This window comes from Cavia porcellus, unplaced genomic scaffold (genome assembly GCF_034190915.1).
Source record: "Cavia porcellus strain 051 isolate PalLab524CR breed Dunkin Hartley unplaced genomic scaffold, mCavPor4.1 scaffold_40, whole genome shotgun sequence".
NCBI lineage: Eukaryota > Metazoa > Chordata > Mammalia > Rodentia > Caviidae > Cavia > Cavia porcellus.
The window spans coordinates 9,199,148-9,330,560 of record NW_026947523.1 but is presented as its reverse complement, the minus strand read 5'-3'; the positions used below and the strand labels follow the sequence as shown (position 1 = coordinate 9,330,560).

General features: G+C 48.2%; 6 protein-coding genes and 1 pseudogene across 14 annotated transcripts; 5 read left to right on the top strand and 2 right to left on the bottom strand.

The window, feature by feature from the left end:
- The first annotated feature begins 43,528 nt into the window (after positions 1–43,528).
- Positions 43,529–55,630, top strand: Cby1 (chibby 1, beta catenin antagonist). 6 transcript variants are annotated; one of them, XR_001201443.2, is made up of 7 exons: positions 43,529–43,683; positions 46,735–46,821; positions 50,718–50,828; positions 53,529–53,634; positions 53,722–53,840; positions 54,979–55,110; positions 55,326–55,630. XR_001201443.2 is itself a non-coding variant. In XM_013153171.2 (7 exons), the coding sequence occupies exons 3-6, from the start codon at positions 50,751–50,753 to the stop codon at positions 55,057–55,059; spliced, it is 384 nt and encodes a 127-aa protein (XP_013008625.1). In that variant the 5' UTR covers positions 43,529–43,683; positions 46,735–46,821; positions 50,718–50,750; the 3' UTR covers positions 55,060–55,073; positions 55,468–55,630. The 6 variants fall into 6 exon arrangements, 4 of the variants coding, with proteins under 4 accessions (XP_013008625.1, XP_013008624.1, XP_003470545.1 ...); XM_013153171.2 differs by having other exon boundaries at positions 54,979–55,073; positions 55,468–55,630; XM_013153170.2 differs by having other exon boundaries at positions 54,979–55,073.
- A 5,010-nt stretch (positions 55,631–60,640) lies between these two features.
- Tomm22 (translocase of outer mitochondrial membrane 22) lies at positions 60,641–62,587 on the top strand. Its single transcript, XM_003470498.5, has 4 exons — positions 60,641–60,810; positions 61,027–61,145; positions 61,584–61,701; positions 61,891–62,587. Exons 1-4 carry the CDS (start codon positions 60,694–60,696, stop codon positions 61,963–61,965), a joined length of 429 nt encoding a protein of 142 aa, XP_003470546.1. The 5' UTR covers positions 60,641–60,693; the 3' UTR covers positions 61,966–62,587.
- Positions 62,588–63,731: 1,144 nt separating this feature from the next.
- Josd1 (Josephin domain containing 1) lies at positions 63,732–77,893 on the bottom strand. Of its 2 annotated transcripts, none has more exons than XM_003470499.5 (5): positions 77,737–77,893; positions 76,623–77,421; positions 66,798–66,926; positions 66,440–66,634; positions 63,732–65,580 (listed from the first exon to the last, which is right to left on the bottom strand). In XM_003470499.5, exons 2-5 carry the CDS (start codon positions 76,805–76,807, stop codon positions 65,481–65,483), a joined length of 609 nt encoding a protein of 202 aa, XP_003470547.1. In that variant the 5' UTR covers positions 76,808–77,421; positions 77,737–77,893; the 3' UTR covers positions 63,732–65,480. The 2 variants fall into 2 exon arrangements, with proteins under 2 accessions (XP_003470547.1, XP_013008596.1); XM_013153142.3 differs by having other exon boundaries at positions 76,623–76,956; positions 77,737–77,872.
- A 124-nt stretch (positions 77,894–78,017) lies between these two features.
- On the top strand, positions 78,018–81,149 carry LOC111757016 (vesicle-associated membrane protein-associated protein A-like; annotated as a pseudogene).
- A 1,600-nt stretch (positions 81,150–82,749) lies between these two features.
- Positions 82,750–108,316, top strand: Gtpbp1 (GTP binding protein 1). Of its 2 annotated transcripts, XM_003470500.5 has the most exons (12): positions 82,750–82,972; positions 85,607–85,718; positions 91,799–91,979; positions 92,449–92,797; positions 100,476–100,599; positions 101,424–101,538; positions 102,889–103,033; positions 103,137–103,319; positions 103,918–104,053; positions 104,606–104,784; positions 105,936–106,127; positions 106,894–108,316. In XM_003470500.5, the coding sequence occupies exons 1-12, from the start codon at positions 82,781–82,783 to the stop codon at positions 106,984–106,986; spliced, it is 2,001 nt and encodes a 666-aa protein (XP_003470548.1). In that variant the 5' UTR covers positions 82,750–82,780; the 3' UTR covers positions 106,987–108,316. The 2 variants fall into 2 exon arrangements, with proteins under 2 accessions (XP_003470548.1, XP_013008612.1); XM_013153158.2 differs by lacking the exon at positions 85,607–85,718 and having other exon boundaries at positions 82,832–82,972.
- Positions 108,317–110,081: 1,765 nt separating this feature from the next.
- Sun2 (Sad1 and UNC84 domain containing 2) lies at positions 110,082–123,899 on the bottom strand. Of its 2 annotated transcripts, none has more exons than XM_023565339.2 (17): positions 123,755–123,899; positions 122,868–123,058; positions 122,588–122,728; positions 121,851–121,946; positions 121,471–121,564; positions 120,321–120,391; positions 118,518–118,645; positions 116,221–116,475; positions 115,706–115,783; positions 115,286–115,329; positions 114,628–114,793; positions 114,105–114,326; positions 113,832–113,916; positions 113,399–113,514; positions 113,121–113,288; positions 112,717–112,809; positions 110,082–111,468 (listed from the first exon to the last, which is right to left on the bottom strand). In XM_023565339.2, exons 1-17 carry the CDS (start codon positions 123,877–123,879, stop codon positions 111,349–111,351), a joined length of 2,193 nt encoding a protein of 730 aa, XP_023421107.1. In that variant the 5' UTR covers positions 123,880–123,899; the 3' UTR covers positions 110,082–111,348. The 2 variants fall into 2 exon arrangements, with proteins under 2 accessions (XP_023421107.1, XP_003470418.1); XM_003470370.4 differs by having other exon boundaries at positions 122,588–122,725.
- Positions 123,787–130,727, top strand: LOC134474838 (uncharacterized). Its single transcript, XM_063243691.1, has 2 exons — positions 123,787–123,905; positions 126,428–130,727. The coding sequence occupies exons 1-2, from the start codon at positions 123,878–123,880 to the stop codon at positions 127,120–127,122; spliced, it is 723 nt and encodes a 240-aa protein (XP_063099761.1). The 5' UTR covers positions 123,787–123,877; the 3' UTR covers positions 127,123–130,727.
- The last annotated feature ends 686 nt before the right edge of the window (positions 130,728–131,413 follow it).

Below are 131,413 nucleotides of genomic sequence, written 5' to 3'. Positions count from 1 at the left end.
GTTATGGTCCTGATTTCTAAATTATACTGTGAAATAGCTCTACTTACTCTTCCACTATGAACATGAAATAAAATATTTAGTTCTTTTTTGCAAAAAAGGGTGATAGAAAAAAAATGTAAAGGGTATCAGTGTTTGCCAAAAAAACTATAAAAAACAAGATAAACTAAGATATTCACGTATGCTGTCAGACTTTATACAGTCCTAATTAAGCATTTTAATTTCTGTTAGCAACTTACAAAGAAAACAATACTGTTTTGTTTAGTTTTTATATAGTCTCAGGATTTTAAAACTTTGAAATCAAGGACATGACGTCTGTAGTCCACCTCTGAAAGATGAGCAGAAACACAGAATGTAGCACCATCCTTTGAGAAGATAATTAGACTTTTGTACATTTCAGAAAGCAGCAATTTTCAAATTATTAATACAGTGAGGTCAGTCAATATTTGATTTTGCTGATTAATTTTTTCTCTTTGTATTTACTGATAAGAAACAAATGACTTATGTAATCATCATACCTGTTATAACTCCCTGAGTACAGGCTTGTCTCTGCTTGCTTGTTACACAGCTGCCGATTTTATTTTTCCTACCAACCTCTACATGCTTGTGTATACCTCGTATAGACACAGCTGGCAACCTTGTGTAGATGAAGTTAGTAACCCTGCGGTCAGTCAAAGTTTGTGTGTCCTTCCTCCCTTTCACATTTATTAATCACTGTGATCTAACCTCTTAAATATTTCTTCAATCTTTGCATTTATTTCTAGTTCTACGCCTTTCATGTGCTGTAACCGTTTCGTGCCTGGTTTACTCTAATATTAACTTAATCCTCTTCCCTCCAGTCTTGCTATGCTTGTCTTGCCTCCAGACTCACCCATCAGTCTCTCTAAATAATCTCGAGTCTAGGCATGTAGCCCAGTGGTACAGTGCTTCTGCCGTACACAGGGCCACGGGTTCAACAAAGTAAACCTCCAAAAAGGAAAAAACAAAACAAAGTTCAATAATAAAAGGATGGCACAGCTCAGGCTGGTGACCAGGGCATTTTGTTGTTTGGCCTCTACTGGCCTTTTCTGTGTGTGTCATTTCCAGTGTGCCACTCAGTCTCTTCCCTGTCCTCTGCCTTTGACCTCCAGGACAGGTCAAATTACACACAGTTCCTGGGTACTGTTTCCTGGCTCTATCAGGTTTTTCCTCTGTGTGGTTTCTGTATCCATTCTCTATAAGGTCTTTGCGGTGCTCCATATATAGCATTTCTTTTGCTACATACTAGTATTTCTAATGATACCAGAAATCATTTTTTAAAAAATATTTTTGTACTTTTTCCTAGCAGACTGGAAACCTTAACATCAATGACTTAATCATCTTTAGAACTAGGCTTGGTATGTGCAAGGCAGTTTTTTGTGTTTGTTTGTTGTACTGGAGATTGGACTCATGACCTCATACTTGCTAGGGAGGCACTTATACCACTGAGCTAAATCCCCATCCCTTATTTTTTTTGTCTGTTTGAGACAGCATTTGGCTGTGCAGTTCAGGCTGTACTTGAGCTCACTTCGTAGTCCAGGCTAGCCTCGAACTCACAATGATCCCCCTACGTCAGCCTCCCGAGTGTTGGGATTACAGACATGTGCCACTACGTCTAGCCACGCAGGGTAGTATTTTAATCTTAGTAATGTAGTGAAATTTTTCCCTTTGCAGAGATGTATAGTATGAATGTATGCCGGCTGGGATGACTATCAGGCCATTAAAGGCCTAAGCATTATGTGACATAGTGTTTTCAGTATAGCGCAGGGCAGAGAGTAATGACACTTTTTTTATGTTAATAATTGATTTGTGTGCATGTAGGGTCTAGGATTAGTATCCTGGTCAGTTGATTAATTAATCTGATGTTGAATCTTATCTGTTCACATTGGCAATACAAATGAAATTTTAGACTTTCAATTAAGTTTTAGTGGGTGGTCATGATATAAATGGGGATTATTACTGTCTGTACAGTTGACCAATAAATATTGTTGTGTTATTTAATGCATTTAGAGGTTTCTTTTGAGGGACAGAGGATCACATACTGAGAGTTTGGACAGACTCACAAAAACAGAAAAAATACCTGAAGGTCACCAAGATGCATTTAAAACTGGTTTTGCAGAGGGTTTTCTGAAAACTCAAACATTAACACAAAAAACAAATGGTAAGCTGATTTGAGAACAACTGAAAGGATGTCGTAGTCCTACATTTAAACTTTTATAAATGACTTTTCTAAAATCACCTATCCTGTTTCCCAGCATTCAGGAGGCTAAAGCAGGAGAATCACCAGGAGTTTGAGACCAGTCTGGGCTACATGGTCCGAGTTCAGGGGCAGCTCCTACATAGTGGGATCCTGTCTCAAAAAACAAAAGTATCATCCATCTTTTTGCATGGGTGTGTGTATTCCCTTACAAGTTAAGCTGCATTGAGTGGGAATACTGGACAGAAGCCTATGTGGCTCCATAAAGTTTTGAGGAAGAGGATGCTGAGAGGAAACCACGCAGTTGTACACAAGACTGCCAGCTTCCAAAACCGCGCGTGATAAAGTATGATGGTCAGTAACCTGATGTTTGCATTTCATTTAGCTGCAGTATCTCATTGGTGGCATATGACTTAAGTCTTTCTCTTTTTCTTCCAGATCCCTTAAGGCAAACATGTCTAATTCTCCTTGTTCTGCTGCTGTTTGGCATTTATGGACTCTTTAAAAATCCATTTTTATGGGGGCTGGGTGTTTAACTCAATGGCATAAGCGCCTGCCTTGCAAGCAGGCAGTCGTGAGTTCGATCCCTGGTACCGATAAAAACGAAAAAGACCAAAAAAAAAAATCCATTTTTATCTGGTAAGTATGCTTTTATTTATCTGCCATAACTTTTTTATTTCTTTAAATATTCTTTTGCTTTTCACTGTTTGTAGATTTATGATGTAGACTTTTTGTGTTGCTACACTGCAACACCCAAGGCTGAGTACTTTACAAAGAGAAGAGGTTGATTTTAGCTTGTGGTTCTTGGAGGTTCATCACTGTGCTCCCTGCGATCCTCCCCTTAGTTCCTCTCCCCAGTCTCCAATTTCTGTCCCCTCCACTGGAGCCATCTCTCCTGTCAGACGGTTCTTTGTCCCCTACCCCTGTGTTGCCATTTTCCCCGCTAGCCCACCATACTCGGTTTCGTGCATTCCAGCATTCCAGCAAGCCACATAGTTCTCAGCAGCCATCTTGCTGTGCAGCTCCTGTGGAGGACAGCCGCCATCTTGGGGCCCTCCTCCACATGACAGCACGCCGCCATCTTGTGAAGGGTCGCAGGGTCAAAGGTCGCCCTCTTGCGGTCCCTCATCATGGGACCAGCAGCAGCCATCTACAGGCTGGTCCAGAGGGATTAGTTCATGTCGATGTCCGCTCCCGGCCAGCAGGAAGGACACACGACAAAGTCTGGCAGTGGACAACCTTTTCTTTTATTTTTCTTCTCCGTACAGCCTGCCCTGGGATCGCTCCCAGCCGAAGCCTCCTTTGGTCCGCTCCCCGCGGCTCCTTCTGGGCTTTTTTACTTTTGGGCTTCTTCTTCCCCCCCAGGGGTGGCACCAGTATATATACGGATACAGTGTCCAATCATGTTAAAGTGAGCAAGGCAAGCTGATTGGCTAACATCATCAGTTGCCAGGCAGACTATATTGTTGAGCGGGTTGCTTACGCAGTAAGCAGGAAACTAACGTGCTCGATGGGAGGGGTAATCTACCTCAGGCTTTACTCTTTACTACAGGCCTCACGTCCGCCAAGTGAGGCGACCGGGCTCGGGGCTGCGGCTCCCAACATCTCCCCCTTTTTTATTTTTTATGAATGTGCGCATCGTAGCCCTTCCTGGACTGGGTGCAGAGGCTTATGCCCTATGTGTAGGCCCACCGTAGGTCCTTGGCTTAGACCCTGGTCGGCCGTCCCATGGTCCGTCAAGGCCCTGAGGCCCTCGTCCTTTTTCTAGGGCCAGGCACAAACTGGACGGAACCTGGATGCACACAAGCTTGCACTCATTTCCTCTCCGTAAAGAAATCCCCTCGGAGAGAAATTTAGACCTGGGCAGCATCTAACAGTCCAGCGGCTTACGTGCAGGATGGGGTAGGGCCTGGCTTAGGTTGAGTCGCACCGGGGGAGTACGCTCTTACCCGTCATTGACTCTCCTACCCAGCTATGTCATAATTTTTTAGAGGAGGAGTGTGGGAAGCTCACCGCCCCTAGACTCGGTCGTAGGCTAGGCGAGCGAGCCATGCATATGCCTGAGGATCTTTTTGTCCATTTTGGGCTACCGCTATTTCTATTCATCTTGTTGGTTGGTCTGTGATGGATCTCCAGTAGGGCAGGTCTGATCTTTAGTCGAGGGCTTTGTTGCCCGTGTCAGTCTCTCCGGTACCCACAGTGGTTCTCGTCCCGGTTCCTGTGGGAAAACACAAACCGCGCCTCGGCTCCAGCTGATTACCGGATCCGGGCCCATCCATTGTCCTGTCAGGACATCTTTCCACTTCACCCACCCTTTATGGTTGGGGGAAGGGTTGCAGTGCTCCACGGCTGGGGAGCAATTATCATTATTTAAATTTAAAAAATTGTATGTGAATAGTGCCATGGATAATCGTGCCTTTGGGGCCAGGCCTTGGCCTACTCCCCCTTTTTGTTTTTGTAAAATTTTTTTGAGGCTTCTATGAGCCCTCTCAATGATTTCTTGACCTTGGGGATTGTATGGGATACCATGTTTTAATTGAACCTCCATCATTTTGCAGAACTCATTGAAGGCTTTGCCTATATAGGCTGGTCCATTATCAGTTTTTAATATTTTTGGTTTGCCCCATGCGGCCCAAGCCGCCACGCAATGATTGATCACATTAGACACTTTTTCACCTGTTTCTGCTGTTGCGAATATGACGTGAGAACAGGTGTCTGTGGAAACATGAACATATTTAAGAGTCCCAAACTCCTGTATATGTGTGATGTCCATCTGCCAAACATCACCAGGGATCAAACCTCGAGGGTTTACTCCCATCGGTATGGCAGGTTTGTATGTGGCACAGGAGTCACATAGTCGCACGATATCTCGTGCATCTGCTCTGGAAACATGGAAATGGTTTGCTAGTGTCCTGGCATTGACATGAAACTTATCATGGAAGGCACGGGCTCGCTCGATTGGTGTTAGTAAGGTAAAAATCCATAACGGGCGAGTGGCAGTGTCAGCAGCCGCATTCCCCTGTGCCATAGGCCCCGGCAGGGATGTATGTGCTCTTATGTGGGTGGTGAAGACCTTATGGTGTCTGTTCTGAAGCAATGTCTGGATAGACAGGAACAGCCCAGCCACTGTGGAAGTGGATCTAATTAAACCGGCAGTCTCAAGCACTTGCATAGCATTGACCACATACCTAGAATCGGAGACAATATTAATGGCTTCTGAGAACCGTTCAAGAATCATTTTAACGATCTGCAGTTCCACCACCTGAGGCTGATCAGGTTCAAATTGTATGGTAACTGGGGGCTTGCCTAGGATCACATAGGCGCCTATCCCCGTCTTGGAGCCATCTGTGTATATTGTAGTTGCTGGGACTAATGGCTCAGAGGCAGTAACCTTTGGGAAAATTATAGGGTGCTGAGTGACAAATGACAAGATAGGGTCTTTAGGGTATTGATTGTTTATATCCCCATGGAAAACACATCTCAGAATGGCCCATGTATCTATGCAGGCAGCCAGGGTCTTGATCTGGCTGGCGGTATAGGGTACTCGGATGGCTTGTGGTCCTGAGCCAAAATGTTGGACAGCTCTATCATGCGCTTCAAGGGCCAATGAAGCGACTGCCTCCGGGTAATGCTCTATGACTTTTGCAGGTGAGACCTTAGGGTGTATCCACAGTAATGGTCCTTTCTGCCAAATCACCGCTGTGGGCTGTAGACTAGTCTGTAGCACTCGAACACCCATATCAGGCACTAATATAAGTCTGGAGGCGACACTGAGGTCCACACCTGCTGACCCAGGGGTGGCCCTTGTTGAAGGCTGCCATCCTGAGCTGTCCTGTCTCTGGGGCGGGGGCCCGCCTGTGAAGGGGGCCCCCTCTGGCCGTTTTTTGGCCCTCTAGCATCTCGTCCACAAATACGGTTGCCCTGAGCATCAAAGACCGACCTACACTCCTCAGCTTTGTGTGATCCCCTCTTGCATCGCCCACAAACATATGGTTCTTCATTCCTAGGGCGAGGCCTAGCATCTGCATTGTTTGGGCAATGACGTTTAATGTGTCCTGGCTCCCCGCAGGCAAAACACCCTTTAGCCTTACATTCCCCTTCTAACCCGCGAGGTCCCCTCTGCTGTACAGCCGCGGCCAGGAGAGCAGCCACTCCCGAGTTGGAGAGCGGCCCCCCTATCTCTCTACATATCCTAATCCAGGCGTTGAGGTCCTTGTTCTTATGAGGAGCTATCGCTGCCTTGCACTCCTTTGTACATTGCTCAAAAATCAGCTGCCTTACCAGCGGTCGAGCCACTCCCGGATCAGAAAATATCTTATCGGCAGCATCTTGCATTCGGGCCACAAAGTCAACAAATGGCTCTGTGGTACCCTGAATTACTGGGAAAGAACCCTGCGACTCCTTATCGAGCGACTTAGGCTCCTGACAGCTGGTCTCTTTGGCCTCCTTGCCATTCAACTTTCCCTCGTCCTCGGAGTCAGACGACTCCGAGGCTAGAGCCCCGTCCTTCTCCTTAGCATCTTTGTTCCCCTTGACGGGCCCCTCTCGGGAGCTCCCCGACTGGGCCTGCTCAAATACCCTGCGTACTTTTGTAAGCTCTTGAGAGCTTTCTCCACAACCACCCTCGCTCTTAGTGTTGCTACCTAGCATGTTTCCCATCTTTTAATATGTTACTCACCGCGTGAGGCCCAAAGAATCCGCCACTTACGCGTGAGCCTGAGGGGAGTCTAAAAGCCCTGTAGGTGCGCGCCACCCAGAGCCCAGGCTTATCCCCAACTCACCTGTCTCGCAGCTCTGTACTGGAGCGTTGTCCGCTGTCACGTCTCGGGGGTGATCAGTCCCCGTGCAGGCCTCCAAATGTCGATGTCCGCTCCCGGCCGGCAGGAAGGACACATGACAAAGTCTGGCAGTGGACAACCTTTTCTTTTATTTTCCTTCTCCGTACAGCCTGCCCTGGGATCGCTCCCAGCCGAAGCCTCCTTTGGTCCGCTCCCCGCGGCTCCTTCTGGGCTTTTACTTTTGGGCTTCTTCTTCCCCCCCAGGGGTGGCACCAGTATATATACGGATACAGTGTCCAATCATGTTAAAGTGAGCAAGGCAAGCTGATTGGCTAACATCATCAGTTGCCAGGCAGACTATATTGTTGAGCGGGTTGCTTACGCAGTAAGCAGGAAACTAACGTGCTCGATGGGAGGGGTAATCTACCTCAGGCTTTACTCTTTACTACAGGCCTCACGTCCGCCAAGTGAGGCGACCGGGCTCGGGGCTGCGGCTCCCAACAAGTTCATATTCATGTTCCTTTTTCCCTCTCTGAGCTATCTCAGATTAGTCATAAATTAGCTTCCTTTTCTGGTATTCTTATTTCAAGAGATTTCTATTAATTAATTTACAAAAAGGTTCACACTAGTCCATTTATTACAGTTCAAATTGGCCAAATATATGAGTGCACTCTATACTGTACAGATCATCTGTCCATGTTTGTCCATTTGCCTGCTCCAGAAACAGCTGTTCCTTTTTAATTGAGCTCAACAATCTTTTTTCCTCCTCTTTTACATTTTCAGATCATTTAATCAAGGTTTACTTGGGTTATAGATTTAAAAAGCATGCTTCCACCTAGGTTGCCAGATGGCATAAATGATGATAAAATTGGTTAAACAAAATCCCTTGGGGTGAGGAGACACTGGACAGGACTTCAATGATGAATAAGAAAGTGGCCACCTGGTAAATTTAATCAGCTCTTGTTCATTAATCGGAAGTCCCAATAATCTCCATAGCCTTATGGGAGATACTCCAACTAAAGTTCCTATGGTGGGGACAATTTATTGTTGCTGATCTGATGGTATATTCATGCTTTCAAATATAAAACTGGGATTGTTTATGATGACCAGTATTTTCTTTCAGATCCAGACATCTGCCTTTTTTTGTGCTCCAGCCAGGAGATTCAGGTCAGACCAACACGAGATCACCAGTCAAATGATAATTTTTAAACAAAAACTTATGTAATGTATATTTAGATTCTTTTTACTGAGATCCACTAGATCTTTTCCAGAAGTAGGTTATATGACACATACTGGGGCCATAATTAACTATACCCAACAAGCATTAAATGACACCGCAGCTCAACTCTCTAAAATTAATAAAATGGGCCACTCTCCAAAAATCAGATGGCATTAGATATTCTAACAGCACAGGAGGTACTTATAAAACTGTAAAACCTAAATGTGTGCATGACAAGTGAATGACATCTCAGTTTCTAAAATTCCCTGGACCTTATTCTTATCCTCCGTATGGGAAGCCATTACTAAAACTATACTCATAAATACCCTTTTGATTCTATTATTTGACTCCTGCATACTTGATTCTTTGCCTTTGTCTCCTTTAGACTTAAAGCTGTGCACCTACCCAAGGTGAAAATGCCTGCTGTCTACTGAGGGCCACTACTTAAAAGCTCTGCAGAGTACCGCTGACTACCATTTGACAACTTCAACTCCCTTCAGCCTGAAAAAGCCAGATCAGTCTCTGCCCATTAACCCTCATGGCAGTTTGGGTTACTTCTTCAGAGAAAAATGCTACGGGCAGCTAGGTCAGTTAAAAATGTTATGGGCAGCCAGACAGGGCTAGGGCCTCAAAATAGCCAGCACAGAAAACCAGATGTCTTGTGACCATGGAGGAGACAGATCCCTTCCACTGTGGGCCAAATCCTAAGACAAAAGGCTAAACTTGGCCCTCACACCCCATAGGGAGACCTTCTTAATAATGTGTTTTTAACGGCTTTTCGTGTTTTCAAAAACAGAGATAGAAATCAAAAGAAAAAATTACAATCTGATCTTTTAGCAGTGACACTTGGAGCTCTGACACAGGTAAACCAAGATGAGATGGAGCTGCCTGAGCCCCTCCTAGGCCATGCTTCAAGTGCAACAAAGGAGGACATTGAGCAAGAAAGTTCCCCAACCTGGCATTCCTCTGGGGCCTTGCCTCTACTGCAATCTCAAGGGCCATTGGAAGAGCTGCTGTCCTAACCACCAGGGAGTAGGTAAGCCATCCTCTTACTCCTTGCCCTCATAGGAGATCTCATGACCACCAGATTCATCGCTGACTTGTCTACTCAGACTTGCTGCTGAAGACTTATGGGGCTGGGGGTTCACAGTCCTCCATTAAGATGTCCTTCTCAGAGCCCAAGTCCCACTGGAAGTCTCAGGTAAGACATTAGCTGTACTTGTGGACATAGAGGCCATATATAGTGTTTCTTCGTGAGTTTTCAGGCCCTTGTAATCAGTCTCTGTAGTGGGTGTAGATGACTAACCTATGCAGCCATTGCAGACAGGGCCTATTCCAAGCAGGTTCCAGACTCTCATCATTACCCATAGCTTCCTAGCAATTCCAACATGTCCCACATCCCTTTTAGGTAGAAATCTTCTTCAAAAGCTTAACTTCTTTACCTTCTTCCTCCCCACAGCTCCAGTGCTCCAGACACTCTCACAGTGTGCCAAAAGCCATTCCCTCCCCTCCCTTCTTTTCCAGTCAATCCCATAGTTTGAGATACCTCAATCCCACCTGCGCTGCCCATGCCATGCCTATTTTAACTTGTCTCAGGGACCCTTCAACTTTTCCTTGAATTCCCCAAAATCCCATGGCTCCCAAACATCAAGCACCTTTTAGACAATGGTTTTCTTAAACCTACCCATTCACCACATAATACTCCCATTCTCCTGGTACACAAGCCTGATGGGTCTTATTGTCTAGTGCAGGACCTTAGGGTAATCAATAACGCTGTTACCCCCAATCCACCCAATGGTGCCAAATCCTTATACCATGCTCTCTCATATCCTTCCCTCCACCACTCAATTCACAGTCAGAAATCTTAAAGATGCCTTTTTTACCACCCTCCCACACCCTAATTGCCAGGATTCCTTTATGTTTATGTAGATTCACCCAGACACTGAGGTCTCAACAACTTACACCTGTCATCGCTATAGTATAACCTCTCTCCAGGGACACATAGCACTCCTCCCCTTCCTTTCCTATTCATCAATTTCATGGACACACCCCTGGTCAGGACTGGCAGGTAGATTTTTATACACATGCTCTGCCACAAAACTCTCAAATATCTTCTCACCTTTGTACTTTTTCAGGATACATAAAAGCCTTTCCCACAACCAGGGAGACTGCTGATATACTTACTAAAGTCCTGTTACATGAAATCATCGCAAGGACTACAACCAAGGCGGAACGGCCCATACCTGGTCTTCTTGGCAAACAGCGGTCAAAGTTGCTAGACTGCCATCCTGGTTTCACATCACTCAGGCTAAGCGGTGCCCTCCCAGCCCTAGATCCAACCATCCTTTTACCCACTCATCTCCACCTCACCAAGGCCTCACAGCCACAACTCTCAGGCTAAGTCATGTTTTGTTATCCAATTTGGTTCCTGATCCCTTACATTCTATTAATTTTTTTTTACAGCAGGACTCTTGACAGTCTTTCCTAAAGACTCCCACATCATGCATAAAATTGTCTTCATGTTCTCTCTACCCTTAGCTATTTAAACATAAGATCCCTGTGGGTCTAGGCTCTTATTTCCCTTATAGTGACACAGCCATGGCCTCCCCGCCTACTCTGTAATTTGCCAAATATGATTCAATCATCAGACCTTGTATTTCTCATGCTTCTTATTCTTTCTAGCTCAAATCCTGGACCAAAGACGAGACCTACCTACCTACACTTTTAATTTTTATCCTTTCAGATGGGGAAAATAATCACCTCTTATAACTTCACTCCTTCCAACCCCACACTTATTTTTTCAGATTCTATCTCACTGTGGCCCTGATGGAATGCCATATTTAAGTCAAAGACACCTTTCCTTCTATCTCTCCTGGATCCTTAAATATGATAGTGGCCTGCCTCCTCATAGCACCTTATCTCTTTGTTTTTCTAATCTAGGATGTGAGCATTCACCAATGATTATTAATTCCTTGTCCTGGTTGAAACATCTGGTACCAGCTTCTACATGGGCATCAACCTTCATCCTATCAACCTTCCTGAACCCCAATACAGTGCCCTCTTTCAGCAGGAAGTGGTAAGAGAGAGACTTAGCCCTTTTCCTAACAATAAAAAGTCGGGAATGAATGAGTTTTGCCCTAGAATAAATTACTGTACGGTTATGGCAGTGGTCTAACATGGCGGAAGGCCACAGCAGGAACACTCACCACTTCCTGCTGCTTCCTCAGCCTTAATTGCAACTCCCCTCCCTTCTGGTCTATGCAGGAAGAAAATTCCAATCGGGCCTCCAGTGTCATCAATGCCCACCCTAAGCACTGCCCCTGCTCAAAGGCCTCCCAGAACGTTGGGAATACAGACATGTGCCAGCAAGCATTTCTTTCTTTTGCCTTACTTTTTGCCTTTAAATTTCACTGTATCTTAATGGCATTAATTCAGCCTCATGAAGTTATTAGAAATCACTCATTACTCATTTGTAACTGCTTTGCTTGAGAACTTGGACCTGAGGAGCAGTTTAAAAAGCCTTATAATGTCTGATCAGAGTAACTCTTAAGTATGGTATCTTACCAAGCTCTTCCTCTCAGACACTTAAAAATGTCATTACTGAAGAATACTTGAAAAGTGAAATAATTTAAGTTTTCATTTTATTAAATGAATGGACCAGTTTTTATGCTGTGTTTAAGGCAGTATATTTTACAACATAGATCTGTAACCAGTTATATCAGAATAATTAAAGGTGCTCATTAAAAATGCAACTTTTTGGGCTCTTTCTCAACTCTGCAAACCATTAATGTGTAACATGGTTTTAAAGACTTGCATTTTAACAGTTTTCACATGATTTTTTAAAATTCATACTGAAATCTGATAATCATTGATTTAAGGTTTCTATTAAGTATTACAAAAAGAGGACAATAATTCTTGGTTTTACATGAAAGTATAAAAGTATATGTCTTTAATATGAATCACTTGCATGTGAACATGATCTAGAAATTCAGAAGACCTAGTTTCTGTTCTGTACTTTGATTCAGTGTATTTGAACTGAGATTTCTCAGATGTTCAATATTTATACACTTTCTTGCATCAAAAAACTAAGATGCTTGGGACTCTTTTTACAGAAAAAGGGTACAAGTTATACAGAATTTCAGAAAGAATAAACAGTAGGAAATCACTAGTTAATAGATTACATATTGTTATCTTAGAAATATTTGTTCAAGTTACAAAATTAAAGCATATAAAGTGGACCTTCAAACAGTGAGAGTGCAAACAGTTCTGTTCAATGATCCAACAAAACTCAGTAATATGGGGGCTGGAGGTTTAGCTCAGCGGCATAAGCGCCTGCCTTGCAAGCAGGCAGTCGTGAGTTCGATCCCCGGTACCGATAAAAACGAAAAAGACAAAAAAAAAAAAAAAACCAAAACAAACAAACAAACAAAAAACCTCAGTAATATGGTTATCTATTTTATACACTAAATTTATATGCAGTTATATCCTTCAGAGCACTTTCTTTTCCTTTCCTTTGTACAATGACAATTATACGTTTTGGGTTTTATTACTCCCACAGTTCATATTACTTTTTTTTGAAAAGAGTAAAACCAAATGTGACATAGCAGAACAGAGTCAGTCAAATCAAAAGGATGGACATAATACATAATGTAAAAACAAAATGCAAGGTGATCAACAATGGTTACCATAATGCCTCTTGCTATCTTAAAAAGAATTGCCTAATATCATCAGTTATAATAAAATTGAACAAAACAGTAAAGAATAAAACCAAAACATTGGCGACATTACAGGACTTTAAAAGAAGATAATAGTCAAACAGAATGGACATCATAATGAATCTTATTGTCTTTACAGTTGTTGCCTACACTTTTGAACTTGGTATTATCAAGCAAAGCAGAACAGGGAAAAATCAGTCAAAACAAGATGATGAGGGCAATACAGGGTTTCAAATCAACTTAATAGGAAGTCAAAGTGGGTTACTATAATGTATCCTGCTATACTTTATTTATTTTTCCCTTAATTAAAAAGATAAAAATAAAAAAAGTAAATAATTTAAAAAAGGAGATTGAGATAAAAGAGGGCATAACAACAAAACAGTGCAGGTCAAAGCAAAACCATTTAAGCAAAATAACGTTTCACCACAAGATATCCTGACATAAAAGTAGTTACCATAGTATCTCTTTCCTTGAAACCTTTGAGAACAACTTCATATACTGTAGCACCAAACTATCAAGACAATGTAAAACCATTCAAGAGAATGACAGTATTATGGGGTATTTAGAACCAACTATCAGAAAATGAACAGTGGTTTCTGTATAATCTCCTTGTCTATAAAAGTTTTTGCTTATATTATCACATATAATAAAATCCAATAAGATACAACCTGTTAAGACTGATGGAGACAGAAGAATAAAAGCTTGATGGGACTTCAAAACAAGATGATACTAAATCAGCACTAGCTATTATGTCTTGTTTTCTCCAAAATAGCTGTTCCTACCATCCAATCTTCTCTGCCTCATTTCTGTTGAGATGGTTTTCTGTTGTTTGTTGTCAGTTTGTCTTCTTCATTTCGCTTTCTGCTCCATTCATTGTGGCCTCTCTGCCGCTGTTTCTGGAATCTTGGTATTTTCCTTTTTTAGAATATCCTGCAGTGGGGCTGGGGATTTAGCTCAGCGGCATAAGCGCCTGTGTTGCAAGCAGGCAGTCATGAGTTCGATCCCTGGTACCAATAAAAATGAAAAAGACAAAAAAAAAAAAAAAAGAATATCCTGCAGTATTCTCTGTAGAGTTGAATTGGTGGTTGCAAATTCCCCTAGTTCCTCTTTATCCTGGAAGCACGTTGTTCTTCCATCAATTTCTAGGGACAGTTCTGCAGGATATATCAATCTTGGCAGCAGGTTATTATCTTTCAAAGCTTATTTCCCCCCATGCTCTTCGTGATTTGATAGTTTGTGGCGAGAAATCTGCTGTAATTCTGATGGGTGTTCCCTTGAAAGTGATCTGTTTCTTTTCTTGGACAGCTTTTAATATTCTGTTCTTATATTGGATTTCTGGAATTTTGATTATTATATGCCTGAGTATAGCTCTGTTTGGGTTGTAGATGGCTGGAGTCCTGTATGCCTCATATATCTGAGTATCTTTACTATTTGCTAAATTAGGGAAATTCTCTTGGATTATTTCTGTGAATAGCTTTTGTAGTTCATTTGTTTGTGTCCCCACTTCTTCTCTTATGTTCTTAATTCTTAAGTTATAGATCCTCTTATCTTCTTCTAGCTTTTGTATTGTTGCTGTTTGGTTTTTTGTTATTTTTAAGAAGTTTTTCATTTCATGCTCCCATATTACAAATCTGCCCTCCAGTTCAGATAATCTATCCTTGATTTCTTTCAAGCTGTTATGCCAGCTTTCGATAGAGTTTTTAGTTTCCTGGTAATCTCTTTGAACCTGCTTCACATAATCTATGTTTTCTATATTTTCTCCATCAAACAGTTCTCCCCTTTTTTTCTGTTCTTCCATTCCACCATCTGTTTTTTCTTGGGCAGTGCTTAGCATTTCTCTAACTATTCTACTTATATCTTGCTTTATTTCATTAAATACTTCTCTTTTGAACTCATCTACGAGGCTCCGGAGATATCACTTTATGTCTATTGGTGCCATGTCTGATATTGCATGTTTTCTTTCCTCATTCTCCTTTGCATTTCCCTTTCCTGGATCAGTGTTCTCAGGATTGGGGACTGAGGACCCTTTCTTGTTGCTTCGTCTTCCTATACTTTTTGTTCCTTCCATATAAGTGAATATAGGGGCCCAGTTTTTTTCTCTTTGTCTGTTACAGTTTGTTTGAATTGCACCTGCTAGGTGTTCCCGCCCACTGCAGTATACTAGGGAGACAGAGACCTGGGCAGCCTCTGCTGGGCCTGCCCCTCCAGGTCAATCAACCTACTGAAGGCTTCACTGCTAGGGTGCACCGCCAGGCGCTGGGACCTGGTTTGGGCTAGCCTGCTGAGTCTTAGTCAGCAGCATCACCTAGGCCAGGCACTCCCCACCAATCCCCCTTGAGAGGGGAATATGCGACTAAAGTCACTGCAGCGTCTTGTTCCGGCAAGTCTGCCTGGTCTCAGTATGTCCTTTGCTGAAGCCTCTTACTCTATGGAAGGGTCCCCATTCTGCTCACTCACTGCAGGTCGATGCAGAGCTCCCTGCCAGTCCTACTCTCAGCTCTGTTCGCCGATTCCCACTCTCAGAGTTTTTGCGCATCTCTCTCCCTGCTGTGCAGATTTGGATGTAGCAGCAGCAGCAGGAAATTCAAATCACGGCAGTGGCACAGGTTCCAGCTTCGGCGCTGAGATTTTATCTGTTCTGGTTATAGCATCAGGATTGCATTTCCAGTTGGTTTCTCTCAGCTTAGTTCATTTCTGGGCCGGCAGGGTATATCTCCCCTTGCTGAGGACTCCTCACACCACAACATTCCTGGATTGTAAGTGGGGTATCTCAGAGAGCCTCTGTAGCTGCTGCTATCTATCCACCATGTTCTCCTGGAAGTCTCTATGCTTGGGACTTTTATTAATCTGCTGGTTATTAACATCTGTTTTCTTCCATTTAGTCTGCTTCCAGACTAGTACAAGGGTTGATTCTGCAGATCTTATTCAGATGAAAAATGTCACTTTTGAGCATATCAAAGGAGTAAGTTAAGATTTCTTTATAAATTATATAATTGATACTCTATGTAAGGCCAGCATTGAATCTAAAGGCTGTTCTGGAGTAGGTAAATTAAATTTTAAAAATTAGGAACTTTAGAATCTTTATGAGGAACAGGGTAAAGAGGATAAGGAGTCCTGGGAGAGGGGCTAAATTTTTAAATAAGGGTTTTTGTTTCCCCTTTTTTGGTCTTTTCAAGACAAGGTTTCACTATGCATTTTAGACTGGCCTTGAACTCACTTTGTAGCTCAAACTGGCCTTGAACTTGCAGTGATCTTCCTGCCTCAGCCTCCCAAGTGCTGGAGTTATGTTACAGGCATGTGCACCACAGCCAGCCTTAAATAAGGTTTTGTTTTGTTTTGTTTTGTTTTGTTTTGTTTAGAGCAGAATATATTTATTGAGAGAAAGAACGCTTCTGTCTGGGGGAGAGAGAAGGAGTCCTGAGTGGGCTGCCCTTAAATAAGGTTTTTCAGGTTTGATTATGGAACTAAATAGGTAAAAAATAGTAGGAGATATGGAGTTATATAGGAGTACTTTAGATAGTGTCTTAGGAAGCCTTTATATAAACACAGCCTTATACTCTGTGCAAACTGGTTCCATTGAAGAAGTCTGAACAGAAAGATGCTATGGTTTAACAGTCTGGTTGCTGTGTTCATCCTCTCTAGAGTCTTTAAAGCAGCACAAAGGTAGATGACAGCTTGGTGCAATCATCCAGGCAAGAAACGATGTTTTCTTAGACAAACATGAAGGTGGAGTTGGTGAGACATAGTTAGATCTTAGGTAGATACAATAGGATTTCCTGGTTAGAAGTTGAAAGTATAAAAGAAAAATGAGTCAAGAAGACCATGCATTGTTTGGCAGGCAGCCCAGGACGGAAGACGCAGCCCTGGTCTGGGACCTGCCATCACTGAGCAGCGCTGTGCAGGGCTACCGTCCTGTCGGCGCCTGTACCCCAGCAGGCTTCTGGTCGTGCCTGCTCCTTGAGTGGTCGGGTGAGTGTGGCGGGGCGGGGTTGCAGGAGGGGTACGGATGGACGATGGTCAGCTGGTGTGTGTCTGATGTGTGTGGCCAGCCTTCTCTGCTGTCACCCCTCTGGGTGGGCATGGGGGCGGAGGCGGTAGGTCTGTGGTGTTAGTCTTATGGTGTTGCTGAGGGCTTCTCTGTCACCCCTCTGGGTGGGGATGGGGACAGCAGGAAGCCAAGGTGTCCCTGTATAATGTGAGTAAGTGTGTGTGCACGCCAGCAAGCATGTGCATGTATTTGAAGACCTATCAAAACTGACAATTTATACATAGCAGATCTGCACTAAAATACTGAAGGAAACTGAAGGAAGAAAATGTCACATGAAGGGCCAAAGATGTGAAAAGGCAGAGGAAAAGTGATAAATGTGTCAAACTACTGTCTGAAATAATGATAGCAATGATGACAAGTGCATGAAATTAAAGCAGGATACATACATGGAATGTCAGTTGTTCGAGTGGACAAAGCGTATCAAAGTAAAATGAACTTCATGCATTGCTTGGCAGGCAGGTAAAAGAAGACAGACATCTCTATAAGGCCTAAAAACATTAAGAGGATAATAAAATGTTAATAAAAATAACAATTTATGAAAATAAATTTCTTCAAAGAGAAATTATAAAAATAGTGAAAACAGAAAATCTCAATGGAAACAGGAATTTGCATTTTAAAATAATTCCAAGAATAAAAGTTGTAATTATCAACATGTGGTGATTACAAGGTCGATAAGGGAAGGAAAAAATGGGAATACCATATGTGCTATGGCAAGAAATATCGCAGTGGGGGCTGGGGATTTAGCTCAGCGGCATAAGCCCTTGCCTTGTAAGCACGCAGTCGTGAGTTCGATCCCTGGTACCGATAAAAAGGAAAAAGACAAAAAAAAAAAAAAAAAAAGAAAAGAAATATCGCAGTGAAAAACAAGGCTGCTTCCTGGTCCTTCAGAGTGTAAGAGGCCTAGAAAGACTTCTGGGGTCAGAGATCAGGGGACGCCTGCCCCACATCTCTACCACGGGAACCACAGCAGACCCTGAATGCTCGCGGCAGCCTTACATGAGAACAAAGCTGGAAGTATTACATATGCTTTTGCATAGCTACGGTAATGACAACAGTAAGCACTGGCACAAAAACACACATGGAGACAAACAACAGAAAAGAGAGGCCAGGAATAAAGAAAGCAGTGTCTCTAACAAATGTCACTGGGAAAACTGGATGTCCACATGCAGAGAAATGAGTCTAAACACTTATCTCACATCATAAGCAAAAATCAAGTTGAAGCTTAATATGAGAAGTAAAAGTGTAAAAATACTAGAAGGAAAAAAGAAAAGTTGCTTGGAGTTAGCCAGGGTAAGGATTCTTTGGATACAACAAAAGCACAAAGAACAAAAGCAAAAGCAAAAACAAAACTGGGATTGCATCCAACTAAACAGCTTCCATGCAGCAAGGAAACAAAAGAATAAAAAGAAAATCTACATAATGGGAAGAAATAGTTGCAAGCCATTTACCTGAGAAGACATTGCTCAAAGAAGACACACAGCGGCCACCAGGTCTGTAAGAAGTGCTCGGCCTCATTTCATTTCATCAGAGAAATGAAAATCAGAAGCACAATGAGATATCACCACACATCTGTTTGAATATTGTCTTAGTTACTTTTTACTTGTCGCTGAGACAAAATACCTGAAACCCAAAGTTGGGAAAGGAAAGGTTTATTTCTTACAGTTTTTGGAGGTTTCAGTCCATACTCAGAATGAAACTGCCATCCTTGACAAGATGGATGGACCTAGAGAACATTACCATAAGTGAAGTAAGCCAGACACAGACAAATACTGCTTATCTCAGTTACACAGGGAATCTAAAACAGTCAGACTTGGAGATGAAAATGGCAGAGTCAAGACCAGCAACAAAATGTAGCCTGTCCAGGACCTGGAAGCTAACACATGCAGAACCACTGGGAGAAGAATAAAGTAGATAAAGATAGATAGAAGAATAAAGAATAAAGTAGATAAATAAAGACCTTCAGGAGTCACGAGGGAGCTGACAGGAAAGCTGGAGACCACATACAGAGAAGCTGGGGAACCTGAGCACCACACAGAAAAAAGAACTGTAAGCCAAAAGCTAGCCCCAGCCCTGGGGAAGTCAATCTGTCGCCACTAACACAGGTGAGCCCAGAGAGAGTCAATGAAGAAACAGTGAAGACGACAAAGCCAAACAATGTATGTAGCTGAATGTATACATGAGGTGGGGCGAGGAACCGAGCAGAGGGGAGGAGAAAGAAAGCAGCAACAGGGCTGGGGACTTAGCTCAGCGGCGTAAGTGCCTGCCTTGCAAGTGTGTGGTCGTGAGTTTGATCCCTGCTACCTATAAAAAAGAAAAAGACGAAGAAAAAAAAAAAGATACAAAAAAAGAGAGAAACGAACATACATAATGTAACATACAGAATCCAAAAAGAAATTCATCAAAGGATGAAAAGTAATATTCTGTGCACTGGGAATTCCAATCCAAGTAGGAGTCGCTTGACAAAGTAGACTTTAGTCCAAACTGATCAGAATAGGCAAAGGAGACAATTCAACAGAGAGTGATCACTGTACACTGTCATACTCAATGCCATATAACAAACACTACTGCACGTAGACAAATCCTTGGTGATTCTTAGCAAAAAAGAAAGACAAGACCCACATCGATGCAATTAGAAAGGAAAAAGATGAACTCATAAGAAATAGCACCAAAATGCGTATTATTAGTAACTGCTTTGAAAACCTGCACTCCAATAAATTGGACAGTTCAGAAGAAATGGATAGATTTATAGATACATGATATAAAAGCTGAACTAAGAAAATATAAAACCCTGACTAATCCAATCACAGGCAACAAAATAGAAGCAGTAATAAAAATCTACAAAATGAGAAAAGTCCAGAATCCGAAATTCACCACTGAAATCTACAAGTACTTCAGGAAAAATCTAATGCAATACTGTTTAAACTCTTTAATAAAATTGAAAGAGAAGACATACTGCCAAACTCATTCCTAGAAGCTACAATTACCTTGATTCCAAAATCAAATGACTCAACTAAAAAAAGAAAAATAAACACCAGTCTCTGAAATGAACACAGACGCAAAATTCCTCAATCCTAGGTGTCCCTCCCCTCGCAGGAGCCTGAGAGGCACTGCTCCAGCTCCTGTTCCCACGTCTCCCAAAAGTCTTTTTTAATCTTTCTGGGTGAAGACGTCGCAGTATCCTGAATGAGATGAGTGAAGAGGCTTCCGCAGAGAATGAGCCTGGTCCCGTGAGTCAGGGAGGCGGTGTAATCAGTATTAGGGACCAGCACACGGTTGGTGTTCAGCTGGTCCAACAAATAAGGCAAAGAATTTTCTATTAGACATTGTTACTCTTAAATTCAGTCACTGTCATTAAATAGTCCCTAGACTTTTAAAAAGAAATTTATTTGATTACGTTATAATCTACCTTCCTTTCTTTCTTTCTTTCTTTTTTTTTTTTTTTTTTTGATACCAGGAATTGAACTCAGGACCTCACGCTATCCAGGCAGGCACTGTGCCGCTGAGCTATAACCCCAACCCTTCCTTCAACTTCTAAATGCCATTCCACCTAGGCTGAGACAGCGACTGTGATTCAGTGCTGAATAAGAATTAACTGCAAAGCCTGCCTGCAAGGAGTTCATGTTCATGCACTCTATGGAAGTCCTCACAGAAAACGAGCACTTTGCATTTCTAACTTTTGCCATAAAGCAGGCTGACAGGGGCCTTGTGTGTGCTGGTGGGCCAGGACTTCAGGGAGAGCCTTCTGTGGACAGCCAGACCTGAGGTGTTCAAGACTTCACTCCCAATTAATGAGCTCTGTAAGAATGACACTCAAGTGTCCCAACTACCTGATTGAAAATATTTAAACACTATGTAGTATTATAGGGTACACCTAGAGCCTCCCCACCTTCATATGCGCAGATGGAAGGTGACTGGATCACCCGGGTGCTGGACTCCTCGGTGTATTCTTCCACTAATGAGTTCAGCCACTGGCTGCTAGGAGCTGGGGCCTGGTGAAGGCGGGTCCCTGGGGGCCATGAGGCGGGAGGGTTTATCTTCCACTCTAGCTCCTCCCTTCTCTGCTTCCTGGCCATTGAAACCTGAGCAGCTTTCCTCCACCATTTCTGCCTCAAACACAGGTGGGACAGGTGAGGCCTCAGGAGGCCCAGCGAGGGAGGTGGCTACGGCTCTGTGATACGGACCGTGCGGCCCTGGCCAAGGGGAGGAACTGACTTTGGGCCTTTATTTGGTCCTGGACTTGACCAGGACCCAGAGTGAGGGCAGCGAGAAATGAACACCCTCCCCTGCCCTCACCTGGCCCATAGCATCAGGTGCTCCAACCACACTGCCATTTGGGGCCTCGCCACTGGCCAATCCAGCGGCACCAACTAGCCTAGACTGTGGTGCACACTCCCAGGATGCCCCGCCTCTGGAGCAAACCCAGCGCCCACTGAGGAACCTGGCACTCCATTCTCCATGCCCTCACTCTGGGTCCCGGAGGAGTGCAGTCCTGTGAGCCTAGTCCTGGTCCTGGACCAGGGCTGGCAATGTCCCCACCACAAAGCCATGGAGCCCCACCCCAGTCGCTGCAGGTCAGCAAGGCCCAGGCACTTCCCACCCTTGTCGGGCCTTCGTGAGGACTCACTAGCCCCAGGTGTCCCATCTGTGGTCGCCTGCCTTCACCTGGCCTTGCCTGGCACATGGCATCAGCTGTTCCAGTTCAAGCCCCAGACTCACTGCCCTCCAATTCCAGCAGGAGCCTCCTCACTGGGGCAGGGCTGGCTAGGCACTTCACCCCTGCCTTCTTGTAGGACAGCAATTCTTAACTTGGTGGGAGCTTTCAAAATTTGTCAGCCGCCTGCACCGGTTTATCCAGATTCAGAGTGTCAGGACTTAGCTCTCACTCTGACAAAATCCTGTTCCATTCCAACTACATAATCAAAGATGTTATAGGATTCATGTTCATAGCGTTAGCCCTCCTATCTTTGGTCCTATTCTCGCCCGACCTCCTTGGTGACCCAGACAACTATACACCAGCGAAATCTCTAAACACACCCCACATATTAACCCAGAATGATATTTTCTCTTCACATACACAATTCTCTGCTCCGTTCCTAATAAACTCTGAGGAGTTTTAGCACTTGTATTCTCAATTTGAGTCCTAGCCTTATTTCCAATTTTACATCAATCAACGTAGTATATCATTTTTCCCCCTCAGCTAATGTTTCCTATGAATACTAGTAGCAAGCTTATTTATCCTTATATGAATTGGAGGCCAACGTTTCCACTATGTCTTATCTATAGGGGCTGTATTCGCAATTATACGCAGATTTTCTCATTGATTTCCACTATTTTCAGATTATACCCTAAATTCAACATGAGCATTATATTCATTGGAGTCAATCTAACTTTCTCAACACTTCCTAGGGCTTTCTGGTATACCTCGTCTATACTCTGACTATCCAGATGCATATATGCTGTGAAATACCATCTCATCAGTAGGCTCCTTTATCATCTTTAACAGCTATTATAGCAATAATTTTCATAATCTGAGAGGCATTGCTTCAAAATGAGAGGTTATACAACATGGAACTTACTCCAATTAATTTAGAATGACTTCACAGCTGCCAGCCACCATACCATACATTTGAAGAACCTACATTCATCAAATCCTAAAAAACAAGAAAGGAAGGAATTGAATCCACTAAAACTGGCTTCAAGCTAGCCCTATAACCTCTAAGTCTTTCTTAACTAGAAAGATATTAGTAAAAATATTGGGGCTGGGGATTTAGCTCAGCGGCATAAGTGCCTGCCTTACAAGCAGGCAGTCGTGAGTTCGATCCCTGGTACCGATAGAAAGGAAAAAGACAAAAAAAAATATTATATAACTTTGTGAAAGTTAAATTATGGTTAGAGCCCTATGTATCTTTATGGCCTACCCTTATGAGCTAGGCTTCCAACACGCTGCCTCACCTACTGTAGCAGAATGCTTACATTCTCATGACCATACACTAATAATTGTATTCCTGATCAGCACTTTAGTATTATACCTCATTTCTCCTACACTTACCACTTACCCACACAAGCACTATAGATGCTCAAGAAATCAGAACAATCTGAACCATCCTACCAGGTATTATTATCCTTATTGTTCTTCCATCCCTTCGAATTTTATATATAATAGATGAGATTAACAACTCATTATTAACATAATTAATATTAACATTAATTATTAACATTATAAACTACAGGACATTAATGATACCGAAGCTATGAATATACAGATTATAAAGAACTTAACTTTGACTCCTACATAGTTCCCACAATTGAACTAAAACCCAGAGAATTTTGAATGCTTGAAGTAGGCAATCAAATTGTTCTCCCAATAGAAATACCAATCCATATACTAATTTCACCAGCAGATGTTCTCCATTCATGAGCAGTTCCACCCCTAGGACTTAAAACAGATGCTATTCCAGGTCGTCTACACCAAGCAACCCTTGTATCATTACACCCAAGATTACATTATGGCCAATGCTCAGAAATGTGTGGTTCAAACCATAGTTTTATACCCATTGTTCTTGAAATACTTCCACTAAAAAATTCAAAAACTGGTCTTCTTCAATATTATAAGCATTATGAAGCTGTATTAGCGTTAATCTTTTAAGTTAAAGATTTGAGAAATATTATCCTTAGCACATTTCCTTCCACAGGGCACACCAATCCCACTTAACACTTGCAATTATTGAAACAATTAGCTTATTTATCCAGCCTATTGCTCTGGCAGTTTTTTGTTTTTGGTACCAGGGATTGAACTCATGACCTTGCTCTTGCCAGGCAGGCACTGACACCAAAATCCCCAACCCAGCTCTGGCAGCTTGATTAACGGCTAATATTACCGCCAGGAGCCCACTCATACACCTAATCGGATGAGCTACACTAGTATTAACTTCCATTGGCCCTTCAATAGCTTTAATTACATTCATTATTCTATAATCTTATTAACAATTCTTGAATTTGATGTAGCCTATGCGTTCACTTTACTAATAAGTCTGTACTTACTTGGTAATACATACTGACCACCAACACAAGCCTATCATATAGTCAGTCCAAGCCCTTGACCTACAGGAGCACTATTCACTCTTTTACTTACATCAGGTGTAGTAATATTTCGCTTCCATCCTAAAACCCTGTGCAGTGGCTGCACAGGAATAGCACCTCGGTGGCCTGCTGCCCCCACCCCGAGGGGGCATGGCAGAGAAGGCAGCCACCACACTCTGTAACCGCAGCTTGGTGGCCTGCCACCCACCTCCACCCAGAGGGTCATGGAGGAGAGGCGGCTGCTGTCCCCACCCCTCCGCCAATCTTGCCCTTGCCACACACACCCGGCCACCAAGGGGTGATGATGAGAAGCCTATCTGGGGGCGCAGGCACTGTCAGAATGGTAGTCCCACGGCCCTTACCCAGTGCCTACTGTGCCCTACTGTGATAATGTGAAGTACTTTACAGTTTTGAAGAAGGAATTCAAGAGGTTTGCAGGGCATGATCCAAGAACATACTCAATGAAGTAACAAGATGGCAAGTTTAGAGTGGTTCTGAAGGGGACACTAATAAATTGATCACAGTTTATAGCAATATTCTTGAAAGAAGGAGAAGAATTGAAATATGTTGTATACAAGTACCAACTCCCTACAGTGAGTGTCCCCATTCACCATGGCAAACATGTGCTAATAAAAGTCAAAAATATATACTTTTGCAATATTCCTATAATATTTCGACTAATTTCACAAGGCTGTAATTCTTTCCTAACCAAATAGAATTAAAATTTGGATCAGATCTCTTTTTTCCTTTGAGACAGGGTCTTGCCTTGTAGTGCAGGCTGGCCTTCAACTCGCTTATGTAGCCCAGACTGGCCTTGAACAGAAGGTGATCCTCCTGCCTCAGCCTCCCAAGTGTTGGGATTACAAGTGTCACCATGCTCAGCCAGATTTCACATTTATCCAAAGTAAATATGTACATCTACATCCAAGAAAATCAACTGATTGGTAAATTATTAATACAACCTGTCATATGCAAGGAATTGTTCAATTTAGTGACAGTCTCTGTTCATGCCCCCCAAAAGAACTTATTCTTTCTTTCTGGGAATTACTTGACAAATAGAAAGTTCAGTTTGGGGCCTTTTATAAGGAAGGCCAATTGTAAGCACTAATACAACCACTGCAAAATCTTGACAATCACCACTATCTTTCATTCCTTATAATATCACCCTGAAGCCCATTCCTGGACTTATCAGAGGTCAACAGCTTGCAAAGCTTTCCCTTTGATATCTCCTTAAAAGAGAACACGGCAACAGACATAATCTTTACTTCTTGATGTTCCCTATCTATCTTTGTGTAGTCCTCCCACCTTGAATATGAGTAGGACTTCAAGCTTGTTTCTAATCAACAGGGTAAAGACGGGCTTGCTCTATTGTCAGTGTTTGACAGTACATGACTCTTACTTGGTTAGCAGACAAAAAAAAATCCCTTTTCCCTAGCTGGATTTAAGGAGTTAGCAGGCCCTATGGGAAAATCCATATGGCAGACCTGAGAATGCTGGGGGTGGTCACCAGCTGAAAGCCTGAAGCAGCAGGACCTTCCATCTGACAAATGCTAGAGACTGCATTCTGCCGATGAACTGGGTTGACTTTGATGAAGACTCTTCCAACCAAGCTTCCACATGGGAAGGGAGCTCATCCCGCTTACAAAAAGCAGCCTCTTAAGGAGACCGTGGGCAAAGGACCCAGCTTCACTCCAGCAATCTACTATTCACACCAACTCTGACATAATACATGTGTTATTTACAGTTACGAAGCTTATGGTAATATCCTATGCAACAACTGAAAAAAAACTCATACAGTGTTTTCCCTTGGGATGTTCTAAAAAGCTCTTCAGCTACTTCTATGTCCCTTTGAATTCCCAATTTACAGCTGAAGCTTTTGTGCAGATCACAGTCCAGGGACTCTAGCTGTAGAGCTTCTGCCAAGTATGTTGGTTTCGGCAGAAAATTCTACCACATATCAAACATCTAACAAGACTAGACACATTTCTTCAATTCCTCTCAAGAAATGAAATTATGGGTCCATCTCAAGCCCAGAAAATAATTTTCTACCTGTACAAAATAAAGTTGAGGCTTGTCCATTTCAATAAGTTGTATTAGGAAATAACTTCAGCTAAACAAATTAAATAAGATAAATATATAAAATGGGAAACAAATCAAGGAGCAATTTAAGCAGCTTAAAATTCTGAGTTGTAGGGCTGGGGATTTAGCTCAGCCTTATAAAGTGCTTGCCTGGCAAGCACAAAATCGTGAATTTGATCCCCAGTACCAAAGAAAGATTTAAAAATATTCTGAGTTGTATCTATTTGCTTTTTCACCATGTAAAGATCCCACTACTTAAAATGCCATCAGAAAACCCTTAACAGCATTCATATTGCTCACATTTTTGAGCTGCTCATTTTCAGGAAGTCAAAAGGGAAGAGCTATCAAGGAATTTTTCAGTTTTACTTATTTTATTTAATTTTGAGAAGTTCAACACTATAACAGTATTTTATCACCTGAATGTCCTTGGCTCCTCCTTAATGAAATACAAAATAATCTTATTTTCATTTCACTGAAATTGTTCTACATCCTTGGTAAAGATCTTTAAATTCCAACCATCTTTTAGTGTTTTGTAAACCATTTTAATAAATAATTCTACAAATATTTGATTAGATTCCCTAAAACACTTTCAAACTCAGTACTAAATCTGTGCTTACTAATAAAACACCTTACTACCTATGTCTTAATATATATGCAACTCTTTAGATAGCATTAGAATAATCAAAATCAAATAACGAATTCTGCTATTTTAAGGAGATGGCTTAAGAACCAATCAATAAGGATCAATTTCCTACAGGATATCACACAGTGCTAAAAAGAATGTTTCTAACTGTGTGAGACAAAGTCTTTAGAGTTTACAAACTCTAAAAGACTTGGAACTACTTGGGAGTTGGTAAAGCAAAAACAGAAGACCAGCTGGGATAATCTAAGTGAATAAAACTCTTGGAATTCATACTTTGTTTATATTTAAAGAGAGACCCTAGAACTAAATCAAACTGTGTGCTAGCAAATTGAACAATTTTAAAACACCAAATTAAGGGGCTGGGGATTTAGCTCAGCGGCACAAGTGCCTGCCTTGCAAGCAGGCAGTCATGAGTTCGATCCCCAGTACCAGTAAAAAAACCGAAAAAGACAAAAAAAAAAACCCCACCGAATTAATAATTTCATCTGAGTGTCTTTCTACATTAGTCCAGAATATGTTAACCAGGGAGGGTGAATAAATTATTTTTCTCCAAGACACTTCTCTCTGCCTGGATCCCCAATCTCCTAAACAAGCGCACGGTGAAGGCCCAAATGAATGAGACAAGTAGTATGATCTTTAGAGCTCCAGGAGGACCAAAATCCTCTGCAGAGTGCCTAACTCTGGTGGCTATCACAGACAGTCTCTGGGCGGCCTTTATGCATTCAAAGCAAGGAAGGGGTTGAAGGAGAAAATGCAGGAAACCTGAGCAGGATCTTGGGAGCAGTTCAAGGACCTCTCCAAGCAACAGACAAACACTAATTAAGGAGAACTAGCCTAGGAAAAGGCCTCCAGGTGTCCTCAGCGGTGGCCTACCTTGCTCCCTAAGCATCTCCTTGCCCTCAGTTCAACCATGCCCAGGCCATGCCACAGCCTCAACGGCTCCAACAATGATCAGAACTTATCATTAAATAGTCTGAGAGATTTAAACAGCACACACAGAGTCCTGCTTCCCAAACTAGTAACATACAGAACACTCTTAGAAGGGATAAATACCATGATCAAACAAGAGAGAAGTTAATTGGTGATCCCTCTTGAATAATAAAATGAAGCCCACCTGGACAAGCTTCAGATCTTTTCCACCTGTACCAATACTCAGCTTTCTAACAGAGTCCTCCACCAGGAAATCTAACATTGTACCTGCCTAGTTACAGGTGCTACGCTGCATGGTTGACTCTGTATTATTTTTCCACTGTTATTCTCACACTCACAGTCCCCTCATCCACCAGTATTTCCCACCCTTGCAGAAAAGTGTAGGGATTCAGCAGGAAGCAACATTTTAGTAATGAAGTCAGCATTCAAATTGGACAGCCCAAGCAAAGCTCCGAGGGCAGCTGAAGGAAGAATTCTAGGTAACTGTGTAGTAGAAATTAGTTTCACATATCCCATCAGGGTCTCTAAAGACAAAGTTGCTGGAGAATGCTGCCTCTCTTGATCAGAAGAAAAACCAGGCTAGGAAGCAGAAAATGGATGAGGACCTATAATTTGAATCTGCTCTTATAGATCAAAAAAGGAAACAAAGTATCTATGGATCAAAGAATACACTGAAAAGCCATTCACTGGGGGCTGGGGATTTAGCTCAGCGGCGTAAGCGCCTGCCTTGAAGCAGGCAGTCGTGAGTTCGATCCCTGGTACTGATAAAAAGACAAAAAAAAAAAAAAAAAAAAAGCCATTCACTGATTAGATTTCTTTACAAAGAGTAAGGATATCTTCATTTGAGCTAGAATACTTAGCAGGGACGGTGACATGAGAAAAAGGGGAAACTGAAACACTGAAAAGCAGAAAGGGAAAGAAACCCGAGAACCCCATGGAACACAGGAGCCATACATTAAGAAGCTAGGAGAGAATGTCATAGCACTCTAGGAATTAAATGTAAGATTTTTCAAACGGTCCAAATCAATGCCCCAAAGACAAAAGACTACGATACTCAAAGCTTAAAAGCCCCTGCCCCTGCCACGAGGGGTGACCGAGGAGCCTTCAGCCGCACCGCACCCCCAACTCCAAGAGCCGCCGCCCCTGCCATGAAGGGTGACAGCGGAGGAGGCCGGCCCCACGCAGGAACAGAGACTCGACGGACTGTCGCCCCGCTCCGTCTCCCAACCCCGCCCCCGCTGCGTTCACCCGGCCACGCACGGAGCGAGGACGACCAGAAGCCTGTCGGGGGCGCGGGCGCCGTCAGCACGTTAGTCCGGCGGCCCTTACACAGCGCTGCTCCGCGCTCGCGGGCCTCAGACCAGGACTGTGTCGTCGGTCCTCGCAGCGGACTGGGAAAAAACGGACCGCAGCACTCACGGCACGCCGGTTGCCTAGGGGCGTGGCTTGCTCGGGGGCGTGGCTATGCTCTCAGACCCGGGCCATTTGCAGAGGTTCCCGAGGCAATCTGGCAGGTGGGCGGGGCCTGCCTGTGAGATTAGCAGTGAGGGGGCGTGGCCAGGACAGGGTCTCCCTACCTAGCTCAGCAGAGCTTCAGCTCACCAAGTAGGCCAGGCTGGGGTCAAACTCACCGTGATCCTCTTTCCTCAGCCTCCCGAGTGTTAGGATTACAAGCACGGGTCTCCACGAGCAGCAAAAGCAGCAATGTAGACAGGAAGAAAAATTAAGTCTAAGTGCTTTTTAAAAGCAATAGGTAGATAATGCTACAAGAGAACTGTTTTATTCTCAATTACATAAAAATGTTTATAATGTAAAGCAGGACACAGTGGCGCACTGCCTGATGCTGAGGCAAGAGGACTGCGGCGAGTTCGAGGCCAGCCTGGGCTACAAAGTGAGCTCAAGGCCAGCCTGAACCACACAGTGAAATCCTGCCTCAGAAAAGACAGGAAAAAAAAAAAAAAAAAACTTTAAAATGTCTTAAACATTTTAATGTTTTCATGGTTAAACGTTTTAAAGATGCAAACAAAATTTGTCCTAAATGAAAAAAATCTTAGAAAAACTATGGAACTCGTTATTGTGAAATATTTCTAACTAGTGGAACACTGTTATTTAAGAATCAGAGCTTGTGATCAACTCTTAAATTTCATAATATAAACATAAAACATCCTGAAATAGATTATGAAATATTCTTTATTAACAGAAAAATTTCACAAAGGTCTCTGATTTCAAAAAGGTTCATGAATTAAGAGAAACTATCACTTTTTTAAAAGTAGCTTCACTGTAACTAATCAGCAATTTCTTCTATAATCTTCTGGAAAGCTCTGTTGGCAAAAAAAAGAAACTATGAGAATCTTACATGTCCAAGAGTTGGCCCTCAAGGCATGACTGTAGCCTTGTTGATAGATTCCGCATCTTTTGGGTAATATGCAATGATAGTATGACCACATTCATGGTAGGCTGTAATGGTTTTTGTGTTTGTTATCAATTTCTATACTTCTTCTTTCAGGGCCTATAACAAAAATATAACTCACATACTGCATAGAAAGTGTACTTGATAGCCACTGTCTTGGGATTAATATAAAATAACAGCAAAAAGCTAAAACAACAAATCATTCTTAATTCTGAAAGTAACAACACAGTGATGCCTTGGTTGTCAAGTGGCTCCAAGGACAAACTTTGCACAACTCAAACAGCAAAGTTTGGAAAAATCTGCTTGGTGTTCATAACTTTGCTCAACAGTCAAACTGGAAATCTGACTTGAAAAACTTCAGTGAATATTGCAATTTGTAAAAAATATATTTTCAGTTTGACAGCCAAACAATTCCCATGACACTATATAGCAGTCATTACCGTACTGTCTTGTCATTACAGACTTTTTTTAGAGTGTGGCACACATTTTGCTTCTTAGAAGACCTCTTTTTTTTCTAATTGAAAAGGGAAATGATGAGTCCTAGCACTTGGGAGGCTGAGGCATGAGAATGACCATGAGTTCAAGGCCAGCCAGTGCTTCATAAGTGAGTTCAAAGCCAGCCTGCACTACATAGTGAGACCCTGTCTTAAATTAGAAAACTAGTAACAGGTCTATATTAACTCATATATTAGGTTATCTAAACCCAGAATCCTACAATGCCTCTTTCTGCTATCAGGCACACCCAGTACCTCCTGCCTTCCTCCTATGGCCCATAGGTACTGGTATCACTGAAATCCACCCCCAGTGTCACCAGGACATCCACTTTCCAGGCTCTTTAATGACCACAGATACATGTGATGCACGTAAAACTCTGACACAGAAGTTATCAGATAGGGTTGCTATGAAGTTATTAACCATCAAGAGAGTCCCTGGATCTCCGATTCCCTTTACCCCTCACCCCCTCTCTCTCTTAAAGAAGAAAAGGAAGAAAAATGAACATCATGATCCATAGTGTTGTATTGATCTCAACTAAGAGTCCCACACCGTGCTCAGATGACAGAGTTATCTATGTGCCAGATGCTGGATGCCAACTGCCAGCACGGAATGGGTGATGAGAAACCAGTGTGGCACTGAGGCAGGAGAAGGGGGCGCCCAGTGGAGGCCTGGTATACAAAGGGAAGAGAAAACTCTGGTCCAAAGAGGGTGGACAGGGTGGCCCAGAGATGGGCTCCATGGGGTGTAGGTATCGGCAGATCTGGCCAACTGCCTGGGCAGAAGAATAAAAAGGCCAAGCAAGGAGTCCTTCCTCCAGCTCACGGTGGGACTTGGCAGAGGCTCCCAACAGCTCTGGTACTGACTGGTGATCAAGAACCTAAGAGCCAGGTACGGTGGTGCGTGCCTGTAACCCAGCCGCTGGGAGGTTGGGGTGAGAGGACAATAAATTTGAGGTCGGTTGGCAGCACAGCAAGACCTCATCTCAAAACCACAAACAAAATCACCCAAGGACCTCTGTCCATGCTGGGCATCTCCTGCCAGGTCCTGCTTCTGGGAGGGTAGCATCATTCTTTTTCCTGGTTTAAAAAAAAATCCTCTGATGCAAAAAACACAGATGTGACTGACATATATGTTACTGATTTACAATATCCAAACACAGAGGAGTCTGTAATATGGGCTGGAAACTTTCCTCACCTAGCGTCCCATTGTACTTTCCAGAGCTGACCCTGACTCCCCATGCATGAAGGCACAGAGCAGAGTCCAGCTGTGAACCAGATGTTCCTCTGGGCCCTAAGCTAAGGGCTGCATGAGCTCTGACTCATCTGACACAGCAGCAGCCCTCACAGGTAGACACTTAACTGTCCCACCTTTCACAGGACATCAGGGCTGAATCACCTGCTCAGCGTCATGATGTGAAAAGACTCTACAGCAGGAATTTAAACTCCCCAGCCTCACCCCAGAGCCTGCCCTCTTTCCACAGATAAACACACAGACAAGTGCTTTTTAACCTATGTGGAGCCACCCTAATAGTGTTCACGGGCCCTTGGCTTTCACCCACAACTGCATTCCAAGCTGTACTCCATGGCAGGGTGGGGAGACTGAGGCTGTCGGTCTCTCTTGCAGCCCTGAAGAACAGCTGCACCTGAATGAAAAGCTATTTGATTACAGCACATGTCTCAAAATTAAAAATCTTATATCTAGGTCTGTGTGGAGCAGAAACTCTTGCAAATGAACCCTAAGGTACATGCAGCAAAATATTCACATGTTCACCATGTTCTAAATGTCACTGAAGCATGTATCATGTAGGAATACTTAATGTGTGCCACATGCAAGCTGTAGAATTTTAGGCAGGCATGGGAAGAATAGGGCAGATCAGTAGTACCAATTCTGAAAATATCTCCGAGGTAGTTAGGCTAAAAATGAATGAGTGAATAAGAAAAAAATGTATGTTACAAAATAATATTTACAGCATGACTCTGGCTGTATTAAGAGAAAGAGAGAGGGAGAAGGAGAAAGAGAAGGAGGAGGCAGAGTAAGGCTGAAGCAGGAGGATTGTTGTGAATTCAAGATCAACCTGGGTTACAAAAATGAGCTCAAGGCCAGCCTGCACTGCTAAAGTGACCTTGTCTCAAACACACACGGACACACATACACATTCGTACACACACAAAATTTCCAATATTGGCCCCAAATAGTGAATCAAACTTAACCTTTCGACTTCTAGTTTACAGTAAAATGTATAAAAAAAAAAATTCAGAAGCCAGAACTCTGTCCTAACAAATAGCTGAACAAACTAAAATCACTCCTTAGATCTTTTGGAGAACTAAAGTCATATAGCGAACTACTGCCCCCAAATGGCAGAGACAGGCAGATACAGAAAATCACAACTCACTGGAACTGACACCTCCACAGGAACCAGCAGGAAAAACTAAACTATCATTGATGAATTGTTGGAGGCTCAGGGGTCAAAAAATTGAACCAAAATGGATTACAGCCCTAAATGTAAGATGGGGGCCTGGCGTGGTGATGCACACCTGTGATCGCAGGGCTCAGAAGGTTGAGGCAGGAGGATTACCACGAGTTTGCGGCCATCTAAGGGTTCATAGTGAATATAAGGGCAGTCTGAACTACACAATGAGACCCTGTCCCAAAACAAAACAAAAAAGTAAAATGCTTAATTATAAAAGCCCTAGAAAACAGCACAGGGGAAAACCTAGATGACCTTGGCATTGGTGATGACTTTTTAGATATGACACGGAAACACAGTCCATGAGAGGACTTGAAAAGCTGCATTTCATGAACATAAAACATTTCCACTATGCCAAGTCACTGTCAAGGCAGTTGATGCAACAACCAACAAAATGAGAGAAAAAATTGCAGAAGGTATCACCAGTAAAGATGTTATCCAAAATACAGAAAGAATTCTTACAACTCAGCAGTAAGAAAATGAATCCAATTTAAAAAAGGAGAACCAGGCATGGTGACCCATGCCTATGATCCCAGCAGTTGGGAGGCTGAGGCAGGAGGATCACCATAAATTTGAGGGCAGCCTGGTCTACCTGAGTTCAAGGCCAGCCTGCACTACAAAGTGAGACCTGTTTAAAAAAAAAAAAATCCAAAACCTTAACTGACACCTTACCAAACAAGCATGTAAATAGATGCTCTGAACCACACGGCCTCAGAACAATGTGAATTAAATTAATGAGATTGCACTCTATACGCAGCCAAAATCCATAAAACCAACACCAAATGCCAGTGAGGTCAGGGAACAAAAGGAGCTCTCATTCACTGCTGGTCAGAAGGAAAGTGGAAGGCGGGGGATTTAGTGGACATAGGTCAGTGGCCAGCACCTACCTGGCAAGTGTGAGGTCATAAGTTTGATCCCCAGTATCAATAATAATAATAATAATAACTCTGTTCACACACACACACACACACAAAAACACCTTTGAAACCTCACTCATGCATGTGAACCTACAAATGGACGGACACTGGACCCGCCAAGTGCTGTGGCACCCTGATGGTCAGGGGCCCCTCCTTCCCGGAAGCTGATCTCAGTCCTAGCCTTGTGACTCGCCAGGCTGTTGGCCATGGGGTCGGGATTCGGGTCCATCTCGGCAATCTTCCGGTTCACCTGGGGAATGGACCCGATGAGGCACGCTGGGAGGGGCCTGCTAAAGAAGCTCTCAGGGCAGGGTTACATGCTAAGTCCCTCTCTGCATTATTTTGCCTGTAAACATCCACACATTTTTTTTTTTTAAATGGAGCTGAAGACTGAACCCAAAGCCTTGAGCCTACTAAGCAAGCACCTATCACTGAGCTGAGAGCTGAGTGGGGCTTGGACCCCGCCCCCTCACGCTTACCTTTGTGAGCTTTTGTTTTTGTTTTGGAGACAGGGTTTTGCTCTAGAGTACATTCAGGCCTCTAATTCACAATCTTCAAGCCTCAGCCCCCAGAAGCTGGCATTACAGGAATACCCAGCACGCCTGACTACACCTCCCCTTGTGAACTGCTTTCAGCTGGGCATGGTGGCACATGCCTGTAATTCCAGCATTCAGAGGACTGAGGCAGGAGGGTTGATCGCCTTGAGTCCAAAACCAGCTGGGGTACACAGTGAGTTCAAGACCAGCCTGCAAGAGCCTGTCAAAAACAAAAGTGAGTAAGATGCTTTAAAAAGTATAAATGCAACTGACCACATTGCAGACACTTTGGAAAACATAAAAAGAAAAAAGAACCATTCATGCTAACAATTTAATTAGGACCTGGTGAAATTGCCTTCCAATGTCCTTTTTTTAATTTAAAAAATTTTACTACTGTATGAAAGGATTTTGCCCTAAATGGGATGCTGCAGCTGGGAGGTGGAACCCAGGGGCTCTATATTGAGGTCACCTTCCCTGCCCCTCAGCAATTTACCTGTAGTGCAAAATGAATTCCAATGGGCTACTTGTACATCAGTAATGCCCCTTAGGCACCACCCCAAACCTAAGCTGTATGTATGACCCCCACAGCACGTGCCTGGTAGAGAGAAAAGCCAGACCTCAGTAGTCAGGGGATTCTCTCTCCATATTCTTAAAATAAAGGCCACTTTATTTCATATTTCTATCTTTTTAACCACAGTTGGTTCCCTAACGGGGAACAGCAGGCAAGTGACTCCTGGGGTTGTCCCAGTTTGAGTCCGCTGCTGATTGTGGACTGGACCGTCTCAACACGAGGGAGCTGCTCATCTTGTCACTGCTGGTTTGCAAACAACACTGGTCTAGTTAATTTACCGCAAGGTGAGCCAATTTCTGTCCGAAGATTATCAGTGCTGGGCCAGGCCCCACGCCGGATCTTTCCGTCCCTGGACTGCGGTAGCAGTTCTCACGTTCCTTGGGCAGCCCCAGGCATAGCCTACTATAATGCACTGGGAATCCACTCGTGCCTTTTGGTGACAATTAAAAAGCATGGATTTTGGAACCAATTACCGTCGGTCTAAAAGGCCAGGTGACAGCCTGGTCTGCTTTACATCACGGTCCGTTGGCTCACTTTACTGTGATTCGATCTTGGGAAAAACCACACCTCTGGGGTGCCTGGTTCAAAAGGCTAGCAAAAACCAAAAAGGCTGATCTTTTATTTATGCTTATCACAATGGCGTCAAGTTGACAAAAACTCTCCATATTTAGGCCTTTGTTTTAAGAATGTGTCCTTGTCTCCCTCTGCTCCTCCAGGATCCCTCTCCTGCCCACACTTAGGAGGCGGCTCCTTTCTTCATAGCTTTTCCCCTGTATCTCAGGGTCGCCCTTCCCTCCTGGCTTCACCCATTTCTCAGCCCCTCCCCCCTGTACTGCAGCCCCCCTCTCCCTGAGTGCAGGAGGCCAGGATGGGGGAGGTGCGGACAGTGTTAGGCTGCACGCAGACGCAGACCGGGCAGCACGGTGCGCACCAACCCGGCTGCTGTGTTGCTCTCAGGCCTGTGCACCGGCTCTGCAGTCCCCCTGCAGGAACCACGCCTCTTGCGCAGGCCCATTCCCCGAGTCCCATCCCCCTAGCGCAGCTTGGCTTAGGCTAGACCCAAGCACAGCTTTGGGCAGCAGCGCACCACGGGGTGCCTCTGGAGGAAAAGGGACCAATGGCTGCCCAGCGAGGCGGGGCCACCTGGCCAATCCTTCTTAACTCTCTGAGCTAACCAGGTTCCTTTTCTGGTATTCTTATTTCAAGAGATCTCAATTAATCTACAAAAAGGTTCCCATCAGTCTTATTTATTATACTTCAAATTGGCCAAATATATTTGAGTGCAGTCTGATTTTATAAGATATATCTGTTGCTTGTTCAGTCCGTTTATAATGTACAGATCATCTGTCCATGTTTGTCCATGTGCCTGCTCTGTAAACAGCTGCTCCTTCTATTTGAGCTCAACAATCTTTTTTTTTTTTTTCCTTTTGCTAGCTGGTCAAAATGGTGCTAAAACTGGTTAAATAAACTTTCTTGGGGTGAGGAGACACTGGACAAGACTTTAATTGATAAACTGGAGAAGTGGCCACCTGGTAATTTTACCAGCTCTTGTTTATCAATTGAAGCCGCCAGTCTCCATAGCCTTACGGGAGACACCTCAACTAAAGTTCAGATAACAAGACAGTTCATTGTTGCTGATCTGATGGTGTATTCATGCCTTCAAATATAAAATTGAAATTGTTTCTGCTGCCTTTTTCTTGTGTTCCAGCCAAGAGATTCAAGTCAGACCAACATGAGGTCCCCAGTCAATGATTTTTAAACAAAAGTTTATGTAATATATAATGAAAAGTGTTTTCTTTCAGATCCAGACATGCTTAGAGATGCTTCACAGATTTCTTCAGCACTCAAATGTTAAAACACTCATGGTTAATAGCCATTTAACGTTCTATGTTAAGCTTACTGCCTATACTGTACTGTACTGTTATCAATCTTCTGGATGTTCAACAACTGAAATTAAGAGATAATTATAAATTCCTTTTGGATTCTTTTTGCTGGAATCCACCAGATCTTTTCCAGAAAAAAGGTTATACGATGCATGCAGAACAACAAGACCAGCACTGGGGCCAGGTTTGAGCCTTTCCCAGCCTGTCCTCTGTGGAGCCATAATTAACTGTACTCAACTGGCATTAAAGGACACCATAGCTGATCTCTCTCCTAAATAAAAAGGTAAAATTAATAAACAAGCCATCCTCCAAAAATCAGATGGCATTAGACATTCTAACAGCATAAAGAGAAACTTATATATGACAAATAAATGACATGTCGGTTCCTAAAATTCCCTGGACCTTGTCCTCCTTATAGGAAGCCATTACTAAAGTTATAATCATAAATACCCTGTTGATTGTATTATTTGACTCCTGCATACTTAATTGATTCTACAGATACCTTCCACCATGGGCCATATCTCAAGACAAAAGGCTAAACTTGGCCCTCAAACCCTACAGGGAGACCTTTTTAATATGGCTTTTCATGTTTTCAACAACAGAGATAAAAAATAACAATCTGATCTTTTAGCAGTGACACTTGGAGCTCTGAGACAGGTAAACTGAGACAAAGTGGAGCTGCCTGAGCCCCTCCTGGACCATACTTCGAATGCAGCAGGAACACATTGGGCAAGAGAATGCCCCAATCCTGGCATTCCTTTGGGGCCTTGCCCCAGGGCCACTGGAGCAACTGTCCTAGCCGCAAGAGAGCGGGTAAGCCATCCTCCAATTCCTTGCCCTCACAGGAAATGCCATCACCGCCAGATTCATCACTGACAGATCTGCTTGGACTTGCTGCTGAAGACTGACGGTGCTCAGGGCCCACAGGCCCATTAAGATGTCCTTCTCAGAGCCCCAAGTCCCACTAGAGGTCTCAGGTAAGACATTCTTTGTACCTGTGCACATAGAGGCCATGTATAGGGTTCTTCCTGAGTTTTCAGGCTGCTATATTAAGTCCTCAGTCTCTATAGGGAGTATTGACAGCCAACCCATGCAGCCTTTACAGACAGGGCCTATTTCATGCAGGTTCCAGATTGCTTCTTCTCTGGTCCATCCCATAGTTTGAGATAACTCCAATCCCAAAATAGGCCCTTGCCATGCCTATTTTAATTCGTCTCAGGGATCCTTCAATTTTTCCTTGTGTTCCCCAATATCCTATAGCTTCCAAACATTTACAGGGACTTAAACCTATAATTAAGTACCTTTTAGACAATGGTTTTCTTAAACCTACCCATTTACCTGATAATACTACCATTCTCCTGGTACTCAAGTGGGATGGATCTTACCCTCTAATACAAGACCTTGAGATACTCAGTAGTGCTGTTACAATCCCAATCCACCCAGTGGTGCCAGACCCTTACACCATGCTCTCTCATATCCCTCCCTCCACCACTCACTTTACATTCCTAGATCTTAAAATGCCTTTTTCTTCCTTTGTGTTTATGCAGACCGACCCAGACACTCAGGTCTCAACAGCTCACACCTGTTATCTCTAGTAAAACCTCTCCTCAGAGATACATAGCACCCCTTTCCTTACTTGTTCATCAATTTCTCAAACACAACCCTGGTCAAGACTGACAGATACATCTTACACACATGCTTTGCCACAAAACTCTCAAATATCTTCTCACCTTTGTACTTTTTCAGGATACATAAAAGCCTTTCCCACAACCAGGGAGACTGCTGATATACTTACTAAAGTCCTGTTACATGAAATCATCGCAAGGACTACAACCAAGGCGGAACGGCCCATACCTGGTCTTCTTGGCAAACAGCGGTCAAAGTTGCTAGACTGCCATCCTGGTTTCACATCACTCAGGCTAAGCGGTGCCCTCCCAGCCCTAGATCCAACCATCCTTTTGCCCACTCATCTCCACCTCACCAAGGCCTCACAGCCACGACTCTCAGGCTAAGTCATGTTTTGTTATCCAATTTGGTTCCTGATCCCTTACATTCTATTAATTATCCTTTTTACAGCAGGATTTTCAACAGTCTTTCCTAAAGACTCCCACATCATGCGTAAGATTGTCTTCATGTTGTTCTACGTGACAACTGTCTTAGTTCTCTCTGCTCTCAGCTGTTTGGTCAAAGGAGACATCCCTGAAGGCCTAGGCTCTTACCTTCCCGATAGTGGACAGCCACGGCCTTCCTCACCCCCACCCCCTGTTCTTTCCAGCTCAGTTCCTGGACCAGAGACAAGCGTTACCTACCTACCCTCTTAACTTTTACCCTTCCAGATGGGGGAATAATCACCTCTCATAACTTCACTCCTCCTAACCCCACACTTACTTTTCAGAATTCTACCTCACCATGGCAATGATTCTACCTCACCATGGTCCTGATAAAATGACATATGTAAATCAAAGGCACTTTATCCTTCTACCTCACCTGGGTCCTTAAATATGATAGTGGTCCACCTCCTCATAACATCTTGTCTCTTTGTTTTTCCAGTCTAACATGCAAGCACTCACCAATGATAAAGTTGTCCTGGTTAAAACACCTGGCACCAGGGGCTGGGGATTTAGCTCAACTGCATAAGTGCCTGCCTTGCAAGCAGGCAGTCATGAGTTCGATCCCCGGTACCGATAAAAATGAAAAAGACAAAAAACAAAAAAACAAAACAAAAAAAAAACACCTGGCACCAGCTTCTGCCTGGGCATCAACCATCATCCCATCGACCCTGCTAAACCCCAATACAGCACCTCCTTTTCAGCAGGAAGTAGTAAAAGAAAGAAAAACTTTGCCCTTTTTCCTAATAATGAAAAGATGAGAATGAAAGGATTTTGCCCTAAATGGGACACTGCAGTGGTGGGAGTCTGGGAGGTGGAACCCAGGGGCTCTATCTTGAGGTCACCTTCCCCACCCCTAGGCAATTTACCTGTGGTGTGAAATGAATTCCAGTGGGCTACCTGTGCATCAGTAATGCCCCTTAGGCACCACCCCAAACCTAAGCTACATGCATGCCCACCACAACACGTGCCTGGCAGAGAGAAAAGCCAGACCTCAGTGGTGGTGGTGGGGGGTTCTCTCTCCACATTCTTAAAATAAAGGCCACTTTATTTCATATTTCTATCTTTTTAGCCGCACTGAAAATTCTATCACTGTAAAAGACACATTGTCATGAATCCCCCTCAACACACAGAACACCCTTGTCCCATCATTCTTGCTGCCTTCTTTTGTGAATTTTTATTAGTACACATCTGGAGTACACAGCGGTCACATCCATCGTGGGGACTTGGTACGTGCACATAATTCACCTTCACTCTCTCTCTCCCCTCTTCCTCGCCTCCTTCCCCCTCTCTCCAACAGAATTCTAACCTCACCAGATGCCTGCTTTACTGCCCTGACTTCCACATAGTTGCGAGCATTTTCCAAGTGACCGAGTAATCCTAATAATTATTATTTTCAACAGGATGATACAAATCCATTGAAAGGATGGACCTCAGGACACTCACCTCCCCCTTGGCTGCTGAGCATTAAACTGTCCACAGCTTCTCACAACTCCTAGTAATGCTTGGATGCACAGGGTCACGCAGAGAGCCGTCTCTGTATTTTGGAACATTTCCGTTTTTTTCTCTTAAAAAAATGTTTTATAAGTACATGTTTGCAGGAGGTGCAGCTTACAGTCCTCTTGGGGAGTGGTGCATGTACGCCATACAGCTTGTTGCTTTTCTTTTCTTTTTTGGTACTGGGGATCAAACTTACGACCTTGCACTTGCCAGGCAGGCGCTGTGCCACCCAGCTATATCCCTGGCCTTTGTTTCTTTACTTTTATTCTTTTCCTCTTCCCTCCCTCCTCCTCCAAATCCCCCGTCCTGATCATCATTCTTGGTGATGTTATTCATCTTAGCTCCGGTTATGGCGTGGAATGTTCAGGATCGTTAGGTTTTGCATGTGGCATACCTTTGTTCTTCTTATTTCCCTTCCCCCCTCCTCACCCCCTGCTCCTTCCCTTGGGCCCCTTCTCTATGGCCAGGGATCCATCCCTTTGTCCCCTCCTCACATCCTTTGTTATTCTCTTTGTTTATACTTTGCCTCACTCAAATGAGAGACACCATATGGTACTGAAGCTTGGGTCTGGTTTATTTTCACACTAGAATTTCTTTAAGAGTGATTTTCAGGTGAGGGATGGCTGGGCTAGAGGGTATCATGGGCCTGTTTATCACAGGTAAAATTAAACACACTCATTTTGATATAGGGGAATGAAACTCCCAACCTACTATGTTGGTGAGCTCGTGTTCTCTAAAATCAAAGAATGAATTTTAGGAAGAATGGAGACAGAGTAGAATATATTTATTGAGAGAAAGAAAGCTTCTGTCTGAAGACAGACAGAAGGAGTCCAGAGCGGTTTGCTAAGGACTGTCTTTTTCAGGGGCTTTTACAGAGTAAAACCATGGGTTCGAGGTGGGGGGAGACTGGGAACTCACAAGGCAGATGGGCATAAGGTAGGACATAACTATAGTTAGCCAATGAGATCAATAGTTCAGGTGAAATTGATTACATTAGGAACAAATGGGGAAGCAAGTCACCTAGAAAAGTGGGCATTCTTACAGAGCTGTGACTCTTTCCTAGGGAGATGGGAACTATTTAGGGTATCCCAGGATATGGGTGCATTTGTTTGGTCTTTTGTCTTGAGGCCTGGCCCACAGAAGGAGGTGTCAGTCTCCCCTGAGTTGCCAGGCACCTGTACTGACTCCATTGAGGACCAAGGCCTGTCTCACTGCCTATAATATTCCTAAGTAACACAGCTGCCTGCAACAATTTCATTGTCTCTCTACCCCGTGCCCTCTGGACTTCTGCATTTCTGTCTGAGCCTCAGCTGATTTAGGATACAGCCTTCGTAAAGGCCCCATAATCCTCTCTCTCCTCAATCTTCTCAGAGAGCAGGCTTCACTCTCCCGTCTATTACCCTCAAGTGGCCTCACCCATCAGAGGACACTTGAAAAACAGGACGCCGAGAAGGGCCGTGACAGAGAAGAGAAAAGGAAATTCATCCATGAGGCTGAGATAAGCCTGGGATTAAGAAGCAAGAGGAGGGACTAGAGATTTAGCTCAGTGACATAAGCGCCTGCCTGGCAAGTGCCAGGTTACAAGTTTGATTCCTAGTTCCAAAAAAAAAAAAAAAAAAAAACAGTTCATGTTACCTAGTAAGATATAATTGTTCAAACATTTTTGGCCAGGGATTCAGAGGTTGGCCTTGTGACTGATAATGTGATGGGAACTGTCCCCAGTTATTTATAACCTGAAAGGGCTGTTTGCTGAGGGAGCTGGGGGAGCCTGCAGAGATGGGGTTCCTTGATGCTGGAATGTGATTCAGAAGCTAGACAAGCATCACTGAGGACCACCAGATACATGTGACAACCCACCCCTTGAACTGGTTAGTGTGACTGACAAATTTTATTTTGCTTGGTTTAAATTTAAAAACTGAAGCAGTATAAAATTTAAAATAGTGATTGAACTTGAAAAAAGAATACTGCATGATGTGAAACATTCTAATTGATTTTACTTGTTTTGTTTCCACTTTTTAAAATGTAGCTACTAGAAAAGTACGATCTCGTGGTTTGCTTTATGTTTCTGTGGAACAGTGCTGGCCTAGACAGTGTGGACTTTGGATCCAGGACACAGAACTGTCCCGCTCTGTAATGCAGTCTGGTGTAGCTGGAGGAGAACTGAGCTTGGAGACAGAGACCAGGGATATTGTTCCTCATTGCGAGAATTATCTAGGTTACCCAAATATCTCTTGAATGACTTGAATTTCTTCATTTACCAAATGGTGCCAACAACAGATCTGAGGTGGATTCACTGAGTTCTCTGCCCCTGGCTCACTGGGCGACTTCGAAGTGATTCTGGGGCCTCAGTTTCCCTAGCTTGTGGAAGCTGAGAAGGGTCAGGGCATGGGGAGGGGACAGAGCTGCCCCGAACCTCCCCCGCCTTTGTGCGTGTCGAAATGGGATCACCGTCCATCTGTCAGCTTGCAAGCATCGGCAGAATCCTAAGAACTGGTGGCGGATGGCGTCACAGGCCCTTCAGGGTACCACATGAAGTTCTGGATAGCAACCGGCATCCGCTGCACCCCATCCACCAGGAAGGAGTGGCCTTTGCTTTGTGGGCGGGGCAGGGTAGGAGAGGAGTTGCGGAGGGGCCCATTTTACTTCTGTGTTCTCTAGGCCACGCCGTGCGCTCTCACTAGTTTCACTTTTCCGACGACAACGGAACCTTCGCTTGCTGCAGCTGTGTCCGTAGACGCCGTTACCGAGGTGACGGCCGCTAGTGGCTTGGGGACCAAACCAACGCGTGTTTGCTGGGGGACAGTGTAGCTTCTCGTCCCATTCTATAAGACGGAGATACGAAGAACTCCATAAAATATTTCATTTGTATAATATAGTTAGTATCTTGGACGGAGCCCGCAAGCCTCTCCGGCGCTTCCCGGGGGCGCTCGCGCTGGCCCCGCGCCGCCCCCCCCATCCCTAATAGTAGAGTCCAGGGCGGGCCCGCGCATGCGCGCGGCCAGTAAGTATATGATCCGGGTTGCTAGGGATCCGGACCGGTCCTTGCTGGCGTCTAGGGGTTGACTTTGGTCCGAGCTTCTAGGACGCGACGGGTAAGTCTCTGAACGCGGCAAGCAACGAGCCCTGGGGTCATCTGAGGGCAGCGGGACGACCCGGGTGCCCCTGGAGAAGATCGGCGAGGGTCGCCCCAGGTAGTGTCCACCTCAACAAAATTGTGCCTTCCGGTGTGAGCTGGAATGGGAGTTGGCCCATAAATAGGCTTGAAGGTGATTAAGTAAGATCATACGTGTCAACTTGTGTTCACAACCGTTAGTTGAGTCCGTGAGCCCTGTGGCCCGACCTGTGAGAAATGAACTTGGTTGGCTCTTAACCCTTCAAGGGGATGCTTTTCCCTTTGAGAATCTGAGGAAAGTCAGAGATTCCTTCCTTACCTTCTCAGAGCTGATCAATGTATTTTATGGCCTTTTGCAAGCTAAAATTTTGCACGGCGCTTAACGATTAGTATCTTTATCTATAGATGGGGCCTGATTTTACCTCTCGGGGTTGTTGCGAAGGCCACATGCCACGCCGCATGAGCACCAAAGCGCTCCACCAACTTGTGAGTTGGATGCTGTTATTCGTCCTGATTACAAATAAAGAAGCCACCCCGGAGGGAATAAATGCAGGGCTCCCCTGAGAGTGACTCCTGAGAGTGATGGTTGAGTCAGGTGCTCTGCCTTCCTTTACCCTTTCCTAAAGAGTTTTGCTAGAAAAAGGCCACCTTGGGGCTGGGGATTTAGCTCAGCGGCATACGCGCCTGCCTTGCAAGTAGACAGTCGTGAGTTCGATCCCTGGTACCGATGAAAAGGAAAAAGACAAAAAAAAAAAAAGAAAAAGAAAAAGAAAGAAAGAAAAAGGACCTTGAGCGGAAGGGTCAGCGAGTATTGTGGCCCACAATACTGCTCCAGGTTCCCAGGGTCTCAGGCTCTCAGGCTCTCAGCCCAAGTTGTTTCTGAATTAGTAAATCTGACTTAAAAGGCATTGCGTCCAGGCCGTTCCTTCCCCTCACCCACAGCACTTCTGTGTCACTGAGTCCCAGGGGCACCTGATAAGAGCATGTTGGGGGTAGGGGGAAGATGCCATTTGCACAAAGGTTGTATGGTGTGCTGCCATAAACCAAATGGCATAGTGGCCTGGCACACACATTGGAGATTGTGTGTGTGTGTGTGTGTGTGTGTTTGTATTGGTCTATTGCTTCTAGGGCCACAGTGAACAAAAACTCATGCAATTAAATGAAGCACAGGAGAAAATGATGCATTTGATAAGATGTAGGTGACACATCTGAGGGGGCTGTGATGCTGTCCTAAACTTTTTTATAAGTAGAAGGAGTACACTAATAATAAAAGTAGAGCGTAGTAAAACACAGGTCAGTAGCATGGCCTTTAATTACTGAGTATTACGTGCTGTGTGCAGTTGTACCCACTGTACCGTATCTGACAGACCATGCCATAGGTTTGTTTATGCCAACCTCAGCATAAACGTGCAGGCAGTGTGTTTTCTCCAACCTCGGGCCACAGTGTCAGTAAATGATAGGAATTTTTCAGCCCCATTGTAATCTTACAGGGCCACTGTTGTCTATGTGATTTTTTTTGTTGATCAAAACTTTGTTACATGATGCATGCCTCAGTGGTCAGCAGTTTTTGGTCCATGACAATTAGTGAGCCGTGCGTGAGAGGCCCCAGTTAAAACCACAAGAAATTGAGCAACTCAGTGGAGGTTTAGCAATCATCTGTGGCCAGAGCTAGGCCTGAACCCTGGTCTGTGGCATCCAGGTAATGGCCTTAGGCGTAGTGCTCTTGGTGCAGTTGGGAAGATTGGCGAGAACCGCTTGACTGGCATTTCCTTCCTCAGATGTCTCCAGATGCTGGGAGGGACAGGGCTGCCTTCTAACTATTTGTTTTTTGTTTTGTTGATAACTGATACATGAGTATATTAGCATGTGAGAATCGATTAAATCTAGAAGCATATTTCTTTAATCTGATTTCATAATTTTTCTCCTTTTTGATACAGCATCTCCATATGTAGTTCAGACTGGCCTTGAACTTGCTATCTAGCCCAAACTGGCCTCAAACTCACAGTGATCCTCCTGCCTCAGCTTCCCAGGGGCTGGAAATATAAGTGTGCGCCATAACACCCAGCTCGTGTTGTATCAGATGAAATTGCTGAATTGGACCATCTTTTAACCTATAAAATGGCACTTTCACCCAAGGTAGTCAGCTCCTCCCCTTTTGAGGTTTAGCCACATCCTATATTGTGTGTGTCATCTCATAAGGGCCTGTGTCATATGCTTTTTCTGCAACTTGCTTCTTCGTGCTCAGACGTGCTTTGGAGGTTTTTCTGCTCGGCCCACATACAGCCGTCTCACTGTAGGAGTTGCTGTTTGCTATTCCTGAGTAAGAATGTGCCGCAGTATGTTTGACTCTATCAGCTCTTGGCAGACATTTTGGAACATTTCTTATTTTTCCATTGTTACAAGTAATAGAGGACATATGCGCATGTACAAGTTTTTTCAGAGGATCAAATCCTAGAAATAGCTTTGCTATCCAAAAAGTGTGTACATTGCTGTACATGGTGGCTCATGCACTCAGGAAGCTGAGGAAGGAAAATCGTCATGAGTTCCAGCCTGAGCTACATATCAAGACCCTGTCTCAAACAAACAAAGAAAAAGTATGCACATTAAAAACAGTTAATTTGTACCTAATTGTCCTTTAAAGAATTATAACAACTTATATTTCTGCTGATAGTAAATTATCTTTTTGTTTACACTCTCACCAATAGTGGATTTTTTTTGCCAATATAGTAGATGAAAATGCTTCTTTTAAGATGTGCCTCCTGCCAGGTATGGTGACACATGCTTGTAATCCCTGTACTCTGGAGGCTGAAGCAGGAGGACTGCCGCAATGTCAAAGCCAGATCAGGTCATATAGTCAGTTCAAGCCAGCTTGAACTACTTAGTGAGAGCCTGCCTGAAAAAAACATAAAAAAAATCAAAAAAGTGTACCTCCCAAGTTACTAATATGAGGAAAATTGTTTATATACCTTTAGCCAGCTCTCTGCTTTGGGAGCATTGGCTAATTTCTCTGGTTTTCTCATTTCTAATACAGATAAGAAAATACTGCTTCTCGGGATAATTGTGAAGAATGAAAGAAATATCTGGTGTGCCCAGCCCTGAGGTTGACCCATAATTATAGGTAGGGAGTGATATTAGTTGTTGTTATCGTGCGCTTTTTGTAACAACTTTCGGCTTTATCCCTGTTCTGCGCTCTACAGACATGGATCAGTCTTTTCCCCTCTGCCACCCGCTTTTCTCCAGGAGACATAATACCAGGTCTTCCAGTGTGTTTTAGATGATGACAAAGCTTCAGACCTCCTCAGCATCTTGGTCCCCACCCCTGTCCCCTTCACCACCAAATCGAAACTAACTGCTAAACATTGTGCTCAGGGACAAATGCCAGCCCCTAGGTCAGTGATGGCGAACATTTGAGAGCTTTCAGTGATACAAATGGTCCACCGCAGCTCCCATGCCACAGCTTGGCCACCACTGCCCTGTGTTGTTGGCTTACAGTTATAGACACGTGCCTGCCAGTGAAACTGTCATGAGCTCATCTTCTAATGGCTTGATTTTTGTTGGCTTATTTGTTTTATTTTATATCTTTTTTTTTGAGATAGGATCTCACTATACAATTCAGGCTGGCCTTGGGCTCACTTTGTAGCCCAGGCTGGTCTCAAATTTGCAACAATCCTCCTGCCTCAGCCTCTGGTGTTCGGGAATTACAGGCCTGCTCCACCACACCCAGCTTATTTATTTATAATTTTGTTGCTTTTTGTTTTTGTTTGAGACAGGATCTCAATATATAGTCTAGGTTGCCCTTGAACTCACTGCCCTTGCCCTGCTTCTCCCTCCTGAGTGCTGGGATTATAGATGTATCCCACCACTCCTGGATATTTTTTATAACTTTTTTTTGTAGTACTGGGGATATCGCTCAGGGGCTCATACATATTGGCATGTGTTTTATTACCAAGCTCCATCTGTAGCCTTTTTAATCATATACTACATACACATATACTTTTGTACTCTGTACTATAAAACTTCCAAAGAAGCTATAATTAACATTAGTGAAACTGATTTCTACCTCAGTGAAAACATCTTCATGTTCTCATTGGATACAAGTTTTGTTAATCAGATGGCTTCATACTATGAATTATCTTTTAATACAGTTTAAGAAAAACTTTGTTTTATTTTATTTTATTGTATCTTATTTTTTTGAGACAGACCCCACTATAGTTCAGGCTGGCCTTCAACTGGACATGTAGCCCAGGCTGGCCTCAAATTTATAACAGTCTAAAAAGCTTTGTTTTAATCTTGAACAGTGGGCAAGGTAGCACACGCCTATGATCCTGGCACTCGGGAGGCTGAGGCAGGAGGATTGCCATGCGTTTGAGACTAGTCTGGGTTACTTTGTGAGTCCAACATTAGCCTGAACTGCATGGCGAGACCCTGTGTAAAAAACAAAACAACTCTAAAAATGACCCCTCCTTCTTTGGGCCAGTTTCTTCTAGGATATGGTGAGCTTGTGATTGCTTTCATCAGGTAATATGACAAAGGAAGACTTTGCACCCAGGAGTAGGGAGAAAGGGAGGAGCTCTGCCGTTTACTTTTTGCTTGCTGTGCCTTCATTGTTACCATCTGTCCATGGTTTCTTTGAAGGAATCTTTTTGGCTACTTGTGTGTTAATAAGTTAAAATTGAATCCCAATTCCAGATGAATGATAGTCCTAAATGTAAACCGCAAAACCATAAAATTTTAGGAAATACCTTAAAAAATAGAGATGGTTGTGCCGAAGGACACCTGTGAGCCCAACATACTGGGACGCCGAGGAAGAAGTTGGAGCCAAGCCTGAGCAATGCAACACCTTAGCAAGACCTGTCTCAAAACAAAAACACAACACTTGACTTTGGAATATGCAGAGTTTTTAAACAGGTCCTAAAACGCTAAGCATTCAAAAGGAATAAATTGGTTTTCATTAAAAATTAAGAACCTATTTAATTAAAAGAACCCAATAAAGAAGCAAAATGGGATCTTATGTTGTTGGGAGGCTAAGGCAGGAGGCAAGTTTGAGGCCAGCCCGGGCAACTTAGTGAGACTGTCTCAAAAAAGTAAAAAGGGCTGGGGATGTAGCTTAGTAGGTTTGTGCCCCAGTATCCCTTCCCAAAGAAACAAGAGCAAAAAGACAAGTCACAAGGTGGGATATGTTTGGCACTATATACATACAGAGTCTGCCAAAATACATATACATCAGGAAAAGAAAAAATTGTAAATATTTTAACACTAAATTTAAGGGGCCAGAGATATAGCTCAGTGGCACAGCACCTGCATGGCAAGCACAAAGTCCTGAGTTCAATTCCTGCCACAGGAAAAAAATACTAAATTTATTGAGGCATCATAAAAATAATACAAGTAACCTTTGGCCTCTACAATTACAAGCAGTGCTCACAGTGGTGACCAGTAGCTTCCAGACACTTATTAGTATAGTGAGCTGCAGTGTGTACACATTTTTTTTCCTGGTGAACTCTGTATATAGCAAAGGATTAGTACTACCATATATAAAGAGCCTTTACTAGTAAGAAAATGACAAATTCTGTAGAAAAATAGCCAAAAAAAAAAAGACTTTAACAGGCACTGTCACGAAAGAGAGTTCCCACCCTCAATGGAACATCCCTCAATGGCCCAACGCCTGCCTGGCAAGCACAAGGTCCTGAGTGTGAGTCTTGATACCAAAAGAAAAAAAAAAGATTCACTAAAGAGAGTGCCCTAGGTCCAATGAGTATATGAAAAGGTGTACCATTTAGTTAGACATCAAGAAAGAGCAAATTAACACAGTACCTCCCCGTACCTACCAGAGTGGATAAAATGAAAAAGGCAAAAGATGCCAAAGGATTTCTTATACATTGCAGGTAGGAGTGTAAATTCTTACAGTCACTTTGGAAACTTATTTAGCAGTATCTATTAAAGCTAAAGCTATGACTGCTCTACAAATCAACAATTCCACCCCTAAGGACATACAGTATACATAGCAACATAGAAGTACATATCCGAGTGTGTTCTTAGTAGCACCGTTTTTGATAGTCACAAACTAAATACAGTCCTTATCCCATCCATTACCTGTAGAGTACACAGCCAACTTTTGGTAGGATCATGTGGTAGAATATTACATAGCAGTGCAAATGGATGTAGTGGTACAGTCCTGTTCTCCAAGCACTTGGGAGGCTGAGGCAGGAGGAGCACCACAAGTTCCAGGTCAGCCTAAACTACATGGTGAGACCCTCAAAAAAATTGGATAGATTTAAATATATATATATATTTGGCAATGCAAATGAACAAACTACTACACAGAACAAAATGATTAAATCTCAAACATGATCCTAGGTGTAAGATGCCATGTGGAAAAAAAAAAGGCCTGTACGTATCCATGGATGTAAAGTCAATAGGCAAGGCTCGTGGGTTCTGCAATGTTCTCTGCCCTGATCTGGAAGGAAGGAGTGTGTGTGTGCACGTGCACACGCACATGTGTGTATAGCAAAAACTCATGAAGCCTTGCATAGGATTCGTGGACCTTTCCACATCTGTGTTATAAATATGCTTCTAGAGCCAGACGTGGTGGCTCACACCCGTAATCCCAGCACTTGAGAGGCTGAGGCAGGGGGATCGTTGTGAGTTCGAGACCAGCCTGGGCTACTAAGTGAGCTTAAAGCCAGCCTGAACTACACAGTAAGACCCTGTCTCAAAAGGATTAAAAAAAAAACAAAAAACTAAATATGCTTCTAAATGCCTTTTCTGCCTAGAACCCTGGGTGATATTGATGAGTCTGCTTCCCTGGGCCTTTGCACCTGTAGCAGGCTGAAAGCCATTGTACAGTGGGGACGTTAGAAATGCAAGGAGAACTTCATGCCTTTAAAGAAGAGTGTAGCTGGGCATGCTGCCCTGTGATCCCAGCACTCAGAAGGCTGAGGCAGGAAGGTTTATGGCCAGCCTGGGCTACAAAGTTTTCGTAAGGTCACTTGACTGTTTGACGTTTCCTAACGCTAGGCTAGGAGCTCGGCCTTGCCCCCAGCAGGCGAGATGCCTCTCTTTGGGAATATCTTCAGTCCGAAGAAGACGCCTCCTCGGAAGTCGGCCTCCCTGTCCAACCTGCAGACTGTGAGTGGGGCGGAGCAGCCTGGCGCGGTGGGATTGGGCACCAAGGGCAGCGTGCATTGCCCAAGGGGACGTCCTCTTAGCTCACTAACTGCTGTTGCTGAAGGACTGTCTCTAACCCCTATTTCAGAACTGTTGTCAGAGTTGATTCAAGAACCAAAAGAGGCTGGGCGTGGTGCTCACGCCTGTAGTCCCCACACTCAGGAAGCTGAGGTAGGAGGATCTTTGTGAGTTCGAGACCAGCCTGGGCTACAAAGTGAGCTCAAGGCTAGCCTGAACTACATAGTGAGACCCTATCTCAAAAAAAGACAAAAAAAAAAAAAAAAAAAAGAAAGAAAGAAAAGAACCAAAAGAGATAGTCAATTTCATTACACTGTTTGGTCTCAAACAATATTATTGAATTTGACTTTCACTTTATTCCCAAGACATGGCCGGGGACTAATTTTAGTCATACTTGAGAATCAAATTCATTCTCAAAAGGATAGTGACTGGCCACCATTAATGGCATTCAGAAGGGTAATGTGGTTTCCAAGGATGTCTGGAAGCCATCACAATAGCATTGGGATAAATGATAGCTTCTCCTTTGAATGTATGAGCCCTGGGTTTCAAACATTAGGTGACATTTGCCAGGTGTCGTGGCTCATGCCTGTAATCCCAGCACTTAGGAAGCTGGGATCACTGCAAGTCTGGGGCCAGCCTGGGCTACATAGTGACTTTAGTGACTTTAAGGACTGCCTGAACTACATTGTGAGTCTCTGCCTCAAACAAAACAAAACAAAACAAAGCAAACAGTGACAGGGCTGGGGACGCAGCTCAACAGTAGAGCACTTGCCTAGCAGCTAGTGTGAGGCACTGGGTTCATCCCAGTGCCGCACTTACACACACATATGCACATACTTACATACTCACCACGTGGAAATCATTTTCTGTTCCCAGCTGTGAAATGTCTCTCCATCTTCTGCACATAGATACACACTGACCCCATGTAGCAGTGCAGGTGAACCTAAGGCACGTGTGCCATAGTGGGCTGAGTGTAGCACCTAAAACTCTAAAGGTTCGCCATCATGGCTACATAATAGCACTGTCCTTTTCTGCTGAAATCTTTTTGTTATTGTTGCTGTTGTTGTTTGAGATAAAGTTTTGTTGTGTAGCCCAGGTTGGCCTTGAACTTACCTATCCTCCTGCTTCGGCTTCCCGAGTGCTGGGATTACAGGTGTGCACCACCATGCCGAGCATCTGCTGAAACCTTTTGAGCATCCAGGGCCAGTTGGCAGGGTCTTCATCCCCCATAATCCTGTGCGTCACCAGCCTGGCTGTGTGCACCAGTCCTGGCTCTCAGACGTCGTGGAGGGACGCGCCCTGATTGCTCGGCTGCTTTTCTGCAGGGCTGGTTGTGCAGATCAGCCAGACCTTCAAAAGGTGTTATGGCTGAGAGTGAACCCCAGCTTTTGGGGCCTTGAGTCCATTGTCTTCTTTGCACTGAACTATAACCCTTGGCCCTTTTTTCATTTTTTTATTTTGAGATAAAATCTCTCTAAATCATTCAGGATGGGCTTGAACTTGCAATCCTCCTGCCTGAGCCTCCTAGAGTCTGGGATTGTAGGTGTGTGCCACCATGCCCGGCCTCGACACCCTTATACTTCAGGCAAGAGCCGCCTCTGTGCATGGTATTCCCTGCCTATGCCTGGCGTCTTCTTCCCTATTGATTGGTTCCAGAGCCGATAATTGATAACTTTCTATGTGCCAGCCACTCTCCTAGGCACTGGGCATAATAAAATGGATTAAGAAGAAGAAAAAAATCATATCCCTGCCTTCATGAAGCACATGTTTTAAATTGGGAAGGGTACAGAAAATAATTAGGTTTATATCAGATGACGCTAGGTGCCTTGGAATGAAGCAGGGGCTGGGGTAGGACACGGTAGCAGAGGAGTTGTCACTTTTAAGTGGTCGGATGGTCAAGGAGACTTAAGGAAAAAATGAGTCACTTGACAGGTCCCCACCAACCATCATCCATCTTTGTTTTTCCCCCAGCACTGGGAATCCATCCAGGTCCCTGCACATGCCAGGCAAACACTGTCTTCACTGAGCTACACGCCCAGCCTGGCTGCGTCTGTTGCTCTGCTGGGGTCTCAAGTACAAGTGAAAGCTTTCCCAGGGCAGAGTTGGTCAGTATCTAGTCCTGGCTCAGGCTGCATGCTCAGTGAGTTGTATAAATGAATCCGGAAACTGAATTGTCCCACATTAAAAACTACTACTGCTATGAACTGGGTGTTGGAAAGTCTTTCTTTTCCTTGATGTATGTAGCTCCATAGTAAGCAAATAAATTACCATATATTTTAAAAGGATTTTTTTGAAGCTAGTCTGGTGGCGCACGCTTGTAATTGCAGCGCATTACAAGAGGCTGAGGCAGAAGGATTGCAAGTTTGAGGCTACCCTAGGGATTTAGTGAGCTTATCTCCAAATAAAGTAAAAAAGGGGGTGGGACTAGGGTGTAGCCCAGTGGCAGATCACTTACCTAGCATACGTGAGGCTCTGGATTCAATCCCCAGCAACACACACACACACACACAGACACACACACACACACTCACACACACGTAGAGTGCTAGAGAACCGAAATGAGTTGTTGGAGCCTGGAGGTAGCAGATGAGAAGCTCCTATTCCGCAGCCTCCTGAAGCTGTCATGCAGCCTCTCGCCCACAGTTGGATCGTTCAATCCGGGATGTGGAGCTGGGTCTCAACTATGGAACCCCCACGATGAACTTGGCGGGGCAGAGCCTGAAGTTTGAAAAGGGCCAGTGGATAGCAGGTGGGCTGCATCTCCTGCCGTCCTGCTGAATGAGGCTGCAGAAGGAAATCCCCGAGGTCACTGCAGCTCTCTCTGTCCTTCCAACAGAGGCTGGGATCAGTGGGGGCGTGGAGCAGAGAGAGATGCAGCGCCTCCGCAGGCGGAACCAGCAGCTGGAGGAAGAGAACAATCTCTTGCGGCTGAAAGTGGACATCCTGCTAGACATGGTGAGGAGGGGACTGGGAGGGGATGCTTGGCTTGTCTCTCGAGTCATTTCATACTACTGACACTTCACACTCTCTGTCTGTCCAGATACATTGCTTTGTATCAAAAACAAAAACAAGCCCCGGTGTGGTGGTGCATGCCTGTAATCCCCGCCCTTGGGAGGCCGAGGCAGGGGGTCATGAGTTCGAGGCCAGCCTGGACTACACAGTGAGACAGCTACGGTACAGCCCCATCTTTGCGGCGGTCTGGACAGGACCCGTTGTTACAGTCCCTTTTGGTAGGAGCAACAGTCAAGTCTGTACAGGGCCTGGCGTTAGTTTTGCCAACTCAGGAGACTGCACGGAGAAAGGGATATCTGAGCTGAGAGCCGCAGGACACTGGCAGGATGGAGGAGAAGCAGGGAATGGGCTGCTTTGGCTCGAAGCTGTCCACACCAGGCAGGCATCAGTCCTGGAGGGGGGCACTCACTCCTTAGATGACCTGGGAAACCTGGATCCAGGGGCACTGTCGTGCTGGAGCAGGTGTCCTGGAGCCTGGTGTCACTGCTCTGTGACAGTTTCTTCAGCAAGAAAACAGGCATCACAGTGCTGTCGCTGGCCTCACAGTGAGCTAATCTAGCCCAACGCTTGGCACTGCTCGTTGCTCGTTGCTCAGTTGCTCAGGAAGCATGGACCTTGTTTGCTAGTAAACCAAGCTCCCTACAGAGTCAGTGTCCTGCCGTCTCTGTCCTGATGTTTTCTTCCACCTCTGACACCTGGTGAAAGATCCTGATGAACCAAGGCATCTTCTTTGTAAAGCACATCCCCCTCCCCACTATGGTTATGTGAGCCGCCGCTCGGAAGCAATTTAAATTCTAATCACAGCCTTAGGGTCACCACTGTATCTTTTCAGCCTCTGAGGCCTGCTGTCCTCACGCCGGGTGTGCCATGAAGCACTGCTCATCCAAGGTGGGCAGAGTAGATGGCGAACATTCTTAGAGTCCCTGTGCCCTGGGGTCCTCAGGCGGCTACCCCGCCAGGCCACCTCGGCTTTCCCATCGCAGAGGCCGCAGGGCCAGCGGAATCTAGCAGGGCTTTCCATGAGTGCCCACACAGAGCCCAGAAATGACCTTCTTTATAATGCTTGCCGCTTCCCTCCCAGCTCTCCGAGACCACTGCCGAATGCCACTTAATGGAGAAGGAATTGGATGAACTGAAAAGCATCAGCCGGAGGAGGAAATAAGAGCTCCGATGCGGGTTAGGAGCAGGGAGACTGCATCCGTCGGGGGCCTGGGTGAGGCCTTGCTTTTAGCAAAACTAGTGGATTTGGTCCCCAGGACAAGTGACAACAGGCACTGCCATCCTTTGTTGCCAGAAGGAAGGTGGCACAGGATGGAGGAAGCCAGGGCAGGACAGTGGTTGGGATGCCAACCTGCAAGCAGATCCCAAGAGGTCTGGGGGAGGGGCTAACCTTTAGGTGCAAATGCCCATGTCCCCACCCACCTATAGGGGCCAGAGCTGGACTCCATGACTCATCGTCTCCCTGCTTATGCTGGATTTGGGGGATGGCAGTAGCTCCACAGAGCCCACATTTAGGGGTCTGGAATAAGTGACTGACTCTCTTGGGTCTCTGCGCCCTCCTCCCCACCAGGCCGCCTGTCCCGGCCTGTGAAGAATGCTCCACTCCAGATCCACAGCTGCTCTGGCTTCGGCTTCCCAGCAACAAGCGCCAGCCTTTCTTCCACAGCAACACTATTTTTGTGCTACTTTCCTGTTTATACTCTTTCCTTTGTATTAAATGATATTGAACGATCTCTCTGTGGCCAAAATGACTGCAAAAAAACATGGGTTCATAAAGAAGTACCAGGAAAAGACCAAACTTTTAGTGGAGCGTGGCACACACCTGTAACCATACCACTCAGGAGGCTGAGGCAGGAGGATCACTGCAAATTGGAGAGCAGCCTGGGCTACAGGCCAGCCTGAACTGCATGGCGAGACCCTGTCTCAAAAAGACCAGACTTTCCAGGTGTGGGGAAATGAAAGGGCAGCCTTGCAAGGGATGGTGCAGCTTTCCTGTCAACCCCAGGAGGTGACCCGGAAGTGAAAGTATCTCTGTGTGCCTAGATGAGTCAGCTGGCACCAGGTCTCTGTGAGGGGGAACCTAGTGGTCGTGAGAGTGCCGGCACAGAGCAGGGAGTTAAACTGAGAACTGCAGGTTTCTGTAGCTACGTCGTGCACCTGGTACCGAAGTCCTTTGCACACACTATCTCCTGTCCTCAACATAGGCCTGTGCAGCACGATGGCTGAAACCAGACAAGGAGTCAGATGACCAGATCAGGAGCTGTCATGGGATCACACAGCAGGACGCTGGAGCCTGCTGGTTTACATCCCACAGAACAGACAGAGACTTGCTAAGTCATTGAATTGCCCAGGCTGGGTTTGAACTTTCCATTCTCCTGCCTCAGCTTCCCAGATGCTGGGATTATACAGGCATGTGCCACTGCCGCTGGTTCAGATGTGCATTTTTGGAGGGGAAAGCCTTTGAGCTTTTTTAAGATTCTCAAAGGGATCTGTCTGACCTCATTCCATTTAAGAACTATTAATATCCTCACCAGGTATGGTGGTATATGCCTGTAATCCTACAGCTCCGGGAGGATGAGACAGGAGACTATCAAATTAGAGCCCAACCTACACAAAGTTAGTGAGACCTTGTCTCAAAAGAAAAGAATGTAAAAGGGCTGGGGTGGTAGCTTAGTGCAAAAGCCATGGGTTCAATCCCCAGCACCACCACGAAACCAAACTGAAGCCCTGTTATATCCTACCTCTCCTGTCTCGGATTCTGACCGGACAGAAAGAGCCAAGGTGGCAGTGGTGGGCTTGAGTGACGAGGGGCGAGGAGCAGGAGCCCAGGGTCCCAGAATCGCCTGCCCCCGCAGCATCAGGGTCAGTGGCTGTAGCACACAGTGTCACTGCCCCGTCCCTGTCCTTTGTGCAGGCATGCGACCTCCGCCCTGGCGTCAGGTTTATCTCGTTGCCTTTGCAGCTGAGCACTGGTCCTTGAAACCTTCAGGGATGCTGCATTGGTCTGGTTTTCTTCCTGGTCCCGAGCTGTTCATCGTCTCCTTCCCCAGGCCTCTGTCCCTGCCCACTGCTGTCCCTTCTCCAGGTCATCTCATCTATTCCTGGAGTTTGGGGCACTTTATACTGTATGATTTCCAGTGTTTTCTTAAAATTCCCTTGGCAATTTTATAATTACTAGAAGAGCTATGTTAGGCTTAAACAGAACTTTTTTTTTCTTTTCTGTCTGAGACAGACTCTTACCCTGTAGTTCAGGCTGACCTTGAACTCACTTTATAGCCCAGGCTGACTTTGAACTCCCAGTAATCTTCCTGCCTCAGCCCCAGAATGTTTTTTTAAAACCATGTATTGGCCAGGTGTGGTGTGGCACACACTTGTAATTCTCAGCTGTCTGGAAGACTGAGGCAGGAGGATCACAAGTTCAAATCCTCTTTGGAACATAGTGAGACCTTGTCTCAAAAAAAAAAAAAAAAAAAAGTAAAATAAAAAAGACTGTATGTCGCTCAGTGATAGACTAGCATGGGCAAGGCCCTGGGTTCTGTCCCCAGTACAGAGGAAAAATAATCATGCATCCCTTGTCAATATAAACAAAATCAATTGGCTTCCCAAGAAACTTCTTTGCAGTGTTAATTACTTTCCACGGGACAGTCACTGATGTGTGCTTTCTATCAAAAATTGGCCTCTAGCACTGAGCACACGCTTATAATCCCAGCTACTGAGAAAGCTGAGGGAGGAGGATTTCAAGTTTGAGCCTTATCTGAGAATTTAGAAAGACCATGTCTCAAAAATATAAAGGGTTAAGGATGTAGCTCAGTGATTACGCACTTGCCTCACATATGCAAGGCCCTGGGTTCCATCCCCAGCACTACACACACACAAATGAAATCAGTTTAAAAATGAAATCTCTGGGTGTGGTACCCCATGCCTGTAATCCCAGCACTTGAGAGCCTGAGGCAGAAAGATTGCCATGCGTTCGAGGCCAGCCTGCACTACATTGGAAGACTCTGAATAAAAAAAAAATTCTTTAAATTTTTTTAAGTAATAACTTTTTAACAGAAAAATAAGCATAATTCTTAAGTATACAACTTGATGGTTTATCCCAAATCAGTATCTCACATACTCACCACAATGGTCAAGAACAGAACCTTCCCAGCACCCCAGAAACTACATTCCTGCCCCTTTCCAAATATTTCCTCTCCTCCTCCAAAGAATCACCATCCTGGCTTTTCACCATTGTAACTTGAAAATTCTACAACAGCCCTGCCGGAACACTGAAGGCCTAAGCGCTGTATCAGAGGACCTGCTGGCCACCGAGCCCACTGCAGTGTGTAAGCGCAGGACTGTTATGAATCAGGTAAGAATTTGGATTCCCAGGGCTGGGGATTTAGCTCAGCGGCATAAGCGCCTGCCTTGCAAGCAGGCAGTCGTGAGTTCGATCCCTGGTACCAATAAAAACGAAAAAGACAAAAAAAAAAAAAAAAAAAGGAATTTGGATTCCATGGGCCTCATGCCATGGTCAATTAGCTGAAGGCATATAACAAATTATCTTTAATAACTTAAGGGGCACCTGTAAAAAGCACGTATAGCAACAACAAAATTTGAACAAATAAGCATTTACATCCATTATATGGTTGAAAATTAAAATATGGCCAGACATAGTGGCACACGCCTATAATCCTAGCACTCGAGACTGAGGCAGGAGGATTGCTGTGCGTTTGACAGCAGCCTGAACTACATAATAAGATCTTCTCTCCAAATTATTTTTAAAATGTGGATTAACATCTAATGAGGAGGGCTAGAGGAAAGGATGCTTCTATTTGCTATTCTGAAAGTACATGATATAGATATTTGGAGACAATTTTCTAATACCTAGCAAAATTTAATCTGATTTGGAGATGCTAGGCCTAGAGCATGCTAGGTGAGCAGTCTACCACTGAGCCACACACCCAGGACCCTAGTAGAATTTTAAATGTTCACACTTTCTGGCTAGCAAGGCTGCTTCTAGAAATCTGCCCTCTAGAAATACCTACAGTTACCCTGCACTGTGCCTCAATTTTCCCATGTCTTTTTTTTTTAACACAGAGTCCCCACTATGAATTCCAGAATGGACCTTAAGTCACTACTTAGCCCAAACTAGCCACCTACTCATGGTGGCCCCTTGCCTCAGCCTCCCAAGTGCTGAGATTACCACCACACCCAGCTGTTTCCCTGATTGGGGTAACTGTGAGGCAGAGGCTGAGATCACAGAGCGAGTTTGAGGCCAGCCTGGGGTTCCTAATGAGACCCTATCTTTTTGGGGGGGCGGTACTGGGGATCGAACTCATGACCTCACGCTTGCCAGGCAGGCGCTTATGCTTGCTGAGCTAAATCCCCAGCCCCAATGAGACCCTATCTTAAAAAAAAAGAAAAAGAAAAAAAAAAAAAAAAACCAAGCCAAATAAACAACAAAAACAGTAACAAAACTGTAATCTTGCTTGGAAGGTGGAAGTAGGTTTGAGATTGATCACAGGTTTGAAGCCATCCTGGACATTTTAGCAAGATCCTGTCTCAAAAAGTACACAGCACACCTCATCCTTCACGTCTCTTACCTTTGGTTTGATTTTTGTGTCACTGGAGTTTTAAGGCAAAAGCCTGTGATCCACGGGTCATAGTAAACAAGGCTCAGCCACCTCTCCATGACACCAGTCAAGGAGATGAGCAACACTGAAGGGCAGGCAAGAAGCTTTAATCAGCATAGCAATGCTGGGAATCACAGATAAAGAGCTTCCTGATCTACCAGTGAAGGATGGCAGAACCTCTGGGGTTTTATAGAAAAGGGGAACAAAGGCAAGTGCTAGGACTTGCACAGCTGGGAGTGTGCACAGCCGGCACAGTAGGTGATCCCGGTCAAGTTGTGTGATTGGTACCTTGGGCCTGGTTCAGCCATCATCTCTTGAGGGGCAGCTCTTGATCTGGGGGCAGCTTCACTTCCTGTCCTCACTACCTGCTGGGGGTAAGGATCTCATGGGAGGGGAGGCGGTGCCAGGCTCTGGTTTTCCAATTTTTCCTGGAATCCGAGGTGACTGCAGGTTTAGGACAATAACCAGATCTGGAACTGGATGTTGACGAATCTGACCATTGGATATTCCTGCAAACCCTGAAAATTAATAACTCTTATCTTGGTGTTGTCAGTCTTGCAGGGACTGAGACAGACTGGTAAAGTTAGAGTTAATCAAACTTGTATCACAGACCCTCAAGTGATTACCATGCCTGTGTGCAGGGCTGAGCAGGGATCTTACTCAAAGCATTAAAGAAATAAATGAAGGAAACTGAAGGACAGATGCCAAGCTTCACCCTACTCTGAGTTACCCATTGGGCACCTAATGGTCCAAGTTCTAGGTTCCTGTTATATTGATATCTTGGGCCTGTTAACTTGCTGCTTTCTCAAAGACCAATAAACCAACAAACATCCCTACCAACCATCATACCCCTCAGGAAAATAAAACTGGACATGGTGCGATCCCGCAGAGGCTTGTTAAAAATCTAGATTTTTTAGCCCCACTCCAAACTCACTGCACAAAAATACTGCAGAAGCACCCAGGAGTGCTCTCCTGAGCAAGTTTCCAGCTGTTTTTCCACCTGCAGAAGTCAGAACCTCCAGGTAAACCTGGGGCGAGACCCGCTGAACGGAGCTGGAGGACCTGAGGGCTAGAGGGCGCCACTCTCTCCAGGCCCGCGCGTCTCGCTGCCGGAAGGGCGCTCTGTCCGCCGCTGCGCAGCGCTCGATCGCTCCCTTCCGCGTCCGGTGTCCCCAAAAGTCATGGCCGCCGCACCCGCTGCCGCCGGTACCGGCGAGCCCATGTCCCCAGACGAGTTGCTCCCGAAAGGTGACGCGGAGAAGACTGAAGAAGAGCTGGAAGAGGACGACGATGACGAGGTACTGGGGCCGGGCGAGGCGCGGGGCTGGGAGCCGGCTGGCCCGGGGGTGTGGGCTCCGCGTGCAGTGGCTCTGGACCGAGGCGGCTTCGCCGGGAGGCGGGGTTAGGGACCCAGCTGGGCCGCGGGGGCCCTAGCTCCGGGGGGTTCGGCGCCTCCTGGAGACGCAGCAAGGCTGGGAGTGCGTTGGCCAAGACCCACACCTCCTCTCCCACAGCTGGACGAGACCCTGGCCGAGAGACTGTGGGGTCTGACGGAGATGTTCCCCGAGAGGGTCCGGTCAGCGGCCGGAGCCACTTTCGATCTCTCCCTCTTTGTGGCTCAAAAAATGTACAGGTAAGTGGCTAGGGCAAAGATACTGGATATGCAGGGGGCGACTGGTGCTGTGAAAACACACGGGCTTTGGAAGCAGCAGACCTGGGTTCGAGTGACCTTGGACTGAATGTTCCATAACCCTTCTGAGTCCCAGTATCTTTTCCTATGAAGTGGGGATTCTTACTTAGCAAGATCGTTGTGGGCATCATTTCAGGTTAATGTTTCAGCAGCTTTAATAAGAGCTCAGGAGAATGTTAAATTGCTGTAACTAAGTACAGCTCCCAGAACTGCTGCTTGTGTCTCTTGCATGAGTGTGTTGCAAAGAGGGAGAATACACTTATAAAAACACTGGTTTTTATAAGTTTGCTTTTATAAGTTTTTATAGGTTTGCTCATTTTGCTCATTTTTGGTCAGAATTGTTTTTGTTTGCATCTCTCTGTGCTCACCCTCCCTGGACAGGTTTTCCAGGGCAGCCTTGTGGATCGGGACCACTTCCTTTATGATCCTGGTTCTTCCTGTGGTCTTTGAGACTGAGAAGTTGCAAATGGAGCAACAGCAGCAGCTGCAGCAGCGGCAGGTGAGCCCGGACGTGGGGTTTTTTCTAGTAGGAGACTAGAGTTACTTATTTCTCCAGCACCTCGGTAGTCTGGCTGTTAATGTGGGGGTTGGGACTGGGCCCATGCTCAGCAGCATTTGTCCCATCGGGCATGGTAAAAGTGACACCTTAGGCCTGTACAATGCCTTGTTCCTCTTTTTTCTTTTCCAGATACTTCTAGGGCCTAACACAGGACTCTCAGGAGGAATGCCAGGGGCTCTACCTTCGCTTCCGGGAAAGATCTAGATTGTTAATTAACACTTGAGCAGTCTTGGTAGAGAAGTTCAAACCCAGTTGTGTTTGAACTGCTGATTATTTGTAATTTTTTTTTTAAACTTTGGCACATTGATCTAAACTTGGGCGAATTCTCCCTTTGACGTTTCATGGAGAATCCCAGTCTGCAGCTGTGCCCTCCATGCTGTCCTCACTGTCCTTGCTGATACTTGAGTGCAGCTATTCAGACGGTTACTTCAGCTCTGGCCACCCAATCCTTTTTAGTCAGCTGCTCCTAGCTATCCCATGATGGGGTAGAAACTGACGCCAGTGGGAGGGACAGACCCCCTGACCATTAATGACTGGTTTTGGTTATTTTTTCTTTCCAAGAATGGCAGTGATGGGGAGGGATGAGCACACAATTATAAAACTGACACAGTGCAGTACAGTACAGTCGTAGTGTAAGGCAGTGGGAACCCGTGTGCATCGGAGAGGGAGGCTTGCTGTAGCTTCAGCCACGAGATGAGGACATTGGGAGATTCGGGGGACAGAGCAGGGGCTCATCTCCTCTGCACATTTTGGCTACCAGACCTGTGTGTAAAAAAGGTCAGTGCTCACTTTTTGTATTTAAAATTAAAAATTATTCCAACTCAAAGTGTTATGCACGTGCTTGTACAAGTACTTCAGAATTACAAACATTTTAGAGGGCAAGACACACAGTACCCCAGATTTCCTCATCTAATCCAGCACCTCTGTCTGTACAAATCCATCTCATAATCCTGAGTTTCCAAAAACAAAAAAAATTTCATTTTTGGCCATGACCCTCTTAATAACAGTATTTGACTTGATTCAAGTAATCAGTTTCATATCTACCACCTAAAGCAAAAGACTAGTTCTGTGTACTTGTAGTCTTTAGTAACATCATACAGTTATAAACTATTACAGGAAGTACTAATTTCTAATCCCAGTGATAAGGATAAGTTTGCAAATAGAACTTTTTGTGACCTAGTTCTTAAAAAAATTAGTGCTAAATCAGTGATGATGAAACCAGTGCAGCCCAGGCTTTGAACTTTGCAGTTTTTCCATTTACCATAAATTTTTAATGAGCATCAAACATACCATGTATGTAGATCATTTATCAGAGTACTGTGCCATTTAGGAGGTGGTAGTTTTTTAAGAGAAGGAAATGGCCACAAAAAGGTTAAACAATGTATACAAGGCCTCATAATAAGAGCTGGATTTGAATTCAGTCTTTTGGGGTTTTTTGATACTGGGAATCAAACTCAGGACCTTGCGCTTACCTGGCAGGTGCTGCTTTGCTGAGCTACATTGCCTACCCAGATTCAGCCTTCTAAGTACAGACCCTGCTGTGCTCTGGATGCAGGCAGCCTGGCCAGTGCATGGCCTTTCACCTTTTAACTAAGGACAAGTCCTGATCCCAGTCAGCAGGTACAAACTTTTATCTACCTCACGTTTTCTTCAAATTGCCAGGCCTTGTTCTTAACATGAAGGTAAACGCAAAACCCTTTGGGTATATGGCACGTACCTGTAGTTCTAGCACTCGGGGCTGGAGCAGAAGCATCAAGAGCTTGATGCCACCCTACCTAGTGAGACCCTGTCTTGGAGGAAAAGACTTTGGGCACTTTCTGAACCAAGTAAATATTGTTTGGATTTTTCAGGTGAGAAGTTTGATCAGAGCTTAATGTAACTCAAAGGTGACATGACAGTAATGAATTCCCTTTAAAAATGGCATCATACTAATTTTTTATACAATTATAGAAGTCAGGCAGAAAAGGGAATTCAGGTATGGAGTTTTCCATTTTAATATTTGGTTAAACAAAATACATCTTTTGTAAACAAACCCAGCACAAGGCCAACAACAACAAAAGGAACAAAAGCAAGAAAAAGCCTGGGGTTGCCCTTTAGTGGGCATCAGGGTCAGGCCTGCTCCCTTCCTCAAAGGAGTGGGCTCTCTGCCCTTGGGCATCAGCACGGGTCCCTGTTCCTAAGCACCAGAATCGGATGTGAACAGAGAAACCAGCCCTGAAATGCTGAAACATCTCTGCATACTCCATCGACCTGTGTACCACATGTGCATGGACTCCACTCAAGTGCCATCTGCACAGCCCCAAGCAGTTTGTGGGGAGGAGTGTCCTCCCTGGAAATGGCTTACTATCACCGACAGTGCCAATGGACCCATGGTCCTGCTTGTGACAATTAGCAGAGTTTGCTGTAACTTCCTGGCTGGTGTAACTGGAATGTCATTGTGCAGGGGTAGAGAGCTCCCTGTGGTGCCAAGCCGGTCTGGTGTAGAAAATGGTGCAGAAGAGACCATGGCCAGTTGCTAAGAGGGCATAATGCAGTCGCCACTTGGGGGCTCTTGTTACTCGGTGTAAAAAACGGCCTTGTTAAAGATACATGTGCAGAAAAAGTGCTGGTGTAAACATGCACTCCAGTCAGAGTGGGGAGCAGACCTTGGCTCCTCTGTGAAGCTTGCTGAGGATTGACATGCAAGCCCCAGGCTGGCTCTGCTGCTGGAAAAGAGTCCAGCCAGCGAGGCTGCCCTCAGACCCACCAAGACCATGGATCTGGAAGGGCTGGCTGGGTTACCCTGCCCACCTACCTGTCCCGAAACAACTACAGCCGCTTTGGTGATACATGTGGTGTAACTGACTTTTTCTCCTCTTTTGTTTTCCAAAGTTACAGGAGAAACATAGCCTACAACTATTTTGAGAGGTAGGGGATGGGTCAGTCTGGTGATCTGTAAGGGGAACTACAGGGAGATGACAGACCTAGGTCCTGTAACAGTGCATGTAACCACTGGACTTGAGGATTTTCCTTGACATTTGTCCCAGAACTTCCTAAATCAATGTAGCGAAATGATAGGGACAAAACGAGTGAAGAATGTCACCTCATGGCCGTCCCAGTTTGGTTTCTACTGTATCCTCTTAGCAATTATCTCACCCTTGTCTTGCTAGAAGATTGTGGGATTTAGCCACCTGGCTTGGAGTATTAAAGAACTTTTCATTATAAAGCTCAAGCCTGGCCATAAACCTCCTGTAAAAGTGGGGTGGTAAGGGTTACAGACAGCCCGGCACATGGTACCACTGCTGGGGTCTGGGAGACGATTTCCTGAGAGACACTGTGTCCTTGGAGGCAGTCGCTGGGTTTTGCAGGTACTGTGTTCTTAGACCTGGTGCCACAGCAGAAGGAGGTGGGGATAGCATCTCTGGGAGCCTGGAGCAGCAGCAGTGACTCCAGCAGAACCTGTCAGGTCCTCAGAGAGGGGCACACATCTGGGACCCACCTTCTCTAACAAGCAAGGCTCACATCGGCTGGCCCTTGGTGTCGGTCCCTCCCTTTCTGCCCCAGGCATAGACAGCGGGTGGTTCTTGTGTCAGTCCACACATCTGTCCTACTGCACTGGCAGATCATGAGGGGAACCCAATGAGATGTTTGGGGAAGTGGCCAGGGCAGATCCACTGTAGAGGCCACAGCATATGACAGAGGCCTGGAGGGCGGGGCAAGGGGCACACGGGGCAGAACTGTTACACATCAGCCCTCCAGCTCTGATGGGCTTCCACCTCTTCTGGTACCACCAGCAGGAGTTCACAGTTCTTTCCTCGCAAATGATGTTTTAGAAATTTCCTACAGAGAAAGCAATAGGTGAGAGAAATTGAAATGTAGGTGAACTAAATTCCAGTCCCAGGGCCACATGTTCAGCAGAAACCTCACGATGAGCACTAGTGGCGGCCTGTCTGCGGAAGCCCTTCTACCTGTCCAGTTAGAATCCCAACCTGAAGATCCCTCACGCTCATAGACTGCTGCTGGAGCTGGTGCTATGAGGAAGACAAAAAAAAGGGCTCCCACTTGGCTTAAAAACAACTTCTTAAAGATTTCTTAGCCAGGCATGGTGGTGCACACCTGTAATCCCAGCACTAGGGAGGCTGAAGCAGGAGGACTGCTGCAAGTTTGAGACCAGCCTGGGCTACAGAGTGAGCTGAAGGCCAGCCTGAACTGCATAGCAAGACCCTGTTACAAAAAGGAAAAAATTTTTTCTTTGGTCCCTGTCTAGTTGAATGTTTATCTTTCTTTCTCTGAACATCAAAAAAATGACCCTGGTTGTCTCAGTGGAGAGAATGTTACAATGCCAGCTCCCAGAAGGCCAGGATTCCAGGCTGTGGAACTTGCCTACTGAAGGGCAGAAAGCCCTGATTAAGGTCCATCAGGCCATGGTGGTGCACACCTGTAACTCCAGCCCCTGTCAGGCTGAGGCTGAATGATCATTGTGAGTTTGAGGCCAGCCTGAACTACACAGCAAGATCCTATCTCGACCCCCACATGACCAAAAAGGTCTTTCACAGCTGAGACTCTGATTCCAAGTAAGCCAGGGAGAGGACCCTAGTACACAAGAATTTCATTTCCTTTGTCAAATGACCACAGGTGAGCCCGTCTTTCCTGGAACACCAAACGTGGGAGCCCAGCCGCTTAGCCACAAAAGCATTACCTGAGCTCGCTCTCGCCTCCAATCCACTCGGGTATCTTGAGTTTGGAGTCAAGGTTGTAGTAGGCTCCGCCCACCTCTCGGACGCAGATCCAATGCTGCCTTTTGAGAGGCAGCTTGAGTGGTCCCCAGCACAGGCTGGAGGGCAGATTCATGATGAAGCCCATGACATTAGTGAGAGCAATGACACCAACATCCCTGTGAAAGAGACATGGCCTCAGCCTCTGAGACCCTACCTCTTCCGAGGCCACCTGGCTTACCTCCACAGGTGGCCTCCTCCTCATTCCCATTAAGAGTCCCAGACTAAAGGCCTGTGCCTTGACCCACTGTTCTCCATCGGGTCAAGCCTGGTTCATCTTACCTGCGCTTGTCCCACCAAACAGCTTCGTAGCCTTTGGTCTGAAGTGCTGCCATAATGACATTCACATCGTAGTTCCCATTTCCCAGCATGCTCTTCTTGTGTGGCGTCACCATGGTGTTTGGAGACAACCTACAATTCAAAAAGAGGGCTGCTGAATCTGCCGCTGCCAACTCCCCCTCCTCAGCCTACACTACTAGAAAAGCAGTTTATAATGCTGCGCTGCAAGCTGGTTTCTCCAGGTCACCTAAGTTATGGGGACCTCAGGGTTCTGGCTTCCCCTCTCTATACAAAACAACTCCCTGCCACTCACAGAGCATTTCTACAGTAAGTCACTGAACACCAAGAATGTTCCGAGGAGTCTCTCACAAAATTCCTGCCTCTCTGCAGTCTTCCTATTGCCAGAATGCCTCGTTGCAGGCCTGTCATTAAACAGTGGGAAATACTACATGGTATTTGTACTTCCATGGGTAGTAACTGGTTATTGCTATTTTAGTTGGTTTTTCTTTTACATTTTAAGTATTTTCTATTTAAAGCTTGTACACTTGGTAATCATTAAATACTCAAAACACGCAAGAGGCCTAGACAGGTAACAGATGCACGAAGTGGAGCCAAATATAAGGCAGTAAAAGTGAGGCCTTGTGTTAACCTGGAACACACGACCCACCTGCAGGCATTCCAATGTCTGTGGGGTACTTGGAGAAAAATTGTAATTAAGACACAAAGAATCAATTGAAAAACATCTGTGTGTATGTGTGTGTGCGTGTGTGTCCACACGTGCATGTGTGTGTGGTAATGCGGACCCATCACTGGGCAAACGCTCTACCCCTGAACTGCACCCAGCCCTTTTTGGTTTTGAGACAAGGTCTTGCTAAGTTGCTGGGCTGGTCTGGAACTTGTGATCCTCCTGCCTCAGCCTGCCAAGCGGCTGAGATTATAAAATGCACCATGGCCAGCTAATTGAGAAAAATTTTGTGCCAGACAAAAAAATGTTTAGCTGTGGTGCTGGCCGGCCCACCCAGCTTCCAGCCACTTTTTGCCAGGACACTAGCAGGTCCGTTTCAAGACAAGGCCTGTAGTGAGGCATTTCCAGTCCTATTATTTTGCTTTCAGAGATCTGTCAGGCCAGGAGCTGAAGCAAGGTCTCCTAAAGCTACGCTTGGCAGGCCTCTGACCTGGCTGTGAAGGGGAGGAAGGCAAATGTGGCAAGTTGCTCAGGGCAGAAGCAGAGGGCAGGTCATGATGTGCCATCTCCAGCAGGAACTCAAACTTGAAGCACATAAACTCTAAACACTTAGCATGCCTCTTACTTCTCCATACTGATTCTTTTTGTTTCTTTCTTGCTGTTCCTGTGCTGGAGATGCAACCCAGGGCCCCTGCATATGCTAAGTAGGTAGTGTTTTACCACTAAGCTACATCCTTACCACCATACTGGTATTTTTCTTTTTCTTTTTTTTTTTTTTTTTTGGTCTTTTTTATTGGTACCGGGGAGTGAACTCACAACTGCCTGCTTGCAAGGCAGGCGCTTATGCCGCTGAGCTAAATCCCCAGCCCCAATACTGGTATTTTTAAAACATACTGCACATAAAACATACTCCTGCCACTGCTTAAAACCCTCCAGTTACACATATAGAATTTAATTGCAATCTAGCCAGGCACAGTGGTGGATGCCTGTAACCCCAGCACTTGGGAGGCTGAGTCAGGAGGATGGTAAGTTTAAGGCCAGTCTGAGCTACACAATGAGATCCTATACTACCTAGTGAGACCCTGACTCAAAAAACCAAAAATTAATAAAAATACAGATACACATACATGCAAGCTAAACGCTTTCATCTGCTGATCTCTGCTCCTTCCTCTTACACAGGACCGTCTTCCTGTTCTTGGAATACATAAACCTCACACCCCCTTGGGACCCCTGGCTGTTCCCACTCCCCACTGTCTGGGAATGTTCCTCTCTGAGAGCTTTGCACCTTGTCACTTGGGTCTCAAATGTTACTGCCACAGACAAACCTTCTCTGACCACCCAACTTTAGTTTATCCCTGTCACTTCCTCTTCTGCTTCCCTGCCCATCTGCTTTGGTTTAATTACAGCCTTCTGTCACACCAGACACTCTTCCTCCTGTGCCTGGTTTACCACAGTAGAGAGACACCTGGGCTCTGACTGTTCAGTTACTGAATATCATCTGCTAGGGGCTAATGAGCCTGCAGCATATACCAAGTATTCAAGGAATGTTTCTTAAAATGCTCTCTGTTTAACTTTGTTATTCTATCTCTTCCTTGCTAAATATTAGTAGACTTTTTTCTTGCTTTTCTTTTTTTGTTTGTTTGTTTTCTTTTGGTGGTACCTGGGATCAAACTCACGACCTCATACTTGCAAGGCAGGCGCTTATGCTGCTAAGCTAAATCCCCAGCCCTTTTCTTGCTTTTTGACACAAAGTCTTCCTATGTAATTCAGGCTGACCGCGAACTCATGCTTTCCATACCTCAGCCTCCTAAATGCTGGGATTACAGACATACATAGCTGACATACTCACTCACTCTCTCTCTCTCCCTCTCTCCCTCTCTCTCTCTCTCTCTCTCTCTCTCTCTCTCTCTCTTTCTCTCTCTGGTAACACCTCACACTTACCAGGCAGGTTCTGTGCTGCTGAACTCTGGCTCCACACACAGCTGACTTGGGGTGGGGGTGGGAGGCCAGGACAGGGTCTCACCGTGCAGTTCAGGCTGGCCTTGAGCCCACTGTGTAGCCCAGGCTGGTCTTGAATTTGCAACGATCCTCCTACCTCAGCCTCCGAAGTGCTGGGATTACAGGCATGTGCCATATGGCTGATTCTTTTTTTTTTTTTTTTTTAATCAGTACTGGGGATCGAACTTACAACCGCCTGCTTGCAAGGCAGGTTCTTATTGCCACTAAGCTAAATCCCCAGCCCCAATATGGCTGATTCTTACAAGTAAAAAGGTTTACCTGTTCATCTGAGAGCTGGTAAAAATGGGAGAATCAGAAGACACTAAACTGCACTCTGCAACTGAATTTTATTCACCTGTAATATCTACTGATTACTGAAAACCTGTGCTAAGTGCTACACAAGTTCTTTAATGTGTCTCATTACTCCTCACAGTACTTCTATTTTATAAAATCAGAAACCTAAGGTTTGGTGATTGTATCTGACTTTGTCCATACAAAGGACATAAGTAGAATTCAAACGTAGGTCCATCAGAAGCTCACTTTACACTTGCTGTCTTACACAGAGACCAAGAGAGTGGGAGGTGGCAGCAGAGATAGGACACTCATCAGCTTTTCTGTGACAGTAACATTTAAGACCCAAATGACAAGGTGCAAAGCTCTCAGAGAGGAACACTTCCAGACAGTAGGGAGCGGGAACAGGTCAGCAAATCCCGAAGGCCTGGGGCTGAAACACTGCTTAGCAGGACAGAGGCTCTCCTTGATGTCCTAAGACACTCCTGGGAAAGCTCAGGAAAGGAAGGCTAAGCTCCAGATCCCATAGGCTCCTTTTGCCAATTTACGTATGGTAGCATCTAATTCTTTTCTGTGATGTCACTGACCAGTACAAGGAAGAAAATTCCAACAGGGACAACATTGCGGGTCGTATCTCTCACCATCAACCTCCCTGCAGGCACATGCTTTAGAGCAGACCTGCCACATTCCCAGTGATCCTAGCTCCTGGCTTAATACTGAGAGAAATCGGAAGAAACCCAGTATTCCAATGCCGTAATAACTGAATGAACCAAGCAAGCACAAAAGGTTTCCTGCAGGAAATCTGGGAGTCCCTACTCTGCTAATCTTCACTTGTGTCTCCAGGCCGCTGAGTTACATAACGTGCTCCAGTCCCAGAGGTTTCTGAAGTCGCCTGTCAGGACTAGTGCTCCAAGGGTCTCTCTTCTTTGGCCTTCATCTTCTGTCTCAGCTTGAAATCCTTCCCTGTCTGTTCCTAACTGGAGGCCCTTCTAGCCCCATACCTGGATTTATAAAACAGGTTCTTAAACGCATCTCCTTCCTTCCAAACTCTCCCCCCACTAACTCAGCCTATATGATCTTGCTTGCCACAGCCACCACTGTGTCACCTCACTCCCTTACATAAGAATTGACAGTCACACACCTGCCAGCCTGACCAACTCCAAACCCCTCAGCCCTTCTGGGCCTGCTGTTTTGCTCTCGTGGGGCTTAGTGCCCTTCACGCTCCATGACCACGTGGCCTCTGCTCTTTTATCCTGTCTGGTTCCAAGCCAAATCCCACAGCTTCTTTAAACTCAACCTCATATCCTGTCTCTTCTGTGCAGTCTTTCCTGGCTCTTCTGTGAAAAAGGAGGGGAGGCTGAGAGGAGTAGCACATCTGCATTCACAGTTAACTGTGAGATTTAATCTCTAAGGCTAAGCTGGGTGTGGTGGTGCACACCTGAAGTCCCAGCTACTGGGAGCTGAGGCCAGCCTGGGCAACAGTGAGAGCCTCCAACTCAAAACAAAAAGTTAATCTGCAAGCCTGTTACACAATATGTTTCAGTTCCCAAACCTTTCCGACCACCCAGACATTTGCTGTGAATGAACCATAAAAATGGGAATGATTCCTACTTTACCGGAGTGCTGAAGAATTCATTTTATGTGCATATAACCAAAGAATAAGTCCCTGAAACTCTTTTACTCTGTATCCCTCCTTTACACATTGGCACCTGATGAAACATGTTGAAACCTTTCAAGACATGGAAGGCTGAGAATAGTTTCCATCCCAGCCTTGAGGGTGGTCCTTGGTGGGGGGCCCCTGCGCACCACACATGTACTTGCTTACACTTTACTAATCAGATGCCCACTGTGTTAGCTGCCTGCATGGACTCTGTCGCTTAATCCTCCCAGCAATCTTGATATGCTGTAATAAGGAAGTTGAGGTACAAAGGTTACTGTGACTTGCACAGTCATGCACAGTTGGTGGGTGGCAGAGCTAGGGTTTAACCTCCAAATCCAGGAAAACACTGAACAGTTCTCTGGTTCCAGCAACTTCCACAAGATCCAATTCTCTTTCCCATGGGCAGTTTTTTTGTTTGTTTGGGGGTTTTTTGCAAATGCCTGTCCAAGACTGTCTTACTTATTCCATTTACCTTACTGATTTCCATATAAACTTTGGGCTCCAAAGCAAGCCTCTCATGTCTGTCATCACACAGGTCAGAACCAGAAGATCTGAAGCCATCACCCATCACCGAAGGTTCCAGTCCACACCCTCAGCTTTGGTCCCGAACTCTCTCACTACTACTGCATGAGGCCATGACGATTGTGACTTTTTATGAAAAGGAGACAGGGAGGCATCTCACAAGTTCATCTCCTCCCCGATTTCCTTCTTTTTGGGTCTAAGAGATGTGATGTTAGAAAATGTGGCTCAATGTTCTGGGAATCTGAGGCAGAAGGAATGCAGGTTTGAGCCCAGCCTAGGCAACTGAGCACAAGCAGTGCCACAAAATAAAAAAAAGAGGCTGGAGTACAGCTCGGTGCAAAGGCCCTGGATTCAATCCCCGGCACTGCAAAAAGAAATCCCCAGCACTGCAAAGGGTGAGGGGAAGGAAAAGAAGGGAGAAAATAGGGCTCAAAATTTCCTGACTTTTTTCTCCCCAGTACTGGGGATTGAACTATGGTCTGGCATATGCTACGCAAGTGCTCTACCACTGAGTTACAGCCCAACCTTCTTATTAAAAATAACACAAAAAAAATGTTATTTCTTATATGCAAATATTTTTTTTTTGCTCACTAAATTGCCAGATTAGCCTCAAACTTGCAATCCTGTTGCCTCCTGAGTAGCTGGGATGACAAGCACGCACCAGCACACCTGGCATCCTGATGATTCTAAATAAAGCACACATTCTAGAGCCAGCCATGTAAGTACTGTGCGTTAACTGCTATTACTATGTTTGCCTGGCTCTTGGACAAAATATTAAAATCCTTTTCTCAACTTATAACTACCAATCATTTAAATGTGGTCTCCTCTACCTGCTCAGAGACCTCTCACGGAGAAGCTGAAGTGCATACGCTTTATGGCACCACAGTATCCCTGATCTCTGTGCTCCTTTCACCTGTCATTAGTCCCTGGTTCCATCTGGGTGTTTGGCAGGTACTAAGCACTCTTTCCCGCAAGGAAACCTGGCTGAAAATTCCTGCTATTATTCCCGCCCCTACCCATACCAAGCTAGTTTGCAACTCATTAGATTGTAACAGTCTCTTGGGGAGAAGAGTGCTGACTAGCTGCAAGAAAGTCTCATCACTCACTGGGGTGGGTCCTGCAAAATGTTTGAGCCCTCAGCATTTTCAGAACTCCTTAGCCAAGCTGCGGCTGTATCCTTTCTCCCACCCTCTTTTTTCAAAGCTTAGGCGCATACACGGTAAACTGTCTGCAGTAAACACTCGCTGATGACACTGGCACTGGTCTCTAAGCCAAGCCTTTATCACAACAGACTTCTCTCTTCCTTGTCCCCTATTGCTGGCCCGTGATCAACAGTTCAGTTCTAAATGCCTACTCGTTTCTACTCCAAGTGAGTCATCGCATATCCACAACTTTACTGAAACTCCACCCTGCTGGCTGGGTGAGATTTCTCCTCTTCTAAGCTGGCTAAAAATTCAACAGCTAAGATGCACTTTCTCCCTACAAAATAGCACTTACCTACATTTTCTTCCCATTTCTACCACTCATTAGCCATGCCTTCAAAACTGCAGAGAAGTTCTAGTTCTTACACTTGACAGCTTTACTTTTCTTTCCATCAAGATCTCAAGAGAGACCCCCTTTTCTACTTCTAAATGGCTCCCAATTCCATAGCTTTCTCTTCACCTAAATCTGTTCTAAGGCCTGCTCAGGGCATAACTAGGAGATGTCCTGCTCAGCTCCTTTTCTCTACAGTGCCTTGTGGGGCCTGGCATACTGCAAGCAGCTGCTCAGTGTTTGTTTAAAAAATTCCATCTTCTCTCCTTCATCTATTCTCCCTTTGCCTTTTCCTCTGTATTTCTTCCATGCTTTTTTTTTCCTACTTTACATAGAGAATCTTTTACTTCTGGAAGCCAAGAATGGTGATACATGCCTGTAATCACAGCACTTGGGAGGCTAAGGCAGGAGGATCATTGCAAGTTCAAGACCAGCCTGCTCTACAAAGTGAGCTCAAGGCCAGCCTGAACTGCACAGTGAGACCTTGTCTCAAAAAGATCCCCCCCACACAAAAAAATTTACTTGTGGAATTCTCTTTTTTTTTGTATTGGGGATTGAATTTATGATCTCGGGCTTACCAGGCATGCACTTGTTGCACTGAGTTAATCCTCAGCTCCCTGGAATTCTCTTTTATGTACTGGTCTGTTGTTATTCTCAGGTAGATCTTTATACAGTGCTGAATAGGAATGGAGTAGTGCATTATTTGCAGAGACTTTAAAGGGCACCTGGGAAGCGGAGGCAGAAGGACTGCTGAATTTGAGGCCAGTCTGAAGTATACAAGACTGTCTCAAAAAACAAAGAAACAAAAGCTTTAAAAGAAACATGCCCTGGTTCCATGTGGATGCTTAGCAGATATTAAGTAATCTTTCACTCAGGGAAACCGCAGCTGAAAACTCCTGCTATTATCCACAAACATTCAATAATAATCACAGTCCACATCTTCAGCCCAGGTTGCAGGTACTAGCAGTGTGAGCAGTTACTGGTGATACAACAGCTCAGACAAGCCTTTCCAGTTTGCATCCACCAAGAGACAGGCCCTGCAGCCATAAACCCTGAGTCTAAATCCTGCCATGAGCAGCTCTGTGCACCCTCTGTGCCACGACTTCCTCATCTGGAAGAAAAGGAAACAACACACACACACACACACACACACACACACACACACACACCCTGTTGTGAGGACTGAATTAGCACAAGGGATGCACTCAGAACAGTGTTTTGCACTAAGTGCTCCTGTGTTAATCATCTCATGATTATTCCCCTTGTTAGATCAGGGGCCAAATTCAGACTTTTCCTCCTCAGTGTGACTGTTCACAGAATGGTTGTGCCTGATATTTATTTACTAGCAGGTGAAACTGTGCAAATCACTTAAACTGAGTCCCATTTCCCAAGGTTGTCCCAGGATTATCAATATATATTGTGAAGTATCAAGCACACTCAAATATACCCTGTGAATTCTTTTCTTCTTAGTTTGGGATTCAGAAATAATCTGCAAATATCTAAGTAGGTGTCGAAGAAAAATTAATGGCTAGCTAAAAAGAAGTTCAGCCGGGGACATAGCTCAATGGCATAGCACCTGCCTGCCAAGTGTAGTTGTGAGTTCGAGTTCCAGTACCCCCAAAAAACAAAAAAGGCAGTACAAGGGACTTGGTCATCCTGGCACATGATTTGGTGATCTGAGACACATTATCTTACCTGCCAGAGCCCCATTTCCTGAAGAGTGCACTCTACTTGCTGCCCAATAATGGGCATGACGCAAATGACACACCAGCTCAGCTATAACAGAGGCTCTACTCCAGGTATTACTGGCATTAGGAAACAACTACTCTCATTATAGTTCTGTCCGCATGCTCGAAATAACTTTCTTTTAAAAGAAAGCCTATGATTCTTGCGGGAAAGTGGTCCACACCTATTCTTCACATATCATGTTGTGACTGATTCTGGCTGTGACTCAGGTTCCTGTATTGCAGTATTCATCTCTAGGTAAAGGAATTAAAAAAAAAAGTGTCTGAAGTGTCAATATGCTTTGCTTATTTTCCAAGCTTTCCCTGCCCTGAGGACTGGGCAAGCCTAACCCTTGCTAGCTGGAGTGATCAGATAGGCTCATGGCCAAGGTTGCTGTGGGCTGCAGATATGCTCTGGGCCCATCCAAACACTGTTGAACGAAGTCTCAAACTCTCTTGTAAAAGAAATCTAGAAAATTAAAGCAAAGAGCAAAGAGTTGAACTTCTATCCACATGTGAAGTAGCATTTAAGTGAATACGAAAAGCAATCTAAAATAAAGTAGACAGGGCATGGGGGAGGGATCTGGAGTTAGTTTCACAGCCCAGCTTTGCTCTCTAGGAGCTACTTGGATAAATTATGACCTTTCTGCCCGGCTCCGTATCAGTCAAAGGACTGTTAAGAAAGGGTCACACAAAACAATGTACACAAAGCACTAAAGCACACATGTGGCTTCACAGAAAAACTGGGTACTGTGTGTTCATTTATCTTGTGTTATCTACCACATTCCAACCTTTAGTGACAGGCAACCGTGGACATGATCTTGTTTCCCTTCTTGGTGGCTGGATTTGAGAGAGCAATGTTACAACATAAAGGTCAACAGCAGACACACAAATCTGATCGCAACCGTGCCTCCAATGCTTGTTATACTACTGTGGCCACATTACTGCCCTTTGCTGAGTACTGTCTTCATCCAGAAAATGGAAATCACGACGTGTGAGCGTGCCTGTGCGTGTGTGCATGTGTGTATATAATGGATTCCATGAAGCTATCAAACAGATCTCTTGAAATAACACAAGTAGGGCCTCAGGAAATGGTCCATAAATGGAAGTGGCCAGACATGGTGGCGCAGGCCTGTAATCCCGGCACTTGGGAGGCCGAGGCAGGAGGATTGTTGTGAGTTTGAGGCCAGCCTGAACTGCATAACAAGACTCTGTCTCAAAAACAAAGCAAAACAAAACCCAAAGTCACAAATGAAAGTGATTCTCTTTCCTATTCCTGCATCCTCTATACCTGCTGACCACATCTAGTTAATACCTAAAGGTTTGAAGATTTATGTACACTAGAGACATTGTCCCACCCACACAAACTCAGAAATACCAAGAAGTAGGCATCAGGATGCCAAGGAGTGTCCTACCTCTGGAAAATCTCTTGCAGCGTTTCCCGTGTGAAGGCATTGCTGTCCTGGAAGACATTATTGAGGGCGTGGAGGGCGCACAGTTCCCTGCGCTGTTTCTCATGGTAGATTTGTGGGGGCGCTGCCTGGGGCAGCTCCAAGGATTCAGATTTGGCTTTGTCTCCTTTCCATGGCACACAACTCATGTTTTTTTGTTTTAGGTTCCAGAGAGGGCTGAAAACACCCCACTCTTCCTTCCTGAGGAAGACAGAAGCTTCTCAGTCTTTTCAGGATTCCTGAGATTCACCTTATTCTCTGGTGTCCATGATTGACGCTTTGTCACTGGGAAAAAAGGCTGGAATTGAAAAAGGAAAAAGAAAAATCCAACTCTTTTCTCTTGTCAATAGGAAAATAACTTTTGGACTAGTTTATATCACCATCACCGTTAAAAGTGCAGGGTTTTTAAAAAATCATGTAAAGCATAAGACTTTGTTGCTCTTCACCCTCCTCCTGAAAGACACGATTTCCTGGCTGTGTCTTTCTCTCAGCAAATGCCAACCAGGCCTCAATGCAGGAGGACCGATCAGAATAGGTCACATCGCTCCTTTTCTTCCATTTTTTTTCCCAATCACGACGCCACCGAATCAACAGAGAAGGCCTAGGCGGTGGTGGATAAAACGCACAACCCAAGCAGCTAGAGGCGGCCAGCCAGCGTGGGGTCACGAGCCGCGCTGCGGCCTCCAGGGCGGCCCTCCATCCCCTCGGGCGCAGCGGGCACGGCTGCCAGCGAAGCGCGGACTCTGATCCTCTCGCCGCGGCCCTGCGGAGAAGATAACTGGTCAGCCCCGGCAGGCCGCCACTAGCTCCGGACGGGCCCGGGACACGGGCCCGGGACAGGGTACGGGGGCCGGGTCCCTGCGAACTGGAGGGTCGTGTCCTGCGCCGCACAGCGCAGCGCAGCGTAGCGCCGCGCCCCGCCGGCCCGGAGGGGTGGGGCCGGGCATTTGCCGCGCCCTCTGGGCCTGGGCCCACCCGCTCCTCGCCCCACGCCAGCCTCCCCGTGCTTCACGTGAGCTCAAACCCAGGCGCCCTCCCGCTGCTCCCTGTACCCCGGCGCCATCCCCGTACCCCGTACCTGCGGTGACAGTTCTCCGCGGTACGTTCAGTCGCACCTCACCGCCGCCTAGAACCTGCGGGCCACCACCTGGGCCGCGCGCGCGCGGGCGGGCGGGCGCGCGCACCTGAGCTCGACGTCAGCCGCCGTCTCCCGGCGCGCGCTCCGGAAACGCCCTCCGCGCCAGCCCCGCCCTCCCCGCCGAGGCGTCACGCGTGACGTCAGTGTGACGCCAGCGGCGCGGACTTCCGAGCCACTGTAGCCCCGAACTTGTACAGCGAGTGTGGGCATCGCCGAAGGCTATGGAACCAGCGAGACGTGGCCGGTTGCTGGACAGCTGCGGCCGGTGTGGGTGTCTGGCCGGTCGGCGACCCCGCCCCGAGGCAGGGAGACCCGCCTGGCCTCTCGCCGCTTCTCTGGGTGGTGGCGTAGTGCCGGGGCGTGACCCAGCCTGGGGCTGTCGTTCGCTGCACGCCCCACACCGCCTCGCTGGGCACAGTGCTTCCTTGAACCTGGACTGCGGTCCTGCCCTGACTCTTTTCTGTCTGGGCACCCCCCATCCACCCGGTGGTTTCCAAACAGGTCAGGCACAAACTGTTTTGGTTAGCGATCCTGGCTGCCTCACCCTCCGGAGCGCCGCGGGTTAGCGCCTCGCCAGTGGCAGAGAGTCCTATTTCAGTTCTTAGTGTCGTGTTTCGGTTCAACCCACACAAACCGCTGCCCTCTTTGCCCCACACCCCACCCCCCATAGTGACTGTGACAGGGCTTTTCTTGGTTTTCTCAAACCGTGGCTGACTGTGTGTGTGTGTGAGGAGGCAGACAAGCAGGTTTACGTGTATATTTTTCTTTTTACTCCTAGGGCAGGTGGAAGTCATCAATTAACCCCCATCACTGCCCTCCTTTTGAATCTTTGTTTAGAAAATAGGTAAAACATTAAAAAGAAGAAATCGCACTTCCTTGAGTCATTTTGATCCTGTTTGAGCACGACTTGCAAAGACCATTCCACAGTGGTATTTAACATGCTGGAGCGATTGCCGTGTTGGTAGAGTTCATGGCTCTGCAGATCATGTTGAATTATTTTAGATTTTTGTAATTTGTAAATCACCTAAGGTTATGGTATTCTTACATAAGGTTAGTTTTTGAGGGCTTCCTGTGCAACAAGCACTATTAAGCTTTACATATATTAAGTCATTTACCACCAGCTATCAAGCAGTTTTTAGAGAAAAAAACTTGAAGTTAATCAAGTTGTTCAAGGTCACATACCTCTAATGGATACAGGATTTGAACCTAAGTTAATGTCTTCCAAAAGAGGATATAAAGACAGGCAGGGAATTACCCCTGAAATGTAGGACTTCTCCATTCAATTCAAAAAGCACCTACTCTGGTGCCATATATATATTCTACTCTGAGAATATCTTTTTGGGGCAAAGTCCTATAGTGCGAAGGATATGTTTTTTAGACTTTTAGTTTTATTGGGTGTCAGGTCATACATTTTGAATTGAACTCTGTCTGGAAAATCCAGAAAGACATGCTAAATATGTCTGGATCACAGAGTGAATATAGCACAGCCTTCTGGTCGTCAAATCATGGATTTCTCTCTTCCCAGAAACCAATCGACTTTGCAGCATACACCAGGTGGGCATCTTCCAGTTCAATTCTGACACTACCTGAAGACAGCAGACTAAGGAATCACGGCCACAAGACTGCTGCTCATCTCAGGTGCAAGTCCAAGCCTTCAGAACCTCTGTGAACAAGTTCTATGAAGCAGGGTACCTGTGACCCCCTCCTTTATCCAATTAAACTGCTCAAGGGGCTCACAGAACTCAGGGAAACACTTATATGTACCAGTTTATTATAAAGGATACTGCAAAGGATGCAGTTGAACATCCAATGGAAGAGAGAAAACAGCAAGGTAAATGGGAAGGGACATGGAGCTTCTGTGCCCCATCTCAGTCAGTATGACACTTTCCAGAAACCTCTGTGTTTAACCTGGAACTCACCCAAATTGGTCCTTTCTGGTTTTTTCATGGAAGCTTCATTACATAAGCATGACTGAGTGAATACTTTGAGTATCAATTTAAGCTTCAGACCTCTTCCAGAAGTTGGGCTGAACTCCCAGCCCTTTAACTTTGCCTTGGTCTTTCCAGTGACCAGCCCCCATCTATCTACCAGTCTGTTTACTAGCATACAGAAATTTTTTTACTCAGGAGATTCCAACAATTTTATGAACTATGTAACCAGAAGTGGGACAATCAATTCCACATTTCACAGTCAGTTATTATGGAATACAATACCTTGATATTTGACTTTTTTTTTTTTTTTTTTTGGTACCAGGGATCAACTTACGACCTTGCGCTTGCCAGGCAGGCGATTGTGCCAGTGAGCTAAACCCCTGGCCCAATATTTGACTTTTCTAACAAACCAAGATTTTAATATTTTAACTACCTAAGAGACCAGAGGAGCACATGGGATGATGTTGAGCAGTAGGGGAAAAAAAGCACATCAGCAAAACTAGCAAGACCACTGAAATTGCATGGCTTCTTGTCTCAAATTGTCAGCTATGTTCTTACATATAAAGATTGTGGGTAGCTGTGGTGGCTTTTGTGGTTCGGTCAGTTGTGACCCTGCAGTGACCCATGAATCTCATGAACCTGGACAAAGCAGCAGGCATCAAGGTCCTGGCTTACACCACCACTCTAAGCTGTGTCTGATGGTGTCCACCTCCAGAGCCAAGGTGAAGCATAACTTTTACCCACCCACAGACCTCAAATTCAAAGTCCTCTCACAGTTGTAGTCACTACAGATTTTTTTTTAGGGGGAGGGGTACTAGGGTTCAAACTTACAACCTTGTGCTTGCCGGGCAAGTGCTGTGCCACTGAGCTATATCCCCAGTCCTGTTATTACAGATCTAAAATTGTGAAATTCATCAGCTAGAAAAGTGTGTTTCAAAGTGAAAAGTACAGCATCTCACCAGTACTGGTAAAGCCCAATTGTGAAATTACTGACTCAGGGTCAGCTGTGACAGTAATGGAATGGCCCTTTTAACTATGAACCAAGTAAGAAGAGTAAACACAATAAGTTCATGGCATGGTACAACTTGTGATCCGCCAAACATTTCAGAAAAGGAAGCTGTATGGAAAGATGCAGCCCTGGTGAAATAATGGGTTTTAAACTGAGATGTATATTTGAAATCTCAAATGAAAAAGATAAATGAATGATAGGGGACCTAGGAAAGCTATTTCACTTAATATATCTAAACAAGATGGATTCACACGCAAACTGCAGGAAGCTACTGAAGAATAGAAAAGACTTCAGAGAGAAATGATACACTATCAGAAGAAAACCAACATGGTGGCTTAAAGCTTAGAAAAGTAACACATTTAGATAAGCCCAGCTGAACCTCAGCTGTGTCCTTCAAAAGTGCTAGGGGCTAGGGATATAGCTCAGCGGCATAAGGTCTATTTAGCAAATACAAGGTCATGAGTTTGATTCCTGGTACCCGCCCCCAAAAGAAAAAAGAGATGCCATTAGCCCTCTTCCCTCACTCCCATGATCACAGCTATTTTCACCAGATTCTTTGTAGGGAAATTTGTCTGGTGGGGTGAAGCATGCAGTGATATTTTCCCCTGCCCTTCCGGAAAAAGGTTTGTTTACTTACCATTTTATTGATAGTATGACTCCTGTAACCATTTGTTTTTGTTACAGGTTCACACAGCTTTGCCTTTAATGATGCCTTAGTATTTAAAAACAATAAAAACCAATCAGCTGTTGAATGGATTGTCTGTTGCCATCATGGGGTTATCACTAGCAGGTACAAGTGCCACACTTAGTCCTTCATGAAATTCATAGAGTTGTTTTATTTGCTTTTTTAAATATACACAAAAAACTTGGTGGTACCTTGTTGAAAATAGAGAAGAGACAGTCTCTTTCCTCTAGAGATTCCTAAACTTAGTGAAAGCCATTTTGAATCCTTGGTTACCTTTTCAAATGGCTGCTCTTTTTTGTTTACTGTCCGGAAGTGGCAAACTTTAGCGTTATTAGACCTTAGTCAACATCTAAATTCATTGAAGGTCTAGATCTGATGTTTGAAACAGGGATTTGAGGTTGCACAAGTGACGTTTTGGCTTGGGGCTTTTCACAACAGACGATATCGTGGAAAAATAACCCAAAGGAAACTACCTTAATAGAACATGGAGTGTGGCATAGCTGTTTCAATAGAAATGTGGTGAGGTACTTTTGGCTTGCATTTTCGCTGCTTGCCTCAGTTTTTTGTTTATGAAATTGCTGTCTCCGCAGAGGCAATGAATGGAGAAATCTCCCTAAGGTCAGCGTTTTAATTAATTGTCTCGGTTTGGCTGTTATAGTATTACAACTCTTGGAATATACACCATCGATTCTACTATCATATTTGCCTGGAGTATGCCAGCACAGCAGACATCGTGTTCCAGCGACAGCCTCAGTCATTGAATTTAGTGGGCGGTTCGTTTTGCAGTTTACTATCTCCAGGAGCTGCGGGCCCAGGCGCGGGACCTATGGAGAACTAGATTGGACCGCGTCCCCGTCCATCAACGGGAGGCTATTGGTGCCTACTGTTTTGCAGTAAGATTTGGGAGCTGCGCCCCGCCCCTGGAAGGCAGGAGTGTGAAAGGCTTGGTGCGGAGGGAGGGGGAAATGACACGTGGTACGACTTCTCTTCTCATTGGACGTTCGCCGTGTCAGTCATACTGTAATCGGCTCGGGTTGGTGGGAAGATTCCAGGTAGGTAGCGTGGACACCCTGCTGCCAGCTCCAGATCTGCGACCAGGGCACGTGACGTCTCAAATACTTGTTGTTGGGGTTTTGACTTCGTTAATTATTCATTAGGTACTTTGAACAGACTGCAGCCATTGGTGGTTAAGAGGGCTGGTCGATTGTGTTTTAGCTAGAGATACATGTCACTGTCCACTCTGCGAGAGAAACTCTGCATAAATTATTCCAATGAGGACGGGGGCGTGGTCACGCATAGATTAGTCAAATGAGACGAGAGGGAGGGCAGCCGGCTGCGAATTAGCCTAAGTTATTAAAGATGGCGGCGGAGCGGAGTCGCTCACCGATGGACTCGCCGGTGCCGGCCTCTATGTTCGCCCCGGAGCCCAGCTCCCCTGGGGCGGCCAAGGCCGCAGCGGCCGCCGCCCGACTCCACGATGGCTTCGACTCGGACTGCAGTGAGGACGGCGAGGCGCTCAACGGCGAACCGGAGCTGGACCTCACCAGCAAGGTAGGCCCGGGCGGTGGCGGCGGGCTCTGAGGGGACCAGGACGGGCCGAGCCGTCTGTGGGACGAAGGCTGGGGTCGCGGACTGTCGGGGCGCAGGGAAGCCAGGGCGCGGGGAAGGGTCAGGCACTGGGACGAGCGAGTGCCCGGGCCGCGTCCCCCCCCCCGCCGCCCCGAGTAGCCACCTGGGGTGCCCGGCGGCGCGGACCTGGCCTCCCGCGCTCCCCGCTCGCGCGGAGATCTCAGCCCTTCGGCTCCGCCACGTGGAACAGGACGCAGACGGCGGCAGCAGCTGCGTGGTGTCCCCCGACGCGCGCCTTGTCGCTGCCTCCGCCCTCGGGTCCCCTCCGGGAGAGTGGCTTTCTCTCCGGGGCGTCCCGGACGGCTGGGGGCGTCGAGGTGGCTTGGGCGGGAGGCGTGGGGTCGTGGGGGCCGGATGCTCTGGAAGACGTCGGAGTGGAGGCTGGGGTGGCCGACGCGTTCCTTCCTGGTCTTGGGAAAGGAAACAGAAAGTGGTCATTCAGCCGGGAGAATGATGTGTATGCCAGACGTCCACTTTGCGAGTCCACCCAAAACAAAATGGAAAGATGGGCACGACCCACAACCCAACCATCTGGGAGTGGAACCTCGTCTCGTATGAATGGAGTAAGAAAGGACATTTTAAATAGTTTCTTCGGAGCTTTTGAGAAAGTAGACAGGAATTAAGGGCTCACCCATCTGCTTGCAATTGTGAAGAAGCAAAAAAGTATAAGCTGTGCCTGGTGTTTGCAACATCGCTAAGGGGATGAATACCAGTTTGGGAGTCAGACAGGGATGGCTTCCTTTTCCTGCTCTGCCATTTAAAGACTTCCTGACCTAGAGACAATTTGTTAAACCCTCAGCTCTCCAGCTACTCCTTTTAAGTACAGATTCATTGCAAAAATTCAGAATGTATGTTGAGACAGTTACTAAGTGGCTGGTCCATTCTGGAGACTCAGTAAATATTTGAAGTGAACTGGCTAGCTGATACAGTAATTCCCTGTGCGGATTAAATAGCAACTGATGGAAGACAGACCACCAGTGCCACTTCGTATCTGTTGTGGGATAGATACAATAGAGTTTTTATCAAAACTTTGATAAAGATTGTGACTTCGTAGCTCATGATGGCAAAACTGTATGAAAGTTGGTCCTAAAGTGGAGAGAACGTTCCCTTGCAAACTAAGTAAGCACTTTTCAACTGTTCTTTCTCCTTCTAGTCTCAGCTGAGCCCTTGGAAATCAACTCGGTCCTGTTTGTCACAGTGATCCTATTTGGTGCCTCTAATGGTATAATAGTGGGAGTAGGGGTTAGAGACACAGTCAGGAAAGAAGGATGAGGCTGTATGGCCCAGGCAGCATCAGGTTACAATTAAAAGCTTTGATGAGTCAACTTGGGAAGTTGGAGGTAGAGGTCTGGCTGGAATGGACCCGCTGATTGTCTGTATGAGGTCAAGGTGCTGAAGAAACCTGAAAACACAGTGGGGAGTGGCAGAGTCAGCTTATTTAATGTTCATGGTGAGGGAAGTGTTGCTTTATCAGGTAGCTGAGGAAATCTTCACTGTTTTGAAATAGTGTGAAATGTATGAATTTGCGTATAGAGATAGCTGGATAGATGATATTGAAAAGAAAACTTAATTGTGTGGAGGTGAGGATGGGTTGAAGAGATTAAATCCTGAAAAGATTAGATGATAGACATTTCTCTCTTTTTTTTTTACATTTTTAATTTTTTGTACTGGGAATCGAACTCACGACCTCATGCTTGCCAGACAGGTGCTTATGCCCCTGAGCTAAATCCCCAGCTCGATGATACACATTTCTAACCTTACTATAATTAAATATGGGGACCTAAGGCTCTAAGTGCTTCCAAAGGGAGAAACAATTAATGAATGGAGTTGGCAAGTTTTATGCAAGGAGGTGTTTTAGATATGATTGGATGAAGAGAACTGTGTAATGACCATTTTTTGAAGCATGGACTAGGTGCTTTGCATGATATTTGGTATTTACAGTTGTTGTAGGATTCAGTGTAGTATTATCCTTATTTTCTGACAGGTTAAATTCTTTGTCCAAGGTCACACAGGAGAATGAAGTCTGACAGGCCTATTTATTGGTGAGTGGCCTGTGCAAATAAATGGTTGATACTGTAATGTTATTAACAGAAATCTGTGCAGTGATGGTGTCAATACTCACTTTAGTGGTATTGATGTTTAGCTGAAGATGAGTCTTGCAGGCAGTTTCCACCACTGTTTAGTCAGAAGAGGAGAGATGAGGTGGAACACAATTCTTTTGTTATTGTGGGAGCTGTTGGCCTCTGGGTGGAGGGCATGGCTGTAGATGAGATCTTTGTCCTTGAATTTCCAGATACAAACTGCAGGTAGGAGACTGGCATGTAGGTGTGAAGCACTGCTCGTCAGTTTCTTCCCACTGTGCTGGATGCTCAGTCAGTTGGGTCTGACCTTCTCTGCTGTAGGTGGTAGCTAAGACACTCCTTCATCCCTTATGTCTACTGAGAGAGATGCAGAGTAGTTCTCTTCAGTCAGGTGCTGTGGGGTTCTGTGTGCATTTTGGTCAGGCTGTGGTCTCTGTAGTAAGTGTGGTCCTAAGGCTGTTGGTTTCTCTTCTAGCTGGTTCTAGTGAGCCCTACATCAGAGCAGTATGACAGCCTACTTCGGCAGATGTGGGAGAGGATGGACGAGGGATGCGGAGAGACCATATATGTCATTGGGCAGGGATCAGGTGAGCATAGTTTTCCTTTCATTTATTTTTAAAAATTATGTAGAGCACATTTTATCTCTGTGTCAACTTTCTGCTCATGTGTCTGAGTTGTAGCTATGCTTTAGCATCTATGGAACTATTTGGAGGACATAATGAGCAGAGAAAATGTCAGTTCCTTCCCTAGTAATCACGACACGATGTGTTTGGACTTAAAGAATCCCTTTCTGAGCAGTTTTACAGATGCTTCCTTGCTATCTCAGTGCACCCTATGTACCTAAAAGGAAATGAAGCACAAAGCAAGGAAACTTCTTGTCTAAGGTGACAGAACAAGGCCTGGGTCTACAATTAAGCCGGCACCTCCCCTCCAAGTCCTGTTTATGGGTCCCATTGCTATCATCTCCTGCCCAGCAGAGACTCTCTGTGATTCTTCTTGATGACAGCAAGGAAAAGATGCCCAGAATCTGTCTTCCGTCAGGCCACCTTAGCCCAGACCACACTGACCATTCCATCTGCTGTGATAACAGCAGTCCCCTCCTCTTCCCACTGGGGCCTTTAGTCATGGAAGCTCGACTGTTCTGGTTATTGTCCTCCAACCTGCTTATTCATTGTAATGGGGCCTCCTGTTTCAGAGGATTGCAGTCCCTGTGACAGAATCCCAGATTATATCATGACCCCCGCCCAGTTCACACCCTCCAGTACAAGGTCTGCTTACCTTCCTCTTCACTATACTTTGTCTTTGCTGACATGACAGCTGAGATTGTTAACAATTATGAGTTCAGCCTGTAGCAGCACTTGTCTTTGTCATCTTTGTGGGAGGCCAGGATGGGCCTGGATGCATCATTAGGGGAACAGTTTCCTTTGCTTAGTGTAGGCCCTCAAAGGCAGGTTATAATTCTTTGTAGTTTAGTTTAAGGTTGAGATCTCAAAATTATTCTTTAACAATTTGACTTAGATCAAGCTTACACAGCTTGATACTGGTATAAAGTTCTTTTGGATACTTAAAATCTGGGGTGTAGCTGTGTGGTAGAGCACTTGCCTGGCATGTACAAGGCCATGGGCTCAATCCCTAGCACCCCTCCCCCCTGAAAAAAAGGTCTGGTTCATACCCCAAAAAGGAAAGATAGCGTGTAACAACACTGATAACCTCAGGAGAAAATAATCTTTAGAAATGCTTACAAGCGTGACAGAAAGAAAGCGTTTGCGCTCCAAATACAGTTGTCCTGTCCTTTGAACTGTTCTTCCTATCTCTTTTCTTTCCCATCCTGGCTGCCACTTCTCCAGTTATGAGTCTTATCAGCTGAAAGAAGGCATGGGCAGAGAGATAGGCAGACTGAGAGGCTGCATAGCAGGAAAGGCAGGGAGTGCCAAGGATGCAGGGGGCAGATGGGCTGCACATAACAATGTCAAATTCGGAAAAGGGTGTTCAGCTTGGGGTCTGAGAAATCATTGACAGCCTTTCAAAAGCTTGTCAGGTACACATTTGCCCACTCTAATGAGATGAACCGCTCAAAGATCACTTTGTAGTTGTAGAATTGCAGAAACCATATGAAGGTCAGTTTTGACTGCTGTTGGGGCTGGTCTTTAAAGACCTGAATTCTTTTTTGTTTGTTTGTTTTTTGCTGTTTGAGATGAGAGATCTCACTATGCAGTTCAGACTGGCCTTGGGCTCACTTTGTAGTACAGGCTGGCCTCGAACTTGCAAACAATTCTGTTGCCTGCCAAGTACTGGGATTACAGGAATGTGCCACCACACCCAGCAAGACCTAGATTCTTTAGACCTGTCATTCTCCTTGTCCTTTATTGTGAACTCTGCATTTTACCATGCCTGGGCAACTCGCAGCTAATTAACCCTTCTGTAGCAAAGTGTAAGAAGATGTCAGACACTCATTAGCCGTCTCCTGCGCACCCACCCGAGCATTATCCTCACATCTATCTGTTGGATGCTATTAGACTCACCGTGACTCCTTCTTGCTGGAATTCTTTAGAGACAGAAAGATCAGAACCAGTTAAACAAGTTAAGCATGAGACAGAGGACTCCAGGGGGTGGCTTCTTCATTGATGGCCTGTATGTCTTTGGTATGTCACCTCTGTTTATCATGACCTTCTGTAAAACAGGGATAATGATACCTCTCCTGCCTACCTCAGAGCAATTTTGAGTGGATAAATTAAACATTAACAAATTGTGAGCATTACAGAGGAATGTGTGCCTGTGTGTGTTTTTAATTTAGGGTGGGCATTAAGAAGGCAGCACAGCATTAGAGCCCGGGAGTCTGGAGCCTGGCAGATCTGTTTGCCTGCTGACTTTTCTCTTCGTCTGAAAATGTGGCTGATAATAGAACTTAGTCCGTAGCCTAGTAGTGAAGATTAAGTAGTAAGAATTCAAGGAAATCACATATGAATGGTAGATAAATGTTTGTGAGTGTTGGTAGTTACTATAATAATTTCTTTAGGATCCCAGGTTGTAGTGTCTTTATTGTGTTTTTTCTTTTTTTTTTCAGAAAGAACTTTTTTGTTTTCTCAAATGCTCGGTCATGACTTTCTAAGAAGAGCCAGGTGATGTACTGAAAGTGCTGGCCCCTAGGAGGTGGCTTAAGCCAGTAGGGGAGTAGGAGAGGCCACCCAGAGGAGCTGCCCTGGTTTTGATCCTAAGGAATGAGCAAAAGTTTTACTGATTAGTGGAGTCAGTGGCCAGCAGGCAGCGGAAGCCACATGCATAGAGGCATGGAGGTGGTGGAGCCTGGAGGACCTAGTGATCCAGAGAGATCTGGAAAGGTGGCGGTGACAGGAGGGGTGACAGGAAGGATGGCGGTCCTTCAATGTTGTGCTAAAGAGGTTAGATTTTTATCCCTAATGTGGGCTGCTCTTGCAGCACATTGAGCAGAAGAATACTTATAGGAAAGGTAAATGAGCTGGCAGGATGGGAACTTGATTGAGGCTAGACGTGGCTGATAGTAGGCCTTCAGTACTTCAGTAATTGGAGCGCTGTGGCTTTTCTTCTTGGCTTTTGCCTCCATTCTTAGAATGAGGAATTTGATGCATGCTAAAGAAGAGTAATGTGACCCAGTGAGAGTCCAGGTGGACAAGGTGACATTGGTGATGGCTTCTGGTGTGAAGCAGGATCTGAAAACACTGCTTTTTGTTACACAGAAGGTGGCAGAGGAGGATGGATAGAATCAAGAGTGTGGTGAGAATGGCAGCCTCCCCAGCTTCCCCTTGGAAACACTTTCTGAAGCCCTTTTCTAATTGAGGAGGTGCTCAGAGTGCATTTGGTTGTGCATTTAGAAATCACTCAGCCCAGCCACTCCTTGACTGATTTGTTTTACACTTTACCGACATTTGAGTGCACAACATAGGAAAACCATCCTGTGTGGGGCATCGAGAAATGGTTACAATATGGCCCCCACCCTCAAGCTGCTGCCTGGGAGGAGGCCACCGGCCAGAACACTATTATTGCCTGAGGCAGGATGTGGCAAGTGCTCTAAGGGAGGCAAAGATTTCGGTGGCCTCTGAGCAGTGGTAGGACTGTGCCAGGAGGAGGGACACGGATAGGAAACCCAGAGCAGAGATGTAGAACTGGAACCGTGCCGGGAGCCTAGGGGTGGGGAGATAAGGCCTCTGGCACTGGGGCAGAGCTCACAGAAGGAGATTAAAGAGGAGGTCCCTTTAGCCTCAGTTTGGGGAGGCCCTTTGAGACGCTAGAATTGCCCTGGGTCTGGAAAGCCATTCAGAAGTTTTAGTGTAGAAGTGTCCATATCAGAGCTGTGTTTATTTAGGGGCTTCAGCAACAGAGGCTGAATTTGTGAAGACCAGTTAAGAGTCTATTGTGAGCCAGTGTGGTGGTACATTCCTGTTATCCCAGTACTTGGGAGGCTGAGGCAGAAGGATTGTTGCAAGTTCTGGGGGTACAAAGTGAGGTCAAGGCCAGTCTAACTGCATAGCAAGAGTCCAGCGAATAGTCTGCCCTATTTGGGTTGAATAAGGTGTCCGGCTGGTGGCAGTGAGTAGACAGCAGAGAAAGGGGGAAGCTAAAGAGTCGAGTCAGCAGGACTGGACTGGTGAGTGTTAAGTGTGGGCAACTGGAAGGCTAGCAGTGTGCCTGTCAGAACAGGGGTGGGCGGGCGAAGGAGCTGGTCAGGCCGGGAGAGGAACCCTGGTAAGAAGAAAAGACTCTAGGTCTGGCACTGCAAGTCATGGTTTGCATGGCCCCTCTGCTCCCCTCTGGTTTCTGTTTACCCCGCCATTGAAAAGGAGCAGTAATGCCTGTCCCACTGGGGATAGTGAGGACTCCAGTGCTTTACTGATGTCAGTCTTTTTATGCTGGCAAGGGAGTTTGGATGTCAGACTTCGGGAGTTATCTTCTAAGCCCTCAGACGTTTAGTATGGAGCTCAGGGAAGAGGATGGTGCTGGAAGTGAATGCTTCTGTAGTTTCCAAAGTGACAGGTGAAGCAGAGTGTGGTGGTGCACACTTCTAATCCGAGCACACCGGAGGCTGGGGCAGGGGAATCACAGCAAGTTTGAGGCCAGCCCAAAATACACAGTGATATACTGTCTCAAAACAGATGAACAAGCCAGTCAGCAAAATGAAGCTACAGAACAGAATGGCTAAGTAGGGCATTTATTTATTTTATTTTTCTTTTTTGAGATAAGAGTCAAGTTGCTAAGGTTGGGCCCAAACTTGCGATCCTCCTATTTCCCCTGTATCTGGATTATGGAATGTGCGGTGGTGTCCAGCTCAGGCACGGCTTAGGAGAAAGAGAAGGCTGGTCCTCGGATAACTGGAAAAGATGGACAGGGCAGAGGGCCGAGGCACATCTGGAGAGCTTGGGGGACAGGCAGCAGGGTGGGCGAAGGCAGGGCAGGGTGGCTTTCAGTGGAGTGCTGCAGGGGTGGAGGGAAGGGCATGAGACAGTGGCCGGAAGGTCACTGCTGACATCTGAAAACTGCAGTGTCTTCAGGAGTGGTCAGTTCAGAGCAGGTGGGTGCATAGTCAACATAAGGGTCCTCTGCTCTGTGGAGATGTTCAGTGGTCAAAGGAAGAAGCAAGGAGGTAAATGGGCAGGGGAAGAGAGTGTGTTTCATTTTCTGGGTTTTGGGGGAGGAGCGGAAACAGAGCATGCACCGTGGGGGTGAATGAAGGCGCCTTGCTGCCACAGCCAAAGAGGTCTGGGAAGGGCGCAGGGAGTGACAGCGGGAATCGAAACACCTCCGCACCAGTACTGTCTCAGTCCTCAGTGACCAAGGGTGGCACAGCCTGTCCTTTGTCTGCCCCCCTCAGGCTAGGCTCAGACTCCTTTTTCTAGCAACTTGCCAGACATTTCACCTCTGCTGGCTCAGGCCAGAGTCTCTGTAAAATAACCCGAAGGTCCTTTCCACCCCTGCGTCCCTCGTGCTCATCACTTGTTTGAACTATTAGAATGACTCTCTCCCTGGCTTCCCCCTTCCAGCCTCCTGCTTACTTCCTGGGAGACCTTTCTGGTCCACCTCTGTCCCATGCTACTCCTGCACCTGACCTGACCCCAAGCTTCCCCACCTAGCACAGAAGTACTCTTGCTTCTGTCTCACGTCGTCTGCTATACCGGCTTCCATCTCTTGTGTGCCTTCCTGTCACTCCATGTTTCCTGTCCTGCTCCTCAGTGCCACTTCCTGGCTCCTTAATATGCCATCATCTCCATGCTTTGAGCTCTGCTCCTCAGGCAGATGTCCTTCCTCCTTTCTTGTGGGCTCATTTTTCAGCCAGCCTGGGGTCAGGACCTGCAAAGCTCCCTTGGATTCCCCAGGCTGTGCTTTGTCTTCTCTCCATTACTGCAGTTAATTAATTTTCTGCCTGACCCTCCCTCCGGGCTGTGGGCTTGGTCAGGGCCCCTGTATTGCCAGCACCTGGCATGACACTTGGCATGAGACCCAAGAAAGTTGCTGAATGAATTGCCCAATGTCCTGCTCAGGTGGAGGTGGTGACATTGTCTTTCTCTGCTGTCAGGCGAGAGTGTGTGTTCTTCTCCAGCACCACTCACCTTGTTAGGCGAGTGGTACTGGCTGGCATGTTGGCAGGCCAGTTGTTCAGGACCCTCTCTCCTGCTGATGTGTGGGCTCTTGTCACCAGATGGGACTGAGTATGGGCTGAGTGAAGCTGACATGGAGGCCTCCTACGCCACAGTGAAGAGCATGGCCGAACAGATAGAGGCTGACGTCATCCTCCTGAGGGAGCGCCAAGAAGCCGGTGGCCGAGTGCGTGATTACCTGGTCCGGAAACGAGTAGGAGACAATGACTTCCTGGAGGTCAGGTGAGGAGGCTCAGGACTGTTGAGGGGTCCCTGATGCATGACCTTGGGGGCTGTGTCTTCATAGACACCTGTGATAAAGCCTGTGACACTTGGTGTGTCAGCCGCACTCCTTCCTGAGATGGGGAAAGTGTGCCCAGGGTCGTGACCGCTCGGTTGTCTGCACTTTGTACTTCTGAATAGTTCCATGTGGGAAGAGTGGGAGAGGCCCAGCCATGTGTTCTGTGGCCACCGTGTGGGTTGCATTTGCTCCATCAGCCTTCGAGGCCTGAAGCCCAGGACCTGGGGGAGTAAGACAGGTGTTGAGGGAGCTTGGAACCATAGAACAGCCTCCTGCCCCTGCAACGCTAGGAACACTCTCAGAGCTTACGCCAAGAGTAGCAGGAGTAGCGAGCTGAGTTCCAGTCTCTGGGCTCCGAGTTGTCTCTTCAGCACTAATCTCACGCTGGTGTTTGGGTCCATGTGCACACAGGGTAGCAGTTGTGGGCAACGTGGATGCTGGCAAAAGCACACTTCTGGGGGTCCTGACGCATGGGGAGCTGGACAATGGCCGCGGCTTTGCCCGCCAGAAGCTCTTCCGCCACAAACATGAGATTGAATCTGGTCGTACCAGCAGTGTGGGCAATGACATTCTGGGCTTCGACAGCGAAGGCAATGTGGTAAACAAGCCTGACAGCCACGGTGGCAGCCTGGAGTGGACGAAGATCTGTGAGAAATCCACTAAGGTGATTACCTTCATCGACCTGGCCGGCCACGAGAAGTACCTGAAGACCACTGTCTTTGGCATGACCGGCCACCTGCCTGACTTCTGCATGCTCATGGTAAGTGTGAGGCGATCTTGATTCTGGGGAGGGGTGTCACATGTAGGGGTCTGGGACTGGTCTAAATTGTAGCCTCTTGCTTTGAAGCTGTACACAGGGAAGGATGACAAGTTAGCGATCTTGGTGCCTGGTTGTCTGAGCACTGTGTCCTTCTGAGGGATGGGCTTGATCTCTCCCCAATCCTGGGCCAGGGAGGGGTTGTCTTGTTAAGACCAAAGTATCATTTGCAGATTTCTCTTGTTTCTCAGAGAGGCATAGAGAAAAGTCTCTCCTGGAATTGACTTCCTGGTTTCAGCAGTGTTTCTCCAGAGCAGTGGGGAAGCAGGGAGGAGGCTTTGGAAAGACGAGGGGAGCACCTCACGTCAGCAGGCTCAGGCATTAGTCAGAAGGCCCGAGAGGTGGCATCTTCAGAGTCCGGAAGGGGGCAGTGTCAGCTGGGGCACAGGCCCCTGCTGGCTGGCTCCTGTGTGCCTGGTGCCCTGCTCCTCTGATGGCACAGCAGAACCAGGCATTCTGGGCTCCCAGAGAGCTTACAGTGTGTTACAGTTCGATTTATCATTCAATTCGCCGCAAAGGCGAGGGAGCAGAGGGCTCTGCTTATTTCCTGTTGCTGTGTTCGTGTGTGTCCTGCTGAACTTCCTCCCTGGACAGTAGGGATAGTGAGCCTCTGACCATGTACCCAGCTTCCTCGCCTTCTCAGGAAGGGAGAGGTGGAAAGAGGGATGCGTACAGGCAGCAGCGAGCAAGCACACTTGGGTTTGGCAAGTCCTTCCCAGGGCCTTTCCCGTTCCCAGTTCTTCAGCTGCTCGTGTTAATAAGTGTGGTAAACACAAGCATCTGTTCCTAGCAGACTGGCTCGAGTTGCCCCACAAACACGAGTGCTTAGGCCAGCTCCCCGCACGGAGAGGAGAGGGAGACAGAATGTGGGGTGCAGGCTCATCACTCTGCTGGGGTTGGGTTCTCGGGCTCTGAGCACGGTTCCTTCTCCCCTTTTGCTAGCTTTCTAGACTGAGGCCGGAGAGTGCTGTGCAGCAGTGAGACCAGTAGAGTGAGACCAGGAGTCCTGGGGCGGTTGTTTTAAGAAGGTTATAGAAACCATTTCAAAGTAAGCATTAGGGTCCTGTAACCCTAGCTTCTCAAGAAGGTAAGGCAGGAAGATCACAAGTTTGAGGCCAGCCTGGACAACTTAATGAAACCCTGTCTCAAAATACAATGAAAAGAAGGACTGGGAGCCTAGATCATATAGCCTGAGCACTGCTTCTAAGATAACAATGGGTAATATATTAGCTGGTGTTAATTTCTTTTTTTTTTTTCTTAAAGTTCTGTGTAATTTCTATCCTTTTTTGTTTGTTTGTTTTGCTTTTTAAATTAAAAAAAAAAGAGGGCAGGGGATTTAGCTCAGTGGCTCAAAACACTTGCCTAGTTAACGTGAGGTCATGAGTTTAATCCGTAGTATCAGAAAAAAAAAACTGGGGATGTAGCTCAACACCCGATGGGTTCATTCTGAACCACAGAATGAAAGGTGTTAGGGCTCAAGTTGTAGCTCAGGGTAGAGCACTTACCTGGTATGCGTGGGGCCCTGGATTCAACCACAAAGGCAAAAATAAATAAAATAATGGTTTTCTTCTTTATTTTTGTTTGAATTAACACGTAATAATCGTACAAATGCTGATGAGGATATGGGGAGAAAGGAACTCTTCTGCACTGTTGGTGGGAATGTAAACTAGTGCAGTCATGATGGAGATCCATATGGAGAGCCCTCAAAGACCTAAAGGTAGTGCCAGGCATACAGCTCAGTGGCATAAGTGCCAGCCTGGCAAGTGCAAGGTCCTGGTACCCCCAAAATAGCAGAAAACAACCTAAGGTAGAAATTTCCATTTGACCCAGCTATTCTACTTCTAGTATCTTCCCAAAAGAGTTAAAAGTTACCACGTTATAATGGTACATGTATACCCATGTTTACAGCAGCACCTTTCACAATGGCCAGACCTTAGTGTGGTGTGTTGGTTACTTTTTTCTTGTTTGTGAGACAAAATACCCCACATTCAAAATGGAAGAAGGAAAGGGTTATTTAGCTGACAGTTTGTGGAGGGTGCAGTCTGTAATCAGGTGGCTCCGGGGCAGGGTGGTGAGGGCAGCAGTCAAGGCAGGAGAAGACAGCAAGAGCAAGTGAGCAGAAGTGCACTGGCCCCTCCTAGGGCGGGTGTAGCACTCATACCTTCTCTGTGCGTGCTCTTACGTTTTCCAGTGAGGACCCTGGCCCCTGCTGAGTCATCTAGGGTTCTCAGGTTGACACAGTGAACAATATCCTAGAGCCTAAGGTATCTCCTCTGCACACCAGGACAGAGCACTGCTGAATTATGAGTTAGCTGCTGGACTTCTCAGCTTGACACAGTGTGTCAACCATTAGGCTTGGAAACAGCTCTATGCCCATTAACAGCTGAATGGATGAAGAAAATTGTAAACACTGGAGCACTAGTCTGCCATAAAGAAAGGTTAACTTGGGGCTGGGGATTTAGCTCAGCGGCATAAGCACCTGCCTTGCAAAAGCAGGTGGTCATGAGTTCGATCCCCGGTACTGATAAAAAAAAGAAAAAGAAAGATTAACTTGAAGTGTTCGTGGGTAAATGGATACAGCTGCATGAACTAAATCAGACACAGGCTTAAACTTCGCATGGTTTCTTTTATATGAGCAACTTAAATACGTATATATGATATGCTTTGAAAGTTTTAGTTTTTTTCTCCTTGAAATAAAATAGATTTTATATCAGAGAGAGAGAGAGATGGAGTGTAAAATATAAGATAGATAAATAGATCTTTTCCAAATAGGGGAACAAGAAATGGTGATGGGAGGGAGGAGAGGGGAAAAGGGATGGGGAAAAATGCTGACAGGCAAGGAGAATGGTGATGGAAATGGAGCTTTTGCAGCTGGTGAGGAGACTGAGAGTTGGAGGGAGCGGGAGGGGTAGGGATGGAACAGAAGTCGAAGGTGCGATGTGGGCGCTCCAGCTCCCCACGGTAAGTGTAACTGCACTGCAGACGTGTGCGATCAATTTTTAATACAGTGTGGAAAATTACGATATAAAATTCCTGTCCTCTAGTTCTTCATAAAACAAGTAGTTTTCTAATCGAGCTAAGGTAAGACCTATGAAAAGAATTACTTTCACCCCAGACACAGTGTTCATGTTTCATTTATAGACCACTATCCAAACATCAAAAGTTGTATAGAAAATAGTGAAATATTTATTATTGTTCCTTGGTGGTCAATTTCCAGGAAAAGCCCCCCGCCCCCCACCATAATGTGCCCAGCAGAGCAGTAGGGCCCTCTCCTGTGCATTTGGGAAGAACAGAAGCTAGTGTGAGCCGGGTGGCCAGGGGGGAAGAGTTAGAAGGGAAACTGCATCGGGCAGATGGGTGTCCTGGTGAGGGGAGAGACAGATGCAGCTGACTGGACACGGTGTGAACTTTGCTGTCATGGGGCTGAGCTTCTTGCAGTGTGACCGTGACCTGGGATGGTGGAGCAAGTTCTCTTATCTGCGTTCCTCTACATGGGTGCAGCTTCAGTTGAGTGAATCTGAGGCAGATTCTCAGTGGGCAAAGCAAACCCCCACATAATTTTCTGCTTTCTACTTTATCCTTCCATTTATTATTGCAGCCCTAGTATAGTTCACCTTTTATTTCTCCACAAAACCAGGGCAAAAACAATCCATCAAAACTTAATGCAGATCTGGACAAAATTCCATTTCATCCCATATTATACAATTAAAGCTATTTTAGGTTTAATATTCATAATGTTAACTCTCCTAACTTTATCCTCTTTTCACCCGACCTTCTGGGAGACCCGGACAACTGTATGCCAGCCAATCCCTTCAATATGCCCACGCATGTCAAGCCAGAATGCTACTTCCTGTTCACGTACGCAGTATTCTGCTTGATTCCTAATAAACCTTTTTTCTCTCTTTGAAATAAAATAGACTTTTTAAAGAAAAGCAAGTTCTTTTATGACTTAATTTTATTGTAGTAAGTAACGTGTTCACATGATACAAAGATAAAAGGCACCAGAAGGCTTTTAGCGAAAAGTCTCTGTCTTTTTCTGGCTGAAGTGGCCAGTGTTTGTAGTTCTTGTGTGTGTGCCCCGAAGCCTGTGCTCAACCAGCAAAGGTGTGCATGTTGTCTCCCTCTGATTTCAAAACATGCAGAAAAATGGAAAGAATGGCATAATGAATGTCACCAACCCCCTGATATTTAGATTCAAGAATAATTAACAGGATGTGTGTATGTGTGTGTTGCTTTTTTGATTGAATCATTTGCAAATGCATTGTGAACATTGTGACTCTTCCTATCAAAAAATTCAGCACACAACTGAAAGTAAAGATTGTCTTCTGTTACTACAGCCAAGAAAATGAAGAGTGATAATTCCTGTGCGTCCTTCCTCCAGGGTTTAAGCTATAGATCATCTCAGATATTCCCCAAGTGTCTTACAGTATAACTGCTTTTTCTGCTAGTAATTCAGCAGCATTGGTGCTGAGGTGGAACCTGGACCTGCACATCTAGGCTCCACCACCGAGCTATTATCTGCCCGCCTCTTTTTATAGTAGTACACTGTGTACACTTTGCCGTTTTTTTTTTTTTTTTTTTCCCTTAGAAACATTTTAAAGACTAACCCTTCCTGGGCAGGGTGACACATACCATTCATCCTAGCACTCAGGAGACTGAGACAGGAGGACTGCCGAGAGTTCTAGGCGGGCCTAGACTACAAAGAGAGACACTGTCTGAAACATACATACACAGATACACATACATATACATGCATGCATACATAGCCCGTATCAGAAGAACATTTCAGGCAGACATAGTCATCCCAGCACTCCGGCAAGCTGAGGCAGGCAGATTGCAAACTCAAACTCAAGCCCAGCATGGGCAACCTAGTGGCTAGTGAGGCTGTCTAAAAATGGAAAAATCAAACATTGTGAAGGCCTGGGTTTAATCTCCAGTACCAAAAGAGAATCAGAAGTTTCTTTTCTGTACAGTGTATTTTGTTCACATGCCTTAATTTTTGTAACCAGGCTTCACAGTGATACTGAAGACATTTAATGTCACTAGAAGGAATAGGACCAGTAACAGCTGCGAGCGTGAGAACACCTAGTTCACGCTAATTGTGTGTGGGACTTTTCATGTATAGTAAGACAGCTAAACCTCTAGTGATCTTCTGAAGTACAGAGATGTATTTATTTTTATCATATGTCTGCAGTGCGTAACGATTACATCTCTTGTAGGGAGTTGGAGCATGCTCCCTCCAATTATTGGTCCCTCTCATTTTCAAGAGTTCTGTTTCCATGTTTTGCTCTTCAATTCTCTTTTCCCCTTGCCTTTCCACCTCTTCTCCCTCCATCTTTTGTTTCCCTTATCATTTGTTTGGTTTGGTTTTTTTGAGACAGGCTCTTACTCTGGTTCAAGCTGGCCTTGTACTCACTTAGGTAGCCCAGGCTGGTCTTGAACTCACAGTGAGCCTCCTACCTCAGCCTGTGAAGTGCTGGAATTAGCATTTGAGAAAGGTCTGTCTACTTCCTATGATTTATCTTTTATTTTGCTCTTTATAGTTTAGGTTTCACATAGAAGCCATGTGATATTTAAGCTTGTGTGTCTGATTTTTGTGCAGTTTTATGGCGCAAATTTCATTCACTTATCTACAAATGCCTTAAGTGTCTTTTTATGGCAGAGTAGTACTCCATTCTCTGTAAATACCACGTTATCCTTATGTGTTTGTCCATTGATGGCTATAAAGATCATTTCTAAGATTTAGCTTTTATAAATTGTGCTGTTATAAACATGGATATATCCTTGCAGTATGATGGCTTTTAACTCTTTTGGGAAAAGAAAAGGGCAATAGCAGGGTCAGATGGAATTCCCATTTTTAGTTTTTTGGAAGTCTCCACCTTGGGGCTGGGGATTTAGCTCAGCGGCATAAGTGCCTGCCTTGTAAGCAGGCAGTTGTAAGTTCAATCCCCGGTACCGATAAAAAGGAAAAAGACAAAAAAAGGAAGTCTCCACCTGATTTCCAAAGTGGTTACACTAGTTTACATTCCCACCAACAAGGTAGAAGGGTTCCTTTTTCTCTGCAGCCTCTCCAGCATTTGTTGTTATTTACTTCTTAATGATAGTTGTTCTTTCTGGACTGAGATGGAATCTCAGTATTGTTTTGATTTTCATTTCTCTAGTGGCCAGTGATGTTGCACATTTCTTCATGTATTTGTGGCCATTTGTACTTCTGAGAAGTGTCTGTTCATTTTGGTTGCCCATTTTTTTGATTGGGCTTTTCATTTTGAGGGGAGGTCTAATTTATTTTGAGTTCTTTGTATATTTTAGATTTTAGTCCTCGGTCTAAGGTATAGCTGGCAGACAACCCATTCTGTAGGTTGTCTCTTCACTCTGTTGGTTGTTTGGTTTGCTACACGGAACTTTGTAATTTGATATGACCCTATTTGTTTATTCTCAGTATTAATTTTGTTGTTGTTTTCAAGACAGAGTCTCACAATACCATTCAGACTAGCCTTGAACTCAGTTTGTAGGTCAGGCTGGCCTTGAGAACTCTTTTTCCCAACACTGTTTATTACAGAGAAGACACTCTAGAGTGTTTTCATGTCTGATTTTTTATTTTTTATCATTTTTTTTGGTACCCAGGGTTGAACTCACAACCTTGAGCTTGCCAGCCAGGGGCTTAGGCCAGTGAGCTAAATCCCCAGTTGTCACGTCTTTTTGAGACAGGGTCTCCCTATGAAAGCCAAGCTGGCCTTCACCTCTTGAACGCTGTGTAGCCCAGGCTGGTCTCAAACTCAAGGCAGTCCTCCTGCCTCAGCCTCCTGAGTGCAGGGATTACAGGCATGCACCACTACGCCGGGCCTGTTGTTTTATTTTTGAGACAGGATCTTGCTGTATAGTTCAGGCTGGCCATAAGTCATTTGTAGTTTAAGCTAGTCTCAAACTCACAGTGATCTGACTCGGCGTCCCAAGTGCTGGGATGCAGGCGTAGGCTGCCATAGCTGGCCACGTATCTGTTTTTGTGCCAGTACCGTGCTTTTTATTGCTGTAGCTTTGTAATACAACTTCGGATTTGGGATTGAGTTGCCTCCTTCTTTGCTTTTGTTACCCAGATTGCCTTTGCTATTGTGGGTCTCTCCTGGTTCCAGATGAATTTTAGGATTGTTTTCTCTAGATCTGTGAGGAATGCCGTTGGTATTTTTGATGCAGATTATGTAAAATAGATTGTTTCCTCTCTCACAGATGGGAAACGGAGGGCCAGGGATATTAAGCTTAATCCACCTAGAGGACTGTAAACAGTTGTTCCCCCAGACTGTCTGGTTTTGGTTTTTGGGTTTATGAGACTGCCTCTGGCTTTGTAGTTCAGGCTGGCCTTGAACTCAAGTAATCTTCCTGCCTTAGTCTTCCAAGTGTTGGGGCTGCAGGCATGCGCTGCCATGCCTGGCCAGACTGTCTGATTTTATCTTCTCTCTCGTTTACAAGTCTCCTCATGTTTTGGTGGCCCGCATTGCTGAGTGTGGGTCAAAGTGGTCTGTGCCCAGCCCCGCTTCTGTGGGTGGCTGACTTTGAACCCCCGGGTCCATCTAACAGCAGTCTCTGTCCTCGCCCAACTTGACAGTTGCTTTCTGTATTGGGACAGGTGGGCAGCAATGCTGGAATTGTGGGGATGACCAAGGAGCACCTGGGCTTGGCGTTGGCACTCAATGTACCCGTCTTTGTGGTGGTCACCAAGATTGACATGTGTCCCGCCAACATCCTGCAAGGTAAGTGCTGCCTGCAGTGGGTAGCAGCCTCCCTCATCTCCTAGTGCATCTCCAGGGCAATCTGCTGCCAGGACTTCAGCCCAAGAGCTTCTGTTTCCATGTCTTGTGCTCAGACCTTGCCCTGAATTTCTCTCAACCCAGAATCTTCTGCCTCTTCCTCTCCTGTTAAGTTCTTGATCTAAGCATAATGTAGAAGTTTCCTCTGTTCTTTTGTCTTTCTGGTCCCCGGTGTAGTGCCTTGAGATTCCCTGAGCTGGTAACTTTTCAGATGACCCTAGCAGCAGGCATTGGGCATCCAAACCAGATATACACACAGGCCTCTGGACAGCTATCTGATGACCTTTTGCCACCCACCCAGGGTCGCAGCAGTAGGCCTGTGTGGCCCTCTCGCTTAAGTGTTGCAGATTGTCCTGCTAGGAGGCCTCACAGCAAGGGGTTCTGCAGACTTCTCAGCATTCAGGAGATCTTTTTGTCAGAGGAGACACTCCCTCCAGAAGCAGAGTATTTGGGGAAGACCATTGGCTCCTCTCAGGGACCCCCAAATTAGTTGTCTGCGGGATATGGGTCTCCTAGAGACGCTGGAGAAATCTGCCAGCTTTCAAGTGCAGCCTTGGCAAAGAGGCCTCACCTGTGCTTTTTCTACTCCAGTGGCACATACCCACCCAGAGCATTGCGCCCCACTTTCACTTTTTTGGGCTTTGTGGCATTTAATACTGGTTCATGTATCTCCCCTTCTTGCATCATAATGAGTGGGCCTGTCCTATGCTGGAAGCCTGGCCAAAGAGAAAGCTGTGCCCCTAATTCTGTCCATTTTGCCCTTTAAGAAACTCTGAAGCTATTACAGCGCCTGCTGAAGTCTCCGGGCTGCCGAAAAATCCCTGTGCTGGTGCAGAACAAAGATGATGTGATTGTTACGGCCTCCAACTTCAGCTCTGAGAGGTAATGGGTGGACAGCATGTGTTCCAGCCAGGCGCCCTGGCCCTTGGGTTTCTGGCCAGTGATAGACCTAGAATGGCTGTCATTCAGGGCTCATGGCCACATCTTCCTAGTCAGGGCTTGGAGGGAACAGAAGGCCAAGGGTCCCCAGGCCAGCAGTATTGCCAGAAGCCATATCAAGTCCCCTAATCTGAGGTGCAGCCTCGGAGCTAGAGATTCCAGCTGAGATGTCACTGTCCCAAGTGGGAATGAGACCATGTTGTGAGCATTTGAAATTCTGTGTGTACAGTGCTTAGCATTGTGCCTGGCTGACAGATATACAGCCATTTGCATGATTATTAATTTTCTGTTTCTCGAAAGCTGTCTAATGACAGGTCATTTTCGACCTGTGAATGTATCTTTTCATTTCCATAAATATTTATTAGATGTTGTTCTTCATCCAGAGCTGAATTGAACATAGTCCTCCAGGGATTCAGCTTGGTTGGGAATGCTGCTGTTTGCGCTGACCTTGGTCAAAGCCTTTGTCCAGAGCGTGGCCTCCTTGGCAGCCATCTGCCTGCTGCCTTGGTCCACTGCCCAGAAGGTGCCAGTGCAGCCTGGCTCTTCCCATGTGCCTCTAGCCTGGCCGCCCTCAGTACCACAGTAGGCCAGCAGAGGGGGCATGTATCAGCCAGGCCTGCGCTGGCGCAGGGCTTTTGCTGAGTCCCTAGTGCAGGCGTTGCTGTAGCAGTTACAGGGAGTGTGTAGTTCTGACCTCGGGGGTTTCTTTCACTGCGGTGAGAGGACAGAGGCCACTTACATAGCTGTGGTAGAAGTCAGATGTAGCACAGCAACAGACACAAAAGCTGTCCCCTGTGCCTGAGAAATTGGGAGGACGCAGGACGGTTTCGTGGAAGAGGTGGTGGTTGAGACGGACTGTGGAGGGTGAGAAGGGTTGGAGCTGGCTAAGAGGAAAGGGGTTTGGGAAGGAAGGTCAGTGTGAGCGTACCTGTGTGTGGGGCTGGGGCAGCCCGCAGCTCTCGGGAAGGGGCAGCGTGTGGTAGGCTGGGGTACCAGGCCGAGGAGCAGGCCACAGCCCTGATTCAAAGGGCCGTGAGTAGAGGAGGGGGACCTGGCTGGCTGGCATGCGCAAGCCTGAGGAAGCAGTGGGCCTGAGGGCCGCAGCAGGGGAAGGGGAGGAGGTAATGGGTTTCAGGGACGAAACTGAGTTAGAGGCCATGAGGCAGGGCTGACTGGGAGAAGCTGGCCAGGGCAGAGGTCAGGGTGTCAGAGGTGGGGTTGCTGGCAGATGAGGGCAGGAGCTGGCCACCTGAGCTCCTCTCTCCTTTCTTCCTTCTCTTCCCCTCCACTTAGGATGTGCCCAATATTCCAGATCTCTAACGTTACAGGCGAGAACCTAGATCTGCTGAAGATGTTCCTCAACCTTCTGTCCCCCCGCACCAGCTACAGGGAGGAAGAGCCAGCAGAGTTCCAGATTGATGACACCTACTCTGTCCCAGTGAGTGGTTTTGGGTGTGGCTGAGCAGGATGGGTGGCTGGTGGGCATCAGGAATCCCTTCTGTGGTGGGGGTGGACTTACTAGGCTAGCATCTTCTTGGCAGGGTGTGGGGACAGTGGTGTCGGGGACAACACTGCGGGGCCTGATCAAGCTGAATGACACACTGCTGCTGGGCCCCGACCCTTTGGGGAACTTCCTGTCCATCGCTGTCAAGTCCATTCATCGCAAGCGCATGCCTGTCAAGGAGGTGCGTGGGGGCCAGACGGCCTCCTTTGCTCTGAAGAAGGTGCGTATGGGGCAGCACCAGAGTCCCCTGGGCTTCATCATGTGAGGCTCTGGCTGGCAACTTTTTGCCCTCTCCAGTTCTTGAGGCTTCTCTGCTGGGTGGAATTACAGAGCTCATTTTTATGGGCAAGGAGACCTGGAACCCGCCCACCACACAGCCTCCTGAGCCCCCCCTGCTGGGCACAGGACCCGTCCAATCTTCTCTTTCCTGGGCTTTGTAGTCCCTGCTAGTGCTGGAGTCACCTGCCTTCCTGACAACCAGATCACCCAGGAAAAGTGGAACTTGATGTGTTCCCTGTAGTGGTCACATCATGCTCACCCTGTTCCTTCCAGCTGAATGCTTATCTGCCTTGGCTCCTCACCTGTCCCTCAAGCCCAGCAGCTGAAATGCCAGTTCTGCTTGAAGACTTTTTTGTGCCCCTGTGGCAATAGATAGCTTCCCGTGTAGTGCAAAGCCTGCCTTTCCAGGCTGCCCCAGAGGTGATGAGGGCAGGGCTGAGGTGGACTGTCCCTATTCCTAGAAAGAGTCCTGGTACTCCAGGTCCAGGGGCAAAAGCAGAAGACATCATTGTGTCTGAGTGGTGTATTCCCTCTCTCAGATCAAGCGCTCATCCATCCGGAAGGGCATGGTGATGGTTTCTCCTCGTTTGAATCCCCAAGCATCCTGGGAATTTGAAGCTGAGATTCTTGTCCTCCACCACCCCACCACGATTAGCCCACGCTATCAGGCCATGGGTATGTGTTTGCGGCCTTACATCCCAGGGGCCCCCACTCTTGCTTCTGCCAAAAAGTGATCTAGCTTCAGACAAGATCAGGTCCGCATCTCTGTCGGGGTCCTTGAAGCCATTCCCTGGGTTCTGCCCACGTGCTGCAGTGTTGAGTTGGTCTTATCAGTGGTCACTGAGGGTTCCAACCCGCAGACCGAGCTTCAGTGCATGACAGCTAAGCACTGCTGTGTGCCTAGCAGTGTCGCTGAGGTGCCAGGACAAAGATGACATGGTGGCGTATCATCTAGTTAGGAGGTGCGTGTGCAGATACAGCGCCCTGTAATCCCCAAACTAGGGTGTGGTTGGCACACAGGCCCAGCAGGAGGAGGGGCAGAGCTGAGGCAGGAGCAGGCTGAGCACAGGCCCCCAGCTTACGCCCTGCGGCCCCTCGAGGCTTCAGTTCCAGGGATGAGCTCCTCATGCTGCAGCTCAAGGGTATTTTGTGCTTTCACTCACTGTCCCCTTGTCCTGACGCCACAGAGTGCCCCAAACCTGTCCTGATCTCCTGCTCCCTTGGCAGTGCATTGTGGGAGCATCAGGCAAACGGCCACCATTCTGAGCATGGACAAGGACTGTCTTCGTACTGGGGACAAGGCCACTGTCCACTTCCGCTTCATCAAGACCCCAGAGTACCTGCACATAGACCAGCGGCTGGTGTTCCGAGAAGGCCGCACCAAGGCTGTCGGCACCATCACCAAGGTATGGCCCCAACCTGCGTCACCCACCCCAGGGCAGGACCCATCCAGCAGGGTCCCTGCGAGCACCTTGAGTTCCTCCTGAGAACCCTGGAGAGTCCCTCTTCCCCTACCCCCTCCCCAGGCAGGGCTGGATCAGCCCCAAGATGGGGCTTCTCTGTACCACTTCTTTCCTGCTACAGGAGGCAGGGTCCTCCTCCAAGGTGCCTACTCTGGCTCCTGTCCCTGCAGTGCAGCAGGTTTGGCCGAGTGAGTGCTGGGTGGCGCAGGGCCATGGGTGTGGATTCCTTAGGGCCCGAGCTGTCTGTCCTCTCTGCCCACTGTGCCCTCTGTAGACCTTGCCCCTGGTGTGGGTGGGGCATTCAGCAGAGGCTTTGGCCCCTGCTGTGATGGAGGAAGATGTGGTCTGCAGGTGTCTGAGATCTTGGAACCAGACTCGGGGACTGGCCAGGAGGTCGGAGAGGCTCAGCACACACTGTAGCATTTTCAGGGACTTGGCTGGGGCTCCTCTTGAATTTAAATTTCAACAGATTCCAAGGGAGTTGTTCAAGAGGTAACTATTTTTATTGCTGTTTTTGAGACAGAGTCATGCTGTGTAGTTCACACTGGTCTTGAATAATTCACTATGTAGCCCAGGCTGACCTCATATTGATGGTAACCTGCCTGCCTCAGCCTCCTGAGTGCTGGGATTACGGGCATATGCTACCACACCTTGCCTGGGTGGTAGCTTTTTAAGATCTCTCACAAACTCCATGTGTTTTTAGCTCTTTTGGTCTCTTCAGGAGACCTGAAGTTAAAGTGGGCCCAGAGCAGCAGTGTGTGGCAGGTTGGATGCCAGCCTGGGAGCTGGGCTGGGAGGCAGCAGAGAGGTCCAGGGAAGTCTCCATTGGTGGCCTCAAGGCCAGGGAATGGGAAGGCGGTGGGTCTGGCTGAGGGAGGCGAGAAGGGAGGAGGCCGCCTCGGGGCTCTGCATCCTCGTCCCAGGCTGCGGGGAGCAGACGTGCCTGGCTGCTCTCTGGCATAGCCATCCTGCCATGCTCCCTGTGTGCCCTGGTCCCCATGCAGCCAGGCCAGGGAAAGAAGTCCCCCAAAGGAGGGAGACAGGGACCCGACAAGGCTGCTGATACCTCACTCTCACTTCCTTGGCCCCTGCAGCTGCTCCAGACCACTAACAACTCCCCGATGAACTCCAAGCCCCAGCAGATAAAGATGCAGTCAACGAAAAAGGGTCCGCTGTCCAAACGAGAAGAGGGGGGGCCATCCAGTGGGGCAGCGGCAGCGGCAGCCCCGCCCGGGGATGAAGTTTCGTCTCTAGGCCCTGGGCAGTCCAGTGGTCTGCAGCCCCAGGTGAGTGAGGGCCTAGGGTGGGTAGTGGGCAAGGGTGAGAGGGCGTGGCCCGGGGGAGCCGGGTGGGCATGAAGTGCTCCCGGCAGCTGCTCTTGCAGTGTCTCTCACTAAGCCAGTCTGCTGAGATGTGGCCCACGTCACATCAGTGTCCTTGCCCCTGCCTGCCACTTAGTTTTAATGAAAGCAAATAGAGGACATCAGGTTTCCCTTTGACAGCAAGAGGAGATAACGGCATTGAGAGCAGCTTGTGTGTGCGCCATAGTCCAGGGCTGAAGGTGCTGCCTTACAGCTCCTCCTGTGTCCCCTCTTGGCATCCAGGGAAGTGGCCTTGGCAGTCGCAGTGTGGCTGTCTCCCCAGGGCTTTGGCCTGGCCTGGCCTGGCCTGGCAAAGGGGGGATGCGTCTTGTGCGCACACCCCCCCCCCTTCTCCTCAGTCCCCTCTGTGGAGAGTGAGGCTTCTGGATGTGTGTGTCACCCCCACCCTAGCATCGCCTCCTCTGGTTCCATGACTTCTGCTCTTCCCAGTCAGCAGTGGCAAATTTTGACTCATTCTTGACTTTGTGCTCCTCTGTAGGGCCCTGCACCAGTATTGTGTGTGCGTGCGTATGCACACGTGTGTCTTTCCTCTTCCCGCAAGGAAGGCTGTGTTTCACAGACAGGCGGTGCGCAGGGTCACCTCACAGGCTGCAGGCCCTGCCGCCTGCCCTCAGCCTGCCTCACCCTGCTCCCCGGGAGCAGCACTCCTCAAGCTTCTCCTCTCTTCCAGCCCAAGCCCAGCAGTGGAGGCCGACGACGAGGGGGCCAGCGCCACAAAGTGAAGTCCCAGGGGGCCTGCGTGACTCCTGCCAGCGGCTGCTAAATCTTCCCCAGCCCAGCACTGCGCCCAGGGATCCTCACTCTGGCCACCTCTCACCAGCTGGGCGGAGCGGTGCCGACTGCAGCCGCCCACTCCCAGGCCACAGCCAGAGCCTCCCATTGCTCCACCCCTGTTTTCCAGGGGGCTTTGTAATTTATAAAAGAGGACTGACCGCCTCCTGCCCTCTTCCCTGCCTTCTTCCTCACACACCTTTTGTATATCTGGGCCCTTAGTTTTTATTCTTTTTATTATATATCTCTGTCTCTCTGTTCAGCGTGCTGTGTGTGTGTGAGGCCCAGGAATGGCAGTGGCCAGGGCCCTGTCCTTTGGTCCTCCGTGGTTGGCCTTCCCATCCGTCCACCCATCCGTCCATCTGTCTGTGTGTCTGTCCGGGTGAGGCCCTCGGTGGCTGTTGGGGGCATCAGGAGCTAAGAGGCCACTTTCCTTTCTCCCTGCTCTCGCGCCACTGCAGGCCCTCTGCAGTGCTGGCCTGGGCTTCTCTGGGCACCTGGGATTCCATGCCTGCTGCAGGCCAGGATTTGGGGATGTGCACAGGGGGACGTGGTGGCTTCCTCTTGTCTCTTTCTCCTTTTCCCCTCAAGCCCTCAAACGGGTGATGCCAAAAGCCCCTCAGTCGTACCTGTGAGTGTGCGGGATGGTGTCAGAGCTACGCCCCGGGCTGGGCACCTGCCAGGCCTCCCCTGGAGACAATCCTGTGTTTGCCTGGGCTGGCCCTGGCTGTTCCTGCACCTGCCCATCTTCCCAGCTTCGAGCCTGGTTCCTTACCGCCCCTTCTGCCGGGGCCTGGGCCTTTTCTTGGGCCCCGGGGCACCAGTTGATTAGACTGGGTCTGGGCTGCTGATAGCTGGGTCTTCTAGCACCTCTGGTTGGTAGAGGGGCCCTTCTTCGGTCCCCGCCTTGCCCACCACAGGCCAGCCCAGCTGCTGCAGGAGCACAACTGTTCACACCCCGGGCCAGGTCTGAAGGCCCCACTGGCGGTGTGGTGGGATGCCTGGGTGGGTGCAGGCCCAATGCAGAGCACTTAGTGCTGAGAAGCACTGCTGCCTGGGGCAGGGCTGTGGTGGCGACACGGCTCTGCCCCGCAGTCTCTGTAGGGCAGCTGGCAGCACAGCTTCCTTCTCCTACCAGGGCAGACACCCAGCTGGCTGGGTCCCCCCTCAGCCTGGCCTCCTTCCCGTCCCCACCATCCTCCCGTTCTCTGCTCCTGACTGCTGGTCCCCTGTCCCCTCCTTTCAGCTGTTCTAGTTACCACTGCCCCGCGGCCATGGACTGACCAGACCAGCATTCACAATAAAAGTTTGTTCCAAGTTGACAGTGTGGTGTTCCCTGCCCAGCCCTCCAGGTGGAGGTGCTACCACAGGGACGCGGCAGGCCCACCCTTGGGTGCCTGTGCAAGTCCTCAGCTGGAGCTGGGACAGAATACCCGTCTGTAGAGGTTTCAGTCCCTCAGCGGACTCCAGGGCAGGGTGCACATGGCAGAGGGGCAGCCATTCCTGGCAGCCGGAGATCACAAAAGCAAGAGATGGCAAGACAGGCTTCTCCGTCCTTCATGCTGTATCCAGTCTATGGGATTAGGGCGGTGCTGGTCCAGTCAGTGGACTGATGGGGCAGTCACCCACCCTGAGTGCCAGCTTTGCACTGTGAATTCATCACACACTAATTCAGCCACCTCTGAAAAGACAGCCAGACACAAACCATAGCAAGACAGCTTGCCCTGCTTCCCGGTAACAGCAAAAGGGAGGCCCGGCACTGGAGGGCTGGAGAGGAGTGGCGTGGCACTGATGGGGCTGTTGGGTGGCTTCGACCAGCAGGCTCTTCAGGCGGCCCTGTGACTCCAGCCCCCGCACCTGTCAGCTTCCCATCTGCACTGCCCTGTGGCTCCGGCTGGCTGAGGCTTTGGCAGAGCCTGGAGCACCAGGGGTCTGGCTGAGCCGTGGCTCTGGCTTGAGCACTGCCCCTCTGAGCAGTGGTTTGTTTCCAGGATCCCGGCTACTGCCCTGGCCTCTGGCCTCAGATACTCAAGGCTGAGTGAATTCAGTGCAGTGTGGGTCACACAGACTGCCGAGGTCCCAGCCTTCACCATGCACTGGAACAAAACCCCAGCCCATTGTGGCTGACAGAATAGTGTTGCTCCCGATGGCTGGGCCTGCCCGGCCTGGCCTGGCCTGAACGTGTAGCAGAGCAGCGCTTTGGCATCCAGCCGGGAGGAGGCCCCGGATGGGATGGGGTGGGGTGGGGGGACCAGATCCGCTTTGCAGGCTGCCTGGCTCCCTTGTGCCTAGAATGGAGGGAGATGGGAGTGACAGGAGTGGGCCCCGTGCAGGGATCCGGATGCTGGCTGAGGCTGGGGAAGTCCCCTGAGAGACAGCAGGATCTGCATCTTGGTGAACAAGTTCTGGGGACCTTTATCATCGGCCTTTTCTGCTCCAGGACGATGTCTCCTTTGCTGGTAAATGGTTGCAGGAAGAGGCAGAGCCTGGAGTGAGTGCCGGTCTGGCTCTGTCCCAGCACTCCAGACCCAAAGGTTCCACTGGACTTGGCCTCCCCTAGTCCCCACCTGCCACTGGCTGGCTGCTCACCCATCCCTGCTGCTGGCCTCTGTCTCTATTTTCTGACCTGTGGCGAGGCCCAGCCCTGGGTAAGGTGCCTTGATTAGTGAGGACTAGGGAGCTGTCCCTAAACTAGTCTGGACGGCTGTCTTCAGGGAGGCTGAGGACCTGTTCCTTCTGAGCAGGCAGGTCCTGGTGCCTCAGGATTCACTTGTCCCCTTCCTGCTACGGTCGAGGCCCGTGGAGGAGTGATGTGTAAGGTAGACAGGGCCCGTGGCTGGCATGACTCTCTGCCTCTACACACTGCACAGGACGGGAAGGGCCTCCTCTCTGTGGGGCCTTAGTGACAGCTCATAAAGCCATCGCACTTCCTCCCAGCCTTGGGCCCTGCAACAGTGGTTCCAACCCCAGGACAACTAGGATCTTCTACTGTAGCCCTTGGAATGTGGGTTTGGCCGCAAATCCATTCTCTCATCTCCCCAAGAGCAGCTGCCCTGTGCAATGCCCACATAAAAACCAGTCCACTGATCCTGGGCATCCTTTATTTTTTGCATAGGCATAAATTAGAATCTGGAGATTAAAAAAAAAATTAAGAACCAACAGTGCAGCATTTGTGACAGGACAGCGCAGAATAAGACCTGGTTGTCTCAGGGCAAGGGCAGGGGCAGGGCTAAGTGGGGGCCCAGTAAGGTGCAGGGCACCCGCCTGCCCAGTCCCTAGTGCCCGCTCCCCACAGGCTGGGACCAAGGAACTGAGAACCACCCAGTGCCCCACAGAACGGGGCTAAGAATCAAGCCCTTAGCTTTTCAGTTAAAAAACACACCTGGAAAAATATATACATAATACAGCAAGGCCTGTGGGTCTAAAAGCCCCTTTTCATCCACCTCCCTCCCAGCCCCCACCCCACTGCCCCTGCAGAGAAGCCAGAAAGGAAACAGTCTGAGGGGGCCAAGAGCCCAAGGGGGCCTGAGAAAGAGGCCTCCCTAGGCCCACTTAGGAGGCAGTGGGCCAACAGACACCCTCCCTCCACCAGACACCCTGAATGGCACCGTCATCATCCAGGAGAGCCCAGGAAGACCCCTGCTCCCCCCATTCTAGCTAATGGCCCCTAGACAGGCCTAGGCACTCTGCAGCCCCAGGAATGTGTGAAGCTTGCACCGGGGCACAGGCGGCCCCACTGCAGGAACAGGTTACAGGGAAGCCCTTGCCCTGGCATCGAAAGAGAAAAAGCAAAAGGCCATCCCAGCACAGGGAGTCTAGCAGGCTGGCACAAGCAGCAGCCCTCTGATACCCTGGACAAATACAGTTTCTAGAGACCCTTGGGGGGCCTGAGGGCCCAGCTTCCCCAGGTCACTGGCATCAGCCTTGCAGGCAGCCTCATGCCCGGGACAGTCTCATCCTGCAGGTGCTGAGTGGGCTCCTCCAAGACAGTGCTTCCCTGACTGAGCTGGGCACCGGGCACCTCCTAGGCCCTAGCTCTGCTCACCTGAGCTTGGCACCTGCTCTATCCACACAATTCCACCTGGACCAGGCCAGGGCCCTCACCTCCTCCTGCCCGGCTCCCCACAGTATGCTACATATATACACTCGGTGGCCCAGCTCAGAGGATGAGGGATGAAGGGGACCCCAGTGCTTTCTTCCTCTTCTCCCTGGAAGCAGGGTTCTTCTTTCTTGCTCCCAGAAGTCAGAGCGCTGATGAAGCGTGTGGGGACAGTGGCGGGGTGCTGCACACCCACACCGGAGCAGGGTGTCTGCGTGGTGGGGTGTGGCCCTGGCTGACAGCAGGTGCAGAGACTCAGGGATGGGGGGCCGGCTCCCCATGTACCCTGAAGCGGTAGATGCAGGTGTACTCAGGGTGGCCCCAGTTGGTCAGGATCCGCAGCTCCACCACCTGGTACGTGGCCATTTTAGGGGTCTGGATAGAGAGAAGGGTTCGGAGTGTCAGAGTGTCCAAGTTTGAGACCTCACTGGTGGAGAAGGGGGCTGGGGAGATGGTTCTGAAGGGAACTGGGTATCAGAGGCTCCTCTCTTCAGGCTCTCAGAGCGGTGGCCAGCCTGAGGACCACTAACCCCACGGGCCTGCACTGGGAGGCCTGGCCCTCAGACCACTTGCAAATGGCTTTGGTGCCAAGGCCCAGCACAAGGCATCTAAGGCAGAGATAATTTCGCTTGGAGCGGACAGAAGTTCCTTCAGAGGGAACCTGGCTATGTTGATATGGTTCTTCTCCTCCTCAAGGGCCCCCCGGTTTTGTCCTCTGTGCTTAGAGCCAGCAGTTACATCACATCGCACCCTGCTGACGTCACAAGCGTGGAGCCCTCCGGGCCCTTTCCCTGGGCCCTTCCTGCACCCTCCCTTCATGCTCAGTCTGCAGACGGCCTGGGAAGCCTGCCTTCTGACGCTGGTAGCCTGCGAGCCGTCCCCTGCTCCTCCTGTTCCCCCAGCCTGACATTCACAGCCTCCCAGCTGTCCCCTCCTCGCTCCCCACATCCTCTCTGACCTCGGCTATTCTGGGCCACCTTCCTGCCACCACTTCTGCACCCCGCTTCTGGACCCTGCATACAAGCTCCAGATTCGTCCCCTTCGCTGTTCACGTTTAACCTTAGTAACACCCATATGGTCCTGTCACCTAAGACATGCAGTGTCATTTCCCTAGCCCCGAGACCTAAGACTCCTGCCTCGAGTTTCTCCCTGCCACCATCTCCTCCCCATCTCTCACCTTTCCCCCTTCCTCCCTCGCCTCCTTTCATCTGGATGGTTCAGTTGAATGCAGGTTCCTGGGTGCCGTCAGCCCTGAGGACTCATTCTCAGGACCTGGAGACCCGAGGCCCACTCAAACTTAAGCCACAGCCACTGCCTGAGCCCCCAACTGGCCAAGCCCTGGGCTCTCTTCCCAGAACACCCTTTGCAACTGTTTCCTGGGACCCCCAACCCTTCTTTCCTAAAGGTCTCCTTGGGGCGCCCTGCCTCAGGAAGCTCCCAACACCGTGCTTCTGGGAAGGGCCTCCTGGGGGACCATCTATGGGGTAGTACCCCGAAGGCAGGAGGGCCCGCATCTCTCCCTCTCTCTCTGAAACCTGTGCCCGGCAGAATGGGTCCCCGGGAAACATCTGGTGCCCAGGAGGGAAAGCAAGGTGCCACCTCGCTGGCGCAGCTGTCACATACCTGGAAGTAGAAGGTCTGAATGGGCTCCCCGTCCTGGTCATAGGTGAATGTGCCAAGGAGTGAGCCCTCCTGCTGCAGGTCTTCATCAAAGCCCTGCAGAACAGCGGAAGGGGAGGAGGGAGAGGAGGCTGAGCACGTGGCACCGACTCAGGCCGGGCCCGGCTCAGCAGAACTGCCTGGCCTCCGAGGCGCTGCCCTGTGCCTCTGAGGATCGCTTACTCTCGTGCCTCAGTCTCTTCCTGGTAGCCTGAGACAACTGGAATGAACTTGACCCTCTCACACTCTGGCCCTCCCTCTCTCTAATCTGCACCCCTCCTTCGCACCTGAGTGACCCCAACTTGATCCCAGCAGACCAACAGGACCTTCCTGCGGCCCTTTCCGCCCCACACAGGATGGATACTCACAAAGATGGAAAAGTCCTTGGGGGCACTGGAGATGGTGCTGTTGGGTGACAGGGCTTTGGGGACGTGTTCTAAGGTGACAGCTGTGGGCCGGATGCGGGCTGACAGTCGGACCACAGCGAACCCCTGGGGCCCCTGGAAGGCCCAGCAGTTGCCCGGGTGCACATCTGGCTGGAGGAGACAAAAGCAAGGCAGGTCAGGGCCTGAGTCCAGCTCCGGCTGACCCTGCAGGGTCATCCCCAAGGTCCCCAGAGCCGAGTGGGGTCCCCAGTGGTGCCTACCTGGAGAATGACCCGGGGTGACTGGGAGTGGTACCACAGCGGGATGCCAAAGAGGCTGAGGAGGGCAGTTTTGGTCTCGTAGGTCTCTGAACATCGGGTACTGATCACACTGGCCCCTGAGATGAGTAAGGAACGCAGCGTGAGCACTCATAGCTGGCCAGTCAGGGTGCCAGCCACGGAACCCAGCACAAAGGGCTGCAGCAGTAGACGAGGGCCCACCACTGCCTGGGTGCTCGGTGAGCAGGGGCAGCTGCCCCAGACCCCGACCCGAGGACGCCAGCCTCTTCCTGCCCGGGATGTGGCTTAGTCTAGGTTGGGCAATCTGTATTGACTCTAAGCTTTTCGTGCTTAGCTGCATGGCTACCTGGCAAATGCCAGAGGCCCAGCCACTGGGTGACCAGGACAAGGCGAGCAAGGAAGGTTCCGCACAAACCTCCTGATTCCAGGGCATAGTCTACCATCCCGATGCGGTCCTCGCTGTAGCGCTGGAGGGCCTGCTTTACAATCCGGTGCACCTGCTAAAACCGGCCCAGGAGACAGTCTCAGTGGGACCCCATAGGGCAGGTAATAGCACACCACCGCCCACAGTGGCTCAAAGTGCACAAAAGAGCCTCCTGTGTGTCACTCGTGCCTTAGAACATTCTGTCCAGGTCTAGAGCCCCAGGGTAGGGCAGCAGTGCGTCTATGGGGCACACTTGCTCCTCACCTCCTCCGTCACCCCGACCACGCCTTCCTTCTGCAGCGTCTGTCCCAGCAAGGCTGCAGCTTCCTGAGCTGACCTGCCCTGCATCTTGGTCACGTGGGCAAGGATCTTGCTCTCCAGTTCCTGCAGCTGGGCTTGCACCTCTTCTCGCTGGAGGAGCCCAGCTCGGGTGCCCCCACCTTGGAGAAGGAAGTGACCGACCCAGGCAGGGAACTGAGATTCCACCTAGGGGTAAGACACAGTGTCACTGGGAGGCTTATGGGAATCCCAGGGCTGCTCTGGCCAGGCCAGCTGAGTGTGTGGTGCTCATTTGGGGAGCAGGGTCTGAGGGTGAGGCCCAAGAGCTCTCCCTGGGAACTCATGAGAAACAGGAAGCACTCCTGTCACAGAGCCGGTGCCTGTTTCATGTCCAGCTCTGCAGCAGCCTCCTGGGAATAACAGGCAGGGATAAGAGGCCCCTGCTGTGCAGACGCCCAGGGTCTTGGACAGTGGGTGTTTGTCGGGGCCTCAGGTGCTTCCCACTCACTTCCTCCCGCACGGCCTGGATCTTCTGGGGCAGCAGCCCCACTTCGTCCTCCACTGTGCTCTGCTTCAGGGTCAGAGCTGCCAGGTCCTGCTGCAGGCCAGCCAGCTGGGTCTCCAACCGCCCCAGCTCCTGCGCAGAGTTCTCTCGGATGGCCTCCTGCATCGTCCTGGTCCCAGAGGGAGAGGAGTAAGGAGACAGAGTGAGGCTCAGCTGAGGAAGGAGGAGGACACCTTGGCTGGCCCCTGTCACATAGCAAGTGCCCACCGTGATTGTGAGGGGCAGGCCCCGCCCTCGGCGGGTCTAGCTCTTCCGGGAGCCTGGTCCCTGGCTTCCCTGGCCCAGAGCTAATTCTGATTTGATTCCCTCCGTGTCCAGGGTCTGTAATTCCGTTTACTCCCCAAGTATGGACATGTGAGGAGGCCATGTTGCTAGCTCGGGGCCGAAGAAGGCCACTGGTGTCTGTCACCGAGTCCTGCATCTCACCGCAGTGCCTGCCTCTAGCCTCTAACCTTCCATGCTGCCCTCCGCTGGCCTCAGACTGACCACCTCGGCCACCTTCCCCGCTGGGCTGGATAGTCAGAACCCACTCAGGGTTCTGCTCCCTGATCTGCCTGGGGTAGGGTGTGGGGTGGCCCAGGTCAGATGGTGGGGTGCTTACCTCTGCCACTCTGACTTGAATTGCTGGATGTGAGCCTCGGACTCCTGGGACAGAAAGGGATGAGTATAGGACAAGCTGAGCTCAGAGAACATGGTCTCCAGAGGAGGACCTGCCCTCCACTGGGCTCTCTGCTTAACCACACGCCTGGCACAGGTCAGCTGGCCCCTGTGGCAGGCCTCAAACTGACTGCTGGGCCGAAGTCCTTGAAAGTCTCCCCCCACATGTGACACACACATGGGGCATGACAACCGTCCCCGCCCTGCAGAGCACCGACAGGGAGCTGAGCTCTCGCAGAGGCACAGCCCTGCCGCTTGCAGCTCTCCGCTTCTACAAGGACCAAAGGCCCAGGGCTCTCACAGTCCATGGACAGATGAGGAAATGGGCCAGCACCTATTACAGAAGAGTGCCCAGCCCACTGACCTGGGAGGCCTGGACGATCTTCTTGAAGAGGTCCTCCGAGTCCTGGTGATGTTCCGCCCTCACGGTGGCCAGTTCTTCCTGTCGGACATGGAGGACAGGACTGAAGACGGGACAGCTGTGCCTGGAGGGATGCTTGCGACGAGGCAGGGCCTAACTGGGATTTGAACTGGGGTCTGCTGGTTCCCAGGCTTCTGCTCTTGGCTTCAGGCCACAGAGCTGTGACATGTGTGAGAGCCCAGCTCGATCTCTGGGCACAATGGTGTCAGCCCCAGGCCGTGGGCTCCAGTCCCACACCAGGAGGGAGACAGGACCGACTCCATTTCAGAGGAGGCGACTGAGGCCCAGCTGACCTAAGTGCCAAGCAGCAGAGCTGCCTGACTTTAAATGACCCTCTGGTCTCCTCTGCACTGTGTGGGGGCCCCTTGAGGCCACACATCCACAGTCACAATCTCACACGAGCTCACCGGTAAGTGACACATGGCTTTCTCTCTCCCCAGGGGGCTCGGCCCCCTCACCTGGATGCGAGCGGCTGTGTCCCTGCGGAAGTCCTCCTTCAGGGCGGCCTCCCGGCGGCTCACCAGCCCCTCCAGGAGCGCCAGGGTATCCTCATAGCTGAGGCCACTACCACCCCCCTGGCCAGCAGTCCCCTGCTGCAGCTCCAGACGATCTAGCCGAATGGATTCCCTCTGCCATTTGGAAGAAAACTCAGTAGCCAGAGCCTCCAGGCGCCGCTCCAGGATGTGCACTTGAGACAGGACACGCTGCTCGGCCTACGGGGTGGAGAGGAGGAGACACATTTGGGGACAGGGCACCCCATCACTGAGGCAGAGAGAAGAAGAGGCCAGGAATGCCCAGCACCGAGCGGGGAGACACAGAGCTCCCATCGGCTGTGCTGGTCAGCAGAGCACAGAGTGCCCGGAGAAGGAGCCCCAGGACAAGCTGTGGGGGACTAGCTGTGAGGGCTGTATCCCAAAGGAGGAGGGAAGGTAGCCAGGGCAGAGGTGCGAGCCAGGGACTGCCTGCAGAAAGGAGACCCCGCAGGACGGCCAGGGGGTCTCCCGAGTGCAGCCACTCCCTCCACAGCAGGGGACAATGATTTGAAAGTGCTTTCTTTTTCTCTTCATCTGGATGCCCCAGGTGAAGGAACAGTCGTTTGGACCCAGGGTGGCATCTGATAGTGTGTCATTCCAGGACATTGTTGGCATAAAAACCAAAATCTTCCCCAAGGGAAATTATAAAACACAATCTGTTAACTATTGAGTCAAGTTAAAGGGCTGAGTGGCAGAGGTCCTGATTTTTAGAAGTCTCTTTGGTTTGTCTGAAGTGGGGTCTCACTATGTAGCCCAGGCTGGCCTTGAACTCCCAGCGGTCCTCCTGCCTCAGCCTCCCATGAAATTACAGGCATGTGCCACCACACCTGGCAGAAGTTCCCCATTTTAAGCAGCCTCACACAGTGCCCTTGCCACCATCCTCCTCCAGCTCCAGGTTGGTCTCTTTATGTAAATGTCAGCGAGACACAGGGCAGCCCATGCTTCACTTCCTCTTCTTAAGAAAAAGATGGCCCAGTATTGAATAAAATGATGAAAAAGGGAAGATGGAGATGACAGAATTCATCATTATTTTATGAGTTAATAAGATCATTCTCAGAAAATAGCCACAAAAATAAGTGGCTAAAAATGTGGTATCAAGATAGGGCGTGGTGGCTCACGACTACAATCCCAGCACTTGGGAGGCTGAAGCAGGAGGATCACTGTGAGTTCGAGGTCAGCCTGGGCTACAAAGTGAGCTCAAGGCCAGCCTGAACTGCATAGCGAGACCCTGTCTCCAACCCAGCTGAATGCAAGCATCATTCAAGTAACCCTAACTCAACTAGGGGATGAAGTGACCTGAGCTCATACCATACTCTGGCTGTGTCTACTTGTCACTGTCATCCCCATGGGACTGCAGGCTTCTTGAGGGCCCCGCCAGAGCTTGAGCCTTCTTTAGACACTGGCAGACTTTAAACTCCTCCCCATGCCTACACCTTCTGCAGCTGTGTGGCCACCTCCTCTGCCTTAGAATCCTACCCAGCTTTCGTGACAGCAAGGCTGGGCAAGCCTGGGGGTGACCTAGGGGTCCCTGGAGGGCAGCTGTCCCTGCACGGGCCCAGGCCAGCCAGTCAACTACTTGTGTGCAACACATACATAGCCACCAGGATGACTTGTCCTTGCCCAAGAAGGGCCAGCCCGACCCAGACCCTTGAGTCAATTAAATGCTTAGTTTCTGGCAGAGAAGCTCAGGGTGGTTTCTTTGTGAGACTGTATTAAAGGAAAAAAAGGAGCGAAGTAATCAATAACTAGTCCTTGGCCTCTGTTTTCTTTTCTTTCTTTCTTTCTTTTTTTTTTTTTTTTGTCTTTTTGTGGTTTTTATTGGTACCAGGGATCGAACTCACGACTGCCTGCTTGCAAGGCAGGCGCTTATGCCGCTGAGCTAAACCCCCAGCCCCGGCCTCTGTTTTCTGACCTTAAGATGCAGCTAACTTTCAGGCACCATTTTAAGTCATTTAAGAGCAGGGCCCTGGGGGCCAGGGGGTTAACTCAGTGGCCTAAGCGCCTGCCTGGCAAGCACAAGGTCATGAGTTTAATCCCTGGTACCAAATAAAATAAACTAAAAGAAAAGAATAGCACCCCTTCTCCCCAGAATCTGCACCCTAAAAAGCAGGAAAAGGGATGTCATGATGGGACAGCATCTCCTCCAGTTGTGGGAGGTATAGGGCAGGGATGCCAGTTGCTGGGCAGCAGAGCCAGGGTCTGTCCCCACCTTGGGTGCTCACCTGCAAATGCAGGGCCGAGTCTCCGGAGCTCCACACCTCGGGCTGCTTCCTGCTGTCCTTCGCCGCCCACCAGGAGACCACAGCAGGGTGCAATGTCTGCAGCCCAAAGGGGTAGAAGTACCAGGCACCTGTGCACAGAGACAAGCTGTCACACCAAGCAGACTCTCCCCGGTTATCGATTACCATGGCCCGTGTTACCCAGGAGCCCTGCTCTGCTAGAGGTGGCACTTCTGGTTGATGGCCACAGAAGTCACCCAGTCTCTCATTCCCCTTCAGCAAGTCTATAGATGACAAAGCTCAGGGAAGACAGCGGTAATAAGTTAGGGGTGATCCAGGGGCTGAACCCCCAGCCTGGATCGAGCTCTCAGGCCTGGCCTTATAACGCAGTCACCGGGGGGAGCTTTTAAAACATCAGTAAGCATCTGAGTGTGCCCCAGAGTTGACTGCCCTGGGCTTGGGTCCTGTGTGGTGATTTTCAGAAGCTCTCCAGGGAGTCGTATGGGCTGCCAGGGCTGAGTGTCGTCCCCCACTCCCCTGCCTGGCACAGCACCTGGGCACAAAGTTGCAGCCAGACAGGGACACATTTCTTGCTTTGGGGGACACCTATTTGCGATGTTTACTCCTAAGGGCTGTGGGGGGGAAACCAAGTTGGCTGAGCGATCTCCATCTGGTAAGCTGCGCTGGTGGCTCAGTGGTGGCCTGGGAGCAGGTGGCAGGGAAGGATATGACCACTGTGCTTGAAGTCCCATGCACCACACCCCCAGGGGACGACCAGACACACAAGGTGAATGGCTCGAGATAAGCCTGGGAAAGTGCTTTTTGGATAAACTGCCGTGCAGTTACAAAGGACCATTATTATTTAAAGGCGATGCCCAGTTTCCACTGGGTAGGACCAGGAAACAAAGAGGAAACCAACATCTGGGAAAATGTCCTACCCTGTCATTAGTAGAAGAAATACAAGTCGAACAGCTGTGGAACCTATAAAAACAGCTCTAAAAAATGATAAAGCGCGGCCTTTAATTATAAATTGGTACAATTATTAAAAGTGAGCCTGAGGGCTACGTAGGCAGCTTGTGTGAAACTGGAAGTTGTCAAAAAGAACATAAAACATAAATAAATATTGGCAGGGTGTGGTGGCGCTTGTCTGTAAACCCAGCTGCTTGAGAGGCTGAGGCAGGAGGGTTGCATTTCAAGGCTAGCTTAGGCCAAGCAAGACCCCGCCTCTAGAAGTAAGAGGGGCATGGGGCTGCTGATGTAGCGTGGGCGCAGGGCATTTGCCTTGCACATGCAAGGCCCTGGCTTCAATCCCCCATACCCATGGGTGGAAGAATCCCAGAAAACACGAATAGGAACAAGACGCTCCCCTAGACCAGGACAATGACAAGTAGCTGGCAAGTGACTGTGGGTCGGTGTGGAAAAGGGATATATGTTTCCCTTTACTACGTCATTGTTTTTCACTTAAAGACAGCTGAAGATTTCACTTAATCTTGTGAAAACAATTCGCCCACACAGGCTATGTCCTCACTGCTACTAATAATAGCATCCAGGTTCCTGCTTATTACCCACACGGTTTCAGGTGTGTGTTTCTGCCCTACATGGCCTGGAGGATATCACGGACGGCCCAGCCGGTGGCCAGGTCAGTGGGTTGGGGCATGTTACATTTGTCCCTGGGATGCCCTGAGAGCTCGGCAACATCAGATGGGAGGACCCCGTGGGGTGGCAGACGGGAAGGCCTGGGGTGCAGGCCTCTGCCTTGTGCCTGGCGCCTAGATCCGCAGCCACACTCTTCCTGCCTCAACTCACCGTAGGTCAGGCCTGTCAGGAGCAGCAGCAGCAGGAGGAACCAGAAGAAGGTCTTGAGGGACGAGAAGCGCCTGGATTGGAGGACACACAGGGGTGCAGACATGAGGGGGAAGCTCGGGGCTCTGTGTCCCCCTCCACAAGTCCCTCAGACTTTCTCCTGTGCCCTGAACTAGAGTTGGGGGGACACTGAACCTCTCATGGGACCAGGGCCAGAATGAACGCCATGGTTTCCTCTGCAGGGCATGGGGTGACAGGGACAATTTTGACTGTGAATTTTTTGTTGTTGTTTATTTGTTTTGGGGAACTGAGCTCAGGACCTCACACTTGCCAGGCCAGTACTAAGGCACCGGACTAACTCCTCAGCTTCCTCGACTATGGATTTTGCTGATACAATTCACAGTAAATGGTGCGGTCTTTATCAGACCTAAACCTTTTAGTAGGGTGCTGGGAGTTTAGCTCAGCAGCACATCCCTGCCTGGCAAGCACAAGATCAGGAGTTCAATCCTCCTCACCAAACAAAAATACCCCAACCTTTTAGTACAGACTGCCTCCATAAATATAAAACAAATACAGAAAAAACCAGAAAAACTTTGCAACTCCTAAACAATGTCGGCTTTCAGAGCCAGGAGCCCTTTGCTTCTCAGCAGAGCTGGTTGCAGCGAACTGGGAACAATCTTCCCTCTGCCCAAGGGGCGAGTTCCCAAATCCTGGTCCTGTGGTTTGGGAACTTGGGAGAGGAAAAAGAAGGAACACTCTGGGGTCTGGCCTGTCCCAGGCCCAGGAAGGAAGCTGGACTTTCTGGGATCCCACCCACTGCAGGGCTGAGCCTCAGGGCTGAGCGCAGAGATAAGGCCACCTTTCTCTGAAACTCAGAAGTGGTCGGGCTGGGCCATGCTTGGTAGGAAGTGTCCAGGCAGAAATAAGAGGCTGCATTCCTGAGTCCTGCCCTGCAGGGCTATGGATTTGGGAACAAAACCTGCCGCTGGGACCCCCTCTGTCAGGCAGGACTGGCCTGGGGATCCCCTCCCTGTTCACTGATAAAAGCTACATGGGAACTGGGAGAACCTTTGAAAAAATAACCCCACAGAGGTTAGATGCTTTATTGGTCCCCGGGCTTCTGAGTCATTGTCGGGGCTGCAGTCTCACTCACCTGGTTAAAACAAAGACATCCAGGAGCGAGGCTGCCGTGGTCAGGCGGTACCAGCTGGTGCCAAGCCACCAATAGAGAAGCCCGAAGAGCCGGCCTGCAAAAGTGGTCCTAGAGTCTAAGACTGGAGGTCACGTTGGGCAAGCCACGCACTCCCCACCGTGGTCCTCCTTGTCCCACCCACAGCACCCATGTGCCAGCACCTCTGTCCCATCCTACAGTGGCCCGGTTCCAATCCCACCTGGCCACACTGCCCACACCCTCGGGGCTGTCCACAGCTGCCCGCCCCAGCCAGGTGCCTATTCTAGAAGCCCAATAGCAGAGATGGGTAAGAAGTTACTATGCAGAGAGGAAGTAACTGAGCACACCCCGCCTGCACCTACCTGGAAAAGTGACCACTGTCCAGACAAAGGAGCCTGCCCGAGAGACCACGCTGCCTAACCGTGACCCCGAACTATGCTGTTCGATGTCAGCATAACCTACAGGAAAGGGTGAGAAGAAACCCGTCATCTTGGGGCCGTTTTTAAGAGCATTGGGGACACAAAGCCTGACTGTTAGTGAGCTGAGACCACACACCTCTGCTTTGTGTCCTCAGAGCATCACGTGGGCCCAACACACAGTAGGTCAGGAAAGAATGAAATGGGAGGTATCTGACATTTTATTTCCTGAAAAAATTTTTTTTGTACCAGGGATTGAACTCACAACCTTACGCTTGCCAGGCAGGCTCTTCGGCCACTGAGCTAAATCCCCAGCCCAGCGTTTTATTTCCTACCAGAAATTCCCCTCACTGACAAATGCATTGATTGGCAGCAGACAAAGGGGAAAGCTCAGGTGTCTTATGAACAATTACTAAGCACCTCCTATGTTTAGGGCCCCGTGTTAAACTGCTTCAAGGAGCAGCACCCAGAGGCGTTGGCCGGGTAGAGGTGGGGCAGTCAGACAAGTACTCGGCAGCCACAGTCCAGCTTCAGGGAGGGCTGGGTGCAAGAGGGGCGCCCCTGCCAGGCTGCGAGATGTTTGCCACAAACTGTGCTCCCTTCTGCTGCTGGGATGCTCCCTGCCCAGACCCCCAGACCCCCACACTGTCTGGAATGAGCTGGCAAGGGGAGGGGCCCCCTACCTGCAAAGTCGTCCTCGGAAGAGTAGCCAGAGGAGGAGCCCAGAAAGTCCTCAGTGGCTTTGCTCTCTGCCAGTCCATTGGCCTTGCTGCTCTCGGTGCCACCCGTGCCCCTTCTCCTCCGCACGTGCAGGTCCTCGCCTGCTAGGCAAGAACAAGGGTCACAGCTAGGCCTCGCAGAGCTCGGGCATTGCTGGCCTGGGCAGAGGGAGTGTCCTATCGGAGGACACTGAGGAGGGCACCGGAGGATTCCAGGCTCCAGTGGGGGGTTCAGGACACTTACTCCAGTAGGGCTCACTGTGCAGGCGGTCGTCCAGGAGGGCACTCCTGGCCAGGGATACGGCCTGAGGGCTGCCTATGTAGGACTCCCGCACCATGGACTCGCTGTAGTAGGAGGTGTGCGGGTCAGAGGAGGGGCCCAGCTGCGGCACTGGGGACAAGTGCTTCATGTTGCTGGATTTTCTCTTCAGGGTCCTGCGGGAAAGTCACGAAGGGGGAGCAGGGAGCAAGGAGGTGAGCCCAGCTGGGAAGCAGGGCCCTGACACCCTATGATTGATAGTGTGGGCTGGCCTTGTTGCTAGGCAACCAATAACCAGGTCTACCAATGAGGATTTTTTTCTCCCCATGGTGTTGCCAAGCACACTACCACCACCGAGTGACACCCTTGCCCTGGGTGTTTTTTCTGCTCTTGTTATCTCTAAATTTCACAGGCAAGCTCATCAGTTAGCCAGCCTTCAAACCTAGGTCTCTGACTTGAAAGCCAAAGGTTTTCCCATGCTTTTTAATGAATTAACAATCCATGGAAAACCCAGATCAAGCTGGCCTGGCCTCCTAGAGCTAGCCAATGCCTCGGACTCACATCTTCAAGATGGGGCAGGACACCCAGGTGTTCAGGTGCTAAGACCAGGCACGGCTGTGGCCAGAAAGGACAGCCGCACCCATCCAGAGCAGAAAGGGTTCCTTCGAGCCCAGCCTGTAGTTGGGGCTTTCCGGCCTGGTGTGCGCTTGCAGCTGCCTCTCCCCACTTCCTGTTCTTTAACTGTGAGGGTGGCAGCACCTCAGTGGGTAAAGAAGGCACAGCACCTCCTAAGACAAACCCCCTTAGGCATCTGCGACCACACAGGCTGCAGCGGGATAGACAGGGCTGGTGGTGCCCCCTCAAGTCCCTACCTCAGGGGACTGTCCTTAAACAGGGTGCTCTGGCTCCCGGCCACCGAGCTCCCTCCGCTGCTGCTGCTCCCGCCATCGTCATCAACCTGGGAGTAACGTGTGAGGCGCTGGCTTCGTCGAGACATGCTGAGGTGGGATGTGGACCCTTTCCCTGAAGAAAGGATGACACGTGAGGCTTGGGGCTGTTCCAGGTCCTCCTTGCAGGAGGAAGTGCAGACCCCTGTGCGAGCTGACACCTGGCTTCTGTCCGTACCCTGCCCGGGGCTCACCTGGCCACCCTGGAAACTCCATTCCTGAACTGAACTGGACCTTCCTGACATGAGCAGAGAGCCTGGTACACAGCAGGCACTTGCAAGGTACCAGGCAAACGTTTTAAGTCCACCATTCTGCCCTCTCCAAGCTGCCTAGCCTACACTCACCAGTTCCCCGGATGACCTTGTTTCTTCCTCCTCCTGACCGATTCACTGGTCCAGGGTCCCAGTCACACCTGACTCCAGAACCTTTTCCTCAGGAACCCATTCATACTGTGATCATCTTGTATTCTGTACCCCCTTATCAGTGCGCTGCCACATCTTGGTATGATAACAGTAAGATGCCGTGGTAAACACTTAATAGGCGCATGGCTCCTTACACCCCAGTATGTGTTTCGAGCAGGCTTGGTGAGTGTCACCCCTCCCATCTACAGCACCGGAACCTGGGAGGTGTGTAACTTGTCTGCCACCACCCAGCCTGAGTGACAGGCAGATCTGAGTTCAGACCTAACGGGTCGCAGGGCTTGGGTCTTTTGACTCCACCCAAAAAGTTTGCAAGTCACTTCAGAAATGAGTTGTAGGTCCCAGCTATATTCTTACAGACACCACATGTGCTCAGAGCAAGGCTGTGCACTGTGTGGTTACATAATAAATATCTGTTAACAAACTGAGGAGGCGGGGAGATGGTGTGGAGGTGTGGCCTTACAGGCTGGCTAGTTTTCTCGGCAGAAACTGATAATGCAGCAGAGGAGATCAAAGTGAAAAAAACCTGGCCAAAGGCACTGTTCCACCACATGAGGAGGATTTATAAACCTTCCGGTTTTACAAACCCAAATTCCAAATCTCAGATTACCGATGTGAGAAATCTCAAGTTAGTACTGTGACCAGTCTGGACTACAGAGTCATTGTTCCATCTTAAACCCCCTCAAGAGTTCCTACATGGTGCTTGTAGCTGGGTATGGTGGGACATGACTGCCATCCTAGCCCTCAGGAGGCTGAGACAGGAGGATCTCTGAGTTGGAGGCCAGCCTGGGACACAGTGAGTTCAAGTCCAGCTTGGATTAAAGAGTTCCCAACGCTTGTCACTGTTCATCACTTTTGATGCTTCTGGCCCACACTGAAATATTGCTGATTCTCCTGACCCTGCAGGGAGTGTACACTAACACATCTATCTCCAACCATGCAAACCAGAAGGTCAGGTTCCTCCAGCTAGAACATCCTCTTTTACAAAACAAGTAGCCTCCTGTCAGGGCTAGTTGGCATCTTTCCAGGTGGGATGCCCATCTGGCATCTTTCCCTGACTGTAGCTGGTGTTGGTAAAGGACCAATTGGTAGTAGCCAAAGCAGGAAGTTGGCTTAGGTCCTGGGCTGTCTTCCACTCCTTATAAGGTAGTTCCACCCCATACTGGCCTCCCCAACCTGACAACTCCCCATGCCCACACACAGCTCCTCCTCTTAACCCCTGCCCTACTGAAGCAGAGGGAGCCTTTGCCCAGGGCCAGAAATAAAGCAACATGTTTACCCAGTACCACGCTGCAGCTGGCAAAAAGCTAAACATTCTAATGGAGGAGTGGGGGGTGAGGGGGGGTGTGCTGGGAGCTGCCACCAGCCTGCCTCCGCCTCTAGAGCTCCCAGAGCCCTGGAGCTGCCTGGAGCATCTTGGTATCACAGAACAGTTTACAGTTAAGTCCAGGTTTCACTCACGAGACAGAAAAGGTCAAGGCCCAGGCGAACCTCTAGGATTTCAAATCATTTGCATATCAGCACACAAACACACACACAGAAACGCACACACACCATCAATTAAGAAACCCTCAGAAAGTCCTTTCTCCACTTCAGAGCTGAACTGCATCCTTTCCTCAGATCCCCCGGCGTCAAATGCAACCTAGATTCTGGGCATCTTGCACATGACGCCCTCCCCCCATCCAGCACACTGGCACTCTGTTTCTTCCCTGTGAGACCGCTCACTCCCGCCTTTCTCCGTCCCCACAGACTGCAACCCCAGAAATGGCCCAAGAAGATGCAACTAAGTCACACCCCGCCCCCCACTCGTTGTCTTGTTTTGTTTTGTTTTAGAACTGAGCGAAAGCAGCCCGAGTCCTGACAGGCGCCGCCGGCAGGGAGCTGCCAGTCCCGGAACCCGCCCGCCTGGCACGGCGGCCCCTGGCCGGAGCTGGGCTGCCCGGGACGGTCGCCCGGCCCCGCCCTCCAGCCTGACCAGTGCGCGGCCAGGCCGGGCGGGATGAGTCAGGCGCCGGCCAGGGGCGTGAGCCAGGCGGGGGCTGGAGCCCAGCCCGGCCGGCCCGGCAGGCAGGCAGGCAGGCAGGCAGGCAGGGAGGTGCAGGCCCCGCTGCCCAGGCCGGGCCGGGGCGGCCTGACGGGACCAGGACCAGGCCGCCCGCCCGCCCGCTCCCCTAGTTACCTGCGGCTGCGGCTGCTCCTCGCGGAGCCGGGGGCGTCCGGGTGATCGCGCCGCCGGGACTCGCCCCCTTCGCGCGTCCGGTTTCTGCGGGCGGCGCCCCCTGCGGGGCCGAGGCGGCGGCGGGGCCCGGGGCTCCCGCACGTAGAGGGCGGCGGCGCGGGACGACGCGGGCCGGCGGTCGGCGGACAATGCGGCCGGAGGAGACCCGCGCGGCGCGAGTGGGGCCGGGCTGCGCGCGCGTGGCCGAGTGTGTATGTATGTGCCTGTCAGTCAAGGCTGACAGGCCGCGGCCCATTGGTCAGGCCCCTCCTCCAGTCCCCGCCCACAGTCGTCGCCCATTGGTCGGTTTGAACACAAAGGCCCCCGACTGGCCCCGCCTGCCGCGTGGGCCCAGCCGCTCAGAGAGAGCAACCTCCAGTTCTCGCGTGGGAGGCTCGTGGCGCGCTGCGACGCCTGAGTCTCGGGAGGACACAGCACGATCGGATTTATGTCTGGGGCTCAGCTGGTCCTCCACACACAGGACTCGGAGTCTTTTGTACCAAAACACTTTTGAGATGCTGCAAGTAAGCTCTGGTGCAGCTTCCCCTCGCGCGCTGCCCTGCGCGCTGTGCCAGGGCCCCAAGGGAACACCGAGTAGCCAAGGGCGGCCCGAAGGGGAGGCAGGTGATCCAGACCCACGACTTGGCAGGGAATAGTGTTCTGTTAAACCCAGAGTAGACTTGCAAAACGCTGGGCACTTGCACAAGCCCCGTTTTTGACATTCTTGCACCATTTTATTGACCAGAAAACACTAAGTTTGGAGAGGTTTTTAATTCTTTTCATTGCACCACACAGGAAGAAACAGCATTGATTAGAAGATTCCCTATGGAACCGGGCGTGGTGGTTTACACCTGTAATCCCAGCACTGGAGAGGTTGAGGAAGGAGGATGCCAGCTTGGGCTACAAAGTGAGCACAAAGCCAGCCTGAACTGCATTGTAAGATTCTGTCCCCAGCCCCAAGAAAGAAAGAAAGAAAGAAAGAAAGAAAGAAAGAAAGAAAGAAAGGAAGAAAGTTCCCTATGGAATCCAAACCTGTGATTTTCATTGGTGTTGTTTTTCCATTTTGGGGTTGATTTTAGGATTTCAGGTAATAGCAAGAGATACCCCAAGTTCCAAGAACCCCCAAGTTTCACAACAGCTTTTCCGTTTGAAGAGGTGTTTTGCCACCATTGATACCAGAGAGGTGAGGGATGGCTGCCTATTCTGCCTACTCCTGAGCTGAACCCAGTGCTTCGATACGGGGGTCCTGTCCCTTCACTCCCAGCCAGTGACCTACAGGTGCAGGGTTGGGGAGAAGGTACTTCCGGTGCAAGGCCTTCTAAGCAATGAGGAAACCAAGGGCTTTATTTCACTTTTGAAGTACAGTGCCGAGAGGAAATGAGACGAGAAGTGACAAAATGACAGAGGCAGGCAACAGGAAGCTGTGGGGTGGGGGACTGAGGAACCACCAAGCTCACCTGCTGAGTCCCCCATTCCAGACCTCCACTGTCCTACCTGAGATGGGGGTGTCCCTTGCCCTTAGAGTATCTTAGGACAACCTTGCCCAGGCTTCCTGAGGATAGGGTTTTCAACCCCAGGTTGCTCCCCATTCTGTCTTGGCCAATTCCAGTGGAGTGTCTACACCCTGCCTTAGCAGAAGCAGTCCAGAGACGGCTTCACCCACTCAGAGGGGCCCAGCATGACTCATGCCCACAGGCTGGTTGGAGGCCCCCTTAAACTGTCCTGATTTGTGGCCCTGTAGGAGGCTGAGCAGTGGTTCCCAAAGATACCAGATTCAGGTTCTGCAACAGAGCATTACCAAGATAGAAAGACCAAGCAGGGGAGATTAAAGATCCCAAAGTAGAGAATCAGGGGGTTCACGCTGTTATCCTAGACATCCTCTGCAAAGAGGCACAGAGGAGGGGGCACTGTGACTCCAGAAGGAGACACTGAGTGACATGACCACAAGCCAAGTCCGGCTGACAGCCACCAGGAGCTGGCAGAGCCTCGGCTTAGACTTTCCCATTGGATCCGCCAGAGAAGCACGGCCCTGCTCCTTGCACCTTGATGATGGCCCTGTGCCTCTGATTTCAGATTTCTGGTCTCAGAATTGTGAGAAAATACAGTTTTGTTGCTTGAAGTTACCAAGTTCATGATAAGTTGTTACAAATGCCACAAGGAGCTCACAAATGGCCCTGGGAAAACTTTAGCCTCGGCATCCAAGGCTCTTGTGATTGTGTCAGGACTTTCTCTCTTCTGATTGTCCTCACTGACACCCACATAGGACTTGCCAGGTGATGCACAGATCCTTCTGCCCATCTCTTCTGCCATTTGCCCCGCCTTGCCTGCCCATTCAGTGTCTCTCCCCTTCTGGGCTCCTTTCTGCCCTGCAGCCCTGCAGTGGGCCACTCTTTGCCCCGCTGCCTCTTGGCTCTCTGCTGCCCCTTCCTGGCTCAGCTTTTTCTGTGAATGGTAAGGGCAGGGGGTGGATTTCCCCAGCCAGGCTGGATCTCAGTGGCTGACACCTGTGGCCATCAGACTGGGGCATGTTGTGACTTGTCGGTGTCGCTCCCGGCCGGCAGGAAAAACACACGACAGATTCTGACGGTGTGCAACCTTGTCTTTATTTGTCTCCGCGTGGGCCCCGCGAGGCCTCTGCTCTGCCACCAGTCCTTTCTCACCGGTGGACTTTCTCTATCTCTCTCGTGCTTCTCTCTCGTGGCGGGAGAGGCACTCACTTTTATAGGGTAACAGTGGCCAATCAGTTCAAAGCACGCGATGCGGGCTGACTGGCTAACATCAGTTGTTGCTAGGCAGACTATCTTACAGAGCGGGTTGTTTAAGTCGCCAGGGCAATCGGGGCAAGAAGCAGGCGCCAACTTGGCTCACTCGATGGGAGGGGTAATTTAGCTCAGGCTTCGCTCTTTCCTACAGGCCTCAGTGGCTCCCAACAGTGACTGTCTCCCTTGCCTGGCACTGTTGACCCCAGGCAAGTCACTTAACTTCTCTGAGCTGTTTTCCTTATCCATAAATGGAACTAATGGCCCCAACTGTCCTGTCTGCCTTGGGAAAGTCAGTGAGGCACTCTGGCTGTCTTTCCCTGCATGTGAGGTCAAGGGAAGATGAAAATGTGGATAGCCTCCCAGCACTACCCACCCACACCTGTGGGCTTTGGGGGAGGACAGAGAAGTGGACACCAGGTCTGTCCTGTACTGATAGGAAATGTCGGACGGCGCCTCTGCTTCAAGAGACCAGGATTCCTTTTCCACCCACATAACTATAGAATGAGCTGTGTCCTGCTCTGTCCCTGCCCATGGCCTCCTCTCCTGGCCCCTAGCCCCATCGTCAGCATCAGTCAGCAGCCAGGGTGACAGTGGCGTCTGTCATTAACTATCACAGGCAGCCCTTGGTGGGGTGTTGACTTTCAAGGTGGTAACCTCAGAGGAGCATGGTGCCCCTGACTCCCAGGCGCTGTTTCTCTGCCTCCCAGGGCTCTGATGTGGGCTGCCGCGCCTGCCCAGGCCTGCTCTGGGATAGAGCTCTGTATCTGCAGGCTTTCATCCAGGGAGCTCAAAGGCCAGTTACCAGGCGGCAGCGCAGTTAAGCTCGTTTTATGGAAGAGTCCACTCCAGGAAGAAAAGGTTCCTGTGGATTCAGGTTACAGCTGGTCAGCTAGTGCCGGGGAAAGAACACAGGTCCCTGATGGAGCTGGACACCCCCAGCCACATGAAGGTTGGCTCAGACTCTGGTGGGTGACTGTGCCTTAGTCATCTCTGTCCGCCATGCCCATTACAGAGCCCAGCTCCTAATAAATGCTCAATAAACGTGCAGCTCCCCAGTCGCCAGCCACAAAGGCTTTCCCTGGTGTGGGCTCCAAGGCCTGTCCTGCACCCACAAAGCCTTGCTCTCTGGTGAACCCTGGCTCAGCCCATGTGGTGGCCTGGTGTGACCTTTCCTGTCCTCTGCCTGAGGGCGTCCTGCCGGCCATCAGGGATGAGCTCCCACGGCTCTTCTGCCCAGCTGGGGCTTGCCCACCTTTGCATGCTGCTGGTGGTGGTGAAGAGTCCTCTCTGGCACCAAGGAATCTTGGGAGGATTCTGTGGGCTACTGCCCAAGGCTGTGACCATTGTCACTCACAACCGCTGCCACGTGGCACAGTGCTGCCCACAGGGACGAATGGCCTAGATGGCCGAATACTCAAGAGGAAGGTGCTGGATCTGGGGCCTCTGAGGGCAGGGCTCTAGGGCCAGAGCTCAGGGCTGGTGTCACAGGGCTTGCCTGATGCCCAGGGAGGTGGTCTGTCCATCCTAGAAATGGACTTGGCTTCTGGGGACATCAACCATTGCTTCACCTCTGTGGGGACACTGCGGGGCCGGGGTTCAGAGTCAGTATTTAGGCTCGGACCTCCCCAGTGAGCCATACCTCGGGCACGTTATTTGGCCTTCCCTGGCCTCCGTCCTTGTCTGTGAAATTGGGATGATCAGGGGCTTGGTACATGGTATGGGCTGGGGACATTTGCTCTCAGTGCTGGTTGTTTCTCTTTTTCTTTCTTTCTTTCTTTCTTTCTTTCTTTCTTTCTTTCTTTCTTTCTTTCTTTCTTTCCTTCTTTATTTCTTTCTCTCAACAAGCAGTGATTCATTCCCCTCCTGCTCCTTGCAGGCGTGTTCTGACAGCAGGACATATGATGCCACTGTCCAAGGGCTGCTGGCTGGTGCAGGTCACTACAACACCATGACACACACACCCCAGGAAGATCACTGGGCTCTAAGGATCCCCTGTGATCAGGGCTTCTGTATGACTTTTGTGGCATAAAAAATACTTTTTAAAAAAATTTCTGAGCTGGGGATTTAGCTCAGTGGCATAAGTGCCTGCCTGGTAAATGTGAGGTCGTAAGTTCGATCCCTGGTACCAAAAAACCCCCCAAAATTCCTCCATCTATAAAAATATTAAAAATTGTAAGTTGTGACT

What these genes read in the sequence shown, in the direction of transcription:
- Cby1 (XM_013153171.2), top strand. Translation starts at nt 50,751, where the DNA reads ATGCCTCTCTTTGGGAATATCTTCAGTCCGAAGAAGACGCCTCCTCGG. An exon ending in AAAGGGCCAGTGGATAGCAG is followed by an intron (nt 53,635 to 53,721) that starts GTGGGCTGCATC and finishes TCCTTCCAACAG; the next exon opens with AGGCTGGGATCAGTGGGGGC. An exon ending in TGGACATCCTGCTAGACATG is followed by an intron (nt 53,841 to 54,978) that starts GTGAGGAGGGGA and finishes CTTCCCTCCCAG; the next exon opens with CTCTCCGAGACCACTGCCGA.
- Tomm22 (XM_003470498.5), top strand. Translation starts at nt 60,694, where the DNA reads ATGGCCGCCGCACCCGCTGCCGCCGGTACCGGCGAGCCCATGTCCCCA. An exon ending in AAGAGGACGACGATGACGAG is followed by an intron (nt 60,811 to 61,026) that starts GTACTGGGGCCG and finishes CCTCTCCCACAG; the next exon opens with CTGGACGAGACCCTGGCCGA. An exon ending in AGCAGCTGCAGCAGCGGCAG is followed by an intron (nt 61,702 to 61,890) that starts GTGAGCCCGGAC and finishes TTTCTTTTCCAG; the next exon opens with ATACTTCTAGGGCCTAACAC.
- Josd1 (XM_003470499.5), bottom strand. Translation starts at nt 76,807, where the DNA reads ATGAGTTGTGTGCCATGGAAAGGAGACAAAGCCAAATCTGAATCCTTG. An exon ending in CTGCAAGAGATTTTCCAGAG is followed by an intron (nt 66,927 to 76,622) that starts GTAGGACACTCC and finishes TTTGAATTGTAG; the next exon opens with GTTGTCTCCAAACACCATGG. An exon ending in GTTTGGTGGGACAAGCGCAG is followed by an intron (nt 66,635 to 66,797) that starts GTAAGATGAACC and finishes TCTCTTTCACAG; the next exon opens with GGATGTTGGTGTCATTGCTC.
- Gtpbp1 (XM_003470500.5), top strand. Translation starts at nt 82,781, where the DNA reads ATGGCGGCGGAGCGGAGTCGCTCACCGATGGACTCGCCGGTGCCGGCC. An exon ending in TCCCGCCAACATCCTGCAAG is followed by an intron (nt 100,600 to 101,423) that starts GTAAGTGCTGCC and finishes TTGCCCTTTAAG; the next exon opens with AAACTCTGAAGCTATTACAG. An exon ending in TCCAACTTCAGCTCTGAGAG is followed by an intron (nt 101,539 to 102,888) that starts GTAATGGGTGGA and finishes CCCTCCACTTAG; the next exon opens with GATGTGCCCAATATTCCAGA.
- LOC134474838 (XM_063243691.1), top strand. Translation starts at nt 123,878, where the DNA reads ATGCTGAGGTGGGATGTGGACCCTTTCC. An exon ending in GTGGGATGTGGACCCTTTCC is followed by an intron (nt 123,906 to 126,427) that starts CTGAAGAAAGGA and finishes TCCCCTAGTTAC; the next exon opens with CTGCGGCTGCGGCTGCTCCT.
- Sun2 (XM_023565339.2), bottom strand. Translation starts at nt 123,879, where the DNA reads ATGTCTCGACGAAGCCAGCGCCTCACACGTTACTCCCAGGTTGATGAC. An exon ending in TCCAGGCCGTGCGGGAGGAA is followed by an intron (nt 114,327 to 114,627) that starts GTGAGTGGGAAG and finishes TCTTACCCCTAG; the next exon opens with GTGGAATCTCAGTTCCCTGC. An exon ending in TTCAGACCTTCTACTTCCAG is followed by an intron (nt 111,469 to 112,716) that starts GTATGTGACAGC and finishes CTCTCTATCCAG; the next exon opens with ACCCCTAAAATGGCCACGTA.